General features: G+C 33.3%; 9 protein-coding genes and 2 pseudogenes across 13 annotated transcripts; 3 read left to right on the forward strand and 8 right to left on the reverse strand.

Annotated features, from left to right (window-relative positions):
* The first annotated feature begins 10,460 nt into the window (after window positions 1–10,460).
* Window positions 10,461–11,769, forward strand: LOC129896663 (probable xyloglucan endotransglucosylase/hydrolase protein 23). Its single transcript, XM_055972600.1, has 3 exons — window positions 10,461–10,788; window positions 10,904–11,097; window positions 11,191–11,769. The coding sequence occupies exons 1-3, from the start codon at window positions 10,513–10,515 to the stop codon at window positions 11,594–11,596; spliced, it is 876 nt and encodes a 291-aa protein (XP_055828575.1). The 5' UTR covers window positions 10,461–10,512; the 3' UTR covers window positions 11,597–11,769.
* A 9,980-nt stretch (window positions 11,770–21,749) lies between these two features.
* LOC129894627 (uncharacterized) lies at window positions 21,750–22,958 on the reverse strand. The gene is made up of 2 exons (XM_055970306.1): window positions 22,844–22,958; window positions 21,750–22,075 (listed from the first exon to the last, which is right to left on the reverse strand). The coding sequence occupies exons 1-2, from the start codon at window positions 22,956–22,958 to the stop codon at window positions 21,750–21,752; spliced, it is 441 nt and encodes a 146-aa protein (XP_055826281.1).
* A 13,283-nt stretch (window positions 22,959–36,241) lies between these two features.
* On the reverse strand, window positions 36,242–39,131 carry LOC129894481 (putative glycerol-3-phosphate transporter 1). The gene is made up of 3 exons (XM_055970194.1): window positions 38,975–39,131; window positions 37,216–38,292; window positions 36,242–37,125 (listed from the first exon to the last, which is right to left on the reverse strand). Exons 2-3 carry the CDS (start codon window positions 38,216–38,218, stop codon window positions 36,563–36,565), a joined length of 1,566 nt encoding a protein of 521 aa, XP_055826169.1. The 5' UTR covers window positions 38,219–38,292; window positions 38,975–39,131; the 3' UTR covers window positions 36,242–36,562.
* A 33,965-nt stretch (window positions 39,132–73,096) lies between these two features.
* LOC129893906 (pentatricopeptide repeat-containing protein At5g62370-like) lies at window positions 73,097–74,485 on the reverse strand. The gene has a single exon (XM_055969337.1). The coding sequence runs from the start codon at window positions 74,483–74,485 to the stop codon at window positions 73,142–73,144; it is 1,344 nt and encodes a 447-aa protein (XP_055825312.1). The 3' UTR covers window positions 73,097–73,141.
* A 208-nt stretch (window positions 74,486–74,693) lies between these two features.
* On the forward strand, window positions 74,694–75,254 carry LOC129894628 (pentatricopeptide repeat-containing protein At5g62370-like). Its single transcript, XM_055970307.1, has one exon. It carries the CDS (start codon window positions 74,694–74,696, stop codon window positions 75,252–75,254), a length of 561 nt encoding a protein of 186 aa, XP_055826282.1.
* Window positions 75,255–79,008: 3,754 nt separating this feature from the next.
* On the reverse strand, window positions 79,009–83,462 carry LOC129893905 (pentatricopeptide repeat-containing protein At5g62370-like). The gene is made up of 2 exons (XM_055969336.1): window positions 80,244–83,462; window positions 79,009–80,084 (listed from the first exon to the last, which is right to left on the reverse strand). The coding sequence occupies exon 1, from the start codon at window positions 83,302–83,304 to the stop codon at window positions 80,362–80,364; it is 2,943 nt and encodes a 980-aa protein (XP_055825311.1). The 5' UTR covers window positions 83,305–83,462; the 3' UTR covers window positions 79,009–80,084; window positions 80,244–80,361.
* A 7,204-nt stretch (window positions 83,463–90,666) lies between these two features.
* LOC129894629 (uncharacterized) lies at window positions 90,667–91,173 on the reverse strand (annotated as a pseudogene).
* Window positions 91,174–99,856: 8,683 nt separating this feature from the next.
* LOC129894630 (pentatricopeptide repeat-containing protein At5g62370-like) lies at window positions 99,857–109,579 on the reverse strand (annotated as a pseudogene).
* Window positions 109,580–109,611: 32 nt separating this feature from the next.
* Window positions 109,612–110,328, reverse strand: LOC129894631 (uncharacterized). Its single transcript, XM_055970308.1, has 2 exons — window positions 110,242–110,328; window positions 109,612–110,136 (listed from the first exon to the last, which is right to left on the reverse strand). The coding sequence occupies exons 1-2, from the start codon at window positions 110,326–110,328 to the stop codon at window positions 109,612–109,614; spliced, it is 612 nt and encodes a 203-aa protein (XP_055826283.1).
* Window positions 110,329–114,754: 4,426 nt separating this feature from the next.
* Window positions 114,755–120,985, reverse strand: LOC129893974 (uncharacterized). 5 transcript variants are annotated; one of them, XR_008767603.1, is made up of 10 exons: window positions 120,708–120,985; window positions 120,416–120,544; window positions 120,231–120,270; window positions 117,120–117,195; window positions 116,832–117,032; window positions 116,516–116,728; window positions 115,976–116,396; window positions 115,834–115,878; window positions 115,653–115,730; window positions 114,755–115,531 (listed from the first exon to the last, which is right to left on the reverse strand). XR_008767603.1 is itself a non-coding variant. In XM_055969436.1 (8 exons), exons 1-7 carry the CDS (start codon window positions 120,748–120,750, stop codon window positions 116,019–116,021), a joined length of 1,080 nt encoding a protein of 359 aa, XP_055825411.1. In that variant the 5' UTR covers window positions 120,751–120,985; the 3' UTR covers window positions 115,819–115,878; window positions 115,976–116,018. The 5 variants fall into 5 exon arrangements, 2 of the variants coding, with proteins under 2 accessions (XP_055825411.1, XP_055825410.1); XR_008767601.1 differs by lacking the exon at window positions 115,834–115,878 and having other exon boundaries at window positions 115,653–115,774; XR_008767602.1 differs by having other exon boundaries at window positions 114,755–115,730.
* An 18,002-nt stretch (window positions 120,986–138,987) lies between these two features.
* Window positions 138,988–139,913, forward strand: LOC129895156 (peroxisomal membrane protein 11B). The gene has a single exon (XM_055970818.1). The coding sequence runs from the start codon at window positions 139,141–139,143 to the stop codon at window positions 139,816–139,818; it is 678 nt and encodes a 225-aa protein (XP_055826793.1). The 5' UTR covers window positions 138,988–139,140; the 3' UTR covers window positions 139,819–139,913.
* The last annotated feature ends 4,266 nt before the right edge of the window (window positions 139,914–144,179 follow it).

Raw genomic sequence — 144,179 nt, forward strand, 5'->3', positions numbered from 1 at the left:
AGTACACAAAATATTCCGGCGAGGAGAAAAGCTAGGACTCAAGAGTATTCATTATGTCTTTCGGTTCTGACTAAAGCTTCAGATTCCAGGTATGTAAGGCTTCAATGAGAGTATTCCTTCCACTCTCATGTCTAAATTATTTTGATTATATGATAAATTATATTATTTTTTTAAGCTCTACTCTAAGTTATGTAGGTGTTTATCCATGAGTTCTTTCACCCATGTAGTCCAAAAACTCTTTCAATTAAGTCTTTTGATTTCAAGTAATATTTTTTTATGGTAATTCTTATTTTTACTTAATAGTATGAATTATGGTTAAACTAATGATTATTGATCTATTTTGATGCAACATAATTTCATATGTATGAATTGATGGTTTGCAAGTAATTCCTCTATTTATCTGTTTAAAGGTTCTTGAAATTCATGGTGGTTGTTTAAAGCATGATTTTTAATTAATGGATTTCAAAGTATTTATGTATATTTATTTACATACATATTTGCAAGTTGAAGTGTTTTTAATAAAGTTTGACTTGAAAGCTTTGACTCCAAAGAAATATTTATGAAAGCAATATCTATGATCAAAAAGGGAGTCTTATGAAATGAAAGAATGATGAAATGATATGAATGATGAATTCTTTATGCAATAAGGACAATTCTTGCATATTTGAATTATCAAATGTTTTAATGAGCTATTCTACCGAATATGATGTTTGAATTCTCAAGTTATATGCTATGAATATTTTGAAGTATTAAACTATTCCGTGGGATTGACTTAGCACCGAATGAGGCATTGAGGTAGGATTCGGTAAGGGAATCCTAGTAGCAACCCCTTGTCTCATTAACTATGTGCCAACATAGGAGCCCTTGTAGGCTTAGGCTAATGGATCCATGAAATCCCTTAAAGTTAAAGTTAAAGAAATGAATGAAGTTGACGGAGTTCTACCCGGTAAGTAGTCTCCCCAGCTAACGTAGGGGGTTATGTTGGATTCCATGTAATAGCTCGCATGGTCTTAAATGTCGGTTATGGTTAATTTTCCATAAAATAAATATTTTAAAAGATATCCACATGATTTATTATGCATGTATTACATTATGTTCCATATTACATAAATGTTATAATGTTTCCTCAATGTTCATGCATCCTTACATACTTAGTACATTCAAAGTACTAACACATACTCTTTTGCCTACATGATATCACCATGTAGGGATCGGTGCTCCTCCTCGTTCTCCTCCACGTGGCTAGTTGAGACTTCGTTTGAAGACTACTTTTGGTGAGTTCCCATGTTCCGGGAACAATACTCCTTTATATTTCTAGCTTATGATATGTTGAGATATTTTACTATGGTATTTCTTCTATCATGATTAAGGGTGAGCTAGGGACTTGTCTTAGCCCAGTTAAATCTAATAGTTAGAGGTATTGTTGGACATATGTAAGTTGAAGATTTATTATTATGATTTCCGCTTGTTTTATTTATCATCATTACCTATGAAAGGCTAAAAGAATGCTAAAAGGCTTGTTTGAGGTACTTTCGGGTTCCTCATTCGCCATGTCACGTCTAGGCCCTAGGCTTGGGTCGTGACATATTACCTAAGGCATTTAAATAGAAAACCATTATTTAAGTATTTTGTATTTAGTTTCAAATTTAAAAAAACACCTCTACAGCCATCTGTGTCCAACTAAGTAGGTTCTCTTGCTTGGCCAGAAAATCATCATTTTGATTGATCGCATTATAAAGATGAAGTGTAATTACACTAAAATGATCTTTAAAAGTAATTAATGATAATAGTTTAATTGTTGTTAAATATATTTTTTAAAGCAATTAACACTTTTTGTAAATGTCCCTAAAAATTATAATAGCGACATTAATCCAACGACAGTTAATTAATTTCTCTAAAGACTTTAACACTATTTATTAATGTGCATATTTATTAGCGCTAAAAGTTTTTTTTGTTATAGTGCGCGTATGGTTAATACTATTCTATAACTCTTAGGGGTCATTTGGTGTGGCATAAAAATAAATAATCCTAGGATAAAAAAATAATTTAGGAATAAAATTTTATTGTTTTGTTTGGTTGTCAAGTTTGGAATAACTTATCTCACCATTTATACTATATTGATAGAACAAATTATCCCATATACATGATAGAATAACTTATTCAAAAATAACAAATCTCAAAATAACTTAACTTATTCCAGAATAACTAATCTTAAAATAATTAATCCTGAATAATTCGTTCCCAATCAAATGACCCCAAATATGGTGGAGGCTTGGACTAGTTCTAAGTCAATTCCATTTAAGCATACTTCAATAAAATATTCTGGATAATATATAGCACACGGAGACTTTTATTTTCTTCTTGTTGTTTGAACATGGAGTATCATGGTTAATAAAATATTGAATGAACTAAATGCAAATTCCCTTTGGAAAGTGTAAATGATAAATAAATGAAAAGGCCAATCGAAAATGGTGAAAAACTGACACAATGTTAATTAGGGTTGGGCATAAAATACCAAAAACCGAATTATCGAACCGAACCGGCTATTTTAGTATTTCGGTATTCGGTATTCGGTAATTCGATTCGGTATTCGGTATTTATAATTTTACTGTTTCATATTCGGTTTCAGTATTCAGTATTTTTAATTTTACTATTCGGTATTCGGTAATTGCCTAATTGCCTAAAGAAGTAAAGGGCTAAAGGCCCATAAATATTTTAAGACCAGCCTTGTGCCCCTCCAACCCAAATCTGTTCTCCCTGCAGCCCAAATCCATAAAAATCACCTACATCTACATTCCCTTTCTTTTCATCCAAATGCCCAACCCTAGACAGCAGCTTCTTCCAAATTTCTCATCCAAAGCGGCAAAGAATCCACTTCGTCAAGAACCTCATCAAAGAAGTCACTGGATTTGCTCCATATGAGAAGAGGATTACTAAGTTTCTTAAAGTTGGCAAGGACAAGCGTGCATTGAAGGTAGCCAAGAGAAAGTTGGGTACTCACATGAGGGCAAAGAAAAAGATTGAGGAGATGCCTAGCGTTCTCCGTAAGATGAGGGCCACCGGAGGTGGTGAAAAGAAGAAGTGAAACCTTTATCCTTATTTTGACAATTGAGGAACTGAGCTTATTAGTTATTAGACATTATCTTTTTAAATTAGCTATGAAATTCTCTAGACTCTCTATGACAGCTACTTGTGGCTTTGAATTTTCATTAAGATTGTGACATTTTGCTAAAAAACAAATACTTCAGTTAATAGTTTTGCCTTCACCTGTGGGCTGTGGCGCTGTTAAGACCTCAATACTTTAGTATTCCCATACCTTTCTATGCTTGTGAGATATGTATGTTTGTGTATATCTGGATGCATATATCGACCCTGATTTTTCTGTGGAGTTATTGGTCCTATATTAGATTCACTCTCTGGGTATGCTATTATTAATTACAGCCTTTAGCTGATGCAGAAGGAGCTAAGAAACATGGCATGATTGATTTGTTGAAGTTATATAGTGACCTATCTTATGTGAGTTCTTTTGCTTATCTTGTTCAGGTTAAACTGAATAGATTTGATGTCTCGTTATTTTTTTTTACGCAACTTGGCAGTCTTGTGATTTTTCAACACCTTAATTTTCAAGTTGTATTAGGGTCAAAAATACCTTTTGATATGATATTTACTGGCTGCTGACTCTATTTCCATCAAGGTCTAGGTACTCATCTATCAAAAAGCATATGAACTAATTAATCTTATATTGATTCTTTTTCATAGTTGTTTTGTTCTCTTAACTTTGTGATTGATTATTTTCTGTGACACATGGTATATTCTGCATTTTTTACCCATCATATTATTGATGTTGAAGCAGTGGTGTGTTTGCTGTCAAGAGACTGAAGAAACTACAACTCTACAAGTGGGATTCAAGGAATTTTCGCAAACGATGAAAAAGATAAGGAACTTGAAGCATCAAAATGTACTTTCACTTGTTGCTTATTACTCTAGCAATGATGAAAAAATGCTTATCTACAAATATCAGAACAGTGGAAGTCTACTAACACTTTTCAAAAGTAAGCCAATTATAAGTAGTCAAGAACTTCAAATTTCTCATCTTGTAATTCTTTATCATATTGTTGTTCTTTATTGTTGCAGATTATGTTGAGGGGAAATGGAATTTCCCATGGAAACAAAGGCTGTCAATTGCAGTTGGCATAGCAAGGGGTTGTGAAAAAATATTTGAAAAAATGTACTTCAATATGGTATTACCGAATACCGTATCGAACCGAAGTTTAATTTACCGATTATCGAATTACCAAACCGAAGTTTGAAAGTTCGGTATTTGGTATATATTTTGAATTACCGATTACCGAATTATCGAACCCTGACTTTGAAAATACCACATCGAATACCGAACGCCAAACCCTAATGTTAATATATTTTGCTCAAATTCTTTTAAAATGTCATCAAAATCATGTTGAATCTTTTAAAAATATAATAATATTATTAAAAAGTCTAAACCATATAAATAGTAACAACTTAACCACATAGATAGTAACTGTTGGGAGAGGAAGCACCACAACTAAAGTTTGATATGATGATAAATAATAAAAATAAATTAGACACGAGAATTTTACGTGGAAACCCTCAAACAAATAGAGGGGAAAACCATGGGGTAGAAGGATTTTACTATTTTGATATGGAGTACACCGCTCTCAAATACAAAGAGAAAACAACAATTAATATTCTCTCTTGTAAAAGGAACAACTACTAAAGAGGACACTCAAGAATACAATATTTATCTTGGTGTATAACTCTCTTTGTACTCTTACTCTCTCTCTTTGTGAATTGTAGATCATCTACACAAAACTCTTCAAGCCCTTAGGACTACATTGTGAATGCTCCTAGGACTACATTGTGAGTTCTACCAAGTTATGTTAGAAGGAATGAGCTTATATTTATAGAGTCATAAATCTTTTCCTATAAGAAAAGGACTAGCCAAATATATGGAAACTTTGTATTTTCCTTTTAGGAAAAGAAAACCCAATTATACTAGGAGATTCTTTTCCTTTTCTGCTTACTTTTTCTGTCTACTTTTTCCTTCTTTGAATTGAACTTTACTTAGCAGCCGTTGTTGACTTTTCTTTCATTCTCCCACTTGAAGATTTAATTGAGAATAAAGTAAGTCTTTACAATATCCTTTCTACCCAATTACTGCAATGTTACGTTTCTGCTAGGCCAATAGAAGATTGACACTATTTAAACTTGTTACTGTTGATCGGCTTTGTAAACATATTTGCTAGGTTGTCATTAGTGTGAATTTTCTGGATATCCACACTGCCTTCTTCCACCTTCTCACGGACAAAGTGATACTGAACTCGTATGTGTTTTGTCCTTGAATGAAATGCCGGATTCTTTGCAAGATGCAAAGCGCTCTGACTATCACAAAACAGAGCAACCTTCTCTTGTTTGTGCCCAAGCTCCTCCAGTAACATCTGCATCCATATTGCCTCTTTGCTAGCTTGTGTAGCTGCTACATATTCTGCTTCCGTCGTAGATGTAGCCACGATAGATTGCAGTTTTGAAACCCAGCTTACAGCTCCTCCAGTAAGAGTAAACACATAACATGTAGTGGACTTACTTTTATCAAGATCACCTACATAATCTGAATCAACATAACCTTTAACAGTAAAGTCTGATCCTCCATAACACATTGCAACATCTAAGGTACTCTTGATATATCTCAGGATCCTCTTAATAGTATTTCAATGCTCTCTACCAGGATTAACCATGTATCGACTAACCACTCCCACTGCTTGTACAATGTCAGGTCTTGTACATACCATGGCGAATATTAAACTTCCCACTGCTGATGCATACGGTACTCGAAACATCTCCATCCTTTCTGCTTCATTGCTAGGACTCATATTTGAGGATAACTTGAAATTAATAGGAAGTGGGGTAGAAATTGACTTTCAATCTTGCATCTTGAAGTGTCTCAAGATTTTCTTCAAGTAGTTCTTTTGAGAAAGCCAAATCTTCCTATTATTTCTGTCTCGGTGAATTTGCATCCCTAGAATCTTGTTTGTTGGTCCCAAGTCCTTCATTTCAATCTCCCTAGCCAATTGTACCTTTAAATTTATGAGACTATCTTTGTTGGGGCCTACTACCAACATGTCATCAACATACAACAGCAAAATAACAAAATTATCATCACCAAATCTCTTGTAAACACAAGGATCTGAACTATATCTGTATAGAGATTTGTTCAACCTGCAAACTAAGTTCTTTTTTTCCTGTTCCTCAAAACCTTCTGGTTGAAGCATGTAAATTTCTTCTTCAAGCTCTCCAAGAAGAAATGCAGTTTTAACATCTAACTGCTCCAAGTACAAGTCAAATGTAGCACACATCGCTAGGACCACTCGAATTATTGTGAGGCGAACCACCGGAGAAAATATCTCATTGAAGTCTATACCTTCTTTTTGAGCGAATCCTTTCACCACCAATCTTGCACGATACTTCTCCACTTGATCATTACCATTGCATTTGATCTTGTAGACCCATTTGTTTCCAATGGCCTTCCTTCCTTGTGGTAATTGAACAAGATTCCATGTTTTATTTTTATGAAGAGCTTTAATTTCTTCTTGCATTGTGCCATCCACGGAGATGATTCTTGGCCTTTCATAGCCTCGTGAATAGTTGAAGGCTCTCCATCTTCTGTTAATAGACAGTATGCAATATTGCTCTCCATAGAATAATCTGAGTGTCAAGTTGGTTCTCTTCTCTCCCTAGTTGACTGTCAAACTTGTGGAGTTTCGATTTTAGCTTGCTCTTGTTCTTCATGCTCTGGTACTGCTTCAGAAGAAACTCGACTTCTTTTATTTCTTCAACTTCAACTGTAGTAGTCTCTGATTTTTCTTTTAAAGTGCTACCTTCTTTTGCTTGTATCTTATTTTCAACAAACACAACATCCTTGCTGATTACCACCTTGCGGGCAGTAGGATCCCACAAGCAATACCCCTTGACTCCATCAACATACCCTAAGAAAATGCATTCCCTGGATTTTGGATCCAACTTCGATTTTTTTTGGGTGTTGTACATAACATAAGCAGGACTTCCAAATATATGTAAGCGAGAATAATTAGTTGGTTTTCCTGTCCATATCTCCATTGGCGTTTTCAGATCAATTGCGGTTGATGGTGACCGATTGATCATATAACAGGCGGTTTTGACTACTTCTGCCCAGAATTGTTTTTCCACCTCTATAGTTGCCAAAATAGCTCTTGTTTGTTCTAACAAGGTTCTGTTCATCCGCTCTGCCATTCTATTTTGTTGTGGAGTATATGCCATTGTGAACTGCCTTTTAATACCTTTTTGTTTACAGAAGTTATCAAGTTCATCACCAATGTATTCCCGTCCATTATCTGTCCTCAAACACTTGATCTTCTTCTTACTTTTTGATTGAGATCTGCCATGATTGTGACTCCCACTTGGGCCATGTTTCGTTGGTCTTCCTCTCACCATCATCAAAGCTTCAGCTTGCTGCGAACTTGCTTGTCTGTCTTCCTTATTTTTTAGCCAATTTTCTTCTTCTAAGACAGCGACTGCAATTTCATCGAAAACTAAACTGTTTGTATTGTTAGTTAGGTTGATGATGAGTTGATCATACGAGTCAGACAGATTTTGAAGTAGAAGCTTTGCACGTTCAGTCCCCTCTATTTTCATTTTCTTCAATGAGAAATTAGTCCCATTGAATTTCTCAACGTCAAACTTTGTTGTATTCAACATTGTTATTTACTTCACACCCTTCTAGATCATTTTTGATTATTTTTGTGAACAATCGTGAAAAACTGCACCGTCACCAAAATTAACTATTCACATGAATAGTACTTTTCACCGAATTTACTATTCACGAAAATTTACTATTCACGAATAGTACAACAACAACAACAACAACCCAGTGAAATCCCACATCGTGGGGTCTGGGGAGGGTAGAGTGTACGCAGACCTGACTCCTACCAATGTAGGACGGCTGTTTCCGAAAGACCCTCGGCTCAATAAAAACATAGAACAAGGTCAGACAAGAATATTAGAGTAAATAAGTAGATAACGAAAACGGTCCAAACAATAGTATAATCAAAGCACAAAAAACATATTCACGAATAGTACCTTTGCATAAAACAGACAAAATAATCGAGGGCTCTGATACCACTGTTGGGGGAGAAAGCACCACAACTAAAGTTTGATATGATGATAAATAATAAAAATAAATTAGACACGAGAATTTTACGTGGAAACCCTCAAACAAATAGAGGGGAAAAACCATGGGGTAGAAGGATTTTACTATTTTGATATGGAGTACACCGCTCTCAAATACAAGGAGAAAACAACAATTAATATCCTCTCTTGTAAAAGGAACAACTACTAAAGAGGACACTCAAGAATACAATATTTATCTTGGTGTATAACTCTTTTTGTACTCTTACTCTCTCTCTTTGTGAATTGTAGATCATCTACACAAAACTCTTCAAGCCCTTAGGACTACATTGTGAATGCTCCTAGGACTACATTGTGAGTTCTACCAAGTTATGTTAGAAGGAATGAGCTTATATTTATAGAGTCATAAATCTTTTCCTATAAAAAAGGACTAACCAAATATATGAAAACTTTGTGTTTTCCTTTTAGGAAAAGAAAACTCAATTATACTAGGAGATTCTTTTCCTTTTCTGCTTACTTTTTCTGTCTACTTTTTCCTTCTTTGAATTGGACTTTACTTAGCAGTCCTTGTTGACTTTTCTTTCAGTAACAACTTACACGAATGGACCGGAGTAAGAATATAAAATATACAATTAGGGATTATTTGGTTTAAATACAAGTTATGATAAGATTAATTATGATGGGATAAATTATGTTCGATTAGTTATGATGAAATAAGTTATGCTGAGATTATTTCTTATTGAGTGTTTGGTTTGTTGTATTCAAAATAATATGCATTGCATAAATTTTAAGAATAGTTTGTTTGTTTACAAAAATATCCTTCACTTTTTTTAGTTTTATATATTTTATTTGCAAGCTTTAGTTATTCAATATTCATTCTTAAAATAAAACTTTTATTTTCTTTACCTTAAATATTTTTATGTGATGATTTTCATGTTGTCCGTATCTATTTAAAAATAAACTTTCTTCTTATTAATTTAATAATATAATTTTCATTTTAAATTTGTTAAAGTAAAAAAGGATTTATGAGAAATCAAAATATAAATAAACATAAGAATTAGTCAAATAAATTTATAAATAAAAATTATATTATATAGTGTAATTTTTTAATTAAAAAAATATGAAGAATTATCATAAAAATAAGGAGTGAATGTTTTTATATATGGTATTAAAAATAATGTAAATATATGAATGTGAAAAGTAATGAATAAAAATATTTAAAAAGATATATTTGTCATTTACCTATTTTAATCCGAGATAAGTTATTTCAAAATTAGTATATCACCCAAGAAGAGAAATAATTCATCCCGATACTATTTATTAATTTCATGATAAATTATCCCGAACATCCCAATTAAACACCAACTTAAATATCATTATAATTTAATTTTGAAATTATTTAGTGTTATCATTTACGTCAAACCACCCCAAATATTATCAAAAAGTTCGATCAATATAGATAGTAACAACTTGCACGAATGGAGTAGGAGTAGTATATGTAAAATTAAATGCACAACTTTAATTGTAATGGTAAAAAGGCCAGCTGGCCGTTGGTCCACAGATTTATAGTCCATGCAGGTAAGATATAACCACTTGTTGCTCAAATACTTTAAGGCTGTTCTAGATCCAAACTAATACGCTTTTACTTACACTTGCATATTTAATCGATATATAATTATTATCGGAAAACTATATGATCACTTAATTATAATCAACTGCTATAATTTAATGTAAATAATTTTTATCCAAGGCTCTATCAAAAATAGTTTCTCCACTTTACTTTTAAAATAGAAATAAGGTCTGCAAATTCTTTACCCCTCAAGACTCTATTAGGTATTGTGTTATTGTATTTTAGTGTAATCATAGAGCTAGTAAGTGTAATAAATTGTTTTTTTGTGTGTTTGACTTATTCTTTTCCATATTTATTTGTAGGAACGTAGAAATAAGCAATGACAGACAAATAAAGAAAATACTACTCCTATTTACATTTGATACACTTGAATACCACAATTCATACACTAAAGTTGAACTAATTCCAATGAAAATGATAGTGTGAGAGTTGGAAATAGTAGTAAATGGGCTGTCACTTAACTTTGTTGGCATCACTTTTTTCCTGTGTCCAGCTCAATATTCATTTTCTTTCCTGCTTTCTATTTTAATTTGAACCTTCCTCTTTATTTCCTGAAGCCTATCCCCACACGCTCTAGCTACTTCTTTGTTACTGAGGTGGGCTGGTATAAACCCTTATAAAACCCAACCTAGCATCCAACTCAAATTCATCCAACAAATTAAACTTTGAAATCTTAAGAATTAAAGATGGCTTCTTCTTCTTCTCCTAAGTTGGTACTTTTGATGTGTTTTATGATTAGTGCTTTTGGCATTGCAATTGGGGCCAAGTTCGATCAAGAATTTGACATCACATGGGGTGATGGCAGAGCAAAGATACTCAACAATGGAGACCTCCTAACTCTCTCACTTGACAAAATCTCTGGCTCTGGTTTTCAATCGAAGAATGAATATCTCTTTGGTAAAATTGACATGCAGCTTAAACTTGTCCCTGGAAATTCTGCTGGCACTGTAACTGCTTACTATGTAATTAACTCCTCTTCTTCTTCTTCACTTTTTTTTTTAACCAAATCATTTTTGAGCTATACATGTTTATTGAGTTAAAATGAAATTGAACTTTTTTCTGGGAAATTTATTGCAGCTGTCATCACAAGGACCAACACATGATGAGATAGATTTTGAATTCTTGGGAAATCTTAGTGGTGATCCGTATACTCTCCATACTAATGTATTTAGCCAAGGCAAAGGAAACAGAGAGCAACAATTCCATCTCTGGTTTGATCCTACTGCTGATTTCCACACTTATTCCATCCTTTGGAATGCACAACGCATCATGTAAGTAGTTAAAGATTCAAACTTTCTTCAAAATATGTCACTTTTTGAATCAAATTTTGATTTGGGATTCTCTTATTGTTGTTGATTGAACAGATTCTATGTGGATGGAACGCCCATTAGAGAATACAAGAATAGTGAATCAATGGGAGTTTCATATCCCAAGAACCAACCAATGAGGATATACTCAAGTCTTTGGAATGCAGATGATTGGGCTACAAGAGGAGGACTTGTCAAGACTGATTGGAGCCAAGCACCCTTTAGTGCTTCTTACAGAAACTTCAATGCCAATGCTTGTATACCCAATTCTCCATCATCATCATCTTCTTGCAATTCCAATCCTTCAACTTCATCCAGCAGTTCATGGTTGAATGAAGAGTTAGATAACACAAGCCAAGAGAGGCTCAAATGGGTGCAGAAGAATTACATGGTTTATAATTACTGCAGTGATTCCAAACGATTTCCACAAGGATTTCCAGCGGATTGTGTTCAGAATAGTTGAGCATTTATTGTGAAAAATATTGTATTCTTTTATTTTGATCTCTAAAACTATTGTATTGATTCTTTTATTGTTATGTACCAACCAGTAGAAGATGCATTTATTATTGAGGATTAGAAGTAATTTAGTTTTGTATTAAATTTATACAAACCATGAAATAAATCTATTCTTTTGTACTTTGTGTTTTGGATATGAAATATTATGCTATTACAGTTCATTTGCTACAATAGAATGAACATGAATTTGCATCATTTTAAATTCCTGTCTTGAGAAGGCAGGAGAAAAGTGAAATATTTATACTTCATTGATCAAATGTTGATACAATTAAGTTGGCTGAATAGATATAGTATATCCAATTAAATTGAGTAAATGGATACATCGAAATAGAACGATATATTTACTCAAAAAAATGAAAATACACTAATATACTGATATTTTAGAAAGTTGTATTATAGAGAACATTAGAACTGCAGTTATGTATCGTAATTAACAAAACTATAGCCACGCATGATAAATCAACAGTACAGTGTCGGTATTTATGAAAATTCATTAATTTTCTTTACAAAGTGTATGACGGTCATAATATTTATATTATGAGAATTCATAATAAAATAGCTAATGATGTTTTATACATCTCATTACAAAATAGCTAATGATGTCTTATACCGTGAATTTCAACTAGTTTAAGAATTGAGTCGCCATAATAATTGTTGTTGCGAGGTGTGTGGTGATAAAGTGTTTAATCCTGAAAAAAGTTTTTAGTTTTTTCATCCTCTAATTATCCATAATTATCAAATACTAATAATTATAAAAACGTGAAGTTTGGCGTTAGAACTACTATTTACTATCTAAAGGTAATACATTCTTAATAAATTGAAGGGTTAACAAAGTCACTCAAATTATAATTATATAAAATCATTAATTTGGTTTTCATAATCATATAATTACTCAACTTTCACTTAATTTTTAAAAATGCTGTTCCAACTGTAATCATGAGAATATTAGGAAAATCTTACTGACCTCCTTCCACATTTTCTTTACATCTGTGACTTTTCTTGTAATTCAAAATATTACTCTCACCGTATTTACTTTGATCTTTGAGGACATGTTTAAAATGACACATGAGAATTAGATTTGGGTGTAATCTAATATTGATTTTTATCTTTATATAATCTAATTAGGTAATTATATTTATGCAATCAAATAATATGTTTATAATTATATTATAACTAGAAAAACTACGCGCGATCATATAAAATTCTAAATATAACTAAATACCTAATATTTTAATTTTGATTAAAAAATCAGCCATTTGCTATATTATATTCGAATGTTTACACCTAAAAGTAATAGTTGAAGTGTGCAAAAGTTCATCACATATACAACACTTTACTAATGATATATTTGAGGAATTAAAGGAATACACTACATACTTTGAGAAATTGTATAAATTTACAAAGGGTAGGAAAGAAAGAAGAATAGAACAATTTAAACCAATAGCAATTTCAGATTTTCTTCAAGTTTATTTTTTAAAAGAATTGATTTGAATATTGAAATTGTAACAAGGAATTGAGTATATTAAGAAATCATATTCAATATACTTGATTAATGAAATCGAATTAGGAACAGGGAGATTCCTACCTGGGCCTATTAGTTGGGTCTTATTATTTCTCTCTCTTAAATTTGGAAGTACTTGCATAGATTAAGAGCCTGGATGAATTTATTTTAAGTAACTTATAAATTAAAAACTGTTTATAAGTCAAAAAAAAATAGGTGCAGCCCAATTTATATTTTTTGACTAATAAGTTGTTTTCAACTTATAAACTGCTTAAAATTAGTGCATCCAAACAAACCCAATTATTTATTGTGGCTTATTTTAAGCACAAAATAACTTTAAATTAACCAGTTAAAAAACTCAAAAAGCTGAAAACAGCTTATAAGTCAATCCAATCGAGCTCTAACTTGCTAGAATTTTCATAGAATCATAATCAACAATTTCTCTCCTTTAAGAATACAGTTACGTAAGAAGCCCATTTTTAAATAGTACTTCTCATCAGAGAGGCCCTAAGGAAGACTAGTCTCAAAATCAATAACCTTCCTTCGTACGAATGAATTCATGTTGGTGATCTGATCTTAGTTCAATCAGGCCTGACTCGTACATTGGGCTGATCGATCAAATAAATGGCCATGATATGGTATATATCGAATTACCACATCATATCGAAAATTTTAATATCGTGGTTTTGGTATTATGTTGTTTGATATGTTATATAGTTTATATTTTAAATTTTTTTGGTATTCAGTATGATATTTGGTATTTAGAAATAACATATCGAAATACCAAATACCATACCGAATTATATAGTTACATAAATAAAATATATATAGATTATTAAAATACTAACAAATATGCAACCTAGTATTAGTATAAACTAAATGTTTAGAAGTTAAAACTTCGACTACTATATTTTAATTGAAATGTATTTTAAATGTAATTGATTAACAAAAGGAGTTGTTTGTACTTTTTTTGAATATATATATTTCTACATGTGTAATTTTTTAGTATGATACAATTGACATCATTTTTGAAATCGTTGAAGTCATAGTAATTTATTTTATAAGTATATATTAGTTGAAGTTAATAAATTATGGTTACCGATTTATCATACCGCAAAATATCAAAATCAGACTTCAAAATACCAAATCATACTAAATTAAATTGATATGATAATAATATAATAGTTTTAAAAATTGAATATCAAAATTTTTATATCAAAATTTTAAATATCGTACCATATTATACCATGAGCACCATACTCATGGGATTGGGAGGATTGGGCTGATAACCCAATGTGGAAACTTATGTTTGTTCACTCAAAACTTCGAACTTCCATCATTTCTAACATCGGTTTGACATCATCAACAAAACAATTACCTCCACCGTCCCAATTTAAGCTAAAAATATCGTCCACTCCATTTTTCGATTCGTGTTAAAAAAATAATCATTATCCTAAAATTTTAGCTTTAATAAGTAAAATTCAAGAATGATATCTTGGAGTTTTACTAGTACAAGTTAAAACTTTGATGCAATACTTATTTTTGTATGACATGTTTTATTTTTAATCCCAAAAAGAATATAATATTTTTTATTTAAAAATAATTTAATTTTAAATTTTATATTTTACTTTTAATAAGATGAGTTATCTAAGTAAAGGGACGTGGAGGGAGTACAACTTAAGACGTATGCAATTACGTCGCTTAGGATTTTAAAACTTTCGTCTTGAATTACGATTGTCAAGATGTTTCATTTGGACCCATTTCAAGCGTTTGTCAGTGTGACTTTCTCTAGTTTTTATTACCGATAGTTTTCCTCCTCCATTATATCCAAGGGACCTTCTTTGTGGCATGTGGGCCGCGACATAAAAATAAAATAAAATAGTATAAAGTACAGAAATTCCATATATTTGGGGTTAATTATATTTTATCTCGAAAGTTTTCTCAATAACAAAAATCCCGAATTCTTTATAGCTCTCGGATATATTTCTTGGTTGTCTAATACATTGCTTAATGGGATAGATGTATTCGAAAGGGGATAGAGATGTATTTGAGAGAGAATTTTTTGTAATTATTCTTAATGGTAGAAAATTTTAGAGATTATGATATTTTAAATTGTGTATTTATGTAACTTTTCCAATAAAATAAAAAGACATACAACAATTGTAATTTTAGGATCATTTGGGGCAGGAATGGCCGGATTTTTTTGAGCTAATTTTATCACCCCACTAGATACAAATTATATTGTTTGATAATATGATCGACATGTAACTATCAGACTAGTAGGAGTTCCACTGGCTATTTCTGCTTTGAAGAGACAATTTTGCACGAGAAATATGGTTGGTTTACATTAATAACAACTTGAAACTTGGTTGTAACTGTACACACGTACCTCAAGTCTTTAAGTTACTGTCAAAGTCCTATTCTTTGCTTGTCACTATAGCCTAGTGAATTACTACAATTTACATAAGACTTATGACATATTAGCTTAACTTTGAGAGGGCCCCTTGATTCAACCTACCAAAAGAAAAGAATAGAAGAAATAAAGAATGGTCCCCTCTATTGAAATTATGAACAAAATTTTGTCCAAATTCTAATCAAACGAGCAAAGATCAAAGTGGTCCTTCTTATGAAAGTGGAAGGTGAAAGGTGGATTGTCCACCTTATAAGTGGATTGCCCACTAAACAAGTTATCCTTATCATTTCACTTGGTAATTGTTCTACTTTCCATGCCTATATAAAGGCAAGATACAAGGAAGGAAATTGATACACAAATACAAAAACAATAATACACGGCAATTTCTCTCTGCCTTTCTTCTGTCTCTCTTTTATCCTTTCAATATATGTCCTTTTAATTATTTTGCTATTTGCTAAGTTAAGTTATTTCATAACACGTTATCAGCACGAGGCTTCGGCTATTTGTTTTTTTTAATTTTTTTTTTTTGGGGGGGGGGAACAGACCCTACACGAGGCTCCCACCTCTCGTGCACAGTCAGGGGTTGAGCAGCACCCCCAAGCCTTAACATAAATAAACAAAGTAAAAATACAAGGAGGGGGACATAAAACCTTACCTCCGATCCTATGGTGGTTCATAAGTCGGCTAACCTATTAAGGTCGGCTAACTCATCCCCGATACAAAAAAGAGACTAACTATAACTAGAAAGCAATAAACCTATGAGAGGACTCCTCCCGGTATAAATCGACTAAGAAAGCATAAATGAGGGAGACTCTCCCCTTCCATGATAAAAAATGAAAGTAACCTACACTAGTCCTATTCAACTATGTTAAGTACCAGACATAGCTACATTGAAGAAGAACAAGTATATGAAACTTCTATCTCGCATGGGATGGGAAAATTCTTTTCATCTTTGCCCTTTGTAGTCTTGTCATACCAAGTAAGTCCCAATGAAGTGTGCAACAACAACAATAGCAGCTAAGGGGGATGAAAGGAAATGAAGTAAATGAAGCCATAGCATCCAGCAACCTTGGGGCTGTTGTTAAGGAGTCTGAGGTACAGAGTAGTTGTAACATGCATTAAATGTTTAACTGAAGGTGCCTTGCACTTTGGAAGGGTCCATTGTTGTTGTTTGATATGCCTGCACATCAACAAGTCAGCAACCAAAGATTTCCAGGTGGGTGTTGTATAATTAGCATTGTGTTTGTTGGAGCTCCATCTTCTTCTCCTCAATGGAAACAGTCAAGGAGTTCCAAAAGACTTGGATGAAAGGGGACTGCTGCAGGTGTTGAAGGACTACAGCAGGTATGCATGGAGAGTTGATGGGAGTATGTGAGGCCCTTGCAATTGTGACTGTTATGTCCCTTTGTCTGTGACTTTGTTTACCTGCAAAAACAAGCAAACAAAGAACCAAACAAGTGTGATAGTTGTGGGGGATGTTGCAAACCTGTAGGCAGCTTCTTGTTGCCTCCAAAGGAGAATTGAGTAGCTCCTTTGAAGGTATCTGGTGATACCAAGAACTATTGGCTTGTAATTGCTCAGAGTGTGCTGCATCTTTATGAAGCAGAGGTTGGCTGATGTTAGTTGGTGGTGGGATGGGGATCAATGGATTCTTGAAGTTGGAGTTATTGCTGTGGTGCAGCATTGCTGCTGCAGGAACTGCTGCTAATGTTGAGCTGCACATCTGTAAGCAGCCTTGCCAAGGTGCCCCATCAGATGAAGAGGTACTTTGCTTGTTGTTGCTTGTTAGGTACAGCAGTAGAGGATTCCTCATTAGGATGGTGGTCAAATCCTTGGAATACCTGCGCAGACAAACAAAACCAACAAACCACACAACCAAATAAATTTGCAAGTTGCTGTAACTAGTACTAGTAACTTGTAGTTGTTCCTTGTGTGCTAGATGTTGATGTATGCAGCTCCTTGTTGCTTCAAAAGAAAAATTGGTCAGCTTCTTAGAGTAAATATGTGCCTGCACATAACAAATAAAAAAGTAAGGAGCTGCAGGGGGCTTGTTGTGCATGTTTGTTGCTGCAGGTATTTCAAAAGGGAAGTTGTCCTAGATGGAGGGCTGATGTATTGGTGGAGTCCTAACATGGCAGGGTGATGTCTCCATATTATTGCCTTCTATTTTCCAAGGTGTCCTAGATGTTATTGTTCCTACACATAGACCATTAACAAAATACAAGCATCCAACCAAACAGGATAACCAGAAATGGCCATGTGAGGTCCTCTTAGTTGAGGTGTTTGATTTGGTGGTTGTATCTGTGATGTATTCTATGCAGTTGTTGTTAAGGCATGTTGATGTATCACTCCAAAAACCTGCAACAATACAACAAACAAACCCAAGCAAGAAAGGACTTGCACAATCTAGTAAAAAAGAAAGGACCTCAGACAGTGCTTTGGAGCCAGTTAGTTTTTTCCAAGTCGCTCGACTAACGTCTCCAATTACCCATTTGAGTTGAAACTTCATGAGGTTTGCATATATATCCTTTTCTTTAGCCTTGCAAGATTTGAAGGCTTTTTTCCCAAGTTTGAGGTTCCAAATAGCAAATTTCTCTCTCTTTAGGCTTAAGACAACTGATTGTTTTAAGGTCGCTCGCCTAACGTCTCCAATTATCCGTTTGAGCTGAAACTTCTTGGGCCTTGTCAAAATAATATATACTGCAATCCTGCAAAGTTTGGATGCCTTGGTGTAGGTCATCAGGTTACAAAACACCCTGCATCTCTGACCTTGTTGTAGTTTGGTCATAGTCTGCTGTAAGTTCTTGGTTATCACCATGTTACTTCCATAGTAGAGGGGGTTAAGATGCTTGTTGTTGAAAAATAATCCTAAGAGGAGACCCTTCCTTATGATCAGGATCATCTTTTCAGAGTACCTGCATCCAGAAAATCCAAAAAGGAAAACACACAAACCACCAATTCTGTAACCTTTTGCACCATGTCTTTGCTGTTGTATATTGATGTAAGGGATGTAGCTCTGGCTTAGATGTTTAAGTGATGGTGACTTGCAATTTTTAAGGTTCCATTGCTGATGTATTATGTGCCTGCACACCAAGAAATAACCACACAAGGAATTCCAAGTATCTTGGATATCATTGGGCTGATGAAAGTAATAAAGGGTGGAATCTGGCATGTTTGAATTGTTTTTGGGGGCTGGTGAGTCTCTTGCATGTCTAGCATTTGTCTCCCTTTGTTTGGATATCTGTGGACCTATACAAACAAGTAGCCAAAGATCCACACAAATGTGAGGGAAGTATAGGCTGCTGCAAACCTGTAGCCAGCTTCTTGGTGTCTTCATAGTGGAATTGTTCAGTTGTATGTTGTTGCAAGCTACCTTAAGGAGTAGATCATTTGTCATGATTATCTCCTTAGAGTACGTGCACCTACATACAAAAGCAAAGACAAAGCAAAGAAAAGAAAAGACCTCAAACAGTTCTTTGGAGCTTGTTAGCTTTAAATCGGTTAAATTTTTCAAAGTCGCTCGACTAACGTCTCCAATTATCCGATTGAGGTGAAAATTATTAGGCTTTGCAATTACTATATTTTCTATGTTCCTTCAACATTTGGAGGTATTTTGGACAAGATATAATCTCCAAGTTGTGAAGTGCACCATTGGGAGGCTTAAGTCGACTAGCTTTTTCAAGGTCGCTCGACTAACATCTCTAATTATCCGTTGGACATGAAACTTCTTGGGTTGTGCAAATATAGTATTTTCTGTATTCTTGCAAAGTTTGGAGGTCATATGGATAAGTTGGAAGCTCCAAGTAGTGAAGTGTTCCATTTGGAGACTTAATTCGGCTAACTTTTTCAAGGTCGCTCGACTAACGTCTCCAAATATCCGTTTGAGCTGAAACTTCTTGGGCTTTGCAACTACTGTATTTTCTGTATTCCTGCCCAGTTTGGGGTCAATTTGATGTTGCATGATGCTTTTGTTGGGGGCTGCAGCTGTGGCCTGTGCTGGAATTTTAATGGTTGTTGCTTGCTGCTGGCCTCTGCTGCTGCTGTTGGACTGCTTGTTTGTCCCAACTATAAGTTCAACATTGGAACAGCTGTGGCAAACTTCCAGTGTACTTGCAAACTTAAAACCAACAAGGAGGGTATTCCTAGTGCTGAGTAATCCTTCACCTGCCGTTGCTGTAATGTTGCTGCACCATGTGTTATTATTTGTTGTAGTGTGGCTGTACCAAGACTTACACCTGACTGTCCCTCCAGTTGTTGGGTGGTATGTTGCATGTCTATAGGAACCTACACTTCCAAGAAAAGGAAGTAAAAGCAAGAAAAGATCTACTCTAGTCTTAAGCTGAAGGATTATAGTTGTTATTCTAAGGAAGTAATAAACAGGGGAGAGTTCCCTTTTTACCTTGGTCCTAACTATAGAACCTTCAAAGTAGTCATAACTATGCATAGCAATATCTAATTTGGAGAGTAAGTTGGACCAAGAGGGCTGAAAGGTCATGGTGGTTTCTTGATTCTCTTAAGCCTTCTTCTTCTGAAGTTGGCCATTTCCAGTTTGTCAAGCTCAAAGTAAGCTCTTGCCTCTTTGGGAAGCTCTTGCTTAGTGAGATAAATTTGTGGGGTAGTGCATTTGTGGCTATTTTTGGACAAGGCATCAGCTGTAAAGTTGGCTTCTCTGTAGGTGTGGCTGTATTTGAAGACCTGGAATTGATGGTTGATATCCTGCAACTGCTGGAGTTGTGCTTTGACAGTCCATGGTTGTTGAGCTAAGTGTTTTATCCATCTGATTACTAGCTCAGAGTCTACTTCAAGGATCACTTTAGTATATCCTAATTGGAGATACCAAGTCAAACCAAAGATGGCTGCCAATATTTCAGATTGGTTGTTTGTGCCTTCTCCAAAAGGAGTTGAGAAAGCAAAGAGAAGATCTCCTTGACTGTTCCTTAGCAATCCTCCCCCTCTTATTTTTCCAGGGTTGTGAAGTGCACTACCATCAGTGTTCAGCTTCACTATGTGAGTTGAAGGTTTCCTCCAGTAGACAGTACTAACATTAACTTCATTAGTATATTTTTCCACAAGAAGGACCAGTTCCTTCCAGCTATTTGGCCAGCTGATATAGGAGTAGGTAGTGCTTAGAAGGTTGAAGTTATCCTTGAAGACTGAGTAGATCACTCTTGTAATATTGGACTGCTTCCCTCCATATTTGATGGCACATCTATTTTTCCATAGGTTCCAACATATGAAGATTGAAGTTGCTTGTAGGATAAGTTTATGGACCTCATTACTGTAATTACTGGACCACCACCTCATCATCAGGTTTCTAAGGGATGTGTATTCTTTACTAATACCCAGAGAATCATAAAATACACTCCAAACCTTCCTGGCAAAGTTTCCAGAAACAAATATATGGTCAATGGTATCCAAACCAGATCTATGGCAACAGTAATATTGGGTTGGGGCTTCTCCAAAGCTGATAAGCTTTTCATTAGTAGGCAGTTTCCCTCTAAGTGCTCTCCAGAGTAGGAAGGAACACTTAAAAGGAATGTGTTTGTGCCATGTTTGAGATTTAATTCTTGTCTTACTCCTTTTGTCCTTGATAAGTTCCTAGGCAGAAGAACAACTAAATACCCCACTGCTATTAGGCTTCCAAGAGGCCTGATCAATTTTGTGGGGATGATAGTTGATGTTACTTGCCAGGATGCTAGGTACAAACTAAGGAGGTGCTTTCTGAGAGACCAGTTCTGCATTTCATTGACCATTAATCATGAAAGAAGACACCTTAGTATTTTTCTGTCTACTACTGGCAGACCTGTAATTAGCTAAGGGGCCAACTCCCAACCAATTATCCCACCAAAAGAGGCAAGAACCAGACTGTATCTGCCATTGGATATGAGGCTCAACATTGTGCTTGTTCTTCATGAGGTGCTTCCATATCAGAGACTGTCTTGTATGCCATTTTTTGGTTATAGGATTTGACCTCTGACAGTACTTAGCTTTGAGGAACTCAATCCATAAGGAATTCTTAGTTCTGAATATCCACCATTGTTTGTATTGGAAAGACTTGACAACATCTGATATTAGTCTCACTCCAATACCACCCTCTTCATAGGGATAACTCAGATTCTTCCAAGAAGACCAATGATATTTCCTCCTTTCATTCTTCCACCCCCAGAAGAAATTGGCCGTGATGCTTTAAATTTGCTTGATAGTAGTTGCAGAAGGGGAACTAGCAGATAACAAGTGAATAGGAAGTGCTTGGATGACATGCTTAATCAAAGTAACTCTTCCTTCATAACTAATTAACTTTGCCTGCCATCCAGCTATCCTAGCCACAACTTTAGCTATAAGCTCAGAATAATAGATGATCCTCTGTCTACCAATGTAGAGAGGACACCCCAGATATGTGATAGGGCTGTTCTTTTGCTTGAAGCCTGTAACTTTCTTGATTCTTCTAACAGTAGAGTTGAAGGCATTTGAGGGTACCATGAAGTTACTCTTGTCTCTGTTGATCAATTGGCCTGAAGCATGCTCATAGGTATGTAGTGTCTCCATGATAAGCTTCAAGGTATGATATCTTCCAAATGAGAATATGATGATGTCATCTGCAAAACTGATATGATTAATTTGAGGGCCCTTTTTAGCCATCAGGAAACCATGATATTGGGGGTGTTGATGAAGATTGTTCATTTGCCTTGAGAGGACTTCAACACCTATGATAAACAAAGCTGGTGATAATGGATCCCCTTGCTTAAGGCCTCTTGTGGAATGAAAGAATCCATGCCTTGAACCATTAATAATGATGGAATACCAATTATCAGCCATAATTCTCCATACCATGTCAATGAAACCTTCTTCAAATCCTATTTTCCTCAAAACTAGACAAGTATAGGACCAAGATACCCTATCATAGGCTTTAACCATGTCAAGTTTGATAACTACATTGCCTCTTACATTTGGCTTCTTGATCTGGTGTATAATCTCTTGGGCTAGCATAATATTTTCAGAAATGTTCCTGCCTTTGACAAATCCAGATTAGTTAAGGGAAATGAGGTTGGGTAGGATAGGTGCAAGTCTAAGGGAAATGAGTTTGGAGATGATTTTGTTTGTGAAGTTGCTAAGGCTAATTGGTCTATACTCAGAGAGCTTGTTAGGATGGTGTACTTTTAGGAGCAGCACCAAACAAGAGTGAGTAAAGTATTTAGGCATAGCTTGTCCACAGAAGAAAGATAGAATCACTTTAAGGATGTCCTCTTTTATAATGTTCCAACATGCTTGGAAGAACTTGCCATTCATTCCATCAGGTCCCGCAGCTGAATTGGGATTCATTAAAAACACTACAGTTCTCAACTCCTCCATTGTAGGGATAGCTTTCAGGTTTTTGTTATGCTCATCAGTGACCATCCTGGGAATACATTAGAGGGTATGCTCCTGAATTTGTGTTTCCTCACCAGTGAAAATGGCTTGGAAGTGATCACATGCAGCTTTGGCTATGTTTTCTTCACTTTGTACCCAATTATCATCCTCATTCTGGATCTTATGGATGTATAATTTCCTCCTCCTTCCTCTTATCAAGGCATGAAAATACTTGGAATTCACATCACCCTCTTTGAACCAATGCAACTAAGTTTTTTGCTTTAGCATGGATTCCTCCTGTTTCAGGTATTTTATATACTCTGCATTGATGGCATGGAGCTTTGTTCTGTTCTCTTCAGAATTACTAGAGATTAGCTCTTCCTCTGCATGTCTAGTCTTGTCTTCATATTCTTTAACTTTGGCATATATATCACCAAATTGCAATCTGGACCAAGTACTAAGAGTGGCTGCCAACCTTTTCATTTTCTGATGGAAACACCACATTGGATTACCCTCCATGGTCCTGTTCCAACAATTACTAACAGTATCCAAGAAAGATGGTTGTTCTGTCCAGCAGTTAAGGAATTTGAAATATTTAGTGTGTTGGTGGTTTTGATCAGTCATCTCCAGCAGTAAGGGGCAGTGATCTGAACCCATAGAGGGTAGATGAGTAATGGTAGTCTGAGGCATCATCTCTAGCCACTTATCATTGACCATTCCTCTGTCAAGTCTCTTCCAGATTCTGAAAATAATACCCCTTAGATTAGACCAAGTGTATCTCTGACCACAAAACCCAAGATCTTGTAGTCCACAGGCTTCTATGATGCTGATGAACTCAAGGCTCTTTTTCATATTGTAAGTGACACCTCCCAACCTTTCTTGAGGGTCTGTGATAACATTGAAATCACCTAATGTGCACCATGGAAGGGAGGTGGCTGACTGTTGTAGCATGCTATCCCACAAAGGTCTTCTGAGATGATCTTTGCATTTTGCATATACAAAGGTAACTATGAACTGATTTGGATTCATTACATGATTAAATTCACAAGTAATCAACTGCTCCTCATTTTCCAATATCCTGCAGTCTACATCCTTGGTCCCAAAAAGCCAAATCTTACCATTTGGATTACTAATAGCATGGTCCATGTTGAGTTGATTTCTGAAGTACTGAATCTGAATGTTATCAGAAAAAGGCTCTAGGATGGCAATAATGGGAATTTGATGGATACTCTTAAGAGATTTAAGTCTTTCCATGGCTCCTTGGGTATTAATACCCCTCACATTCCAGCATAGTGTACTAATCATTGAGAGTTTTTGGAAGTGAACAGCCTAGTGTGAGGTCTGCTTGTGTGAGAAGAAATAGTTAGACTGATGGGTTTATTACTGTGACTAGTTCTATGAATTCCTCTAGGGGACAAACCTTGGGAGTTAGCTATTTGTTGAATCTCATCATCATACTCATTTGTGTAGGATGTACCTAAGGGTCTGTTTAAGTGTTCACTGGCAGCATCCTCCTCATCTAGATCCTTCAAGGGTTGGTCCTCATAGTCACCCCCATCTTCAGACTCAATAACTGCATATTCATTCAGGTCAGGAGGGACTTCTATATTAGTATTAGTATTGAGGGTGCATTTGGGGAGAGATTGTGTGTGTTGTTCTGCAGTTCTGCTTGCAGGATGTTGAGGAGGTGTGTGGTTGTACTGAGTTTGCAAGGGTGTGATATCCATCCCCACTTGGTCATCCTCCAGCACAAATTATTGGCATCCAAGGTTAGGATGTTGTTCTTTCACATTGTCTACTACCAGAGGAATTTGTTCCTCGTGAGATAAATTCCTTTCTTCTATTCTTTTTTTTAATGCATCCCTTCTCCTTTTGCTCAGTTTATTCTTTTTTCATTAGACCCTGTGACACTAGTGCTTGCTATAGACCCTAGTTCTTTGTCCATATAACCCAGTGGAGTGGTATGACTAGTAGTGTCATGTTTTCCATCTGTGTTGTCATTAGGCTGAGTAATTGTAGGAACATCCATTTTATGAAGTGTAGGGGTTGAGTCTTCTCCCTGAAAATGCAGGTTGTGTATTTGAATTGGGACTTGATAGTACCCTTGTTGCTGCTGCATATCAACATCCCTTCTGTCAATATGCATTGCATTGTCCTTTAAGATAATACCCGCTCTTTCCTCCAAGGATTCCTTTGAGTTAACAGGTGCAACTTTTTCCAAGATTTGCAGATTTGTAGACTGAGTAGGAGTTGTAATGTTGCCCATTTCTAGATTGAAAGTGGGAGAAGCTGCAGGTTCCAGTTTATTCAACTCTATGGCCCTATTTTGCACATTCTTTTCATTTAATTTAGCAGCTGAAAAAATATATGAAGTGGTAGTAGGAGCTCTAGAGTCACTCCTAGGGTCAACCATACGGTTCTCATGCAAAACATGAGACATAACCCCCCCTCTGGGTACCCCATCCTGCAAGTTAATTGGCTTCTCCTGAAACCCACCATCCTCACCTCCATTAACTACTTCAGCAGCAGCAGTTAAAACATTCAATACATTACCACTACAGGGGAAGCCATGGGGGATTGTGAGCATTGAGTCAATACCTGATCGATGCTCGCTCTGTATAGTTTGAATTGCGTTGGTCGTAGTGACAGTATTACCGTCAATACCTGTAGTTCTGACTTGAGTGGGTTTATATACCTGTTGAGTGTTGCCTTGTATCTTTTGGGTGTTTTGTACGGTTTGGGTCTTTCCTTTGAATTTTCTTCTCTTTTGGATTTGCCATTGGTTGTTTGGGACTTGATTCCTGTTCTGGTTGTTTGAGTGTTCCTGTATTTTGTTTCTTCCTCCTTGAGTTGTGGTGGTTGTTTCTTGTATCGGTACCTGTTGTCTGACACTTACAACATTAGTTAAAACAATCGGAGAAGAGATCATAACTGTGTTTTTTGTCAACTCATCTTTCTTTGGCTCTTCTTCCTTGTTTTTGGCCTTATTGCGTTCTGCATCTCGTCTGCTGACTGGGCAGGCTAGAGGAGTATGACCCTAGTGTTTACAATAAGTACAATAAAGTGGTATATCGTCATATTCGATATCCTGCCATCTACCTTCCCCATTTGGGTCATCATTTTGTCAAAGCCAATCCACACACTTTGGATTCTAGGCTTGGTGATGTCCATTTGGACTTTTACTTTTGCTACGCTACCTCTCGTCTTTTGCATGAATGCCATGTCTAAGTGCAATACTTGTCCCACATCCTCCAACAAAATCGTAACAAATTCTTTATGGAAACAATGCCATGGGAGCTCCGGGAGTATGACCCATATAGGGAGAATGAGGGTTTCATAGTTTGGATCAAAGGTAGGAGTCCAAACTTGAAATCTCATAAAGACACCTTCAATGTACATGCGCTTGCTATCTAAGACAGTAGCTCTATCGTGTTCGTTATCCAGGTCAATATATATATGTCTAGAGTTAAAATGCGTAATCTTGACCTTGCCTCGGAGTTATGTTTGGGCAATGAATTTCTTTCGAATGACCTCCATCTTGGGCATTGGGCTATAGAACTTGCCTATGAGGGTTTACTTACATGATTTTGCCATTTTAATCATGTAGTCCTCTCTCTTAAACATAATAGCAGGACAACCTTGTTTCATTACTCTTTTGGGGTTGTAAGGTCAATTTTGGTAGTATTCTCAGTTTGTGTAGCTCTCAGCCGTGTGGCCATGGATTGTTTTGCTATAGGGGGCGGAGGGTGATTTGTGGTGACCGGTTGGTTGATAGGGGGCTTGGTCTTTGGAGGTAGCGCACTGGTGGTTAGGGTCACTATCGGATTTCTAGAGTTTTTTGGATCGTATTTTTGGAAATTAGAAGATAATGGAGGGAAGTCTGAACTGGGAGGGTATTTGGTACTTTTAGGATTAGTTAAGGTGCTAGGATTATCTGGGAAACATTTTTGGGCACTAAAAGACTGTTTTCGACTCTATTATCACAAGATGGAAATTTGGAATTTGAGTTAGAGGTGTCTAAAAATTGTGGCGTTTGGTTTAAAACGTTCGTACTGATATGGGGGTTAGTAATACCTTGAGAATTTCTTTGGGCGTTCACCGGATGAGTGTTTTCGGTGATTTTTACGTTAGGTTCAATTCTAGTATTGGCATTTGGTGTGTTAGGATAGTCATTTTTTGAATTTAAATTTTTTTGATGGATACTGTATTGGTGCGTATTATTATTCAAACTAAAAACATTTTTTCCGATCGCCGGAGTTTCGGTGTCACCGCTGCCAGTGTTAGTACTCAAATTGACAACCCTAATTGATAAATTCGAATTGATAGGGACCATACCTGAAGGGGCTTTTTGTGTTTCTAGACTCCTCTCTTCAATGTGAACAGGTTGGCATTGCCAATTTTGGAATTGGAGCTTTGCCGATGAGCCGCCTCCGGCACGTTGTATTAGAACCCTAATTTCCAAATTGGAGGAGATAGGTGTTGTTGCTGATGGAGATTTTTGGTTCATTGTGTTCCTTGTAATATCGTCTACCAAACCCCCAGAACAATTTGTATTTTCGCCACCAGACGCGGCGACGCCGCCACAATTGGAAATCACTTCACCGCCGGAATTCTTCAAATTGATATTCGACGAGTTTGGATTTGTGTATGGCGGCGATTTTTGGATGGTTGTATTCGTATTGATCTCCTCTACAAGATGACATTGGTCTTGAATCTCGAATGTCGTCGGAACGCCGACGTCGGAGTTCAACAGTGTGTCGTCGGCGACGCCGTCACCCATTGGAGCTAGGATTTTAGTATGAGGTGCGCCTGGGGGTGCACTACCAACCCCAGGTGGTGCGCCACCTCGAATAACATCGGAGGCCGTCGAATTTGCAGTTCGAGTGGCCGGCGTTTCACCGGAGTTTCGTCCCACTGTTGCGCCTGGATTTCTCTCAATTTCCATGGTGAAATCGCTTGGAGTTTTGATATGATGTGGCTGTGATGCTGTTCTAACATCCCCAATTGATGGTTTATCAATAAAAATTACAGAAGTTGACTTAGAATTGGTTCCTTGATCAGTGGCAGAATGTTGAACAGTGATCGCTGCTGTTTTTTCAACATTTCCGAAGCTTCGAATGTCCGATTGAGACGATTCCTATTGTGTTGGATTCGTCTCGTCAATACCTACGATTCTGTCTTTTGAATGAAATTTTTGGAGGTCCGTAGGTGGATCCGGCTCTCTGGTAGCCATAAGCTCAAAACTAGTCTTCTTTAAGAGCTTTTTTTCTAGTGAGATGTTAGAGAGAAAAAATAGTTGGCTATTTGTTTTTGAAGGTAACCAAAAGCGGTAAGAATTTTATTTAATTTTCTTTTCATAAAATGGCAAATATTTCAAAAATTGAATTTGTTGCTTTGGATATTTCTGGAAAAGATTACTCCTCATGGGCACTAGATGCCGAAATTCATCTTGAATCGATGGGTCTGGCAGACACCATCAAAGATGATAACATAGCATCTAGTCAAGACCGTGCAAAAGCTATGATTTTCCTCCGCCACCATCTTGATGAGGGTCTTAAATTATAATATCTTACATTAAAAGATCCCTTGAAATTGTGGAAAAATTTAAAAGAAAGGTATGACCACCTGAAGTTGGTCATGCTTCCACAAGCACGTTATGACTGGTTAAATCTGAGACTGATGGACTTTAAAAATATAACTGAATATAATTCTGTTTTATTTAGAATTATAGCTCAGTTAACTTTATGCGGAGATGAAATCACGGAACAAGATAAACTTGAAAAAACATACTCCACATTTCCACCCGCGAATATGCTCCTGCAGCAATATCGCGAAAAAGTCTTTAAAAAATATTCTGAATTACTTTCTCACCTTCTTATTGCTGAAAGACATAATAAACTATTAATGAAAAATCATGATAGTTGGCCAGTTGGTTCTTTGCCACTCCCTGAAGTGAATCAGGCAAATTCTAACCAACGAGAAAGAGGTCATGGCCCCAATCGTGGTCGTGGTCGTGGTCGTAGTCAAAGAAGAAATTTTAATCATGATGCTCGGCTGGCACCGAGAAATAACCAGCAATATAAAAGGCAGGGTAAAAGGCCAGAAGCTTTACCAAAGAATAATTTAGAAACAATATGTCATAGATGTGGAGGTGTGTGGCACTGGTCGCGGATTTGTCGGTCATCAAAACGCTTGGTTCAGCTATATCAGGCATCGTTAAAGAGGGCAGAAAATAATACAACAACAACAACAACAACCCAGTGCAATCCCACATCGTAGGATCTGGGGAGGGTAAAGTGTACACAGACCTGACTCCTACCAATGTAGGACGGCTGTTTCCGAAAGACCCTCGGCTCATTAGAAGCATAAAAATGGCACCGAGAAATAACCAGCAATATAAAAGGCAGGGTAAAAAGCCAGAAGCTTTACCGAAGAATAATTCAGAAATAATATGTCATAGATGTGGAGGTGTGTGGCACTGGTCGCGGATTTGTCGGTCATCAAAACGCTTGGTTCAGCTATATCAGACATCGTTAAAGAGGGCAGAAAATAATTCAGAGACAAATTTTATCTTTGAGGACAATATTGAGCCCATGCATCTGGATGTAGCTAATTTCTTTAATTTTCCAGAAGTAAATATGAATGTTGATAAGCCCGATAATATTTAAATAATTCTCTTTGTTGTTGTATGTATTAAATATTATGTTTGTATTTTTCTAGCTCAATATAATGAAATAAAACTTTGTATAATAAATCAGGTATTAATTATAATATTTACTTTCTTTCTTTTTGAAGAAAAATATAGAAATGCCTCAAATTTTATTTGGATCAATGATCAATCAAGAAGATATTTATGTAATTGATAGTGGAACAACTCATGCTATTTTTAAAGACGAGAAATATTTTTCCAACTTGCTTAGAAGAAAAGCTAATGTTACTACGATATCTGACAATTCCAAAATGATTGAAGGCTCCGAAAGAGCTACTATAATTCTGCCTAAAGGGACAAAAATTGTTATAGAAGATGCATTATTCTCTTCTAAATCCCCAAGAAACTTGTTAAGTTTTAAAGATATCCGTAGAAATGGATATCATGTTGAGACACTAACTGAAATAAATACTGAATATCTTGGTATAACCAAGAGTGTCTCAGGCCAGAAATATATTTTGGAAAAATTACCAACTTTGTCATCTGGCCTATATTATGCAAAAATTAGTGCAATTGAAACACATATGATCGTAAACCAGAAGTTTACCGATCCAAATACATTTGTGCTATGGCATGATCGAATAGGTCATCCTGGATCAATAATGATGAGACGAATTCTTGAAAATTCAACTGGACATCCGTTAAAGAACCAGAAGATTCTTACGAATGATAAACTTTCATGTGCTGCTTGTTATCAAGGCAAATTAATTGCTAGGCCATCGATCCTGAAGGTTGGCATCGATCTCCTGGATTTTTAGAGCGTATACATGGAGATATATGTGGACCTATTCATCCACCAAGTGGATTTTTTAGATATTTTATGGTCCTAATAGATGCATCATCTAGATGGTCTCATGTGTGCCTGTTATCATCTCGCAACCTGGCATTTGCGAAGTTGTTAGCACAAATAATAAGATTGAGAGCGCAATTCCCAGATTATCCAATTAAGGTCATTCGCCTTGATAATGCTGGAGAATTTACATCCCTAGCATTTAATGATTATTGCTTATCAATTGGGATAAAAATTGAACATCCTGTTGCTCATGTTCATACTCAAAATGGCCTTGCAGAGTCATTTATAAAGCGCCTACAATTGATAGCAAGACCTCTACTAATGAAAACAAAATTGCCAATTACTGTTTGGGGTCATGCTATTTTACATGCAGCAGCACTTGTACGTCTAATACCGACACATTATAATAAATACTCTCCGTCACAATTAGTATTTGGTCATGAACCAAATATAGCCCATTTAAGAATTTTTGGTTGTGCGGTATACGTGCCTGTAGCACCACCACAACGTACAAAAATGGGCCCTCAACGAAGGTTGGGTATATATGTCGGGTTTGACTCACCCTCCATAATTAGATACCTTGAACCATTGACTGGAGACTTATTCACTGCACAATTTGCAGATTGTCGGTTTGATGAAACAATTTTTCCGCAATTAGGGGGAGAGAAAAAGGAACCTGAAAAAGAAAAAGAAATTGCGTGGAAAGTTTCATCACTATCACATTTTGATCCACGTACCCGCACATGTGAACAGGAGGTCCAGAAGATCATCCACTTGCAGAAAATAGCAAATCAAATGTCAGATGCATTTACTGATTTGAAGCGGATAACTAAGTCACATATCCCTGCAGTGAATGTACCTATCCGGATTGATGTCCCAAAAGGACCATCTACAAGTATCATAGCTTCTGAATCCCAAACACGCCAGAAGCGTGGTAGGCCATTGGGTTCAAAGGATAAAAATCCTAGAAAGAGAAGCGTAAGAAACAATAAAGATGATACTACAATAGAACCTCCTGAACAAGGTCAAGATTTGAGTAATCCTGATATTCTTGAAGAAATCAGTGAATCTGAGACTCAAGTAAATGAAGAACTTTCAATAAATTCTTTCGGTGATGAGATAAATTTAGATCGGTCTAAAATCATGGTTGATAATATTTTTGCATATAATGTTGCACTTAACCTCATGCAAGATAGTGAAAGTCTTGAGCCTAAATCCGTCGTAGAATGTCGACGTAGATGTGATTGGCCAGAATCACAAAAGGCAATTCAATCAAAATTAGACTCACTTGCTAAACGCGAGGTTTTTGGACCAGTAGTCCAAACCCCTGAAGGTGTAAAACCAATTGGCTATAAATAGATTTTTGTGCGAAAACGAAATGAGAAAAATGAAATTGTAAGATACAAGGCACGCCTTATTGCACAAGGATTCTCTCAAAGACCGAGAGTCAACTATGAAGAAATATATTCACCAGTTATGGATGGAATAACTCTTCGATATCTCATCAGTTTAGTTGTACATAAAAATCTTGAAATACATCTAATGGATGTAGTTACAGCTTACCTTTATGGTTCACTTGATAATGAAATTTACATGAAAATTCCAGATGGATTAAAATTGCCTGAAGCATGTAATAAGTCTCGGAAGATGTACTCAATAAAACTGCAAAGATCATTATATGGTCTGAAACAATCAGGGCGTATGTGGTATAATCGCCTTAGTAAGTACTTAATAAATGAAGGATATATAAATGATGTCATTTGTCTATGTGTTTTTGTTGAGAAAACGGAATCAGAATTTGTTATACTCGCCGTTTATGTTGATGATATAAATCTCATTGGAATCACTGTAGAGGTCCAAAAGGCAATTGAATATCTAAAGAAAGAATTTGAAATGAAAGACCTTGGAAAGACAAAACTTTGCCTAGGTCTGCAAATTGAACATTTAGCAGACGGGGTTTTTGTCCATCAATCTGCCTACACTGAAAAAATCTTTAAAAGATTTTACATGGACAAAGCACATCCATTAAGTACTCCAATGGTTGTTCGATCACTTGAAGTGGAAAAAAATTAATTTCGACCTCCAAGAGAGGATGAAGAAATTCTTGGTCCTGAAGTACCATATCTCAGTGCTATTGGTGCACTTATGTATCTTGCTAACGCAACTAGGCCTGATATAACATTTTCTGTTAATTTGCTAGCAAGGTATAGTTCTTCCCCAACGCGAAGGCATTGGAATGGTATCAAACATATTTTGCGATACCTGAAGGGTACTATTGATATGGGTTTGTTTTATACTAACAAAGGTTGCGCAGACCTTATTAGTTATGCAAATGCAGGTTATTTATCAGACCCACATAAAGCTTGATCTCAGACAGATTATCTATTTACACACGGAGGGACTGCTATATCATGGCGATCTACAAAACAATCCATTGTTGCTACTTCTTCAAATCATGCTGAAATAATAGCAATTCATGAAGCAAGTAGAGAACGTGTGTGGTTGAGATCGATGATACAGTTCATCAAAGAAAGATGTGGTCTGGAAAATAATGTTAAAATACCCACAATTATATTTGAAGACGATGCCGCGTGCATAGCTCAATTGAAAGGTGGTTTCATAAAAGGAGACAGAACGAAACATATTTCACCAAAATTATTTTTCACACACGATCTTCAGAAGAATGGTGAAATTGATGTACAACAAGTTCGTTCAAGTGATAATCTTGCATATTTATTTACAAAGGCATTACCAACATCAACTTTTGAGAAATTAAGATATAAAGTTGGAATGCGCCGTCTCCAAAATATCAAATGAAGCTTTCATCAGGGGGAGTAAAATACGCGTTGCACTCTTTTTTCCTTAATCAAGGTTTTATCCCACTGGGTTTTTCTGATAAGATTTTTAATGAGGCAGCAATCAAGGCTTATTATCAGATATGTAGACACAAGCTTTATGGATATTCATGATAAATATGTATATTATATTTTGTAAAGTTTTTTTTTACACGTGGACATCCAAGGGGGAGTGTTATGAAAGTGGAAGGTGAAAGGTGGATTGTCCACCTTATAAGTGGATTGCCCACTAAACAAGTTACCAATAACTTACCATTTCACTTGGTAATTGTTCTACTTTCCATGCCTATATAAAGGCAAGATACAAGGAAGGAAATTGATATACAGATACAAAATCAATAATACACGGCAATTTCTCTCTGCCTTTCTTCTGTCTCTCTTTTCTCCTTTCAATATATGTCCTTTTAATTATTTTGTTATTTGCTAAGTTAAATTATTTCATAACAGTCCTTACTTCATTATAAAAATACAATTATCGTACTATGTTGCTTCAGTGAGCTAAAGGGTATAGACATAATTAATTATTACTCATTAACAATATAATTGGCTACAAGTTTAAATATTTTTATGAACTCTATAATGAATCTAATTCGAGTAGATCTCCACTATATTCATCAATCAATAGCGCTTAGTGAATTAGGTGATGAAGCATATTTTATTGCCCAATTTGATTAAAAGATTTTTTCCTCCCCAACCCACCACTATTCTTTCAGTATTAGCTCTGTAATTATAAATTTGTGGTTGATACGAAGCAAGTTATTTTTTTTAAAGAAAGGATTGCTTTTATGTGCTTCCTTGTAGGGTCGGAAATGGTACTAGCAAAATATATTCTGTTATTTAAATGTTTAATCAAAATGCACAATTATGTGCATCGTTATACACATGAAAAATTTGGAGCATAATTGGGCTAACGTTTACAATGGCCTGATATCGAGTATTACACACATTTCTTACTCTAACTTTTGCTTGTGGATAAAGCAATTATCATCCATAAGTTGACAAATTAGACATTAAAACTCACATAGCACCAAATAATACTTTTACTTCACGTCAAAGAGAAGAGAAAAATTAAGTACAACAATAAATGCTATTCTTTAGGTGCACATTTGTTTTTGTTTTTTTATCAAAAAGGATATATATATATATATATATTAAAGAATTAAAGTTGTAGAACTAATGCATCCATTACATTAGAATGCTCGTTAGTGTATCCCAACCCTGAGAATTTTCAAAATAATTATTTGTTTTCCTAGCATAACTAAATTCTAGAGTATCTGCTTCCACTTCATCTCAAACAAATACTGGAGGAACTATAAAAATGGTGGTACATCAAAAACAGCTTCCTGCGTCCCTTCTTTAATTAAAGTGCTTGTCATTTTGTTCTGCTCTCTAAATACATGGGACAACTGGGTGATTTCCAACTTCATCATTAAGCACCTGCACTCAACAAGCAAATTATCATAGAGCAAATTATTTTGATTTTGATTTATCATGTGAATAACATCAGTTGAGTCAATATTGATCTCAATGGGACTTAGATTATGTTGGATTGCAATTAAGAATCCCCTTTTCCGGGCTAGGAGTTCTGCTCTGACAGGATTAGTGAGAGGTGCATATTTGTGTCTAACGACAAAAAAGGTAATGCCTATATTGTAATGCCTGTTGAGGTTTTTTTAAGATGTGAATGAAAAATACGAAATACATATTTTGGATTATACCAAAAAGGCACCATTTAGATTGCGCCTTTCTATCTGACTCTTTCATTGTTTATAATATCAAAGGTCTTGCCTCAGATTTGAAAGATGGAATACATCAAAATCTGAATTCTTTCTCCCTTCTTAACTATTCTATGCATTTGTTATCAAACAAAACTATCATAGATTCGTGTGATTTGCTTCGCCATATGAGTTTGCCAAAGTTCTGTAAATTGAAGTGTAGCTTTACAGAAGAGTTTTTCGTTATATAGCAAGAGAAATTATTCTGTATAACTTGGACAACAGTGACGAGATTAAATTTCTTGCGATTGGGCTTAGAATAATGTTGTTGTTTGTTTATAGTTTTATTAAACTAACGTTTCTGTTTTCTTGATTTTTCTGTTTATGAACACAGGTACTAACAATGCTTTGCTAATTCGACATGGTCTACTTCTTTGGAAATAATAACCCTGCTTTGTACTTTAATACGACAGAAAATATCAATGGGGTATTTTCCCATAGGTCAGCAAGTATGCCAACTAAAGAATGCTTTACATATCAATGTGCAGAAGATAACGTTATTATGTATGGAAACAAAGGCAGGTATGATTTTTACTTAACTAAACAAAACTAAAGCGTCACAACTTGAATGACAAAGACAAGAGGGGTTGCTCAGATAGTAAGTATCCTCCACCTCCAACCCTAAGATGGTAAGCATCGAGTTACCATGGCGTAAAAAAAGCGGGAGATTAAGAGAGAATTGTGAATTTGTTACGAGAAAGTTGAAAATTTCCAAACATAAATATTAGTGCAGAAACACTATGCTTAGTCGAGACAAAGACTTTTATGCTTTGTCTTGTTTAGAAGGCTACCCGCTACCATATCAAGGTTACACTATTCAAATATATGGCCATACAAATCAGATGGTCTGAGAGAGTTTGGTCTTTCTTTGGTGACTCAAGACCTCTTTCTGTGAGAACTAATTTAATGTCCTATATTATTGCGAAGAGAATATTTTAAGAATATACGATTTTTTAAAAATCTTTTTTTCCTTCTTTTGCAACAAGATGAAAGCTTCAATAATTTCCATTACTTGACACGCTTTCTCACTCATTAAGAGAATAGCAGCGCAACTTTGTCAGCTGTTCAATCAGGAATAGATGCGAAAGATGAGAAATTCAATGAGTTAAATGCCCCACCATAGCCATTATTTTAGATGGATACAACTTTCAATAATTGTTTTTCAATTTTTCAAATATAAGAAAATTCACTGTCTGAAATTTTGGGAGGAAGCACTGGCTTTATTCAATCGAAAAAAGAAGATGATGTACAAAACACCCAACAACCCAGGTTCCCACTACACTAAAATGATGTATTTGATCCTTTTCTGGCACACAAGAATGTACATGTCGAATTTGCAATTTCATGATATTGGGAGTGATCAGCAACTTTGCCCCCTTCTAAACTCACTCTCATTTCTTGACTTTATACAAGAAATGCATCTCCAATTCTCTATCTCTGTGATCCTAGGCCAACATTCGAATCGAGGCTTCGAAATGTATTCACAAAAAAGCAATAAAAGAATACAACAATTATTTTTTTCACACTAGAAGGTCAGGGGACCTTGATCGAGGTGATGATCCTTGGGATCCTAATTGTTGAATCTTGTCACCCACTTCAGCTACAACAAGCCTGGTTAGAAACAAACCAGCTATAAAAGCTGATCCCATGAGCATTGTAAATACAGCACTCCAGCTATTAGCTGAAATGTAACCAGTAAGAAGTGGCCCAATGGCAGCTCCAATTGAGCCAGTGCCATCAATAATGGCGGTGACAGTTGCAAGCGCTCGTGAATTGCCTTTCAAAGAGCTGTGTGTTCCCAGGTCAGCCGAAACAGCAGTTGTTATCAATGCATAAGGCCCATTCACGAATACTCCAGTGATCAACATGAGGATGATGTTTATGGTCATGGAGACATGTCCATAGCTGCGATAGAAGTAGAGAACCGGGATAGCACAGTACATGAAGCTGGCAGCAGTTATAGCTCTGGCATCTAAGCGGTCAGATATGTAACCTGCTAGGATTCCACCTACTACTCCTCCAACATCAAACAATGTCGACAAGTTTCCAGCCTCCTCATTGGATAAATACTTTCCTTCTATAGCTGCAAAAATATCAACAGGTACAAAGAGTTCAGAGCAACACATATATGGTGTGAGAAAATACTGATATAAAAGACTGCAATTCAGTATACCTGTGTGGCTAATGTAGAAAGGCAGCCAATACAAAAATGTGTATGCTACCAACTTTGCAAAGAAAAGGCAAAAAGCAAATGGCGCCACCCCTGGAATCTTCCATGCTTCAATAAAACCCACGGCTGATTCCTCTTCTCTATCTGATCTCAAGAAAGGCTCAGTTACTTCCTCGCCTTCTTTTCTGGGAGAGAACACTTCATCTTCATCCTTATTAGCTCCCACAGATTCAGGATGAACCGGCAAGAAAAGGAATACCACCACGCCAACCACAGCAATAAGACCACCAGGAACAACCATTGACCAACCCCATCCATACTTCAAAAAAAGTGAAGCAACCAAAGAACCTAAAATGTTACCGACTGAGGTGTGAGCATTCCAGATACCCATTATAAGTCCTCTCTTCTTTTTCCCAAACCAATTCCCCACTACTGCAACCACTGAAGGCCATCCTGTGGACTGGAACAATCCAGCCATCATTTGGACTACTAGATAGTAATAAAAGATGTGTACATTTGCCCAATATCCAACTCCAAAAAGGGCAGTGAATAAACCAGTTCCCACCATTCCTATTGTCAAAAATATTCTAAGATCCATCCTATCACCAACATGCCCAGAGAAATACATTCCCATGGCATATACAAAAAGGAAAGACACATCAAGTTCACCAAGCATCGCTGTACCATCAGGGCCGTTAAATGGTACCCAACCATCTTTAAGCATCCAAGAAAGTCTTGAACTTTGATTTTGCTCATAAGTGGCATTACGCCTTTGCCACCGAAACTTTAAACCAACATCAGGGGACTGGGGATCCAAAGCACTTTTAACAATGCTTGTAGTTTTTCTAGTAGCATGGTAACTTGTATATGCTAAAAATGTTACAATTAGGACAATAGCTTGATATGTCTTGAAAGAGAGGGTTGACTTCTTTGCCCTCTCCATGACCCTAATTCCCGGGGGCTTGCTGTAAGTTTCTTCCATAATTGGCTCCGGTAGAGATCCCATCAGATGCTAGGCAACGAAACTGATTAAGAGGAAGATTAAAAAACAATTCCTCTTTTACAGATCAAGAAAACTTCCTGTAACAAGATAAACAAGACAGAAAATTCAAGATCAAAACCAGAGAACTGCTTAACTATAAATTCAGTTATCTACAAAATCATACACTTGATAAAAAGGAATTCGATTATCTAAAGTTTAATTAGTGTGGGGTTTATTCGAATTTCTATATTGTTAACCTAGCTACTAAACCCAAATGAACAGAAAAAGAAAACAGAACCCATTAAATATCTCAAAGAAAATCTTTAAAATTCGTTCAAATAAAGTATTTCACTTTTCTTAAAATTATGCTAATTAGAATTTAATTGGATTACATAAGAAGCTAATTCAAACATAAAATTCTATTATCACCGAAACAATCGTTCTTCATCTCCCCGGGAATTTGATATGCAATTACTCGAAACTGACCCACAGAACAACAAAGACGAAAAACTAACTACTGTTTAATTTGTCAAAATTGCGTAATTCTGCGAGAACAACAACAGCTCACCAACCAAATCAATAAAAGAAGACAAACTTTTCTCTCTTCTTCTTAAAATTAACTAAAAAGAAGATTCATGAAAACAAGCAATTTTTAGAAATATTCCCATAAATAAAATTGCCGACCCGAGAACTCACGAAAAAAGATCAAAAGATAGATAATTTGCTAACAATATGAAGAAAAAAAACAGTAATCAAAATAAGAAAAAATCGAAAGCTAACCTTGTATTTTGTGAATTATCAGAAGAATATTGCTTCTCTTTGTAAACAGTAAAATCTTTCTGGTTTGAAATGTATGATGAAAGGAAGAAATATATGTATCTACAAATATAGTAAATTGTTTTTGAGGAATTGATAAAAATAGGCTCAGCAAAAGCTGAGAGTAGATGAACTGAGGTTGCTGCATTTAAAGCGGACGACTATAACACAAGTTGAATTCTAAAATGACAATATTATCCCCATAACCTTTTTTTAGCTGCGATGTTTGATTAGGTGTTAATTGACATTTTTGTCCCTTTCTTAGTAGATTGATGATATGCTAATTACATTTTTGCCCCTTTGATAATTGACAGCTCCTTAATTTATTTTTAACAGACCCACAAAAATTATTTGACTGTGACCACCATTTACTATGTCAAATATTTCAAGAAATTGGAGCTATATAATTTTGTTGATTGATTTTTCTAGATGATCGAACATTCAAAATTAACAAGGAAGCAAAAGAGTATCTATTTATTTATTAACGATTAACTTTATGTTAAGGTTGAAATAGGACATTTTAATTCTATTTTTACATGACAGATATAATATACTTAACACTATTTCCTTTAATTCATATTAAATGAATGAATTGTTAGAATTTTTTTATAGTTTAAGAAAATTATGATTTCTTTTCCATATTTGTTCTTCATTTAATAAGATTCTTTAACTACTTTACATTTTTAGTAGAATAATTTAAAAATAGTGAAATGGGTAATAGTGGAAAGTAGTCTTCAATTATGTTGTTAAATATTTTTTTAAGAAAGATGTTATATTTTAATAATTTACTAACTTGGAAAAAAAAAGCTATACGAAGCAATATATTGAAATTAAAAATATGAATAGTCAAAAAGAATAATAGAAAAACGTGACGCTCTAAATGAAAGTAAAAACTATATGTTTAAATTGATAAATTTATTTTTGTCATTCTTATCTACGGGGAAATCGAGTTGTGCAAGCAATGAGTTGTGTGTCCTAATTAATTCTAACAATTGTGTCCTTATTTATTATTTTTATTTATTCAATTCAGAAAATTAAAAATTATTTATTTTTTATTATAATTATTTTTAAAAAATATTAAATTTTATTATATTTTAAAAAGTAATATAATAATTTTATTATTTTATTAATTAATATTTATTAAATAATGTCAAATTAAATATAAATAAATAAAAATGAACGGATTGGAGAGAGTAAAGCAGCTTGTCTTCATCCCCATCCATCTTTGACAAATGTGGCGCATGAGTAAAATTTACAAACTACTCTCACTGTTTTTTTCTTCTTTCATATTTTAATCTAGAAAAACAAAATATTCAAATAAAAATATAACGTTTAACATTTGGTAAAATTACCCTTTTACACATATTCCCCTAATATATTTACTTTTATTCTCATATACACCAAAAAATTTCCAAATTTCCTCTTTTTCCTTTCTCTCTCTATACCTCTCTGATACATCCGCCTATTCTTTTATTCTTGCCCTAATTTGCTCTAGTTAATTTGTTACTCTTCAACTGTTAATCAATTTCAAGGTTCCAAATAAGGTATATTTCAATCTTTCCTTATATGGAATTTTACTTCATCCTCATTCAATCTGATTTCTCCTAAAATTTGTATATTTTGATTTCTTCTGAAAATCTTTAAAAAATCTTCTAAATTTTTATCATTTGTTTTCTTCTGTAAATCTTTCTGTTTTTGTTTCTCATACCTTCAATGGAATCCGTTCATAGTCTCAAACAGTCCACTAAAAATCAACGAATTCTTGTTTCTCCTGGTTCTGATTCGTCTTGGGAAGGTTACGACGAAGTTAGATCCAAACATCGTAACGATCCAACAGCGATGAATAAGCTACGTGAGAAATTGAAGTCGAAAGCTATAGTTAAACATGCACCCAAAGAAATAGACAACAAAATTGAAGGGGTTACAACACGCCCTAATCTCCCAAAGGTATGTGTTCAATTAAGTTTTTTGTTTTAGAATAAAAATTTTGTGAAGGTTTTAATGATTCTGATACATATTCATAATGTATTTTTAAAAGGAATTTTTTTTGGAGATTTTCTATTTCTGATACATCATGTTTAAGTGTCAGTTTCTGTTGTTTTAATTTTTAATGATTCTGATACATATACATTTATGTATCAGATACATAATGTCTTTTTCAAATGTATTTTTTTGGAGATTTTCTATTTCTGATACATCATGTTTAAGTGTCAGTTTCTGTTGTTTTAATTTTTAATGATTCTGATACATATACATTTGTGTATCAGATACATAATGTCTTTTTCAAATGTATTTTTTTGGAGATTTTCTATTTCTGATACATCATGTTTAAGTGTCATTTTATGTTGTTTCAAGTTTTAACGAAGCTGATACATATCATTTATGTATCAGATACATAATGTCTTTTTCAAATGCAATTATTTGAGATTTACTATTTCTGATACATTATGTTTAAGTCCCAGTTTCTGTTATTTCAAGTTTAATAATTCTAATACATCTACATTTATGTATCAGATACATAATGTCTGTTTCATATGCAATTTTTTGAGAATTATTATTTCTGATACATCATCTTTAAGTCTCAGTATTTGTTATTTTCAAGTTTTAATGATTCTGATACATATACATTTATGTATCAGATACATAATATTTTTTTCAAATGCAATTTTTTGGAGATTTACTATTTCTGATACATCATGTGTAAGTGTCATTTTTTGATGTTTCAAGTTTTAATGATTCTTATACTTCTACATTTATGTATCAGAATATAATATATAATTGTTTCTGATACATCTTCTGTATGTATCAGATTTTCATCTCATGCATCAGATATTTTAATGCATATGATACATCGTATTTATGTATAAAGTTCAAGTTGTATTTAACCATTTTCATGTCAATGCAGAGAATGAAATACGTCATCAAGAAGATCCCGTCCCACCCATTGAGATTCGGAACGGCATATAGGGCTAATTTTCTTGATGATTTTGAATCATCAATAGGTGGAGATATTGTTGTCAGAAGGTCATGGATGGTTATGTTAGCGATAACGACGATCCAAAAAAAACTAGGAGAGACATCTCTCCAAACCAAGGAGAACTGATTGATGTCTAGTAGTTTTTTTTTTATAGTAAACATTTTAGGTGATTCTGATTCTTTTAATGTATCTGATACATAAACTGTAATGTATCAGATTTAATATATTTTAATATTTCCATACATCATATTTACTATGTTTTTCTCTGGTGTCAAAATCGAATATAAAATCAAAGTTTATGTTTTATATTTCTGCTGTATCAAACTTATATCGAGTATAATATTCATAAGTGTCACATTTTGTGAATTCTGATACATGAATCAAGTTTTATTTATTATGATACATCATGCACATGTATCAGATTCTCATTTCTCAATATTTAATGATTCCGATACATTAATTTTTAAAATTCACGTACATAACTGTCGCCTTCTTTAATAGATTAGTAATTGATATAAAGAGCCAATCTTTTATCCATAAATAGCTGATGTGCATTAACTATTCTATAGCTAAAGTTATGTATCAGCAAAAGTGAAAAAATAACTGAAATCAAATTCGGTATGAATTGATGCTCTGTTTTTTTCATTCGAGACGACGCTCTGTTTTTTAGCTTGAATCTTCATTGACATAACAATTGATTTTTTTAACAATTGATGTATCAGATACATAACTTATGTATCACCAAAACTGAAAAAAAATTGAAATCGAAGTTGGTTTCAATTTATGCTCTGTTTTTTTGGCTTGAATCTTCAACTTCACAACCGTTATTTTTTTAACCAAATTAATCCCATTAATTAGATTAGTAATTGATTTAAAGAACCAATCATCCCTTATATTAAGATATTATCCATAAATAGATGATCTTCATTAATTACTCATTAGATAATTGATGTATCAGATACAAAACTAATGTATCAGAAAAGTTGGAAAAAAAGGGGATATCGGGTAATTTTGATACAATGAGGGATGTATAGTAATTAGACTTTTCCATTATGGGATTTAGGTAAAGTTTACTTAACATTTTACACAAACAAACAAAAGTATTCTTTAAGAACTAGACATAGGAGTAGTGTCAATACGGGCCCAATACATACTATTTTATGTGTCTCAATTTGTATGACACAAATGAAATTTGAAAAGTAAATCTAAATTTTTAATTATTTTTTCAAATATTTTAACTTGTCAATTTCTTTTATGATTTTAAAATATTTTTAGTTGTTAAATATTATGATTTAGAGTATATTTTAAGTAGTTTGCAAATAATATATGTTCTTTCATCCATTTTAATTTATGTGACACCAATAGAGAGTCGATCATAGTTTTTATATGATTTTAAAAATATTTTAAGTTGTTAATTATTGTGATTATAGAAATTGTAGTGTAATCTTCAAATATATAATGTATTTTGAAATTTGAAGAATTGTCTGCTTGGAGTATCTTATTAGATAGTGAAATTTTTTATATTCTTAATTATTGTAATTTATAATACTTTTTAAGTAATTTTCAAATATATAACAAAAAAATTAAATTGATAATCATTGTGATTTATAATACTATTAACGTAATTAATAAATATATAGATAATTAAAAAAAAACAAGATAAATAAATAAAAACAGAATTTTTTATTTTTTTTTAGAGTTGGCCCCTTTGGAAGCACACAACTCAAGCAAGCACGACGACCCTGAGTTGTGTGCTTCAAGCCTCTTCTATATAGTAGTAATATGACCTCTACCCATTTTACATGTTTTCTCACTTTACACTTCTCATCGGTGATCAGCTTAATAAATTTAGAGAAAAGACAGAAAGACACAACTGAAGTTGTCCCATTTTTTTAAAAAGACAAGTTACTCCACAAAACTATTTAATACTTTTGTAAATAAATCATTTTAATCCAATATGGCTCAGCGTTTGTTAACATGCAGCTGACGCCGCGTAAACAACGTTTTTTCTTCCCAAAATCAATCATTTCATTATTTTTTTTATTTTTATTTTTCTTTCCTTTTTAAATTTTTATTTTCTATTGAATTCTTTGTTTTTTCGGACTTCTTCAACGCGTTGATAGCGATTTCAGTCCTCGTGTTTGATTTTTTTAAATAGGAATGATGAAAAGGTAATAAAAATGACAAGAAAAAATAAATATGGAGATGGTTACTATTGATTATCATTTTATCCGGTGAAAAAATATTTTTCCGAGACAAAAAGATGTTTTTGCACTACATTGGTAATAAATTTCATCGTTGGTGTTTAATTTTTTCGATAAAGATGATGAAAAGATAATAAAATGTCAAAGAAAAATGAAGAGGGAGATGATCAATACTAGTCACCATTTTATCCGGCGAAAAAATATTTTTCCACGACAAATGCTTTAAATTTTTTCTCCACTTTTATGATTTATTTCACTATTTTTTTTATCTATAATATTAATTAATGTGACTTTCTTAATTAATGTGTTATTAAGAAAAAAGAAAGTTGATTGAAGAAGAAAATATAGAAAAAAATGGAGGAGGGCTTGAACGTGGAGGAGTGGTAGTGGGGGTGAGAGTGGGGAGGTGAAGAAGAAGAAAGAAAGAAAATTTGTGGGGGGACGGGGGGCTGGAACGTGGGTGGGAGGGGAAAAAAGTCAAAAAGTAAGAGAGAGAAAAAGAATAACGAAAGACTTAAAATTTTTAAAAAATTAAATTAACACGTGTCACATAATAAGTGGTGCGTGACATCACTTTTTTTTTAAAAGTGGAGCTGATCGAAAAATAATGCAATAGTATTATTTTAAAATTTTCCAGAGGTTATAGGACGCTCGTAAAATTAAGATGTCTTTCTAAAAAAATGGAACAACTTCAATTGTATTTTTATGTCTTTTCTCTAAATTGTTTTATAAATTTATGCTATTTACTATAATAAATAAAAATGATCTAATAATATAAAAGTTATTTTGAAAAAAGGTTGCCCACATGCATGGCATATCAGCCTACTTTTCGACTGAGGTAAAGTAAAAAAGTAAAATATGGATTGTTTTTTATGTCCAATAAATGAGAAAGTGCAATGGTAAAGCAGTCAAGTATAATACTGTTTCAGCATGAAACATTAAGTAAATTTCCATATTACCCCTGTCTACAAGCAGGCATGTTGACAAACAACAGCCTGCTCGTAGCCTCTTATATATAAGTAGTAATGCGATTAATGATAAGTTTTGTTTGATATGACTTTTAGATATTCTTGCTTTTTTGTAAGAGAAATGTAGCTTATGAGCCCGTGTGATTGACTTATAAGCTGTTTTTAATTTTTTTAAGTGTTTGACTTGTCAATTTAAAATTGTTTTCTGATTAAAATAAGCCTCAATAAATAATTGAATTTGTTTGAATGGACTTATTTTAAGCAGCTTATATGTTAAAAACAGCTTATAAGTAAAAAAAAAAAAAGTTGGGTTGCACCAACTTGTTTTTTGGAAAAATTACGCGGATAAGTAAATATATACTAGTTAATTAGCTAACATAGTTATAGTTTGAATTAATTATGACTCACGGTAAACATCTAGCTGTAATTACAGTTCGAGTTTTGTATAATTCGCGTGATTATACAGTTGAATTTTGTATAATTCGTGCGATTTATATAAATAATATGCGCGTATTGAATTGTATAGATAAATATACATATACTACAAATTGTATAGCGAATTATATAAACGTTGTGCATGAATTGTATAGTGAAATATGAAAACGTTATACAAAAAATGCGAATTATATAGCGAATTAAACAAATGTATACAAATGATGCGCGAATTATACAAAAGTTGTTATAACTATAACTACAAATTGTAATTAATAAACTATAGGTATGGAACATAATTAAGATATTTTTGAGTGGCTATATGCGAAAATTTCCTTTATTTTTTTCAACTTATAACCGGCTTAAAATAAGTCCATCCAAAGAGGCTCCATGTCAGTTTTATATACATTTCAAAGATTTAATATTCGAATTAAACTAAACCTTAGTTGACTAAAAATATTTTCATACTTTTAGTCTTTTAGATAATTTTGTAAGAAATATCAGTCTTATGTATTTTCAAAACATATAAATTTATTATAATTGAAGGAATTATCATTCGAATTAAACTAAAAATTAAATGACTTGATCTTCATGCTCCTAATCCCATCATTCTTTCATTAAAAGATTAAGCAATATTATTATATATTGTAGATTTGTTTTTCCGTCATAAGATATTTATTGTAAGATCATATATTCCAAAGTTCATGAACAAATATGAATACAGTGACTTTGAATAACTTTTGCCACAGAAATATTATTATCTATTTTTAGTATAGTGCACAAATAAAGATGTCTAATAATATTTGTCCAATTTATGGAATCAAGAGATAATTTTATACTTAGTTCCTAATTTACTTTTCTCATTAATTATAGTCCTTTCCCTATTACATTTTTAAAATATTGTATTTATTATATTTAAAGGGCGATATGATAAAATTACTCTTCTATTTATAATTTCTTAAAAAATATGCAAAATAAATTTTGGACAAGTATGATTGGACGGAGAAAGTATTTTTTTAATTATAAAGTCACCCCTTACTGTAAAAGTATTTAATTAGGAACGCCGATCCTAATTAGTCATTGGCCAATAAAATTATCATGCTTACTTGCTTTAATTTGCATCTGGTAATTAGTGTTTGCATTTGGGAACTGAGTAGACCTAATTAATATTTTAGCTAATGCTTCCAGCTATATATTCCACCTTAAATATTTAGTTGGAGTTGTATCATGTAAGTTACCGCGTGAAATTCATAGGCGAAATTGAGACTTTTAATTTTATGAATTTTAAATTTTATAATGATAATTTTATTGATAATAATTAAATTTTAAATTTAATATTTAATATTTATACATAATTAATTAATTTTTTAACACACATATAAGCAAAATCTATAAACTTGCATGTGGGGCCACTAGCTCTGCCCTAAATAAGTGGTTGTACAATTTGACAAGCATACGCAACTCTTGACTTGAATAATATATAGGACAAATTATGGAATAATTTTGTTAATTAATTTATTGAGTTTAAGTTCCGTCTACAAAAGGTATCAAAACAATACGCAAATCTTATTTATTTTTGTCAAATTCATTCACTACCAAATAGTAGTATATGTAATTGATATAAGTGATATATACTTCTATTTGTCATAGTGGAATCTATTTTATTAGTTAAGGTTCTTCAAAGCAGTGGTTGCACTTCTTCTAAGTTCAACCTAAATAATGTTCTTGCAAGCTAAATTCACGTTAAATTTTCCTTTATAAACACATAAGTAACTAGTTCTAAATAGTAATAATGTATGTGAAATGCATTAGATTTGTACTACTTGTAGGCTGCCTCAATAATATTTCAATGTTAGGTTTTCAAATTTCTTACTATATAATTTACTCCTTTTTTTGAAATTATTCTCACTTGTAAGTTGCCTCACGATCATTCTCTTTTCTATTAAATTAATTATACTCTTATTTATATTAATTTCTTCATAAATGCAAACTAATTAGGACTCGTTTGGGGATGAACTTTTTTTCTTTCATTTTTAAATAATGTTGTTTGGTGATCCATTAGAATTATTTTTTGAAGATGGGTTTTTTAATTTGAAAAACTGGTTAAAAAAGTTTTCCACTCACAACTTCTTTTTCATCAACTGAAATGCATGTCCAAATTATGGAAAGGGTACTTGTGTAACTTCATCATCATGCCAATAGAAAACTCCAAGGGTATCTTTGTCATTGACTCAACCGGCTATAATTGAGATCAAGAAAACTATGGGTGGCTGCGAGAACGGATATTCGCATAACACAAATAGCATAATTCCTTACGTGCAGTGTGCATATTTTCTGATTCTTCTCCGACTTAGCTGGCCCCACACCATCCAACGTGGCAGATTTTGGTGACGTGTGAAGTGGATGACATGGAACTTCTCTTGGGCCAGTGTTCTTTTACCATCCTCCACGATAAATAAAATATTAGACACGTGGACTTCCATATTTTACTCTTTCGTGAATGGTGGATTGTTTTAATCAACCGATTAGTTAATTTTATAATTGCACCAATTAGCTTAGCATGGTAGGTATTGGTGACATAAGAGTCGGTGGAAAAAAATATTCATGCGCACTATTACAAATATCAATGAAATTACTTGTCCAAGATGCATGGTATATAATCATTGTCAATATTTTATTCACAAAACTAACTACAGTTTACCATGTTTAATTTCTTTTACTTTTATCCCCTCAATTTATGTCACACGTTTTAAATTTCAAAAGTCATTTCATTAACTGTGATCTTTTTATATCATGAATTATTCTGATTTATTATATATATTTTATATGGCTTTGAAATATATAAATTTTATTTCAAAGAATCTAAAATTTTCATATTCAAATTTATAGCAAAAATTAAAATTTCAATTTTTAAAATTAAAAAAATGTCATATAAATTAAAATTGAGTAACTACGTACGTGTAAAAACTAAAAGGATAGATCAATATTCGGGACGAAAAAATCGTTTGATTTAGTCTAGCTATTCGAAAGTAAGTTAAGGAATTGAACACAGCAGAAAAGGAGTGTTACTTGTGTTTGGTATGAAGAAAAATGTTTTAATTCCACGAAAAGTGATTTTCTAAAAAATATTTTTTTGAAAAATGTAAAAGTTTTCTTATTTATTTTTAGTGTTTGATAAGTAAGCAAAAAATACTATTTTAAGTGCATTTATATCGTGTTCTCTAACAAAATATTATGGGAATGTGATGGAAAGTGGGGGTTTGGGGGTGGCAGGGTGGAATGATCAAAGGGAGGGATTGAGTATGTAGGGATGAGATAATAAACTTGGAATGCTACTTATTCAACTTATTTTTGTTACTTCCTATAGGAAAGTTATTTTCCTATTTTTAAAGGATTTGTTTTCCTAGAGAAAAAAAATATCTTTCAAATATATTGTCCAATCAAACATAAAAAAAAATTAAGAATATTTTCCTTTATACCAAACACATCCAAATCAATCTATTCGAGCCATTGAATGCGTTCCTATAAATGTATTTGAGACAATGTGTAACGAGTCTTTAATTTGGTGTCGGTGTGAATGAATGGATTCATCAATTTGGTGAGTAATTATGTGTCAAATCGATTTACGGTCATGAGTCAACCCGTTCAAAGATTGGTTGAGCCAAATAAATTAGATAAAGATAAAGTAGTGAAGCATAACCCTCTTTAATTTCTATTTTGCATTTTAAATAAAAGTGTGAAAGCTGGTTTTCTTGAATCGTAAATTATTAGTTTTCCACTTGAACATTAACTTTTCGATTGCATATTGATCGTTTGAATCTCGACCTCTTTCATGATATTTCGAGTTGAAAGTGTATTTTATTTCTATCGTTAATTAGGATCTCAGTGTTCGAATTCTGCCTTCTTAGAACTAGACGAGCTGCATTAGTGAGGCTCTACTATACAAGCTACAACCTACATCAGTGAGGCACCAAATTTCGAAGAAAAGGATACTGAACCCCTTCTGAATTCGCCTTTATTCTTAGGTTCGGTCCTCATAGGGATCCGTCCAACATATCCTAACTGCACCTTCGTAAACGGATGCTTGTGCCACATGTTGTCATATCATTCATTCATTTAGACAAAATCGATTTTACCCCATATATATAGTTACATTTTAAACCAACGGAGGATGAACTCTTTATCCATCGCTCCATCTAAGCCAGTTCGAATAAAAGATGAAATTTTTATTCTTCTTCGGAATAACTGAATGCTAAACGACTAAAAGGGTTGGAAATTTACCACTACCTTTGTTTCAGTATATTGTATGGTTTTGACTAAGCACGAAGTTTAAAAAAAATAATATTTTTTTTGAATTTTATGGTTAGACGTATACTAAAAATACGTAAAATGTATCAAAATAATTTTAAACATATCATGTGAAAAGTTGAAATTAAAAAGTTATAAAAAAATATATATTATTTTTGAAATAAATTAAAAACAAAAGCAAGTCAAATAAATTGAAATGCATAGAATATCATACTTCATATTAATTAAAGTTGTCAAAATGGATTGGCCCAACCCAACCCAACCTAAAAGGCTAGCGAATTAAATAAGTTATGACAGGCCAACCCTTTTAAATAAAGGGCCTATAAAATAACAGTTCAACCTAGCCCTAAGCGGGTTACGGGTTGGGATAGGTTGACCCTTCAATCAAAAAATGAACAACATTGACATCTTAAAAAGACTATGGAACATTGATGAACACAATATCAATACGTCAAAAATTTACATGTCCATTAGTTGCACACACTTTAGTGAAATACTTACAAAACAACATAACAGGCAAGATACAACAATCAACATTCTTAGGATTATCAGAACAACAAACATTACATGATTATTTTTTTCATAAACTAGACAAGAAAAGAGAAATGAAAAATTAGGCATATACACAAAAGTAAAAGAGGTCAAAGATTCATAGTTATAATAATTTCAATTGCCTAATTACTAAAAATTTGATAAAATAAAATACTACTTAAAATATATATAATAAATATTTTTAAAATTAACGATCCATGGACTGACCTCTGAAGTCCGCGGGCCAAATTAGACTGAGCTAAAAAATCTCAATCCTAAATAAACTAAAAAATTTAGTCAATTTCCATTTAATTTAAAAAATAAATTGATCCGACCTCACGTGTCAAACTCATTTTAATAGCTCTAATATTAATCCGTGCTTTTGTCAGAGAACTTTTCTGTAACAAAATCTCCCATGTCAATACGTTATGGGCCTCAATAACACTTTCTTGTCCTTATAGGATACGACAAGTCGTTGTATGTGGGCATTTCCAATGGATTCCAATTTCTATCTTGCTTAGATCGATTGGGCACATCGTATAAATTGAATGTAATTAACTTTTGGAGAAGCAAAAAGTTACTTCCTCCGTGTCATCTTGTATGAGTTAATTTGATTTGATAAAAAAAAAATTAATTTGATTTTTGTTGAAGCTTTATTTTCTCTAATTCTAAAACACAACAATAGATTTGTCATTATAGTAATAGAAAAAGCTTCTCTTTGATAAGCGGTTATAGGAGAGTTCAGAAAGGATCTAATCAATAAGTGATAGATATTTGTGTGGCCGCAAATTATTTCATTAAGGGTAAAATAGATATTTTAAAATTAAATTGTTACGTAATCTAAAAATATGTTATTTTTTGAAACTGACTAAAAAGAAAAATGAGTTATATAAAATGGGGAAAAGGGAGTATTATTTTTAAATAAAAGACCAAGTTTGTTAAATAGAGAAAAAAAAAGAGTAAATAAAGTTATAGGTTGTATTTGCACATTTAGGTAGAACCGCGAAAAAGAGAAAATTGGAGAAACTAAAATACTTTTTTTTGATCCAATAAAAGATGTGAAGATTACGAGTACAATCATCGTAAAATTAAACTCTAGCCACCTTGAATATCCATCGATAATATAATTAACATGACAAATCTATATCGATTGATTATAGCCATGACTTATCTGCTTTTTGTTCGTATATCAAATTGACCCCATAAAATTGCAATCAATTATGGGTACAATATCCATTAATTATATATTGTGTGGTTTGAAGTCATTTACCAAAAATATCCATGGTATTGACGGAAAGGACATTTATGTAATTCACTACCATCTTAATATAATTTACCACGGTGGCTCCATTGCAATTCAATTAAAAATTCGAGGTTATTTATGTCATTCAATCAGCCGGCATTTGCACAAATTAAAAAATCGAGAAAACGGGTCATGGGTGACTGCCAGAACAGATATTTTTAATTATATTTTACTCTGTGACGGGAACGGATATTCGCATCCACTTAAAGCATAATTCCTTTGGAAGATTCTCTGATTCTTCCTCCAGCCTGGCAGACCTTACAGATCCGACGTGGCAAATCTGGTGGATGACGTGGAGTTTCTCTTGGACTAGCTTTTTTTGTTTTTACCATCCTACTGGAAAAACATAAATATAATAAAATAATAGTGAATGGTTGTCTAGTCAACAGATTCGTCTACTTGTGCTTTACCATTAGTGGACCAATTGCATGACAACGTTAGGTTATTCGTGGCTACAAAATCAGTGAACTTTATTTAATAAGAGGTATCCAGTTTAAAATAGCATAATGACGAAGCCAGATATTTATATGAGAAAATTATTTTACCCTATTTACTTAGTACCATTTTGGTGTAGTCAACTCAATTGAACCCTCTTGCAGTCTTGTGTCTCTTTAGGTTAGCCACATAATTTCTGAGGGCCAAATAAATATATTACTTATAATTAAATTTATTTTTTTTGTCTTGTTTGAAATAATTGAATGGTATGGAGGAAAAGAATGGGAAATTTCGTCAATCGCTTTCAGTTTGGGCTTTTGCCAGAATTTTCCTTATTTATCCCAAAATCCCTAGACCATTAAAATCAGTAGGACATGGGCCTAAGCAGCAGTTGTAGCCCTTTCAGTACGTGTCTAATTGTAACAACTTGTTTGTGGTCTGAATAAGAATTATCCAAAGTACTTTCTTTGAAAACTTGGAATTAAGGCAAATGGATGGAAAGAGATACTTCATGATTATTCATTACACTTATTTATCTTTTCCATATCAAGCAATCCTAAAGTAATGAATGAAATATCATAGGACGCCAGACAATCCGTTTCACACTTTTACCTTTATGAAAATCAAGCTGTAATAGGGATGCTGGGCGGGAGAAGTACGAGTTTAGCATAATTCATTAACTTTGATCCAAATATTGCACATATTTATTAAGAAATTTACTAAATATTGTTATAAAATAAACTAATTTAGCAATTTAATAACAAAAAGAGATAGTAAAAGAAAGGAAGAAATTGAGAGAATTTCGTATTCTTTTATGTATGTGTGTTTTCATCGTCAGAAAATGGCAATTTATAGCCAGAGGAAGAAGAAAATTGTGGGCAATTTGCCCACTTTAAGTGGGGCCCACACAAAAATAAAATAGCAACTAAAGTGGACAACCACTAGCTCTCTAATACTTCCTCTGGATGTCCGCGTGAAATGTGCCTCATTAAAAATTTACAAAAAATAATATACATAATTATTGTAAACATCCGTAAATATTGTGTCTCGTTAAAACCTTACTAGGTAAAACTCAGTGGAAAAATGTAACACCCCCTAAAACGTTGTATGTAGGTATTTCAATTCTCAACGAAAATGATAATATCTCTGTATTTTGGCCATAACTTTTTATAAAATAGTCCAAATTAGGTGATATAAATTTCTGAGTAACTACGACATCATTACCTACAACTTTCATGAAGACCATATCTTAAGATTCAGAGTGCAAGTAGATCAAATAAATTAATCTTTGCAAGACATAGTGTTGTGACAGAATGAAGTGTTTGTAGAAGAAAATTCATATCTCAATGTAGGATGCTCGAAATTGGTTGATTCTTAAACTACATGAAACTAGATTTCTATATCTACAATTCTTATGAAGACATTAAATCCTAATAAGGAATTTATCTTGTTCAAACGCAGCTCCGAAAAAGAGTATTCTATCAAAGATAATTCATTTCACCTACCATGGAAAGATCTAGATACATTTGACATCACTCATGACATCAATAGTCCTCCATTTGACATCACCCATGACATCAATATATTCCATTAAATTTTCAGATTTTTCTTTATAATTATTTTATTCATTGTTAGGTTCCTCTTTTCCACCTATAAACACCCACCTTATTTTCTCATTTTATTCATCAAGCTTTCTTAAGCAATTCTTCTCTCTATATACTTCTTTACTCATTCTCAAATATAGTTTTAGTTTTAGTAGTATAGAAATCTTACTCCGGTGATTCTTATACTCCGGGTAGTACACAAAACGTTCCGGTGAAGAGAAAAGGCTAGGGGTTCAAGAGTGTTTCAATTCGGAGTAAAGCTTCGAATTTAAGTTATGTAAGGCTTTCATAGCATTGGATTGAGTTTGTCCATGCGCCCAATATTTAAATTCATTATAATTGAGTTATAGTTGAGTTTTATCCAAATTTTGAATTCTAAATGAATTAATGTTTCTTCTATTGAGTTAGATATATTTATGCATTGATATTATTATTATTGTTATCTCTTATATTATTGGAATTATTGTTCATGGCTACTTTCCCATGAATCCTAATTGAGTTGATGTTCATGAATATTTTTTACACATGTTTTGAGTAAAGATGTTGACTTTTAATTTTTTCATTGATAAATAGAGTGATATGAATTAATACTATATATGTATTTTATTGAGTTTTGAAAGAGCAAAAGAGTTGAGTTTAAATGAATTTGAGTAAATGATGTTTTGAGCAAGATGTTTTGATGAGATGTAAGTGAGTTTTTGAAGTAAAATGATTGATGAAGATGTAATGAGATGATTTTGATGATTTAAATTAAAGTCCAATGAGACTTGATGATGAGTTTAATATGAGCATATATTTTGAGAGTAGTATTGAACACCGAGTTGGGTAAGAGTTTAAATTGACTTAAACCTCAGAACTACGTAGCCAGCGTAAGATGGAGGCTATGCCTCTTAAGTCCCAAAAAGAGGACTTTGATGAGTGGATCCAAGATGGTGATGTCATTTACCCTGGCAAGGTATTGGATGGATGTGGCAACGACATCGCTTCGTTGTATCATCGCTAGCTCATAAGTGATGGTTGTCGGTTAGAGAAACTCCCAACTGAGTAAGCATTTCTTATTAATATTTTTAAATTTGCATTACATATTAATGTTGAGATGATGTTGAGTTCTAAGCTGAGTTTTCTTGAAAGGAGTTTCTTGATATCTGTCCTTACTTTCCTGCCATTTTACATACTCGTACATTCCACGTACTGACGTCATTCGACCTGCATCCTTTTATAATACAAATACAGGTGTTAGAGATCCTCAACAGGCGCATCGTTGAAGATTATTATTTTTCAGCTATTTGGTGAGTCCTTCTTGTATTCGAAGGAACTCTCTATCCTTTTATTATTGTTGAGTATTATGTTTCTTTTAAGTTAGCCATGGACATGTAATTGACACCATCTAAGAGTATTAGAGGCTTCATAGACAAAGTTTGATGATGTAATCGAAGTAGTTCTCCTTAGAAACTACTTCTTCTAAGAATTATTTATTTTTCCTTTGATGTTGATGATGACAAGCCCACATTAGTATTCTTAAGTCTTCCGTTGATGAACAAATGAGTAATGAGACCAAGTGGTTCTCTCGAAAGTCAGAGATGGTTTCTAAGTGCCGGCCACGCCTAGGGTACCCTCTCGGGGCGTGATAGAAAAAGCCTACTGAAGGAAAAAGAGTACACATATCTGGTAATACGCCTTGAGTGTTGTCTCATTAAAAACCTTATAAGGAAAACCCAGTAGGACAAAACCTTGGTTAAGAAAAAAAGAGTGCAGTGCGTATTTTACTCCCCCTGATGAAAACTTCATTTGATATTTTGGAGATGATGCATTTCAATCTTATATCTTAGCTTCTTAAAAGTTGATGTTGATAATGCCTTTGTGAATAAATCTGCAAGATTATCACTCGAACGAACTTATTGTACATCAATATCACTATTCTTCTGAAGATCATGTGTGAAGAATAATTTTGGTGAAATATATTTCGTTTTGTCTCCTTTTATGAAGCCACCTTTCAATTGAACTATACATGCGACATTATCTTTGAATATAACTGTGGGTACTTTGACATCATTTTACAGGCTGTATCTTTCTTTGATGAACTGTATCATCGATCTCAACCACACATTCTCTACTTGATTCATGAATTGCTATTATTTCAATAAGATTTGAAGAAGTAGCAATAATAGACTGCTTTGTAGATCACCATGATACAACAGTTCTTTCGTGTGTAAATAGATAGCCTGTTTGAGATCGAGCTTTATGTGGGTCTGATAAATAACCTGCATCTGCATAACCAATAAGGTCTGCACAACCTTTGTTAGTATAAAACAAACTCATATTAATGGTACCCTTTCGGTATCGCAAAATATGCTTGATACCGTTTCAATGTCTTTGCATTGGGGATGAACTGTACCTTGCCAACAAATTAATAGAAAATGTTATATCAGGTCTGGTTGCGTTAGAAAGATACATAAGTATACCAATAGCACTGAGATATGATACTTCAGGACCAAAAAGTTCTTCATTCTCTTCTGGAGGTCGAAATGGATCTTTATCCACTTGTAGTGATCGAACAACCATTGGAGTACTTAATGAATGTGTTTTGTCTATGTAAAATCATTTTAAGATTTTCTCAGTATAGGCAGATTAGTGGACAAAGACCCCATCTGCTAAATGTTCAATTTGCAGACCCAGACAAAGTTTTGTCTTTCCAAGCTCTTTCATCTCAAATTCTTTCTTTAGATATTCAGTCGCCTTTTGGACCTCCTCAAGGGTTCCAATACGATTTATGTCATCAACATAAATGGCTAGTATAATAAATTCTGATTTTGTTTTATTAATAAAAACACATGAAAAATGACATTATTTATATAACCTTTATTTATCAAGTACTCAGTAAAGTGATTATACCACATACACCCTGATTGGTTTAGACCATATAATGATCTTTGCAATTTTATTGAGTATATCTCTCGAGATTTAGTATATACTTCAGGCAATTTTAATTCTTCTGGAATTTTCATGTAAATTTCATTATCAAGTGAACAATAAAAGTAAGCTGTAACTACATTCATTAGGTGTATTTCAAGATTTTTATGTACAGCTAAACTGATAAGATATCAAAAAGTTATTCTATCCATAACAGGTGAATATATTTCTTCATAGTTGACCCCGGGTCTTTGAGAGAATCCTTGTGCAACAAGGCGTGCCTTATATGTTATAATTTTATTTCTCTAATTTCATTTTCGCACAAAAACCCATTTATAACCAACTGGTTTTACACCTTCAGGAGTTTGGACTACTAGTCCAAAAACCTCACGTTTAGCAAGTAAGTCTAATTTTGATTGAATTGCCTTTTGTCATTCTGGCCAATCATATCTATGTCGATATTTTTTAACGTATTTAGTCTTAACACTTTCACTATCTTGCATGAGGTTAAGTGCAATATTATATGCAAAAATATTATCAATCGTGATTTTTGATCGATCTAAATTTATCTCGTCACCGGTAGAATTTATTAAAAGTTCTTCATTCACTTGAGTCTCGGGTTCACTAATTTCTTTAGGAATATTAGGATTACTAAAATCTTGATCTTCTGCAGGAGGGTCTTTTGTAGTATCATCTTTATTATTTCTCACGCTTCTCTTTATATGATTTTTATCCTTTGAACCCAACAGTCTACCATGTTTTAAGCGTGTTTGAGATTCAGAAGTTATGATACTAGTAGATGGTCCTTTTGGGACATTAATCCAAATAGGCACATTCACTGCAGAAATATGTGACTTAGTTATCTATTGCAAATCAGTAAATGCATCTGGCATTTGATTTGCTATTTTTTATAAGTGGATGATCTTCTGGACCTCTTACTCACATGTGCGGGTACGTGGATCAAAATGAGATAGTAATAAAATTTTCCGTGCAATTTCTCTTTTCGGTTCCTTTTTCTCTCCCCCTAATTGCGGAAAAATTGTTTCATCAAACCGATAATCTACAAATCGACAAGTAAATAAGTCTCCTATCAATGGTTCAAGGTAGCGAATTATAGAGGGTGAGTCAAAACCAATATATATGCCATCTTTCGTTGAGGGCCCATCTTTGTATGTTGTGGTGGTTTTACAGGCACCATCACGCTCCAGGAGGGTACCCTAGACGTGGCCGACACTCGAAGACCATTGTTGGTCCTCAAGCGAACCACCTAGTCTAATCACACATCTGTTCATTCAATCAATCAGCGGAAGGCTTAAAATAATGAAATAATTTAGCGGGCAACTCAAATCATCAATCTAACTCAAGGATGAAAGGCCATGGGCCAACAAATCAAATTCCACTCTATGTAATTAAAATAGTCTGAGAAGAAAAATTCAAGAAAATAAAATACTCAATCGACCCATCACTGTCTAGTCTATGAAGCCTATATCACTATTATGTAATTGGTGCCAACAACAAGTTCATGGCTACCTCAAATCAAAATGGAAAGAGTAAACTTGACACAAGAATAACAATAGTGGTATCCTCCAAATGTAGGAGAGCACTCACCAATAAGCTGAGTGTGAACAGATTCTTAATAGTGCGCCTATTGATGATCTCTTAAACCTGCCTCTACATCATGAAACAATGCAGGTTCAAATGGACATCAGTACGTGGAATGTACGAGTATGTAATATAGAAGAATGAAACATACATCAAAGTAGAATAATATCAGTTCAGATATCTCAACTCAAAAAGATAAGAGATTCAATCAAGGTGTCATAAGTCTAAAGTAAGAATACAGTTTAGATAGAGACCGATCATATACCATCCAATCCAATTCAATCAAATCATTTACAATTCGATCCAATCCAATCATATACAATCCGATCCAATCCAATCATATACAATTTGATTCAATCCAATCATATACAATCCGATCCAATCCAATCATATACAATCCAATCATATACAATACGATCCAATCCAATCATATACAATCCAGTTCAATCCAATCACATACCATCTAATCCAATCCAATCAAACCATATACAATCCAATCCAATCATGTACAATCCAATTCAATCCAATCATTTACAATTCAATTCAATCCAATCATTTACAATTCAATCCAATCTAATCATGTACAATCCAATTCAATCCAATCATTTACAATTCAATCCAATCCAATCATGTACAATCCAATTCAATCCAATCATTTACAATTCAATCCAATCCAATCATTTATAATTTAATCCAATCCAATCATATACAATCCGATCTAATCCAATCATATACAATTCGGTTCAATCTAATCACATACCATCCAATCAAATCAAATCATATACAATCAACTCAAAAATAAAGTCAAAGGACTCAACTCAATAGATATGCAAATTAGAATTTAGCAATGTTTTACAATTCGACTCAATCATCTATAATCACAATCAAACCAATCACATCATGCATAATCCAATCAATTTGGGAATTTCTCTAACCGACAATAATTCCACCACCTATAATTAGGTGATGTACAATGAGCCACGTTATTTCCACATCCATCCATACTTTGTCAGTGTATGAACGAATCAACCAATCATGGTTCCATCAATCAATCAAGTCCTATCATTTCAGGAAGATGAAATGGGAAACATTCGACTTTAACAGTCGAATTCCATGGGAAACATCCGACTTTAATGGTCCAATCCCTTTCTACGTTGGCTACATAGTTCATAGGGTTTGAGTATGGACTATACTCTTATCCAATTCGGTGCTCAATACTTTTCCCAAAACTCAATATGCACATATCTATCAAGCGAGTAAAATATTCAAAATACTCATAGTCTCTTAGGACTTAGTTTCAAATCAACTTATTTAGTCTCATTGGACCTTCATTCACAATCAACTCATCTCAATCATCAAACTCTTCTTTTTGAATTTGATACCATCTCAACTCAATGAATGCAGAAAATATTAGATGCATTTAAACATAATTTTAACTCTTCAACTTAAACTCAAATAGTCATTTTAATGTAAAAATGCTCAACTCATTTATACTCAAAATACTCTTGTTCAAAATGATAATTAAGAAACTTCTCAAACTCAACTCATGCTTAAACTCTTTTTAAATCAAAGATGATTCTTTAAAGTCAAAATAGTGTATAAATAATTTATGATAAAATGTTCACAAATCATTTATTTAAAACTCTTTCTCAAACAATCATTCATACTCTTATAACTCAAAAAAAGGGCAGTCCGGTGCACTAAGTTCCAACAATCGCAGGATCTGGGGAAGGGCCTGACCACAAGGGTCTAATGTACGCAGCCTTATCTTGCATTTCTGCCATAGGCTATTTCCAAGGCTTGAACCCGTGACCTCCTGATTCATACTCATATAACTCAAATCAAATCAAATTATGCAAATCACATATCATGTAGTCACATTAGACTCCAATCCATTTCATCTCAAATATCATCATCAACATACCTCTTCATCAATTATTCTACCTATGTTAAAGATAACCATCATTCATATCATCATCAAACATCTTGCTCCAAAATTCCCATTTATTTCTATATTCAATTTCATTCACACTCATTAACAAAATGCTTCATCTCCCTTTGAAAGCAATATTTACATAAAAACTATCAATCTCAATCTCAAAACAAATTATAATAAAAAGAAATCTCATCTTGGGTTCATGTGAATGAATACATGAATTTATACTCCCAACAAAACTCAACTCGAGAACACCATTAATACATATGAATTTATATACAAAAATTCATTGTAGTCAATATGTAACTATGATTTGTGAAATAAATATGAAAAATAATTATTCAAGAATTCAAGTCATGAAAATCATCAATAGGTTAATAGTATATAAAAATATTCTAGAGTTTAGGAAATTTCAAGAAAATCTTCATAGAAGGTTCAAGCCTTTCACAATCTTCATCCAACACATTTATGGGGCATATGGAAGAACTCAATCTATATTTTAGGTTAGTCTTAAATACCTGGAATGAAGATTATCTCACCAAAACCAAAGACATGGCTTGAAGATCTTGAATTCTTGAACTTGAAAGCAAATTTGTTGGAGATAACTTGAGAGAGAAGAGGATGAAGTTTAGGGTTTTGGAGAGGCAAAAGACAGAAACATGACCCCAAAACGCGTACACTTCTTATATATATAATTAGGGAATGGTCCATAATGCCCTTTCCCAAGAAAAATCTGAAAAATAAGTCCAAAAACCTGCAGGCGCTATAGAGGCACCAGGCGCCACAGAAGCTCCAGGCCTGAATTTTCTATAGTGATAGTTTATAGTAAAATGGTCATAACTTTTGATTCCAAACTCCAAAAAATACAATTTTGGTGGCGTTGGAAAGAGGATTCAAAGACCTTTAATGTGATAGATCATGGGACACACAATTCGGTATATTCTAGGAAATATGGGCTTTTAAAGTTGACCTTTATACGAACTCATTCGAAAACTTAGTCGATAAAAATTATTTGGATTTGGCTTGGATTTAGGGATCTCTTATAACCCTAAATCACATATAATATCCTTTAATTATTTAGGAATTTATCCTAACTCATTCATGAAATTTGAAGTCGTCGCGTACGATCTTATATGTATATGAAGAATGGTTCGAATCTTAACGAAACTATTTTTGGGGTATTACAGGCACGTATACCGCACAACCAAAAATTCGTATATGGGCTATATTTGGATCATGACCAAATACTAATTGTGACGAAGAGTAATTATTATAATTTGTCGATCTGAGACGTGCAAGTGCTTCTGCATGTAAGATAGCATGACCCCAAACAGTAATCGATAATTTTGTTTTCATAAGTAGAGGTCTTGCTATCAAATGTAGGTTCTTAATAAATGACTCTGTAAGACCATTTTGAGTATGAACATGAGCAACAAGATATTCAATTTTTATCCAATTGATAAGCAATAATCATCAAAAGCTTGTGATGTAAATTCTCCAGCATTATCAAGGCGAATAGCCTTAATTGGATAATCTGGAAATTGCATCGCATACGCCGGGTTGCGAGATGATAAGAGGCACACATGAGACCATCTTGATGATGAACTATTAGGACCATAAAATATCTAAACAATCCACTAGGTGGATGAATATGTCCACATATATCTCTATGTATACGTTCTAAAAAGCCAGGAGATTCGATGCCAACCTTCAGGTTCTTTAAGAATATCCAGTTGAAATTTAATGTGCTTCAATTGCACTAAATTTTGCATAGTATAGGCCAGAAGACAAAGTTGGTAATTTTTCCAAAATATATTTCTGGCCTGAGACACTCTTGGTTAAACCAAGATATTCAGTATTTATTTCATTTAGTGTCTCAACATTTTATCCATTTCTGTAGATATCTTTAAAACTTAACAAGTTTCTTGGGGATTTAGAAAAGAATGGTGCATCTTCTATAAAAATCTTTGTCCCCTTAGGTAGAAATATAGTGGCTCTTCCAGAGCCTTCAATAATTTTTAAATTACCAGAAATTGTAGTAATATTTATTTTTTTTCTAAGCAAGTTAGAAAAATATTTTTCGTTTTTAAAAATGGCATGAGTCATTCCACTATCAATTACACAGATATCCTCGTGATTGATTATTGATCCCAACAAAATTTGAGGCATATCCATATTTTTCTTTAAAAAGAAATAAGATAAACGTTATAATTAAAACATGGCTCATTATACAAATTTTATTTATTTACATGAATTAGAAAAATACAAACATATTATTTAGTACAAACAAATAAAAAAATTATTTAAATATTATCTGAGTTATCGATATTCATATTTTCTTTTGAAAAATTGAAGAAATCAGCTACATCCAGATGCATAGGCTTAATATTATCTTTAGAGATAAAGTGTGTCTCTGAATTATTTTCTTCGCTCTTTAAGGATGCCTGATATAGTTGAACCAGACGTTTTGATGATCGGCAGGTCCGTGACCAATGCCCTATACCTCCACATCTATGACATATACTTTCTGAATTTTTCTTTTGTATAGCTTCTGGCTTTTCACTCTTCTTTTTTTATTGCTGATCATTTTTCGGTGCCAGTCGAGCATCGTGATTATAAGTTTTTCTTCGACCACGACCATGACTAGGGCCATGACCTCTTTCTCGTTGGTTAGAGTTTGCCTGATTCACTTTAGGGAGTGGCAAAGAACCAATGAGCCGACTATCATGATTTTTCATTAATAGTTTGTTGTGGCGTTTAGCAATAAGAAGGTGAGAAAATAATTTAGAATATTTTTTAAAATCCTTTTCGCGATATTGCTGCTGCAGGAGCATATTCGCGAGTGAAAATGTGAAGTATGTTTTTCAAGTTTGTCTTGCTCAGTGATTTTTTTCTCCGCATAAATTTAACTGAGCTATAATTCTAAACAAGACAAAATTATATTTAGTTATATTTTTTAAAATTCATTAATCTCAGATTAAGTCAATCATGATGTGCATGTGGAAGGATGACCAACTTCAGATGGTCATATCTTTCTTTTAGATTCCTCCACAGTTTAAGGGGGTCTTTTAATGTGAGGTACTGTAATTTTAACCCCTCGTCAAGATGGTGGAGGAGAAATATCATGGCTTTGGCACGGTCTTGACTAGATGCCATATTGTCATCTTTGATGGTGTCTGTCAGACTCATCGATTCTAAGTGTATTTCGACATCTAGTGACCATGATGAGTAGCCTTTTTTAGATATATCAAGAGCAACAAATTCAAGTTTAGAGATATTTGACATTTTAAGAAAATAAAATTCTTACCCTTTTGTTACCTTCTTAAAATAGTTCAAAGCAATGGAACCTCGTGCTGATAACGTGTTATAAAATAAACTAACTTAGCAATTTAATAACAAATAGACATAGTAAAAGAAAGGAAAAAATTGAGAGAATTTCGTGTTCTTCTATGTATGTGTGTTTTCATTGTCAGAAAATGGTAATTTATAGTCAGAGAGGGACAAGAGAATTGTGGGCAACTTGCCCACTTTAAGTGGGCCCCACACAAAAATAAAATAACAATTAAAGTGGACAGCCACTTGCTCTTCCACTTGCTCTCTAATAAATATATATATATATATATATATATATATATATAATACATAATTATACATCATATATACATAAGTTATACAATATTGATACATTACATATACATACAAATATTTTTGTTGAAACTTTATTGATTGTCTGTACACTTTACATAAGAAGCCCAAAAATAAATTCTCACATATGCACATAGAACTGATTGAGCGGTCTCCCACCCAACCAACAAGTAGAAAGAAAGTGTAAGCAAAGGAAGGGGTACATTTCATATACATGCTAAGGTTTCAGACGCCATTCAATCGCAGTACGGTGCTCTCAAAAAGCTCAATCCTCTTAGTGTCTTTCTTACAATGAAAAAGAAATGAGAAAAGTGCCTAGTGTCTTTCGCTCACTTTCTTATAGAAGAAGTTTGCGGGAAGGTCCTTCTAGAATTACGTTTAACGTCTTTTAGAAAAAATTAAGGAAAACATAATAACTCAAAGACTTGACTTCGCCAAAAAGCCTAATCTCTAAAAGCCCTTTAGTTAAAATAGATTGGCTGTACTTATCAGATCAATAATTGAAGCGAATACAATAAAAGAATACAAAGCCTCCCGCCATAGAAAAGAGATTGAAAGTCCGGTACATATGCCTATAGAACTTATTGGGCCTTAATAGTCTAACAATGAGTCACTCTCGAATCGGGCAAATGTTTCTAGTTCCCCAAATTGGGAAATTAGATTACGTGTACTCTTTAATATTCTTGAAATCTTTATCAAGATTAAGAAAACATCTACAGTGGAGAGATTGAGTGTAAACTAATAACACTAACGTGTACGTAATCCTAACTAACAAATACTTCAGCAATACAAGATAAATAAAATTCATCTTCTCTTACATTGCTAGTCTCAATACCCCTATTTCTCCTCATATTTGGAGTGAGAGAGTCACAACCAACTGGTGCAAATATCAGTAAGTTGCTCCACAGTGCCAATATGATGAAGTGAGATGAGACCTTGTAGCTTGGACTATATAAAGTGAAGTCCATTTTTATGTGTTTGATCCTTTCATGGAAGACAAGATTCCTAGCAATGTATAATGTAGACTGGCTATTGCAGATATAGGACTACAGAATAGAGTAATAATTTCAGTGAGCAATTTGCTCAACCACACTACCCCAACTACTTTCCTCAAGGCTTTGTACTCTGCTTTTGCAGAATAAATGAAAATGATTTTCTACATATTGGACTTCCAACTTACAAGACCATGCATAAGCAACAGTATGTAACTAGAAATAGATTTTCTTATGTCAGGGCAGACAACTCAGTAAGACTCACAATATGCTTTAACTATGAAGTCATCGGTATTGGATATGAAGATCCCATGATAGGATCCTTCATTAAGTACCTCAACATATGAAAAAACAACCTGCAAGTGAGGTTTTTTTGGGATCCTGCATGAGCTAGATCAGAAGTTTGACTCCCTAGACTATATCTAACTTGGTATTGGTGAGAAAATTGAACTTTCCCACCAGTTTTCTGTAATAGAATAGATCTGACTTAACATTGGGATCCAAAGTGGAGTAAGACTATTGTATTGTTGATAGTCAAATTCTTTGGAAAAATCCAACACAAATTTCCTTTGTGATATGAGAACACCATCACCTTTGTATAATATTTCTATCTAACCTATACTAACACATTCTCCACAATGCCTTCCGGTTTAGCCAATGACATGCCAATTGCAACACAATAGTAATGGTCGGGGACTATCTAACCTCATCTTTTTATACAGTGACAAGGTCGTCAGATTGATGTTGACTCCCAAGTTACACAATCCTTTGGTCATTACCTATTTCCCATTGAAAATTTCAATGGCAAACTTCTAGGGTCTTTCAGCTTTGTCAACAATCTGTTTTGGATATGAGACGAGCATTGCCCATTCGTAGCTACTTTGCATGTTTTGTAAGTCTTGTATTATAGGCGACCACATCCTTCAAATACTTTGCATATGGAGGAATGCCTTGTAACATGTCAACAAGAGGTACATTAATGATTACCTGCTTCAGTAGAATCTATGTGCCTTTATCTGCATTGCCTACAAAGCAAACGAAATCTGAATTAGCTCTCCACACATCAACTATATTGTCACTTCCACAAACCTAGCAAAACAACTGTGTTTGCTGCACTTGACCCTGCATCTAAGAATTTGTTCAGCTAACTGAAATTGTTGTTCACACTGTCTCTGACTAACTTGTGACTAATCTTTAGATATTTAAAATTTTGAAATCATAATTTAAGCTAATTGGCCAAATAATGAGAGGAATGAATAAAATTGCAAAGAGCCAACACCAAAAATTGACAATTAAATCCAAGAATCATGCATTTCTTTAACATAATATGATTAGGATATAGATCACCCAGAGGTCTTTCCTTAAAACCTGAGTGGAGTTTTTATAGCATTATGAGCAAGTGTGAGAATTATATGTCTACAATAACAAATTATCCTTGAATGGAGAAAGTATCAAGTTGTATTCTATTGATTATTACCGAGATTTATGTTATTAAGATCAAATAAAACAAGGAAAAATCCCATGTTACTAGTTGAAATATAAGGTAACAAGTCCATAATGACGGACTTTGTCTAATCAATTAGAAAAAAATAAATCGCATAAAGAAGACACGGAAACATGAGAAAAACGAAGCTAAAATTTACATCTGATTTGAGAAAGAAAATAAAGGAAAATAAAGCTCATAACAAGAGAATATATTTCTATCAATATATTTAAACCTTTTCAGATTATATAAATTTCCAAGTTATTATATTCTAAGTTTAATACATTAAGAAAAGCAGAAAGTAATCTAGGAACTCATTAAACATCATTTTCAAGTCCTTTTAATTAATACAAAATTTGATAATTTTATTTTATAATGGCATAAAAATGCATTACAATTTTTCCCCGAAATTGTATGTGTTTTACTAGTTTCCCATTTAATTTTTTCAGATTCATAAAAACGATTAAAATTCTATGAAAACATGTATGTCATGAGAAAATTAATGCAATAATTACAAATAAATCTTGAAAAGTTTGTCAAGAAACACCTAATGAAGGCGTATTATAATGTTTAAAAGTAATTCTTTTACGCCACCAACCGTAAACTTAAACTTTGGTAAATAGTGGTAAACTTCCAATAAAGTCACAAATGACTAATTTTAGCCTAAATAAAAATACAAACTTACGATAATAAAAAATTCAAAGAATATTAAATTTAAAACGTCTAATAGAGAGAAATATATAATAATAAACAGAGAAAAATATGCAACATACACATCCTTCTTAAGACTTTAATCATAACAATATAAATGGAAAAAGAATACATTCTTGTCTACAACTTCTCCCATAACCGGTCAAAACTTAGGAGTCTTTTTCATTGAGTCAAACTAAAACATAAATCAAATAGCACAATAATGATATGAGCATTTCACTACTTTAACTATAGAATGAAATGGATAACCTTGTATTGGGGGTTCATGAAACCTAAAAGATAATTGTATAGATAAAAATGGAGGAATATCAAAAGCTATCTTAATGTTTTAAATCAAATTTATAGAGGTCATGAATATTAAGAGTAACAATTGAATAGTAATTATATATGAATTATGAAGATGAGTATTTAAAGCAAATAAAGGAGAAAAACAATAAGTAAATGAAAAAGAGAAAAATATTAGTGCATATAATATTTAAGTGAATAGTATTAATAATGAATAAAAAATAATTGTGTTGTCACTATAATAAACTTTGCGTAAATAAATATGCTAAATAGTGGAGAAGTTACACCCAAAATAAAAAGGTTATGGAGTTGAAACCAAATGATTGCTCTTTTCCGTTCAAGTCCAAGGCAGGTGTGAAGAACTTCAACAAACTTAGGAAGTTTAAATATTGTATTATATGTTCTTGCATATAGACGACTGAATAGCCAAATTATAGATGAGAGAGCTCTTTGTATTATACAAAGCATAGGACTCCTATTTCTATATACAAGAGTCAAGAGGGTTTTCTCATTTTTAGCGTTAATTACTATTTAAACAATATTACAATATATGCAATAATATAGTTATTTAAATGAAAAAATATGTATTTTTCTTATTTTAGTATACGTGTGTTATCACACGTGTATGGCGTGTCGATTCATTAGCACTAAAACATAAAAAAAGAATAGATTATTGAAAAATAGTAATTAACGCTAAAAATGAGAAAACTTATGTATAAGGCTAATACTACAATAAATACAGTGCTCCTAAACCCCGCTAAGCCTAAATCCAAACCTGAAGTTGTGTCATGTCTATCTAATTACCTCTCTCAAATACTTCTTTGATCTATATCTACTTTTTCTCACATCCACTATATCCAACCTCCCACATTTCCCTACAGTCATACAAATATTTATCCTGTTTTATTTGCAGATCTCCTATATTTTTTTTATTGATATCATGTGAAAAATGTCATAATAACTAATAGGAAAAAGGCCTAAATATGTCGTCGAATTATTAGCAAACTAAATGAAAAACAAAAGAAAACTCACCTTTTGATTACCCTCTACTATAAATTTCCCAAATCAAAACATGCGTGCTTCAAGAATCACTTCAAATTATATTGCAAATAGAGGGGAAAAAGGACAGAAAAGGTATATATATTATTAATATAAAAACAGGGAAAGATGAAAAGAATAAACATGTTGGTTTTTTAATTTTTCTTTACAAACAAAACAATGAAAAAAAATCCAACTCACATTATGTCTTGCCTTTGATCGTAGGTTCTTCTATATATGTGCTTTTTTGTATTTTAAGTATGATATTATTTGTTTCCTAGATTATGAATAGGAGTGTTTTAAAACCAACTATTCTATAGACTTTTTTGAAAGTAGTTGTTTTTCCTGCGAAAGATGTTGCTTCCAAGCCTCTTGATTGATTTTTTATTTTTTTAAAATATTTTTTTAGTTTAGTTTTTTTCTCCTACGTTGAGGCTGCCGAGGCCTCTAGGGTAAATTTTTTTTTTTTTTTTTAATTGAGAAAACTTAGAACTACGTATTACAATAAATTTAGGATTCATTAATTTTTAAAATGTATTTTTTTTTACCATATATTTTAGGACTCTTTAATTTAAAAATATAAATTTTAGAAAAAATAAAAAAAAACGATATTGTCTAAAGAATAGTTTTTTAATGAAGGACAAAAGATTCAATCAATATTTTTAATGACATTCATACTTCTAATATAGTAGTGTGCGGTGTACATAAAAAAGTTATCTAATAAAACTTGAATCTCATTCAAACAAATAAAAAAGGAATTAAAGAGATATACCTTTGATTATTTAACTACTTCATTTGGCGGCAACTAACTTGTTTCATCCAATTATTCGAATAAAAGTCTTAATTAAATGAAAAACATGAGAAATTACACTGGAGAATCCATTATCAATTGTTAATCATGTATAATTCATATATAATCTTTAAAACTATTACCTAAAAGAAATAAAGATAGACAGAAAGATGAAAATAATGAATGCAAGAGAAAAAGTAGAAGTAGAGGAACCTATGTCTTTTGTAAAGTTTGATCCAAAATATTACTTACATAGAATTGTATAATTTTTTTTTAATATAAGATAAAATTCATTTTATATAAAATAAAATTTTAATTGATTTAGAAGTGTTTAATATTATGATTTATTAACTAAATTAAATAAGAAATTTTAATTATTTTTAAAATTATAAAATAAATATTATTAATTATGAGACCAAATAATTTAACTAACGTTTTACAATATTATTACAAATCAACAACTATTGAATGCACTGTTAGATCGTAAGAAAAAAAATAACAATTTTAAAATAAATAAATCAACATATAACAACTATGGAAGCAGTGTTAGATTGTAAGAAAGGAATAACTATTTTAAATATTATCAAACTTTGAAAGTTTCTTTCAAACACGAAACTATGCGAATAAATGTATTAGGACTTTACAGTTATTAATCTTCTAATATCTATTATATATTAGGACTTCTTAATATTTTTGTTGTGATAATTAATTCAAGGAAAGAATTTGTACAAAATATAATTCTACATTGATTAAAATTCTAAAGTTTAGGATTTGTTCAAAAAAAGGATCACTTTAGTAATTAAAATTTATTAGGACGGTAGTTTAAATTATAATTATATAAATATAGATAATAATTTAAGAAAAATAGTAAATGACGATTTTGTCTAAAGCAGAGTTCTTTCAATGAAGGACAAAAAGTTCAATCAATATTTTAAGAGTCTTCATGCTTTTAATATAGTACTAGCATCTATGGACGTGTTTTGCACGTTACTCCCTATCAATTAATATACAAAAAAATCTCGATAACTAATTCAAAGTCCCATCTCGATATCTGACTCGAAACTCGGCCTCTACATTCGACACCTAAATCGGGACTCAACTATAGAATCAAGACTCGATCTCGACTCTCGACTCAAGGACCCAATCCCATACACATCCCAAGACTCAATCCAAGATTCGACTTCTGACTCGAGATCTAATCCCGACATTCAACCCTAGACCCAACTCGACCTCGACACCTGACACCCAATATTTATTCAGGACCCGACTTTCGACCTAGGATCCGATATGAATTATGGATCGAGATCCGACTCCGATCCTAGATTCGGCCTTGCACCAGACTTCCAAACCAAAATTTGAACCTACCCAATCCTGACATTCGACATGAGAGCTGACCTTGACTTTTGACTCGAGACCCAATTCCAACATCAGATCTTGGACCTGACTGTGAATAGGGATCTGAACCCGACTCTTGACTTAGGATTCAATCATAAATTTTGACCTAGGACCCGACTCCAACTCTTGATTTGGGACTTGACGTCTGAATCAGAACCCGACCACGAAATTCAGCTTTTGAACCAAAATTTGATCTTGACACTCGACTCCGATGATCAATTAAAGACCCACTCTAATACCTAACCTAGAACCCGACCTAGACTCTCGATCTGAAACTCTACTCCAACACCCAACACGAAACCCACTCTAACACCTAACTCGAGACCCAACCCTGACACACACCCGAGATCTTACTTCGATTTCTGAGTAACAATCCGACACAAATTGAGATTCAACTCCGATCTGACTTGGGATCAAGGAGCTGAGTCTCGAATCATCGTGAATTTAGGAAAAAAGATTAATGACGGGAGGTTGTATCTTATTGAATTGTTGATTGACATTTTGCCCTATACTGAAAAAACTCTATAATAGAAAAAATTATCATTTGCTATTTTTCTACAATAGAAAAAAATTGTCATTTACTATTTTTTTCACTAGGTATGTTGTTGTTTACTATTTTTTAAAATAATTATTATGCAAATATTTAGGACTTTAAAATTAATTAAAGTTATAACTATTAAATATTTACTCATTAAGGATACAAAAGTCATTCAATATTATAAAACATGTAGAAATTCCTTACTCATGATTTACTTGAAATAGATTTAATGTTAAGCTCATAATAGTATTAATAGGATAATATGTATCCTACAATAAACTCTTTTTTTTTGGTTTCCCACCTGGTATCCGCTACCCACATTGGAGTCTGACTATTACAGATTTGTGCCGCGTAGGGCCCCATTTGAGGAACTGTTTCCCTTGCGCTTCCTGCAGGCTTTTTTATAGAGAGAGAGTAAGGGGAATTATCTGAAGAGGATCGTTTACTCGTAGCAAGAGCGCGAACTTTTTTCTTGTCTCCAAATATCTCTTTTGGATTTTGAAACTTCGATTCGTTATGTAGGCGACAACTGTTCATAGGTTGCTCGCTACCAAAGATTTTTTCTATATTCAGGGCTCGAATCCGAGACCTTTGGTTAAGGAAGGAACAGCCTCATCCACTGCACCACATCCTTTGGTGGTATCCTGCAATAAACTTAGTCTTTACAGAAATATGTTTTGTTTAGTCCTAATACAAAATTACATTTATACCCATTAGTAATTTTTTAGATAGAGAAAATTTTAACTTAAAAGGGCAAATAAGTAAATCAATTTTAGTGGATATTTTAGTCAATCAACATTTATATTCATATTTTTATAATAATATAAATAGATAATATTATTTGAAAAGTTAAAGATGAAGCATGTAAAATAATAGGAGTATTTACCTCTTGCGTCAAATTAAATTGGGAGAACTTATAAGAACCCAAACCTTTTGGATATTCCAAAAAGTTGTGCTAAAAATAGTAAGAAAGCAGAAGTGGAAATTTTAGTATTTTCCTATTAGTAGGAAAAGAAAAGTTGGAAAATTTAGTATGCTCCTACAAGTTTTAGTAAAGAAAAAGTTGGAAAAAGGAAAAAGTTGATACAAGTATGGAGAGAAAAAAGAGGTTATAAAATTGGAATTCTCGTAAAACTCAACTATGTAATATAGGACTCTAAATAAAAAAAATAACTTTTTTTGCCCAAACCTACCCCCACCCCAAACCCCTCACCCATACCCCCTTCCAAACTATCCTTTTTATTCTTTTAACCCTAAAATTCAAACACTTATTTTTAACAAAAGCATTTTTATCCAAACACTCAACTGCTTATTTATAAAAATAAATTTCAGCACTTCAAAGTTCTAAAAGCACTTCATATATAAAAATTACTTTTTTTAAGCTCATCCAAACGGGCTCATATATATAGACAACCATTTCAATCCGGAACGATTTTTATTTTGTCCATGACAAAAATTACTGACGTTCCACCATAACATTAAAAAAAAGAGTTTGTGACTTTACAAATACAGCGGTCTAAGTTTAGTGACTATTCTTGAATTTAACATGTTAATATAACTCATAAATAGGATTATGTACACTTGAGAACCTCCAGGTCAATAGGTCATCAAACATTAGAGTCAAGAGAATACCATACTATATTAGAAATTGTAAGCAAAAAAAACAGAGTTAATAAATATAGAGTTGGTGGTTTACAACAATTTACCAAAGGGAATTCTGAGGGTACACAAGCTACAATGTGCAGCTCCACACAAAATTCCATATTCTGTTGATACACACGGACTAGGGAAGGAAGCCCAACAATATCAGATCATATCCAACCTCTACCTTGTGTTCATCATAAATCTTCTTTTCTTAAGAAGCAAATAATACATAAAATGAGCTTCGTGCCACTTATTTTCTTCATCTAGTATACAAATCAACAATTTAAGATTATGGCCACAAGGGACATATTTATTGGCAAGCATATCGTGACATATCTTCAGTGCATGAACATTCCAATTATTAGCACAAAAAGAACTGAGAAGACTTTCATATGATGCCTTAGAAGGGGCCAATCCTTTTTTGAGCATTGTATATGAGAGCGATAGAGCATCCATGTCTGCATAGACCTCTTATTAAAGTATTGTAGACGATGTTATCTGGAGGACAACCCTGTGCATTCATTCTGTTGAAAAGACTAACAACACAATCAATTTCACCACTTCGAAAATGCCCATCAATTAGAATAGTAAAAGTAACTTGATTTGGTTGGATGCCTTCATTTTGCATTGTATCAAGGTGCTTGTATGCATCTTCCATACTCTCTGACCAACAAAACCCAGAAATTATGCCATTATACAAGTACAAATTTGGCATAAGAGGAGTGTTCTTCACTTTGTTTATCAGCCAAAGTGCAAGATATTTTATTTGTTCCTGAGAGCTAACTGAGATTTTCAAACCGGTTTCCTTAGGCAACATAGCACTCTGATGAAGTAGACGGAACAACATTTCCTTAGATTCTTCATACCTTCCCTGTGGAACAAGCCCTTTCCCATCAAGTGACCTAATATTTCTAGAAACGCCACTGACCAAAGTAATATAAGTTACCAAGTCTCGCTCAATCTCACTTCTTTCCATCAAATCAACCAACTTAAATGCAAATTCAAACTCTCTCTTCCTTAAGAATTGTTTTATAAGAGAAGTATAAAGAACAGTATTTGGCATGAAACCCTCTTCTATCATTCGATCGAGGTATACACAACCCTTCTCTATCATGTTTTTTTTAACTAACCCGTTTATAAGAGCAGTATAAGCATAGTGGCTTGGTTGGACTCCATCTTCCAACATTTTATCGAAGAGCTCATGGGCCTGAATAGCTCGCCCATTTCTTGATAGAGCATTAATCATTGTCACAAACAAAGTTTTATCAGGATAAATTCCAGCCTCGAGCATTCTCCGGAAAACTCCAAGGGCCTCGTCTATTCTCTTTTTTCTACCCAAACACCCAATGACGGAATCATATATAGCAACACTAGGTTTCAATCCACTCTCTTCCATTTGGTCCAGAACTTCTAGTGCTGATTGTATGTCACCCTGTTTACAATATTCATTTACCATAATCAAGAATGTTGCTTGATTTGGAACATAACCTTGATCTTGCATAACTTCAACAAGAAACTTGGCATCCTCATGTAGTCCTTTTTGGTAAAGGCACTTGATCATGGAACTATAAGCTGACAGCGAAGGTTGAAGAGAAAGGCTTGCCATCTTATCCATGCAAAGTTGAGCAGAATCAAGTTCTCCTCCTAGACACAAAGCAATCATGTATATATTGAAACCTAGTGTTGCTATATATGACTCCATCATTGGGTGTTTGGGTAGAAAAACGAGAATAGGCGAGGCCATTGGAGTTTTTCGGAGAATGCTCTAGGCTGGAATTTATCCTGATAAAACTTTGTTTGGGACAATGATTAATGTTCTATCAAGAAATGGGCGAGCTATTCAGGCCCATGGATAAGATAGAGTCCAACCAAGCCACTATTTTTATACTGCTCTTATAAATGGGTTAGTTCAAAAAAACATGATAGAAAAGGGTTATGTATACCTCGATCGAATGATAGAAGAGGGTTTCATGCCAAATACTGTTCTTTATACTTCTCTTATAAAACAATTCTCAAGGAAGAGAGAGATTGAATTTGCATTTAAGTTGGTTTATTTGATGGAAAGAAGTGGGATTGAGCTAGACCTGGTAACTTATATTACTTTGGTCAGTGGCGTTTCTAGAAATATTAGGTCACTTGATGGGAAAGGGCTTGTTCCACAGGGAAGGTATGAAGAATCTAAGGAAATGTTGTTTCGTCTACTTCATCAGAGTGTTATGTTGCCTAAGGAAACCAGTTTGAAAATCTCAGTTAGCTCTCAGGAACAAATAAAATATCTTGCACTTTGGCTGATAAACAAAGTGAAGAACACTCCCCTTATGCCAAATTTGTACTTGTATAATGGCATAATTTCAGGATTTTGCTGGTCAGAGAGTATGGAAGATGCATACAAGCACCTTGATACAATGCAAAATGAAGGCATCCAACCAAATCAAGTTACTTTTACTATTCTAATTGATGGGCATTTACGAAGTGGTGAAATTGATAGTGCTGTTAGTCTTTCAACAAAATGAAAACACAGGGTTGTCCTCCAGATAACATCGTCTACAACACTTTAATAAGAGGTCTATGCAGACATGGAAAGCTCATGGATGCTCTATCGCTCTCATATACAATGCTCAAAAAAGGATTGGCCCCTTCTAAGGCATCATATGAAAGTCTTCTCAGTTCTCTTTGTGCTAATAATTGGAATGTTCATGCACTGAAGATATGTCACGATATGCTTGCCATAATCTTAAATTGTTGATTTGTATACTAGTTGAAGAAAATAAGTGACACAAAGCACATTTTATGTATGATTTGCTTCTTAAGAAAGAAGATTTATGATGAACACAAGGTAGAGGTTGGATATGATATGATATTGTTGGGCTTCCTTCCCTGGTCCGTGTGTATCAACAGAGTATGGACTTTTGTGTGGAGCTGCACATTGTAGCTTGTGTACCCTCAGAATTCCCTTTGGTAAATTGTTGTAAACCACCAACTCTTGACTTTAATGTTTGATGACCACAACAAATCTCTATGATTACACTTATATACAACACTATATAGTTACATTAATATATATAATTATTCACTATGTATTCATGATCTATGAGTTGTCCATCATGATAACATCCCCTCTCAAATTGATGTTGGTGGATCAAGAAGCATCAATTTTTCTACTAGAAACTGATGGTGTTCCCGAGCATCTTTAATCATCCATTCACCTAACTTTGTAGGATCAGTAGGAGTAGGATCCTACCATTTGTATGGCCCAATAGTTCTTTTCCGGTGACAAATAATTGAAATTGAAATCCCCAAGAAGAATAATTTTTTCGGTAAAACAAACACTAAATGTCACGTTCAAACCCACTGGGCCAAGCAGGCACCTACTCTATTGCCTAGATAGGAGAACCCTTACACCAATTTTGAAATCAAATCAACGCGGAAGTTAGGAAAACATAAGAAATCTCTTTACTAATTAAATTAATTATGAAATACACTGAAAACCCTCCCTAAGAGACAGTCTAAGTAGGTACAAAAGCTTCTAAAGATACAGAGTATAAATAGAGTAATAATGTGCTCGTTATTGTACTTCATAATATTGCTTGCATGTATGAGACTAGAAAAGATGTAATAATGAAATAAATTTTAAGATCAATTACATGCAATGAACCTGTTGCTTGTGTAAGTATGTGAAATATTCGTTATGGATTGTGATTGTTATTGTAGTTAGGGGTGGCAAATGGATAGGTTGGATTGAATTTGGATGGATTGGATCACAATCCATCCACATAAAATATGGATAAATATGGATTTGATCAAATATGATTTGGATAAAATGGTTGTAACCCACTTTAATCCCGTACACCAAAAAATATTAAATCAAAGCTAAATTGTTAATATCTCAACCCCTACCACCCCACCCCACCCCACCTCTATAATTTATTATTATTATTTGAATAACTTTTCATACAAAAAAGAAATTTAATTTTTTTACTCTGTATCCCACCCTACCCCACCCCCACCCCCACCTCCCTCCTATACCCCCACCCCCCCAAAAAAAAGAATAACTTTTTTTGCCCACCCCAACCCCCTCACCCATACCCCCCGCGCCAAAAAAAACTCAACATGATTTTTCATGTTTTATCCATTTTGTTCACATTTGTATGAGCTTAAAATGGTTGAAGCTCATATTTATCCATTTAAGAAAATATGAGTGATCCGCTTAATTTAATATGGACTGAATGGACTCATTTCACTTATACGAGTTGAAATTGCCACCCCTAATATATATATATATATATAGATCGGGTGTCACGTGTCGACACATACACATATAGAATTTGGTGTCACGTTCCAACACACACACACATATATAAGGATCGAGTGTCATGTGCCAACACATATAAATATTGGATCGAATATCACGTTCCGACACATATATTAACAGTTTGGGTATGAGTTTCATGAGAGGACCAGGTATGTCTTATGGTTCCATGATAGAACCAATTGATTGTTGTAACTGTGATTAAGCATGCCCATCCTGTGTAATAATTGTTACGAAAGGACCAAAGGTCCAAGTGTTTACCATGTTGACTGTTATATTTGAGATTAACACCGTAAAACTGTATATTGCTCCTGAAATGGTAAATTGATAATGTGTTCTTCTATATGCCTATTTGAATTATGTTATTGTATCTAGATGTGTCTGAATCGTACATATGAGGTCGTGGGTAAACAAGTGGAGAGTCGTTGATGTGTTATTTAGTGGGATTAGTGATTTAGAGTCAGATATTAATGGTATCTTGTTGCTACATGTGTAAAACGGGGATTGGAAGAGAATTAGGAGATTCTGTCTCCGATCAGGCTGCCCTGGCTGGAGGAATTCCGCTATGGCGAGACCTCCATAGCGGGTAAGGTCCTGCCATGGCGGGCCAGTACGGTTAAGAGAGGAGTCTTAGTCCACCTAAATGTTTCCCTCCTTCAAGTGAGATGCTAATTATTTTAGGAATAAGTGTTGGTGTGAAAACTTAAGGAAAGTAGACTGGTTAGAAAGAATTAGTGGTTGTCCTAGTTCGGAAACTCCTCTATGTTTTAGAAGGGCTAGGTCTTGATCTGTATTAGAGTTAGCAGCAGACCTACTAGAAGGGATAAGTGTTAGGCTTGAATGACAGTAAGAAGGTAAATAGGAATGATAAGAGTTTGTGCATAAAAGTTTGGCGGTGTATTCCTCAAGAGCATATTTTCTTCTTGTTGATTTCTTTATATTATGCGGTGGATATCGGGTTGACCAATGATGCCTACCAGTACGTGTTGTCTGTACTGATACTACTATTGCTATGCCACTTGGCATAGTATAGTTACAGGGTCAGTGATGTTTCTTAGGTAAAGACGAAGATGATTCTCCAACAGCTTCTAGTCTTTCTTGTGGTGGGAGTGTGTCATTACTCTATGTATACTCTGATCTTTAGAAGCTCTTGTACCTACTTAGACTAGCTCCTTATGAGGGTTTTCAGTGTATTTCATAATTAATTTAATTAGTAAAGAGATTTCTTATGTCTTCCTAACTTCCGCATTGACTTGATTTCAAAATTGGTGTGAGGATTCTCCTATCCAAACATTAGAGTAGGTGCCCACATGGCCTAGTGGGTTGGGTCATGGCATTTAGTGTTTGTTTCACCGAAAAAATTATTCTTCTTGGGGATTTCAATTTCAATTATTTGTCACTGAAAAAGAACTATGGGGGGGCCATACAAATGATAGGATCCTAATCCTACTGATCCTACAAAGTTAGGTGAATGGATGATTAAAGATGCTCGGGAACACCATCAATTTCTAGTAGAAAAATTGATGTTTCTTGATCCACCAGCATCAATTTGACAATGCGCTCCGTTAATAGTTGGAGTCAATCACACCCTCGCTGTTATAAACACACATATCTGGCCTTATTTTCCAATTCAACAAATGGAATTATTAAGAAAATAATGAAATCCATAAAGCTAAAATGAAAATAAAAAATGAAATAAGAAAAGGAAAAAAAAAAAAGAGTACCTAGTCTTCTTCCCACACATACTAACCTGAATCCTAACCTTCCCTACAACATCATCTCCTCCAAAATAACCATAAAACAACCATGCTGTCAACCTTCCAGTCTTCCTTTACTCCATGACAGTATCCCTTTCTCATTCTCATCAAACATCCATCACCAAAGAAAAATCAATCCTCTCTGGTGCCTTACAGTGAAATCACTGAAATAACTACTTAAAAATTCCTCAGCAACATATATACAGACAACCATTTCAATCCGGAACGATTTTTATTTTGTCCATGACAAAAATTACTGCCGTTCCACCATAACATTAAAAAAGAGTTTGTGACTTTACAAATACAGCGGTCTAAGTTTAGTGACTATTCTTGAATTTAACATGTTAATATAACTCATAACTCATCTGCCAGTGGAGCAATTAAATTAAACAAAAAAGGAAGAGAAAATTACAGAATGTACCTTAATTCAATATGCCCCACAGTTACTTCGTCAGATATTTGCTTATACTTGATCGAAGTTGGATATTCACTGTCAGGTGATGGTGCAAACAGTAATATGTCCAGCAACAAATCTGACAAGACCTGTTGAATTTTCACTTAGTCGCCATATATTAATGGCTTAATTCCTCTGAAATATCCCGGATAATTCATTCCGTCAGCAATAACATCATCTTGGCCAACAACAGCATTCTATTACACTCCCAACAAAAAATCTTCTTTATCAATGGTCAGCGAACCATCCTCAAAGCTTTCCACAGCAACATCCTAGTGATCTTAGGCATCAGTACTTGCCTCGAGATACTGCTTCTGGCTTTCTGTCAAATATGTGACCTCCAACAATGAGTTTGTAAAGCACATACCATCCAGAGGATTCTTTGTTCAGTGACAATGTACGCCAACTCTTTCATCCAAGAATAACACTTCTTTTTCTGTTGCCTCTGAACTCGTAGTGCTTTGATGCAATTCAGGATTAGCAAAAAAATAAACGTGATAAAACTGAAAATGACAAAAAAGATAAGGAGACTCCTCTTTTCAAAAAGAAAAAACTAAAAAACCAAATCAAATTATTTAAGCATTCAATAGACATTCTATAAAATTTACATTTTGTTCAGCATCTAGTCTTCTTACCAGTGACAGAATTGATCCACTAACTTGTGTTAACCTATTTGGGTGCCTATGTAGTTTATCCAAAATCTAAACACGAATAATCAGGAGAACACACCTCCAGGATTACCTAAAGGTTGTCTGCTGCACATAGCATACAACCACTTCACAAATTCGACACGACCAGTACATAGACGCGGCATATCAGATTCCTGAAAAAGGAACAAAAAATAGGATTATGTACACTTGAGAACCTCCAGGTCAATAGGTCATCAAACATTAGAGTCAAGAGAATACCATACTATATTAGAAATTGTAAGCAAAAAAAACAGAGTTAATAAATATAGAGTTGGTGGTTTACAACAATTTACCAAAGGGAATTCTGAGGGTACACAAGCTACAATGTGCAGCTCCACACAAAAGTCCATATTCTGTTGATACACACGGACCAGGGAAGGAAGCCCAACAATATCAGATCATATCCAACCTCTACCTTGTGTTCATCATAAATCTTCTTTTCTTAAGAAGCAAATCATACATAAAATGAGCTTCGTGCCACTTATTTTCTTCATCTAGTATACAAATCAACAATTTAAGATTATGGCCACAAGGGACATATTTATTGGCAAGCATATCTTGACATATCTTCAGTGCATGAACATTCCAATTATTAGCACAAAAAGAACTGAGAAGACTTTCATATGATGCCTTAGAAGGGGCCAATCCTTTTTTGAGCATTGTATATGAGAGCGATAGAGCATCCATGAGCCTTCCATGTCTGCATAGACCTCTTATTAAAGTGTTGTAGACGATGTTATCTGGAGGACAACCCTGTGCATTCATTCTGTTGAAAAGACTAACAGCACAATCAATTTCACCACTTCGGAAATGCCCATCAATTAGAATAGTAAAAGTAACTTGATTTGGTTGGATGCCTTCATTTTGCATTGTATCAAGGTGCTTGTATGCATCTTCCATACTCTCTGACCAGCAAAACCCAGAAATTATGCCATTATACAAGTACAAATTTGGCATAAGGGGAGTGTTCTTCACTTTGTTTATCAGCCAAAGTGCAAGATATTTTATTTGTTCCTGAGAGCTAACTGAGATTTTCAAACCGGTTTCCTTAGGCAACATAGCACTCTGATGAAGTAGACGGAACAACATTTCCTTAGATTCTTCATACCTTCCCTGTGGAACAAGCCCTTTCCCATCAAGTGACCTAATATTTCTAGAAACGCCACTGACCAAAGTAATATAAGTTACCAAGTCTCGCTCAATCTCACTTCTTTCCATCAAATCAACCAACTTAAATGCAAATTCAAACTCTCTCTTCCTTAAGAATTGTTTTATAAGAGAAGTATAAAGAACAGTATTTGGCATGAAACCCTCTTCTATCATTCGATCGAGGTATACACAACCCTTCTCTATCATGTTTTTTTTAACTAACCCGTTTATAAGAGCAGTATAAGCATAGTGGCTTGGTTGGACTCCATCTTCCAACATTTTATCGAAGAGCTCATGGGCCTGAATAGCTCGCCCATTTCTTGATAGAGCATTAATCATTGTCACAAACAAAGTTTTATCAGGATAAATTCCAGCCTCGAGCATTCTCCGGAAAACTCCAAGGGCCTCGTCTATTCTCTTTTTTCTACCCAAACACCCAATGACGGAGTCATATATAGCAACACTAGGTTTCAATCCACTCTCTTCCATTTGGTCCAGAACTTCTAGTGCTGATTGTATGTCACCCTGTTTACAGTATTCATTTACCATAATCAAGAATGTTGCTTGATTTGGAACATGACCTTGATCTTGCATAACTTCAACAAGAAACTTGGCATCCTCATGTAGTCCCTTTTGGTAAAGGCACTTGATCATGGAATTATAAGCTGACAGCGAAGGCTGAAGAGAAAGGCTTGCCATCTTATCCATGCAAAGCTGAGCAGAATCAAGTTCTCCTCCTAGACACAAAGCAATCATGTATATATTGAAAGCAACACTAGCCAGAGGTAAGTTTCTTGCCACAATTTCTCCCAAGAGACAATCAATATCAAGCATGATATCTGAAGTAACTTTACGACTGGTAGGGCTAGGGATGTAAGAGAGGTCAATACCACAACCGTTCTTGGCAATAGCCCGCAAAAATGTGCATGCGAGACTAATCTCTGACCCTTTTGGATGATTGTTGATCAAGGTAAAAAACAGAACATGGTCAGGAACCAATCCAGTGTACAACATCTTCCTGTATAAGTCATCTACTTTTGCTGACTGATTCTCTTTATAAAGTGCAGAGATTAAAGCAGTATAAGAGTGAACACTGGGAGCACCATTGCATTGATTGATGTCATCTAATGACATCAATGCAAAATCAACTTTATGGTCCTTGAAATACTTAACAATAGTGATTTGGTAACTTACTGCATCGGGTTCTAATCCAAAATCAACCATCTGCTGATGCAGCACCCAACCCTTGTCGAACATGCCCAAGTTTGTAAACCCATTTATCAGTGTGTTGTAAGTATACTTATCAGGTTCACAACCCAACTTGAGCATTCTGAGAAATACCATCATAGCCGTTTTCATTTTCTGGGTCTTGGAATAGCCGTTGATGAGAGTGGTGTACATGACTTTATCCAAAACAAAACCATAAGACTCCATATCCATGCTCAACAATTGCGCTTCCTCAACTCTACCTCTCTTACAAAACGAAAGAACCAATGTTTTAAACAAATGAACTGTGGGCGGTACCCCTCTATCACACATTTCATCAAACACATAGAGAGCTTCATCCAAGTACCCACGGAAGCACAAACCATCAACTAACTTATTGTAACAACTGAAAGCGAGTAATACATCAGCATTAATAGCTTCCACAAAAACATCAAATCCATCCAAGATTCTATCTTGGCCACAAAATCCCTTAATAAGCTCATTACACGTGCTACTCCAAGGCATCAACTTCATATCCACAAGTTTATCGAAAAGCAACTTAGCTTCCTCCAGTTTACCCAACTTACAATAACAAATCACCATGGAATTTAATAGAGAATGGTTCGGTTCAATACCTCTGTTCAAAATGCAATCTACATAAACAACCTCGGCCTTGTGGGTTTCTCCAGATGTCACGAGTTGCCGAATTAGAAAACCATAGCTAGTTGCGTGAGGCTCAACTCCACGAGAAATGGAAAATTCAACAGCAGAGATAGCTTCAGAGACTGATGGGCATTGCTTGATGATTCTCCGAATCACTTTCCGAGCTGAATCGAACAACCCACGAACTATTAAATTCTCTGCAAGTGAAAAACACAGTGTCTTGTGATTAAGTAGGGATGTTGCTTCCGAAGGTAAAGGGGAAGTAGTTAAAGGTCTCTTTGTTCTTGAGAGATGGAAGCACAGCCGAGTGTGCAGTCCAAGTCTATGCTTGGTCATTCTAGAATGGAGAATGGCGTTGTCAGGAGGAAAGAGGCGACGGTAATTATGGTTTTGACGGTAGAGGTAGTGACAGCGTCTTCAATTAGGTCTTGTCTTCAATTAGGTCTTGTCTGCGCGTAGCAAACTGCACAGATGCTTTTTTTTTTTAGGTCAAATCAAAAGGAAATTTCAAAAACATCATATATTTTTCACGAGGAGCATTAATAATTAACGTTCTTTAATAAAGTAGTCAACTTATAATTCAAACTCAACTTTCGTTAATTTATTCAACGAAGAAATAGTTCCACCTAAAATGCATTTTGCAATTGGCTTAAGGAATGTAAAAAATTGAATAAAAATATTTTGAAGACTGCCAAAACATTTTCCAATTCATTAATTTCTTCTGAAATGAAGTATACAAAAATCATCAAATACACACACAAGGACAGCTATAAACTTTTGTATTAAGAACTTACTAAAAGCTCTTTTTTTTTTCTTTTCCTTCCTTTGTTTTGTTTAAGATTTCTATATGAGATTATTTAAATTAGTACTTCATGCAAATGCTTTTCCTTCATTCCCCCTTCTGATTTCCCACTTTTTAATAATGCATTTGCTTCTCTCTTGATCTTATTTGGATGAGTGATCTCTTCTTTCTTGCTTTTCTTGAAAAAAAATAAATATAAAAGAATACTATAGAGAATGATCCGCAGTCCAAAGAAACAAAATATATTAGGGAAGTTAAAAATCCAACCGAAAAAATATTATAGATTTATCGGTAATGAGTTGCTATTTGGACGATTCGGTTACGATAATTTTCTTTTACTGGATTATTAGTTTAATAACGATTTAAGATATTTTCTTAACGGATTAACCGATAACCCGATAATAATTATCAAATAACAATTTTACCCTTAGGTATATAAATTCACTTGACCTTACAGTCTAAAAGATTGTATTGTGTATATTTTCACTTGTTCGGTTATTATTATTATTAGCTTATATTTAGCTTTGCCTTTTCTCTTTTTGTAGTTAAGCATTTGAGTGCACTACAATTTGATATAAGTTGACTATATGGGTTGTTATTAGCTGTATAAAATATGTGCATTTGTTTGAGGTAAATATGTGGAAAAGAAAAGATAGAAGAACCAAATATTCTTCATAAGTATTACGACTCAAGCCTAGGGCCTAGACGTGACACGGCGAATAAGACACCCGGAGGTACCTCACTCAAGCCTCTTAGCATTCATTTAGCTTTTCATAAATAATGACATACAATATCAAGCGGAAATAAAAATATTTTCTATTTGTGTCCAAACATACCTCTACTGATAGATTTGGTGGGGGCTAAGACATGTCCCTAGCTCACCCTCAAAATAAGTGTCAAGAAATGCCTTAATAAAAGTTTTAATACTACATGACATAAGCTTAGAATAAAAAGGATGTTGTTCCCAAAACATGAAAACTCACCACAAGCAATCTTCAAACTAACTCGAGCTAGCCACGTGGAGGAGGTCGAGGAGAGACGTCGGTTCCTATATGGTGATATCATGAAGGCAAAAGTATGCGTTAGTACTTTGAATGTATTAAGTATGTGAGCATGTTATGCAATATATCATTATACAATAAGGTGATACAATGGACCATGCTAGAACCTTGTAGGAAAAATGAGGTAAAATGGATATTTGAGAGTGGAATAAAGGATAGGGAATTTCTATTTCTTTTTCCTTTTCTTTTGTTATAAAGATTTAATTAGTGGTTAATTATGAAGAGATGGAGTTGAATTAGAATATTTAAAAGTTTAGGGTAAAAATTAAAAGATCAAAAACTTTTAATAAAATCCTAAATTCTATTCAATCCCCCCATTTTTTTAAACGTTGTTCTCCTCTCCTCTCTTCTCTTCTCTTTTCTTTTCTCCAATTCTTTCTCCTTTATTCATTTTCTCTGTTCTCCTCTCCTCTCTTCTCTTTTCTTTTTCCAATTCTTTCTCCTTTATTCAATTTTATCTGTTCTCCTCTCCTCTCTTCTCTTTTCTTTTCTTTTCTCCAATTTTTTCACTCCGATTTGATTGTGAAAATTATAAAAAAAAATGATGAAAAGAGAAGAGAAGAGAGGAGAGGATATGTTGTTTATATAAACAGGAGTTGTTCAAACAACCAAGAGATGTTATTTAAACAATCCTAAGTTGTTTAGTTCAAACAACAAAAGTTGTTTAAACAACCAAAAATTGTTTAAACAATCAAAAGTTGTTTAGTTCAAACAACCAGAAGATATTTAAACAACCCTAAGTTGTTTAGGTATTTTTTATAATTCTTTAGTTAAAACAATGAGAATATTTTAAATATCAGCTAGTTGTTTGGAGAAATATGAAAATATTTGCTAATTGTTTTGGAGATCGAGATATGAAAACATTTGTTAGTTGTTTAGGCAAATGTTTAAACATCTACTAGTTATTTGGAGGCGATGATGATGTGGGGGAGGGGAGGTTGGGGGAGGATGGGGCTGAGGGGTGGATGAGGGGCAGGAAAAAAAAAGAGGGGGTCTTTTGTACATTAAAAAAACTTGTGGGTTCTTAAAATATGTGTCATTATCACTAATTAATGAAGAGTCTCTTTTACCTAATTTTAAAAACTTGTGTCCTAAATCCTCAAATAGATAACTCAAAAGTCTCTTTTAATTCCAAGCCCCAACCTTGTATTCATTTGAAATACCATTTGAAGTTATGAAGCTTAGTCAATGAAATATAGAAACCATCATAAATTCTAAAAGAAACTTAAACATTGTAAAGGTAATCATGAGTCATTATAAGAAACCATATACTTGCAAAGTATCATGAATAGTAAATAAGTATACGATAAACCTTTTAAAAGAAATCTTTAGCTTTGTGAGAGCATATACTTTACTTTGTGATATACATGGTAGACATCATATGATATATCTTAAACATTGGAAGAGGGACCTTGTACCTTTGTGAGAGGGACCGTTAACTGACATAAACCATGTGAGCAATAACATGGAGTCCCAATGTTTACCCATACATCGGAAGAAAGGGGGAGACTACTTGCCAAGATAGACTCCTATAAGCCTAAGTGAATCCACTAAGCTACTTAAGGAATCAAGCTTCTACTAATGGGTGACCCTTTCTAAGGAAGCAATCCTCTACTAACGGGTGATCCTTCTTCCTATGGTGGCACGTAGTTATGGGACAATGGGATCTTTCTACGGGTCTCTTGCCTTTGCTACGGGAGAGAATGCCTATCCCAAGGTCCACTTGGTGCTAGGTAAACTCTCAACGGAATAGACAAACCATAAAACATAAACTCAATCATCGTGTGACAGGGGCCATATCTACTATCCGTCCACTCTTCATAAGAACAAAATCATAGAATAGCTACTTAACTTTGTCTCATGTGATGTGAGTGTAGACCTTTCATCATCACATATCTTTATTCATGAAATATCTTTAGGGCCTTAACTCACCCTATCATTAACTTGCTTGAACATTATAGAATCATCATTCACAAAACTTATTTGCAAAGAGCACCTTTAAACTCATTTGTAGACATTATCAAACATTCATTAGAGTCAAACTTCATTTCAACTTTGCTTTAACATAAGAAACTAGGTGGGTTCATTTCATAAAAATATTCAAATACATTTAAAGAATACCTGTATGCATAAGAGTAATATGAATGCATCAAATCAAACATATTAAAAACAACCCAACATATGCATTTTAAAACTACCTTTCAAACCTTCATATAAGGACCTTGATAAAGGATCCATTTCATGTAAATAAGAATCAAAATAAGTCAATGTAGGTAAATAAACTTCAAATATTCAAGAATCTATGCATTTGTAATCGTAGTATGAAAATCCATAAAATTTCTCATCACTTGAAATTTAGAGTCAATATACATATATATCAATAGGAGTAAATAAACTTAAAATATACCATAATCTATGCATTTGGAACCATCATGTAAAATACCATAAGATTTCATCACTTAAAATTGATATACAAGGTTGAGAAAACATTTGGGCTTTATGGGTGGAAGAACCCATGGATGAAAACCTACATACCTTAGATTGAAGCTTTTAAGAAAGTTTGATTCTTGGTCTTCAATGAGGAGCCTTGAATCCTTGAGTTTAATAGAAAAATTGGAGGGGATGATTTTGGCAGAGGGGAGGATGAAGATTAAGGTTCTTTGGAGGTGAAAGGCTGCAAAAATGACCCACAAACGCTCTAAGTTCGTATATATTTGGTTAGGGAATTGTCCAACTTTCCCTTCATCAAAAAAAATCTGGAAAATGGGCTCAAAACCCTGCTGGCACTATATGGCATGCCGCACCATCACCCAAACTAATGAGGCTTGTTTCTGGCGCTATAGTGGCACTCGGCGCCACTGCAGCACTAGGCCTGAAATTTCTGCAGAGATAGTTTGTAGTAAAATGGTCATAACTTTTTACTCCGAATTCGGAATGAGGCAAACTTGGTGGTGTTGGAATGAAGACTCAAATACCTTTAATTTGATAGGTCATAGAACACCTAATTCGTTATATTCTATGATATATGTCCATTTTAAATTGACCCTTCTATGGTCTCATACGAAAACTCAGTCGATAGAATTTTTTTGGGCTTGACTTGGTTTTAGAGATCCCTTATGACCCTAAACCACATCTAATACTCTTCAAATACTTAGGAATTGATCCTAACTCATATATACAATTATATGTCATTGATTTTGAGATGAAAAGGGTCCTCCGAAGCCATTTTTCCCTACTTTACCCTAGTATGACATATTCCAACCTTTAAACCATGCAGGATCTTACAATAAGCCTGATACACTAAGCTTCCTCTATGCAATGAGTCTAGATAAGAACTATACCATAAGGATTTATTATATGTACACTTACCTTGCATTTTAAAAAGAAACTGTTTCACCAACAACAACTTTACCAATTATGCCGAGACCCCCCTCTTATCTAAAGCACAAATCTCCAAAATTTTTGGCATGTATGCACTATTTATATTATCTTTAATTTTTTGTATATTGTCTACTATCCCATTCTGAGCTATCTTTATAATTATGTGTTGTTTAAAGCTAAATGAATTTAGATTTTGTCATTCAATATTTTATTCATAAGAGATAAATCGATAATCGAGCCATTAACAACTAATAATGGAAAACTTAACAATTATGTATTGGTTTAGCATATCTACACTTGATCATAACTCACAAGTCAGATGAAACATGCAACAGATGTATTGAAGGAAGCTTACAACTATGATTTGTGATGCTAAATTAAATCACACTATTCTTGTCTTAGCAGCTTAACGCGCTGCGATACAGAATGATGAATTTTGAGGAATTGTGTGTTGTTGCATTAAGTTTGTATTATTTTGGCTACTTTCGAATGCCCATGTATAGGTGTAACTTTTCTCGGTTGAATAAACTGAGAAAGTTGAGTTTGGATTATAAGTGGACTGCTTTTTTAAAGAACATGGACTATTAATGCTCCACATGAAAGATATAGGATCATTTTAAGCTTTAATCCAAAGATAGTGGATTATTTTGATCCTTTTCTCTTCAAAAATAACTATAATTTTGAACTTAATTAAAAATTTAGAATTATAATTTAATAAATTATCACTTATAGCTACATGTTAAAAGGAGCAAAAAGGCGAGGGAGAATGGAAAAGGGAGGAGAGAGCAATTAGGGAGATAGGGAGGATGAATACATGTAATAGAGATAGTTACAAATATATATAATAAAGTAGTAATTAGTTTACAATAAATATAGACATATTTTTACTTACCTAAAAAAGTAGCCAATAATCATAGAAAGTATATATTCATTATATATTATGATAATACACTCAAAAAATTGAATATAACTTACTTATATACTAATTATATAATATAATACACTCAAAAAGCAAATTATAGTTGAACTATACATAAGAGAAAAGACATAAGCACACCATTGAAGTTGTCCCATTTTTTTCAAAAAGACACCTTAACTTTGAATGTGTTCTATTATCCCACAAAACTATTTAATACCTTTGTAAATAGACCATTTTGATCCATTTTGGCCTGGCATCTATAAACAAGCACTTGGTGCGAGTGAAGTTATTTTTTTCTTCCCAAAACCAATAAAAAAATGTCACACTTCATTCCTTTTCTCTATTAATACACCTTCTTCCCCAAATTGCAATAGAGCCGTTGGGGGCCATTTAAGAGCTCTCTAATGAAATCAGCTCAAAAGGTAAGAATTTGGTTTAATTTATTATCTAAAAAGGTATAATTTTTTCTTAATTTCTTTTCAATTTGAGAAATCAAGATATATTTTGTGTTTAGGTTTTGAAGAAAAATCTTTTTATAATGTCAATTTCAATCTTGAATCGTATTTGTAATGATGAGAATGATCCAATGTTGTGTGTGAAAATTCGATGCAAACATAAAGACTTACTTTCAATGCAAACTTCGTGGTCGGACGACAATCTAGCTCGAAGATTTTGGTCTTGTCCATGCTATCGTGTATGTTCTGTAAATAAATACTCTATTTCTGAAGATATCTTGTTTCTTGTTGTTTTTACTTTTGTTTAATTTGTTTGTTTATTTTAGGAGAATTCGTGCAACTTCTTTAGATGGAGGGATTGTGAAGATGTTGATATATGATCCAAGTTCATTATTTCGAAATTGGCGAAGAGAATTAAAGAGTTGGAAGAAGCATTACGCTTTTATGAAAGTCATGTTGACAATAACAAATGGTTGGTGAAGGAGAAGAAGAAGAAGAGCAAATGTTGTAACCGGAAGCTAATAGTCTTTATTGTCGTTATGTTTTTTCTATTTTTAAGCCTTACCAAGAATGTGAAGGATGGAAGATGTAGTTGTGCGCAATCGAACTTGCCATAGTTCTACCCTACTTTTTTAGTTTGGTTATGTTTTTTTTGCTTTATGTTGTCAGAATAGTTACGACTTGAACAAGTTGCAAGTGTATTTGGTTGTGCAAAACTTTATAAAATCAGCATCTGTATCACTTTCAAATAGGTCAATCCTTCTATCTCTTCTGTCTATTTTATCGGGGTATCCATTTGAGCAAATTTATAAAGATATTCATATAACTAAAAGTAACAAAACTATTGTACCAATTGTACAAAATGAAGACTTCATTCCAACATAACCAATGTTTCAATTTGAACTACAACCAATAACTTGATCTTGTTTGTTTGGTACCTAACAAAAACAGAATTTGACACCTAAAGGTACCTAACAAAAATAGTGTTTGATTGGTACCTAACAAAAGCAAATTTCAACAAAAAAACAGCACCAAATTAATATTTGTTTGTCAATACTAACAACACAACATCAAAATGCTCTATTTCCATGGCACATGGGTCTTCCTAGTTAAACTAGTTTGGCTTTGATTAGTAGCAGCAACTGCAGATCTGGTTTGGATAACTTTTTCAGCCCTCATTCTTTCTAGATTGCTAGTGGTAATAGTTGTCTTCCCTTTCCACTTGAAGCCACATCTTGGTGTGTAGCCAATATCACCAGTAACAACATCAACCCTCTTTGTCACTCTTATACCAATATTGATTACTATTCGACTTGGCAAATCAGGCTGCATAGTCAAATAAGAAACAAGATATTTAAATCAGATGATTTTCAGGCGGCATGTAAAATCTGAATTATACATATATAAAGTCACTACTTACATTAAGAGTTGTAAAGTCATCTTCAGCTTGGTATATTCCAACCCCTGCCATCCCTGATCTTTTAAAAGTTCTTGTTTGTCCTCTACTGGTGTCCTCGAACTATTTTGACTATGTTGAGGCATTTCTCTTCCTCTACTTATGCCTTCATTCACATTTCTTTCTTGCATATTCCTCTTCCTCTACCTATTCTTCTGCCTCTACCACTTACATGCTATTTATTGAAATTCAACTATTAGAAGTCCATAAATTCAAGAAATACATTCTTGTCTACAACTTCTCCCATAACCGGTCAAAACGTAGGAGTCTTTTTCATCGAGTCAAACTAAAACATAAATCAAATAGTACAATAATGATATGAGCATTTCACTACTTTAACTATAGTATGAAATGGATAACCTTGTATAGGGGGTTCATGAAACCTAAAAGATAATTATATAGATAAAAATGGAGGAATATCAAAAGCTATCTTAATGTTTTAAATCAAATTTATAGAGGTCGTGAATATTAAGAGTAACAATTAAATAGGTAATTATATATGGATTATGAAGATGAGTATTTAAAGCAAATAAAGGAGAAAAATAATAAGTAAATAAAAAAGAGAAAAATATTAGTGCATATAATATTTAAGTGAATAGTTATAATAATGAACAAAAACAAATTGTGTTGTCACTATAATAAACTTTGCGTAAATAAATATGCTAAATAGTGGAGAAGTTACACAAAAAAAAGGTTATGGAGTTGAAACCAAATGATTGTTCTTTTCCGTTCAAATCCAAGACAGGTGTGAAAAACTTTAACAAACTTAGGAAGTTTAAATATTGCATTATATGTTCTTGCATATAGACGACAAATAGACAAATTATAGATGAGAGAGCTCTTTGTATTATACAAGCGTAGGACTCCTATTTCTATATACAAGAGTCAAGAGAGTACTCCTTGTGTGGAACTCACTTTCAAGGTGCACTTGATATTTAAATGTTTGACTCACATTCTTGCATATATGAACCTTTTGCCATTAGAGGCATCTATAAATAATATTGAGGAATTGAAAGAGACCACCAACCTTTTTTTTCATTTAGTATAGGAATGAAAAGGTAGAGGTTAAGAAAAATGAAAGGGTTTGAAAACTGAAAGACTTCGTGTTTTTAAATGCATTTTAATTGAGCAATGAATGTAGAAACTTGCAGATTTTGTTTATCAAAATAAGAGAAAATTAAAAAGAAAAAAAAAGATAAAAATCAATGCAAGGGTGTTTTAGTAATCCAACTTTGAACTTGGGAGGCTTTCCACTTTTAATAATATATATATAATATATACTAGTTTAGAATACGTGCGATGCACGTGTGTCACGACAATATAAAAGTACGCATACAAAAATAATAAAGAATAGATTATAATAGATGTAATAATATAATTATTTAAACAAAATTACAATATATGCAATAACATAGTTATTTAAATGAAAAAATATGTATTTTTCTTATTTTAGTATACGTGTGTTATTACACGTGTATGCCATGACGATTCATTAGCACTAAAACATACATAAAGAATAGATTATTGAAATATAGTAATTAATTCTAAAAATGAGAAAACTTATGTATAAGGCAAATACTATGATAAATACAGTGCTCCTAGACCCCGCTAAGCCTAAATCCAAATTTGAAGTTATGTCATGTCCTATCTAATTACCTCTCTTAAATACTTCTTTGATCTATATCTAGTTTTCCTCACATCCACTATATCCATCTTCCACATTTTCTTACTGTCATACAAATATTTATCCTGTTTTATTTGCAGATCTCTTATATTTCTTTTATTGATATCATGTGAAAAATGTCATAATAACTAATAGGAAAAAGGCCTAAATATGCCATCGAATTATTAGCAAACTAAATGAAAAACAAAAGAAAACTCACCTTTTGATTAACCTCTACTATCAATTTCCCAAATCAAAACATGTGTGCTTCAAGAATCCCTTCAAATTATATTGCAAATAGAGGGAAAAAATGGACAGAAAAGGTATATATATTATTAATATAAAAACAGAGAAAGATGAAAAGAATAAACATGTTGGGTTTTTAATTTTTCTTTACAAACAAAACAATGAAAAAAATCCAACTCACATTATTTTAAGTATGATATTATTTGTTTCCTAGATTATGAATAGGAGTGTTTTTAAACCAACTATTTTATAGAATTTTTTAAAAGTAGTTGTTTTTCCTACGAAAGATGTTGCCTCGAAGCCTCTTGGTTGATTTTTTTATTTTTTTAAAATATTTTTTTTGTTTAGTTTTTTTCTCCTACGTTGAGGCTTCCTCTAGGGTAAATTTTTTTATTTTTTTTAATTGAGCAAACTTAGAACTACTTATTACAATAAATTTAGGATTCATTAATTTTTAAAATATTTTTTTTCTTACCATATATTTTAGGACTCTTTAATTTAAAAATATAAATTTTAGAAAAAATAGAAAAAATGATATTGTCTAAAGAATAATTTTTTTAATGAAGGACAAAAAGTTCAATCAATATTTTTAATGACCTTCATACTTCTAATATAGTAGTGTGCGGTGCACATAAAAAAGTTATCTAATAAAATTTGAATCTTTTTCAAACAAATAAAAAAGAAATTAAAGAGATATACCTTTGATTATTAAACTACTTCATTTGGCGGCAACTAACTTGTTTCATCCAATTTTACACTGGAGAATCCATTATCAATTGTTAATCATGTCTAATTCATATATAATCTTTAAAACTATTACCTAAAAGAAATAAAGAAAGACAGAAAGATGAAAATAATGAATGCAAGAGAAAAAGTAGAAGTAGAGGAACTTATGTCTTTTGTAAAGTTTGATCCAAAATATTACTTACATAGAATTGTAGAATTTTTTTAATATAAGATAAAATTCATTTTATATAAAATAAAATTTTAATTGATTTAGAAGTGTTTAATATTATGATTTATTAACTAAATTAAATAAGAAATTTTAATTGTTTTTAAAATTATAAAATAAATATTATTAATTATGAGACCAAATAATTTAACTAACGTTTTACAATATTATTACAAATCAACAACTATTGAATGCACTGTTAGATCGTAAGAAAAAAAATAACAATTTTAAAATAAATAAATCAACATATAACAACTATGGAAGCAGTGTTAGATTGTAAGAAAGGAATAACTATTTTAAATATTATCAAACTTTGAAAGTTTCTTTCAAACACGAAACTATGCGAATAAATGTATTAGGACTTTACAGTTATTAATCTTCTAATATCTATTATATATTAGGACTTCTTAATATTTTTCTTGTGATAATTAATTCAAGGAAAGAATTTGTACAAAATATAATTCTACATTGATTAAAATTCTAAATTTTAGGATTTTTTCAAAAAAAGGATCACTTTAGTAATTAAAATTTATCAGGACGGTAGTTTAAATTATAATTATATAAATATAGATAATAATTTAAGAAAAATAGTAAATGACGATTTTGTCTAAAGCAGAGTTCTTTCAATGAAAGACAAAAAGTTCAATCAACATTTTAAGAGTCTTCATGCTTTTAATATAGTACTAGCATCTATGGACGTGCTTTGCACGTTACTCCCTATCAATTAATATACAAAAAAATCTCGATAACTAATTCAAAGTCCCATCTCGATATCTGACTCGAAACTCGGCCTCTACATTCGACACCTGAATCGGGACTCAACTATAGAATCAAGACTCAATCTCGACTCTCAACTCAAGGACCCAATCCCATACACGTCCCAAGACTCGATCCAAGATTCGACTTCTGACTCGAGATCTAATCCCGACATTCAACCCTAGACCCAACTCGACCTCGATACCTGATACCCGATATTTATTCAGGACCCGACTTTCGATACCAACTTTCGACCTAGGATTAGATATGAATATTCGATCGGGATCCGACTCCGATCCTAGATTCGAGCCTGCACAGAATTCCAAACCAAAATCTAAACCTACCCAATCTTGACATCCGACATGAGAGCTGACCCCGACTTTTGACTCCTGATCCGGTATGACTTTTGACTCGAGACCCAACTCCGACATCAGATCTTGGACTTGACTGTGAATAGGGATTTGAACCTGAATCTTGACCTAGGATCTGATCATTAATTTTGACCTAGGACCCGACTCCAACTCTCAATTTGGGACTCGACGTCTAAATCAGGACCCGACCACGAGATTTGGCTTTTGAACCAAAATTTGATATTGACACTCGACTCCGACGATTGATTAAAGACCCACTCAACTACTTGACCTAGGACCCGACCTAGACTCTCGATCTGAAACTCTACTCCAACACCCAACACGAAACCCACTCTAATACCTAACTCGGGACCCAAACCTGACACACACTCGGGACTTACCTCAATTTCAGAGTCGCAATCCGACACAAATTGAAATTCGACTCCGATCTGACCTGGGATCAAGGAGCTGAGTCTCGAATCTTCTTGAATTTAGGAAAAATGATTAATGACGGAAGGTTGTATCTTATTGAATTGTTGATTGACATTTTGCCCTATACTGAAAAAACTCTATACAACATCAACAACCTAGTGAAATCCCACAACTGAAAAACTCTATAATAGAAAAAATTATCATTTACTATTTTTCTACAATAGAAAAAATTGTCATTTACTATTTTTTTTCCACTAGGTATGTTGATGTTGTTGTTTATTAGTTTTAAAAATAATTATTATGCAAATATGTAGGACTTTGAAATTAATTAAAGTTATAACTATTAAATATTTACTCATTAAGGATACAAAAATCATTCAATATTTAATGAATATTTGGTAAATCAATATTATAAAATGTGTAGAAATTTCTTACTCATGATTTACTTGAAATAGATTTAATGTTAAGCTCATAGTAGTATTAATAGGATAATATGTATCCTACAATAAACTTTTTTTTGGTTTCCCACCTTGTATCCGCTACCCACATTGGAGTTCGACTATTCCAGATTTGTGTCGCGTAGGGACCCATTTGGGGGAAAGCACTCCCTACAATAGATTTTTCTATATCCAGGGATCGAATCCGAGACCTTTGGTTAAGGAAGGAACAGCCCATCCACTGCACCACATCCTTTGATGGTATCTTGCAATAAACTTAGTCTTTACAGAAATATGTTTTGTTTAGTCCTAATAAAAAATTACATTTATACCCATTAGTAATTTTTTAGATAGAGAAAATTTTAACTTAAAAGGGCAAATAAGTAAATCAATTTTTAGTGGATATTTTAGTCAATCAACATTTATATTCATATTTTTATAATAATATAAATAGATAATATTATTTGAAAAGTTAAAGATGAAGCATGTAAAATAATAGGAGTATTTAACTCCTGCGTCAAATTAAATTGGGAGAACTTAAAAGAACCCAAACCTTTTGGATATTCCAAAAAGGTGTGCTAAAAATGGTAAGAAAGCAGAAGTGGAAATTTTAGTATTTTCCTATTAGTAGGAAAAGAAAAGTTTGGAAAATTTAGTATGCTCCTACAAGTTTTAGTAAAGAAAAAGTTGGAAAAAGGGAAAAGTTGATACAAGTATGGAGAGAAAAAAGAGGTTATAAAATTGGAATTCTCCTAAAACTCAACTATGTATTATAGGACTCTAGATAATTGACAATTTTATCCTAACTTAACATAAATTATGAAGAGCATAAATGTCGTTCAATATTTGAAGGAATTTTGGTCAACCAACATTGTTATTCATGCTTTTATAATAATGTGCTCGTTATTGTACTTGATAATATTGCTTGTATGTGTAAGACTAGGAAAGATGTAATAATGAAATAACTTCTAAGATCAATTACATAAAATGAACTTGTTGCTTGTGTAAGTATATGAAATATTCGTTATGGATTGTGATTGTTATTATGGTTAGGGTGGCAAATGAGTAGGTTGGATTGAATTTGGATGGATTGAGTTAAAATGGATTGGATCACAATCCATCCACATAAAATATGGGTAAATATGGTTTGAATAAAATGGTTGTAACCCACTTTAATCTCGTACACCAAAAAATATTAAATCAAAGCTAAATTGTTAATATCTCAACTCCTACCACCCCACCTCTATAATTTATTATTATTATTTGAATAACTTTTCATACAAAAGAAGAAATTTAATTTTTTACTCTGTATCCCACCCTACCCCACCCCCACCCCACCTCCCGCCCATACCCCCCCCAAAAAAAAAACAACTTTTTTTGCCCACTCTAACCCCCACTCCAACCCCCTCACCCATACCCCCGTGCCAAAAAAATTCAACATAAAAATAATATTTTTTTGAAAAACAAAAAAACAATTTGCCCACCTCACCCCCACCCCACGCACCCCCTCCCCAAAAAAATTCATAAAAATTCCCTACCCCCAGGACAACACCCCCACCCCCATCCCACACCAATTTTTTTTTTAAAATTTTTAATTTTTTTTCATCCCCACATCCACCCCACCTCAATTTTTATTTTTATTTTCAAAAACAAATAGTGCAATTAGAGATTTTTCTTATAAGTGGGTGATATATGGATATATATGAAATTTCATGTTTTATCCATTTTGTCATTATTTGTATGAGCTTAAAATGGTTGAAGCTCATATTTATCCATTTAAGAAAATATGAGTAATCCACTTAATTTAATATGGACCAAATGGACTAATTTCACTTATACTGGCTGAAATTGCCATCCCTAATTGTGGTTGTGATTGATATATATATATATATATATATATATATATATATATATATATATATATATATATATATATATATATATATATATATATATAGGGATCGGGTGTCACGTGCCGACACATACACATATAGAATCGGGTGTCACGTTCCAACACACACACACACATATAAGGATCGGGTGTCATGTTCCAACACACACACATATATAAGGATCGAGTGTCACGTGCCAACACATATAAATATTGGATCGAATATCACGTTCCGACACATATATTAACAGTTTGGGTATGGGTTTCATGAGAGGACCAGGTATGTCTTATGGTTCCATGATAGAACCAATTGATTATTGTAACTGTGATTAAGCATGTCCATCCTGTGTAATAATTGTTACGAAAGGACGAAAGGTCCAAGTGTTTACCGTGTTGACTGTTATATTTGAGATTAACACTGTGAAATTGTATATTGCTCCTGAAATGGTAAATTGATAATGTGTTCTTCTATATGCCTATTTGAATTATGTTATTGTATCTAGATGCGTCTGAATCGTAGATATGAGGTCGTGGGTAAACAAGTGGAGAGTCGTTGATGTGTTGTTTAGTGGGATTAGTGATTTAGAGTCAGATATTAATGGTATCCTGTTGCTACATGTGTAAAAAGGGGATTGGAAGAGAATTAGGAGATTCTGTCTCCGAGCAGGCTGCCCTGGCTGGAGGAATTCCGCTATGGCGAGACCTCCATAGTGGGTAAGGTCCCGCCATGGCGGGCCAGTACGGTTAAGAGAGGAGTCTTAGTCCACCTAAATGTTTCCCTCCTTCAAGTGAGATGCTAATTATTCTAGGAATAAGTGTTGGTGTGAAAACTTAAGGAAAGTAGACTGGTTAGAAAGAATTAGTGGTTGTCCTAGTTCGGAAACACTTCTATGTGTTAGAAGGGCTAGATCTTGATTTGTATTAGAGTTAGCGGCAGACCTACTAGAAGGGATAAGTATTAGGCTTGAATGACAGTAAGAAGGTAAATAGGAATGATAAAAGTTTGTGCATAAAAGTTTGGCGGTGTATTCCTCAAGATCATGTTTTCTTATTGTTGATTTCTTTATATTATGCGGTAGATATCGGGTTGACCAATGATGCCTACCAGTACGTGTTGTCTGTACTGATACTACTATTGCTATGCCACTTGGCATAGTATAGTTACAGGGTCAGTGATGTTTCTTAGGTAAAGACGAAGATGATTCTCCAACAGCTTCTAGTCTTTCTTGTGGTGGGAGTGTGTCATTACTCTATGTATACTCTGATCTTTAGAAGCTCTTGTACCTACTTAGACTAGCTCCTTATGAGGGTTTTCAGTGTATTTCATAATTAATTTAATTAGTAAAGAGATTTCTTATGTCTTCCTAACTTCCGCATTGACTTGATTTCAAAATTGGTGTGAGGATTCTCCTATCCAAACATTAGAGTAGGTGCCCACATGGCCTAGTGGGTTGGGTCATGGCATTTAGTGTTTGTTTCACCGAAAAAATTATTCTTCTTGGGGATTTCAATTTCAATTATTTGTCACTGAAAAAGAACTATGGGGGGGCCATACAAATGATAGGATCCTAATCCTACTGATCCTACAAAGTTAGGTGAATGGATGATTAAAGATGCTCGGGAACACCATCAATTTCTAGTAGAAAAATTGATGTTTCTTGATCCACCAGCATCAATTTGACAATGCGCTCCGTTAATAGTTGGAGTCAATCACACCCTCGCTGTTATAAACACACATATCTGGCCTTATTTTCCAATTCAACAAATGGAATTATTAAGAAAATAATGAAATCCATAAAGCTAAAATGAAAATAAAAAATGAAATAAGAAAAGGAAAAAAAAAAAAAGAGTACCTAGTCTTCTTCCCACACATACTAACCTGAATCCTAACCTTCCCTACAACATCATCTCCTCCAAAATAACCATAAAACAACCATGCTGTCAACCTTCCAGTCTTCCTTTACTCCATGACAGTATCCCTTTCTCATTCTCATCAAACATCCATCACCAAAGAAAAATCAATCCTCTCTGGTGCCTTACAGTGAAATCACTGAAATAACTACTTAAAAATTCCTCAGCAACATATATACAGACAACCATTTCAATCCGGAACGATTTTTATTTTGTCCATGACAAAAATTACTGCCGTTCCACCATAACATTAAAAAAGAGTTTGTGACTTTACAAATACAGCGGTCTAAGTTTAGTGACTATTCTTGAATTTAACATGTTAATATAACTCATAACTCATCTGCCAGTGGAGCAATTAAATTAAACAAAAAAGGAAGAGAAAATTACAGAATGTACCTTAATTCAATATGCCCCACAGTTACTTCGTCAGATATTTGCTTATACTTGATCGAAGTTGGATATTCACTGTCAGGTGATGGTGCAAACAGTAATATGTCCAGCAACAAATCTGACAAGACCTGTTGAATTTTCACTTAGTCGCCATATATTAATGGCTTAATTCCTCTGAAATATCCCGGATAATTCATTCCGTCAGCAATAACATCATCTTGGCCAACAACAGCATTCTATTACACTCCCAACAAAAAATCTTCTTTATCAATGGTCAGCGAACCATCCTCAAAGCTTTCCACAGCAACATCCTAGTGATCTTAGGCATCAGTACTTGCCTCGAGATACTGCTTCTGGCTTTCTGTCAAATATGTGACCTCCAACAATGAGTTTGTAAAGCACATACCATCCAGAGGATTCTTTGTTCAGTGACAATGTACGCCAACTCTTTCATCCAAGAATAACACTTCTTTTTCTGTTGCCTCTGAACTCGTAGTGCTTTGATGCAATTCAGGATTAGCAAAAAAATAAACGTGATAAAACTGAAAATGACAAAAAAGATAAGGAGACTCCTCTTTTCAAAAAGAAAAAACTAAAAAACCAAATCAAATTATTTAAGCATTCAATAGACATTCTATAAAATTTACATTTTGTTCAGCATCTAGTCTTCTTACCAGTGACAGAATTGATCCACTAACTTGTGTTAACCTATTTGGGTGCCTATGTAGTTTATCCAAAATCTAAACACGAATAATCAGGAGAACACACCTCCAGGATTACCTAAAGGTTGTCTGCTGCACATAGCATACAACCACTTCACAAATTCGACACGACCAGTACATAGACGCGGCATATCAGATTCCTGAAAAAGGAACAAAAAATAGGATTATGTACACTTGAGAACCTCCAGGTCAATAGGTCATCAAACATTAGAGTCAAGAGAATACCATACTATATTAGAAATTGTAAGCAAAAAAAACAGAGTTAATAAATATAGAGTTGGTGGTTTACAACAATTTACCAAAGGGAATTCTGAGGGTACACAAGCTACAATGTGCAGCTCCACACAAAAGTCCATATTCTGTTGATACACACGGACCAGGGAAGGAAGCCCAACAATATCAGATCATATCCAACCTCTACCTTGTGTTCATCATAAATCTTCTTTTCTTAAGAAGCAAATCATACATAAAATGAGCTTCGTGCCACTTATTTTCTTCATCTAGTATACAAATCAACAATTTAAGATTACGGCCACAAGGGACATATTTATTGGCAAGCATATCGTGACATATCTTCAGTGCATGAACATTCCAATTATTAGCACAAAAAGAACTGAGAAGACTTTCATATGATGCCTTAGAAGGGGCCAATCCTTTTTTGAGCATTGTATATGAGAGCGATAGAGCATCCATGAGCCTTCCATGTCTGCATAGACCTCTTATTAAAGTGTTGTAGACGATGTTATCTTGAGGACAACCTTGTGCATTCATTCTGTTGAAAAGACTAACAGGACAATCAATTTCACCACTTCGGAAATGCCCATCAATTAGAATAGTAAAAGTAACTTGATTTGGTTGGATGCCTTCATTTTGCATTGTATCAAGGTTCTTGTATGCATCTTCAATACTCTCTGACCAGCAAAACCCAGAAATTATGCCATTATACAAGTACAAATTTGGCATAAGGGGAGTGTTCTTCACTTTGTTTATCAGCCAAAGTGCAAAATATTTTTTTTGTTCCTGAGAGCTAACTGAGATTTTTCAAACCGGTTTCCTTAGGCAACATAGCACTCTGATGAAGTAAACGGAACAACATTTCCTTAGATTTTTCATACCTTCTCTGTGGAACAAGCCTTTTTCCATCAAGTGACCTAATATTTCTAGAAATGCCACTGACCAAAGTAATATAAGTTACCAGGTCTAGCTCAATCTCACTTCTTTCCATCAAATCAACCAACTTAAATGCAAATTCAATCTCTCTCTTCCTTAAGATTTGTTTTTTAAGTGAAGTATAAATAACAATATTTGGCATGAAACCCTCTTCCATCATTCGATCGAGGTATACACAACTCTTTTCTATCATGTTTTTTTTGAACTAACCCATTTATAAGAGCAATATAAGCATAGTGGCTTGGTTGGACTCCATCTTCCAACATTTTATCGAAAAGCTCATGGACCTGAATAGCTCGATAGAGAATTAATCATTGTCCCACACAAAGTTTTATCAGGATAAATTCCAGCCTCGAGCATTCTCCGGAAAACTCCAAGGGCCTCGCCTATTCTCTTTTTTCTACCCAAACACCCAATGACGGAGTCATATATAGCAACACTAGGTTTCAATCCACTCTCTTCCATTTGGTCCAGAATTTCTAGTGCTGATTGTATGTCACCCTGTTTACAGTATTCATTTACCATAATCAAGAATGTTGCTTGATTTGGAACATGACCTTGATCTTGCATAACTTCAACAAGACACTATGCATCCTCATGTAGTCCCTTTTGGTAAAGGCACTTGATCATGGAATTATAAGCTGACAGCGAAGGCTGAAGAGAAAGGCTTGCCATTTTATCCATGCAAAGCTGAGCAGAATCAAGTTCTCCTCCTAGACACAAAGCAATCATGTATATATTGAAAGCAACACTAGCCAGAGGTAAGTTTCTTGCCATAATTTCTCCCAAGAGACAATCAATATCAAGCATGATATCAGAAGTAACTTTACGACTGGTAGGGCTAGGGATGTAAGAGAGGTCAATACCACAACCGTTCTTGGCAATAGCCCGCAAAAATGTGCATGCTAGACTAATCTCTGACCCTTTTGGATGATTGTTGATCAAGGTAAAAAAACAGAACATGGTCAGGAACCAATCCAGTGTACAACATCTTCCTGTATAAGTCATCTACTTTTGCTGACTGATTCTCTTTATAAAGTTCACAGATTAAAGCAGTATAAGAGTGAACACTGGGAGCACCATTGCATTGATTGATGTCATCTAATGGCATCAATGTAAAATCAACTTTATGGTCCTTGAAATACTTAACAATCGTGATTTGGTAACTTACTGCATCAGGTTCTAATCCAAATTCAACCATCTGCTGATGCAGCACCCAACCCTTGTCGAACATGCCCAAGTTTGTAAACCCATTTATCAGTGTGTTGTAAGTATACTTATAGGTTCACAACCCAACTTGAGCATTCTGAGAAATACCATCATAGCCGTCTTCATTTTCTGGGTCTTGGAATAGCCGTTGACGAGAGTCGTGTACATGACTTTATCCAAAACAAAACCATAAGACTCCATATCCATGCTCAACAATTGCGCTTCCTCAACTCTACCTCTCTTACAAAACTTTTGTATTAAGAACTTACTAAAAGCTCATTTTTTTTCTTTTCCTTCCTTTGTTTTGGTTAAGATTTCTATATGAGATTATTTAAATTAGTACTTCATGCAAATGTTTTTCCTTCATTCCCCCTCTGGTTTTCCACTTTTTAATAATGCATTTGCTTCTCTTTTGATCTTATTTGGATGAGTGATCTCTTTTTTCTTGCTTTTCTTGAAAAAAATTAAATATAAAAGAATACTGTAGAGAATGATCCGCAGTCCAAAGAAACAAAATATATTAGGGATGTTAAAAATCTAATCGAAAAAATATTATTGATTTATCGGTAATGAGTTACTATTTGGATGATTCGGTTATGATAATTTTCTTTTACTGGGTTATTAGTTTAATAACGACTTAAGATTTTTTCTTAGCGGATTAACCGATAACCCGATAATAATTATCAAATAACAATTTTACCCTTAGGTATATAAATTCACTTGACCTTAGAGTCTAAAAGATTGTGTTGTGTATATTTTCACTTGTTCAGTTATTATTATTAGCTTATATTTAGCTTTGTCGTTTCTCTTTTTGTAGTTAAGCATTTGAGTGCACTACAATTTGATATAAGTTTACTATATGGGTCGTTATTAGCAGTATAAAATGTGTGCATTTGTTTGAGGTAAACATGTGGAAAACAAAAGATAGAAGAACCAAAAATTCTTCATAAGCCTGATACACTAAGCTTTCGCTATGCAAGGAGTCTGGAGAAGGACTAGACCGTAAGGGTTTATTATATGTACACTTACCTTGCATCTCAAAGAGAAACTGTTTCACCACCAACATCTTTACCAATTACGCCGAGACCCCCTCTTATCTAAAGCACAAATCTCCAGAATTTTTGGCTTGTATGCACTATCTATATTAGCTTTAATTCTTTATATATTGTCTACTATCCTATTCTGAGCCATATTTATAATTATGTGTTGTTGAAAGCTAAATGAACTTAGATTTTGTCATTCAATATCTTATTCATAAGAGATAAATCGATAACGGAGCCATTAACAACTAATAATGGAAAACTTAACAATTATGTGTTGGTTTAGCATATCTACACTTGATCATAACTCATAAGTCAGATGAAACATGCAACAGATGTATTGAAGGAAGCTCACAAATATGATTTGTGATGCTAAATTAAATCACATTGTTCTTGTCTTAGCAGCTTAATTAATGCGTTGCGATACAGAATGGTGAATTTTGAGGAATTGTGTGTTGTTGCATTAAGTTTGTATTATTTTGGCTACTTTCTCATGCCCATGTATAGATGTAACTTTTCTCCGTTGAATAAATTGACAGAAGTTGAGTTTGGTTTATAAGTGGACTACCTTTTTAAAGAACATGGACTATTAATGCTCCACACGAAAGATATAGGATCATTTTAAGCTTTAATCCAAAGATAGTGGACTATTTTGATCCTTTTCTCTTCAAAAATAACTATAATTTTGAACTTAATTAAAAATTTAGAATTATAATTTAATAAATTATGACTTATAGCTACATGTTAAAAGGAGCAAAAAGGCAAGGGAGAATGGAAAAGAGAGGAGAGAGCAATTAGGGGGAGAGAGAGTATGAATACATGTAATAGAGATAGTTTCAAATATATACAATAAAGTAGTAATTCGATTACAACAAATATAGACATGTTTTTACTTACCTAAAAAAGTAGTCAATAATCATACAAAGTATACATCGATTATATACTATAATAATACACTCAAAAAATTAAATATAACTTACTTATATACTAATTATATAATATAATACACTCAAAAAGCTAAATATAGTTGAACTATACATAAAAGAAAAGACATAAACACACTACTGAAGTTGTCCCATTTTTTCAAAAAGACACCTTAACTTTGAATGTGTTTTATTACCCCACGAAACTAATTAATACCTTTGTAAATAGACCATTTTGATCCATTTTGGCCTGACATCTATAAACACGCACTTCATTCCTTTTCTCTATTAATGCACGTTCTTCGCCAAATTGCAATAGAGCCGTTGGGGGCCATTTTAGAGCTCTCTAATAAAATCAGCTCAAAAGGTAAGAATTTCATTTAATTTATTATCTGAAAATTTAATTTATTATTTGAAAAGGTATAATTTCTTCTTAATTTCTTTTAAATTTGAGAAATCAAGATATGTTTTGTGTTTAGGTTTTGAAGGAAAATCTTTTTATAATGTCAAATTCAATCTTGATTAGTGTTTGTAATGATGAGAATGATCCAACGTTGTATGTGAAAATTTGATGCAAACATAGAGACTTACTTTCAATGCAAACTTCGTGGTTGGACGACAATCCAGCTCGAAGATTTTGGTCTTGTCCACGCTATCATGTATTTTCTGTAAATAAATACTTTATTTCTGGAGATCTCTTGTTTCTTGTTGTTTTTACTTTTGTTTAATTTTTTTTGCTTATTTTAGGAGAATTCGTGCAATTTCTTTAGATGGAGGGATCATGAAGATGGTGATATACGATCCAAGTTCATTATTTCGAAATTGGCGAAGAGAATTAAGGAGTTAGAAGAAGCATTACTCTTTTATGAAAGTCATGTTGATAGTAACAAATGGTTGATGAAGGAGATGAAGAAGAAGAGCAAATGTTGTAACCGGAAGCTAATAGTCTTTATTGTCGTCATGTTTTTTCTATTTTTAAGCCTTACCAAGAATGTGAAGGATGGAAGATGTAGTTGTGCGCAATCGAACTTGCCATAGTTCTACCCTACATCTTTAGTTTGGTTATGTTTTTAGCTTATATTGTCGGAATAGTTACGACTTGAACAAGTTGGAAGTGTATTTGGTTGTGCAAGGCTTTATAAAATCAACATTTGTATCACTTTCAAATTGGTCAATCCTTCGATATTTTCTGTCTATTTTATTGGGGTATCCATTTGATCAAATTTACAAAGATATTCATATAACTAAAAGTATCAAAACTATTGTACCAATTGTACAAAATGAAGACTTCATTCCAACATAACTAATATTTCAATTTGAACTAAAACCAATAACTTGATCTTGTTTGTTTGGTACCTAACAAAAACAGAATTTGACACCTAAAGGTACCTAACAAAAATAGTGTTTGATTGGTACCTAACAAAAACAAATTTCAACAAAAAAATAGCACCAAATTAATATTTGTTTGTCAATACTAACAACACAATATCAGAATTGTCTATTTCTATGGCACATGGGTCTTCCTAGTTGAACTGATTTTGACTTTGATTAGTAGCAGCAGCTGCAGGCCTGGTTTGGATAACTTTTTCAGCCCTCATTCTTTCTAGATTGCTAGTGGTAATAGTTGTCTTCCCTTTTCATTTGAAGTCACGTCTTGGTGTGTAGCCAATATCACCAGTAACAACATCAACCTTCTTTCTCACTCTTATATCCGTATTGATTACTCTTCTACTTGGCAAATCAGGCTGCATAGTCAAATAAGAAAGAAGTTATTTAAAACAAATGATATTCAGGCGGCATATAAAATTTGAAATATGCATATACAAAGGCACTACTTACATTAAGAGTTGTAAAGTCATCTTCAGCTTGGTATATTCCAACCCCTACCATCCCTGATCTTTTAAAAGTTCTTGTTTGTCCTTCACTGGTGTCTTCAAAACTATTTTGACTATGTTGAGACATTTCTCTTCCTCTACCTATGCTTTCATTCACATTTCTTTCTTGACATATTCCTCTACCTCTACCACTTACATGCTATTTATTGAAATTCAAATATATATATATATATATATATATATATATATATATATATATTGTCCATAAATATTAGTATTACCTCTGTGTGTGTAGTAGTTCCTTGTGACTGGGTTGTAACACCTGCAGGACTAGAACAACCTCTTCCTCTACCTATTCCTCTGCCTCTACCAGTTATATGTTGTTTATTGAAATTCTAATATTAGTGTGTGTGTATATATATATATATATATATATATATTGTCTATAAATGATAGAATAATTATATGTATTACCTCTGTGTGTGCAATAGTAGCAGCTGCAGATTGAGTTGTAACATCTGCAGGACTTGAAACACTACCTCTTCCTCTACATCTTTCTCTACCACTTTCATTGATTGTGGTGGCTTAATTTTACACATATTAGTACCGATATTATAACTATTTTTTTTACAAATCAATACATTACCCGTGAAGAGGCTCTAGGTGGATGGGTTGAACCATTACCTCTTTCTCTACCTCTTACTCACCAGTAGCCTGATATTTATATTTATATTTATATATATATATATATAAAAGGGCAGCCCGGTGCACTTAAGCTCCCGCTATGCGCAGGGTCCGGGGAAGGGCCCAACCACAAGGGTCTGTTGTACGCAGCCTTACCTTGCATTTCTGCCAGAGGCTGTTTCCAAGGCTTGAACCCGTGACCTCCTGGTCACATGGCAGCAACTTTACATTTATATATATATATCAGTACATGTGCATTAGCTTACATTTGAAAGTAACAAATAAAGACAAATAAAAAATACTTTTGTCTGAGAAGATGTTTCAGTTGGTTGACTTGGACCACTGCCTCTTGGTCTGCCTCTTACTCTTCCTCTTTCATGTATGTTCATATATTAATGATATACATGTACATATAGCTTACATTTAAGCCACTCAAATAAAAGTACCTGTGTTTGAAAAGAAGTTTCAGCTGATTGACTTGGACCAACTTGGTCTCTTGTAGGACATCCTTTTTTATTATGTCTTTGTGTACCACATTTAGTACAACTCATAACAACACCACATTTTCTAAGTTTTTCAGTTTTTCTACTTTCAATTACCTCCTTTGTTCTAACCTTACTTGGTCTTCCAGGTAGTTGTTTGATCTTTGATGGCTTTACACTTTGATTATTTGATGTTGGCCACATTTTCAAGTTATTCATTGGCTGAATAAAATGGGCATATGTGTTGAGGTAGGTCTCCTTGCTATAAAAACTATCCACATAATTGATTGGTTCCAACTCCTTGTAATGCAGAGCAACAACACCATGAGGACAAGGAATGCCCCTAAGTTGCCAAGATTTGCAACTACAACTCCTCCTACTAACAATGTTCACTGTATGTGTAAAATTAAAATGTTTAATCTCAAAACTTCTTTCTCCATTCCAAGATAAGCTGCACTGCATAGACTTGTCAATATTTTCTTGTAAAATCTTCAAAGAAATAGGAGATATATCAGTGATTCAAGTGTTGGAGAACTATCTCAAATCACCAATTCTTTTCATCATCTTCACTTTAATCTCCTCAATCATTGAAATGATATTTTTATATCTTGCAGGTAGTATCCATGCATTAAAACTTTCTGCCATATTGTTAGTCCACAACATCACATTTGCTATGGTCTTAAAAATATCGCTTACACTATGTATCTAAGTTGTACCATAAAAGATCATCCAAATATGCCTTTTCTAAAATATGATCACCCATGATCTCTTGTAACACTCTGGCCCTAGCTCTTCCCACTGTTGTCCTACCTACATGGATATCCAACTCTTTTCTAATAATTTCCTTCAACATCACAATGCTAATGTTTGGTTGTTGAGTTATTCTCTCTTTGTATTTAGTGGCCAGAAACTTTGAGTTGCAAAGATAGTTAAAAATTGATGTCAAACATCTATGGACAGGGTTGTATCTTTTAACTATGAAATCTCCACTAATTTTATCCTTACTTTCACACAACAATCAAGGACAAGTCTCTTTGCAACATCTCACTCGAACTCTATCAGACTCATTCATATATTTTTCGATTTGGATTTTTTCTTGGACTGCATATTTTGTCACTGCCAGCCTAAATTTCTCAAAACTTTCAAAAACTAGGCCTAATTCCCAAACAATATTTTCAGAAGTTTCATCAAACATAACTCTATTTGAGATTTTCTTCCTTCTAACAGGTTTATGCACTACTTGATCAACTTCTTCACCATCTCCCCAACCTATTCCATTATCTATTTCAAAGCTAGGAGCTTCATTACTTAGATAATAAGGTTCATCACCTCCTAGCTTACAATCTAATCTTTCCTTAATATCAATATTTATCTCATCATATCTTATATCTAGACCCTTTTCATTAACACGAATTTGTTCTGAAGTAGTACCTCTACTTCTCATTTGTGGCCTTTTGAAATGCCTCTTACTTTCCCTTATATCGACATACTCTTGATGGACATCACTTTCAACCTCAATATTTCACTAGTATCCTCTTCTGATCCTGAAACATCTTCTAGTTCATCATAAGTTGGATCAGTAAAAAGAGGAGGTACTATAGAAGGAGGAGGCACAGTAAAAGGAGAAGGTACAATAGAAGGAGGAGGCACAACAGTAGGAGAAGGTACACTACAAGGAGGAGGCACAACAGAAGGAGAAGACACACTACAAGAAGGAGGTACAACAGAAGGAGAAGCTACAGGAACAGCCGAAGGAGAAGCTACAGGAGATGAACGCACAGTAGAAGGAGAAGCTACAAGAAATGAACACACGGTATAAGAAGGAACTTCAAAAGTAGTGTTGGAAGTTTCAGGATCAAATGAAGTCTCCATAGTAGGATTTGAAGGAGAAGTAAAAGAAGGAGGTTGATTATTAAGGTTACAATCTTCAGCCTCATTCAAAGATTCCTCACCTAACAAATTGTCGCTCACATTAGGGACATACTCCAATTCAAGTGAGGCCTAATCAGGTTTATCTAAGCCATGAAGAACATACACCTCAACTTTATCCCCATTTTTTATCATGTTGAAAATGTCAAATATAACCTTGTTACAATTAATAAGAACCAGTAGCCCATCCCATTTAATGAAAAAGTCACATTCTGTAGTATATCCTAGATCCTTTATGTAGCTCTTCAACTCAAAGTAAGACATTCTATCAACATCTATATCTAGGAATTCTTACTCACTCCCCTAAATATATTCTGATGGGGGACCAAAATCAATTTTGCCCCCATTATACCATCTTAAAGTTATCAGAACAAATGACATGAAGATTCCAAAAAGAAGCATGTAGACAAATCAATTTAACCACACATTCAGAAATAATTTAATCACACATTCAAAAATAATTCACACTGCAGTATTCAACATTACACTAGCACTAACAGTTGCACTAACAATAACACTAAGTCCATAATACAAATCAACTCATATGATTTCTACAATACTACACTAGAAAGGGTGAAATCTACAAAATCTTAATAATAGCACTAAATCGATAACACAATATAATACTAACAGTTACCCAGCTAGAACTAAGTCTATAACACAACAAAACACAACAATGTCAATTCTAACATTTTTTAACACTAAAATAAATCCAAATCATGTGTTTTTTCCCGAAAAATCACAAATGCATGAAGAAAAATATGATCTTTACTACATAAATATGAACAGACTAACTTGTTAACCTTAAATTTCTTCTTTACCCAGCTAGTACCCCCAACAAATTGACGAAAAAATGTAAAAATTGGAGTGTGAATTCGAAGAGTCGATCATTTCTTCAGAGGAAAAGAAAGAGAGGAAGTGAGAAATGGGAAGAGGAAAAGTGAAGCGTCCTTTTGAATTATTTCGGGTCGGGTTTATTGTTAAACCCATGTTTTAAAGTAAAATAAATAATTTAAAAAAGGTGAGCATCACGCGCTTCTACATATACACGGATTGATGATAAATTAGGTTAAAATGGTCCATTTACAAAGGTATTAAATAGTTTCATGGGGTAATAGGACACATTCAAAGTTAAGGTATCTTTTTGCAAAAAATGGAACAACTTCCATAGTGTGTTCATGTCTTTTCTCTATACATAAAGTACACATTGATTATACATAAAATATATATTGACTATTCAATTCGACCAACTCAAAATCTCCTCTAAATAGTCCCAAATTTTAGATCTGAGATTTTATTGATGTTTTGAGTCTTTTGATATATAACTCTCAAAAAATGATTCACGTTTGCGGTACGTCAAATTTTAAAGAATAAGAGAAAGCAACAAAGAAGAAGAAGAAGAAGAAGATTGTGTCTAGTCATATTTTGGTTAAATAATATTGTCGGACGATCATTTTTCCTAATTTGTATAAATTAGGTTAAATAGATGGAAAATAAAATTTATGAGCTGACATTCTACGTAATTATCCTCATATTTTATTTGTTGTATCAGGTTGTATCACGAACATAATTGATACAATTGATTTGTATCAACAACTATAATTGTATCAGATTATATCAATGAATATATTTGTATTAAGTATATATGTTCCTTGTGTATTCACTTTGTATTAATGAATATAGTTATATCAAGTGTATATTTTTCTTGTGTATTCACTCTTGAGTGTCTCCGCAATTATATATGTTCTTTATTTATCTATTATGTATCAAGTGTATCTACAAATGAATACAATTGTATAAAGTGTTTTTGTTTCTTGTGTATTCACTTTGTATCAATATATTTGAGTATATTTGTAGCTGGCTGTAGATTTGTATCAATATTTTTAATTGTATTTTTTTCTTGTTATATTTGTATCATATGTTGTATATTGTTTTAAAATACGATTGATACAATATTATATCTCTCTTTCATTCATGCATATTGAAAGTCTAAGTATGAAACCAAAAGAGGAGGAGAGGAAGAATAAATTGAGGTCTCCACATCTCTCGCATGATTAAAATTTCTTGCATGATTTGTATCAGTAATATCCCATCTGAACTCTAGGTCCTTTGTTGCTTATTAGATTTCAATTCAAGCTGGAGACAGAGATCGGGAGGGACAAGAAAAAAAGAGATGGGAGTGAGAGAGGAGAGAGTTGAACGACAGAGGGAGAGCGGGGAAGAAAGAGGTGAGCGGGAGTTCGAGAGAGAGGAGAGTATTGCTATAAAACTGTAAGTATAACTATGTAATGTAATTCTTTAAAACTAGGCGGAATCCATCGGTATCCACCTACAGTTGGCATCAACTTTCACTTAGACACCTCAACTAGACTTTGTTCATTTTAAAAAACCTCATGTTCGTCCCCGTTGTGTCATTTTGACATTTTTTTCATCATTTCTTATTAATTCGAAGCACATGTTAACCAAACGTGTCAATATGAATTAAATAGTCAATTATATCATGCCAACTCATTTAAAGCCATATCATTATACACACATAATTTTCTTTAAAAAAAATAATGATCAAAACACATGACAAAGTAACTAATGAATAGATGATATACGGGTTTTTTATTCAAATAATTACAAAAAAAAAAAAAAGAATTTTGACCAATAAAAAGAAAAATTATTTTGCAGACTCCCTCTCACCTCCACCACCACACAGTTATCTTCTCCGCCACGTCCGTTTCCACACAACCATCTTCTCTATCATATTCCTTCTTTTTTTTCATGGTCTTTTCCGTCAACCCCATTTTGATTGATCGTCTTCTTGCCGCACACTTTCCATTTCTTCATATGATTTGATTTTTAGAAGAGCAAATATGAAATTTGACAAGTTATGATGACTGCCTGAAAATTTCAAATAATAGTTATTATACACATCAGAAACACTAATAGTGAGAAATGTTTCACCCCATATATGAACATCAATTCTTCTTGAATTGCACATTAGGCTACAATCATGATTGCAAATTATTTTTTTCTCTATTTTTTTTTTAAAAAAAGAAGTTTAGATTTAACTTGCACCATTAATTTGTTATTTTTGATTTTGGAATGAACCCGTCTTCTTTTAATTTGGCCATTGCAAACTAAACAAATTTGAGTAAAAAAATTCAATGTCTATTGAAAGATTATAAGATTGGAAAAATAATGAAAGAGGTAGCAACTGAAAAATGGGGAAGAAGAAGAGAAATATAAATAAAAGGGAAACTGACGTAACCATTTCTAACAATAATTTTTTTTAATGGATACTTATAATACATTTATAATACAATTTTAATATATATTATCTAGAATAATTTATAAAACTCATATAATACAAGTTTTATTCATAGATAATATATTTATCACACTTTAATACACTTATAATACATTGTGTCAATTTTTTACCAAACAAGTATAATATATTTTAAAACACTTATAATCCATTTATATTGCATGCATAATTTACTTTTAATACATGACAAATATATCTATATATTGTTATATATTGCTATAAATGATCAGTAATTATTTATTAAAAAGTGTTCTTTCTAATAATTTTTTCTAAATAAAATAGGCTAAATAAGCCTATCATGATGCACCATTAGTCCATTAGTGAGTGTGATACATTCACTTTAGCACATCATCAAAAAAAGTCACAATGACAGACATGAGACGTTTAAAATATACAAAGTCTGATAACTTTGACTTCTTCTTATTATCTATAACTTTTTTCCTTCAAATTTTTGAAGTTAGAATAATACTCCATCAAAATTAAGAGTCATTGAAAAATGTTGAACAAAGTGAATTATAATTTTTTTAAAAAAATTCTTCTTAGATTTTCAAGCATTGCCACAATCGTATTAAAGTGGATTATACCAAATTATCAACTTCATGAATCAAATTCTATTATTTTAACTATATTATTTTGTATCTAATAATTTTCAACCAATTGCTTATAGAATTTCGTTAACAATTCTTATATGATTGCTTCAACGAAAGAGTATTTTTTAACACTGAAATTGATGAACTTTTACCTAAAATTAATAATTAAAAAACAAATTAGTCAAAACATCGATTATAAAATTTTATTACATATTTTGTATCTATAATAAAATAATTTAAAAAATATTCCAACACCACCCTTTCCAGACTTCACTTGTGAAAATTATGTTGAGCCACTCCCAACATCACTCTCTCTAGACTTCACTTATGAAATTACTTGCAACATATAATAGTATTTAATTGAGGCACTAAAGTCCGATAATGATGTAATCTTTCAACTCAAACATTTAGGGCTAGTTTGGTAACGGGGAGAGGAATAACTAATTTAAAAATTAATTGTAGAATGCATTTATTCCATTTTGGTTCGAATAAACTCGTGACATAACTTATCCCCAAATTAGTTATTCCAAAATTATTATATTATTTTTATCCTACATTGAGGGTGAAATTACAATTCTAGTACAACAAGCCCTTGGTGTGCATAACTTGGATCCCAGTGTGTAAAAAATGAATTATTAGGATAACGCTATCTTTAGATCATGCAAAAGGATTATGTTTGACAAACTGTGTCGTGGGGGCTTTATTAATTTTAGTGCTAGCCGTAGTGACAATATGTTGGTGATTAAAAAGCTTCTGGTCATCAATTTTTCTGACAGTGAAGGAAAAAATAAACAAAAATAAACATTGAGAATTTCTCTGAAAGATTTAAGTTAACTTTGAGTTGTAGAAAAATCCTCCCAAAAAATGCTTTCTAGCCCAAAACTCCTCAGAAGAGCAACAAATTTTGCAAATACATGTGCTCTGAAAAAGAAAAAAGAAAAAAGAAAAAAATATGATGCTCAACTTCATGCTTGATCTCAGTTACTCTTGTTGAAGGACCGACTCCCAAGGAGTTGCTGAAACGTCATTATCGATATTATCTGTTCTTCCTTACATAGGTAGTAGAATTTTTTTAAAACTTTTGCTCCCCAAAAGAGAGTTGGCAAAATATTCTTCAATGTCTGGTCACAGTTATAAACGGGCCTTAGACAATCTAGTCTAGATACAGTTTTCATCGTAGACATTTCTAGAGCTTAGTCATTACTTATAATGTATCCGTTAAAGAGGAAATGTCTGAGAAAGTGTAGATACCTATACATGAAGCCTGCAGGTACTAACCCAAGAGGACAAATATGCGTATTTAGTGTTTACAATTATTACCTATTCAATGATCAGTTGTCCATTGAACATTAGAATCATTAGCTGCCTTATGTCCACAATGCTGCCTGCATGAATACAGCTCTATACACAAGAGGGTATAGGGATGGTAAGTAAGTCAGAATAGAGGTTACCTATGTGAGCTCGGATGATAGACAAACTACATGGAGCCTTTCATATATTCATGAGCTCACTGACACGCCAAATATGCAATAACAATTAACACTAAATTGCCCTGAGCCATCTGAATAACCAAATGAAAAAGATTCTGTTTTATCATCTGAATGACCAAAAGATAAAGGAACTAAACCAACGGTGGCCAGCAAGTCATTCCGCAATCCGCAATTAATAAAATTTGTTGTTACCTCACTTAAGGAATAACCAATCCAACGATCTCCCTCTAGCAGCATTATCCATGCATAACTAATGAATCTGTTTTTTAACTTCATGAGAATAGGTGACCCCAGATGAGCGGGGATCAGAACCTCTGAGAACGTTAAACCAAAATAGATCATTAAAGAGTCACGACAATGAAGTTATACCTACCTCTAATTATATTGATGATAGAGAGATGATATAGTCTCAAAAGAGCTGTGAGAACAAAAAAAAAGTTTCACACATGATGACAATGGCACTTAGGACTCAAAAGCATACATTCATGAAATTGGTGAGTTATAAAAAAGTCTACCTCTTCAAATTTCAAAGTTCAGACATCTACGTTTTATAATCCTCTAGTACTTGTGAACTGGACTCCTGGACCTCTTGGAACCATGTCTAATAGGAGAGCGTGACCTGCTCCTATCGCGTTCCCGGTATCTCTCCCTGCTTCTGTTTCTCCCATTTCTGGAAGTCCCATGTTTCCAATCTGTTCCCCTATCAAAATCACGGTTTCCTCTGCCATTTCTGTCAAGGGATCTGTCAGGGTCACGATCTCTTCCTCGGTAGCGATCCCGTTCCCTGTCATGATCTCGATCTTTGTGCTTGTCCCTGTCAGATGAGTCACTTCTTCGTCGTCTGCTATCATATTCTTTCTCCCTTAGCTTTTTCCTTTCTTCTGCTTCTTTCTCCCTGGCTAACCTTTCCTCTTCCCTTGCCTTCTCTTTAGCAGCCTGGAAGCAACATTTACAGTCCATTGCATAGAATATCATTTGTAACTAAAGGCAGAAAAATAAGGTTGCAATCTGTGGTTTTATAAGGAAAGAGAAAAGGAAAGTTTGGCGAGAAATACCTTGTACTCAGATAAGAAATCTCGAACCATTCCATAACCAACATGCTGCTTACCAGTGACGTGAGACTGAGTTCTCTCTGCAGCATCATTTGCGACAAGAAAGGAACCACATGTCTCGCACAAAGCCATCTTTTTCTCTTGTGCAATCATTAGTGCACTGTTCAGCTGGGATTGCTGAGTCAAGGCAGTCTTTTCAACATTTAGCATTTCCACCTGCATGAATATCAAGAAGTCCGGATACTGTCAGATGACTATACCATCACTATATTGCAAAATTCAAGACAAAATGAATAGTAGGCAGGGATATCAGCCAAACCTTTCTCATGAGAGCTTCAGCTTCATCAACTTTCCCAGCTTCACCAAGAGACTCCACTTGTTCTAGCAAGTTTTTAATCTTCTCCTCCAAGACAGATAACTGCTCAGATTTTTCTGCTGATATTGGAGGAGGTGGGGGAACTTCAACCTCCTGAGCAAGGCGTTCTCGACCGCGCCTCACTTTCTTATCCAAGTCCATCACCTACGATAACAACAATTAAGTATATGGGTTATTTATTCAGAGACCACACTGAAACAGGACTCTGAAACTCATCATTCAATAACCTACCAACTTCTCACAGAAATGGGCTAGTTCTGCTTCAAACTTGGGAACATAAGAATCGTGTCTTGGAGATTTCTCAAAACTGAAGAAGAAAACAAAAAACTTTCAGAACAATGAAATAGTAGTGCACAAATAAGCATGCTTGATGCACAATAATCTTGCATGCACAAAAAAAATGAGATAAGCGACTTTTGGAAAGGCATGTAATTTACTCAAGCTACAGCACTAGAAGATCTTCGTACGAACAGGAAAGACTAATACACCAGTAAATGATTTAAGAGATGAAATTGTGATGAAATAACTACTGATAATAGATGGTATAAGCTGGTACTTCCAACATAAAGGAGAGCAGTGATCAAAATCTGCCAAAATGCCTTGTGGCAAGGTAAAATGTCAAGGTCATACTTCACAATGAGTCAGCAGTCAAAACATGCAGCTGCATATCCAAAGCTGTAGCATAAAATAAAAAATATCGGATTTGCTGATTGTCCTTGATACAGAGCAACAAACATGGAACCCATTGAGCTTGCCAATACATTGAAACCTAAAGGAAATTCCTACTATTTGAAACAAAAAATAACATTGGAATCTAAAGGATGCTGCTCATTTATAGTCATACAGGACTCATATAATCCTATATCAGTTTGCACTGGTTTTTGACCTTTCCATGGTACTATCACGCGTAATTTTACAGATTTGAAACACCTTTTCAGGTATCTAACTGATGAGCGTGAACGGGTTTAAGCTCTATGAGGAAGCTTTTCAACACGTGTAGAATTCCAACTGCTGCTCTCTGTTGCCTACCAACAAAACTAGCTTTGAGGCTTCCTTTTCACTCTTTCCATCTCAAGTATGGCTACTGTAATGAGACTATCATAATTCCAGCACAACTCACAGATTATGGTTGTTGAAATGATAATTTAAAACTTATGTTATGATGATCTTACCAGTTACCACACAAAAGAACTAAGCTGAAACTAGGTGTACAAAAAGTTCGAACCTGCTTATGCTAATTACCACAAGATTGAAATCTTGTTTGTCTGTACATAATTTGCAGCTTCATTAAGTTAAGCTCTGAGAACTTGCAATCCTTTTAAAGAAAGTAACAGCATAACTTCTCATTATTTATTTTGAATCAAGCTATTATATAACAGTCATATCGATTAAATGTTGGATCACAATTTGGCAACCAATCGTCTAAGAAATGAACGTAGAGTCAATGAATTTCAGGCAGACAGCCATTTGACAGTGGATTTCACCAGCTATATGAACCATACTGAGAAAAGAGAAAAGTATCAAGCTCCAATCATCTTGGAACCATCTGGCTGAACTGTAGTTCAAAGGTTCCAACTTGCAGAGGCATATACAAGCTGGAACCTATGGAGAGTTGACAAGATCATCAAGAAAATCTCGGTGATGATACCAGCAGTTAATTTTTTGGTGTTTGTGGACTAAAAGGAATCGGATATGTTCTGATGGAATCTCAGCTCCAGACCATTCTAGATGTTTGCTTAACCTTTTTTTGTTGGACTAAGATTACCCCTCTAATTAGATTGACCCTTTTTTGGACTTCGTTATTTCCTTGGTATTAGATTGACACATAGTGAAGGGCCTAACAATTCTGTACTTTTGGTCTTTTGTAATTTGCATCTCCTTGGCGCCTTTCCAATGAATAATTTGACGGATCAAGCTTCCAAAATCTGCTTATTTTGAAAAGTACTTCACAAGTACATTCCGAAAGAGAGTTGCAGTTTCTGTTTGGCTAATCAATTTGAAAAATTCTTTCGCCAATATTAGAGCAACAATTTATGCTTGACCAAGCTTTCAGTAAGTGCGTCTGGAGAGCAGCTTTCCGAAAGTACTTCTGGAGAGAAGCTACTTTTTTACAGCTTTCTGAAAAACTACGACTGTTATTACTCAAACGCACTTATTTTTCCCTAAAAGCTTAGCCGAGCACCTCATATATCAAAAATAACAACAACAACAACATACCCAGTGAAATCCAACTAAGTGGGGTCTAGGGAGGATAGAGTGTACGCAGACCTTACCATTACCTCGAGGAGGTAGAGAGGTTGTTTCCGATAGACCCTCGGCTCAGGTGCATCAAACTCAAGTACAAGAAAAAGAAAAGAGCGAAGAAGTATAGCAGTTAATAAGCAAAGCAATGTAGCATTTACAATATCTCTAAAATTAGAATTTTTTTCTTTTAAAAAAACAACACTTTTGGCTTTCCAGAAGCTTTAGCCAAACAGGCAAGAAATACCTTACTTCATAAATAAATAAGTTCTAACTTGGAGAAAATTTCAAGATTAGGCAGTCAACAACCTTGGTATATTAAGACAGGTGGCATCTCTATGGTTAAAGACCCCAGTCTCTCTTCTCTCTTACGAAAAAGTGTCTACAAGACTAGGGATAAGTAGCACTCAGCCACCCACTATCCTTCCATTTACTCAACCCTTCTTAAAAGGTTTGAAGGAGCTAGGAGTACCCACCAAGTGAAGTTCAAGCTTTCAACGTTTCTTTCTTCATCCATCATATTTAGACACTTCATTATAAAAACTACTCTTTCCATCCTAAAAACAACAAGAACATTTAATAGGGTCAAACAATCTTCTTCTTCATCGAGGTGAATTCATATATTGCTCTAATTCTATTTGAAATAAAACATCCATATGTAGAAACTACATAAAAAGAAATATAAAGCACAAAGTTTTAGGATAAAAAATAGTTTGAAAATGTTCGAAAAATAGTAGTCAAACAAAAGACCACTTGACTCTTAAAATAATTACATATAAAATGGGATACACCGAGTAACATTATGTCATTCCTAGTGTCTTGATGAACTTGTTTGACCCAATTAAGTGAAGATATATAACACATAACCATTTCATCGTGTGCTTGGCATAGAAAAAATAGAGGTAGAAACCTCACAAGTCGCATTGGCAGATAACAGTATATCAATGTTCTTTTTAAAATTTGGTTGGGGAAGGGAGTGTTGCAAGGAAAACTAACTAAATTTTCTGCATGAAGTCTTGAAATTGAATATATCTCAGTTTGAACCAAAAAAGTGAACAAGCATTGCAGGTCCCAGAAAACGAAAGGAAAATTCAATCTTACCTTTCCTTCAACTTTGCTTCATGAATTTTAGTGCAGGGTCCTATATAAAACAACAAGTCAAAAACAATCCGGAATTGTATTAAGATTACTAAAGAAACAACTTTTTTAGAAACAACTTTTTTCAAAGACAAGAAAAGATTATTTTTTTCAGCAACCAAATACAGGATTAGGATTTCAGAACTGACCCAAATCACTTCGAGTATTGACGAACAGATCGTGGGGGCAAAATCGAACCATATAATATGCACATACTTCCTTATCGTCCCATTTGACTTCCTTGAACCCTCTCCTCTCGTCTTCAGTTAAATTCCGAGCTACATACTCAAAAATAATAATTTATCAAAATTGGTACTTTTCTGTATAAACTGTACTCTGTACATAACTAAACTTAAAACTAAACAAATGATTCAAAGATAACTCATTTTATTGAAGCACAAATCCGGTGCTATTGGACAATTAAGGTTGAAGAATGCATACCTGAGCCCATTAGTTCATCCAACAAAGCTCTCTGAGCGTCCATGGCTGATAAATTTTGCAAAAACTTGGGGCTAACTGCAATCAATTGAAAGACTTTTAAATCAATTGGATGTGATTCTTCGTCGTTTATATGTTGGCTGCTATAAATTAGGGTTTCACGGTATAATTTGATGACAAATTCGAGCCGACAAAGGACAAGGTCCGAGGAGGGCCTAATTTGGGAGGTGCTTGTTTTTTATTTTTATTTTCTAGTTTACTCCTCCAACTTCACGTGAAAAATCGTACTCCCCCTCTATTTTAAATTTAGGGAAATGGGCATCATCTATCCTCAAATTTGCTATTTAAAATTGATATGTCTCGAAAGATTCACATATATTCATATTATATTAGTGTCTATACTTTATACGTTACTCCCTATCAGTTATCATACAAAAAAAAATTATGATGACTAATTCGAAGTCTCATCCCGATCCTCGACTTGGGACTCGACTCCGACATCCGACCTCGACACCCGATATATGAATCGAAAATCTACTTCTGAACCAAGAATTGACCCTGACTCCAGGCCCATTTTCAATCCAACACTTGTTCCAACACTCGACCCGATATCTGACTTCTGACTCGAGATTTGATCTCGATATTCGACTCTAGACCAAACTCAAAACTCGACCCCGACATCAACAACTGACACCCGATATTGATTCAGAACCGCACTTCCAACACCAACTTTCGACCTAGGGCCCGATCCGAATTTCGGATAGACACTCGATTTCCGACCTAAGATTCGACCTTGCACCCGACTTTCAAATAGGGATCTGATCCAATCCGACCCCAATATCCGACATGAGACCGACCCCGACTTTTGATTTCCGACCCGGCTCGACTTTCGACTTAAGATCCGACCCCAACATCAAATCCTAGATCTAACTTATGAACCAGGATCTGACCCTGAATCTGACCTAGATTTTGAATCAGGACCTGACCACGAGATTCAAATTTCAAACCATTGATCCCAACACTCGACCACGACAATCGATTAAGGACCCACTCCGTTACTTGACTTGGGACCCGACCTCGAGTCTTGATCTAAAACTCAAATTCGATACCAAACACGAAACTCTACCTTGACACCTAACTCGATACCAACCCTAAGACCCTAAAATCTTATCTAGATTTTTAACTCGGGATTCGACACTCAAATTAAGGTCCGGCCTCGATCCGATTCGGGATCCAGAAGTTGGGTCTCGCATTATCTTGAATTTAGGAAAAAAGGTTAATAATGAAATGTTGTATTTTATTGAATTGTTGATTGAACACTGTCCTTATTAAAAGACTCTATAATAGATAAAATTATCATTTACTATTTTTCTACAATAGACAAAATTGTCATTTACTATTTTTCTTTAAATAATTATTATTTAATTATTATGCAAATATGTAGGACTTTGAAATTAATTAAAGTTATGACTATTAAATATTTACTCCTTAAGGATATAAAAGTCATTCAATATTTAATGGATATTTTGATCGACCAATATTATTAAACGTGTAGAAATTCTCTACTCATAGTTTACTTGAAATAAATTTAATGTTAAGCTCCTAGTATTAATAGGATAATATGTATCCTACAATAAATTTAGTCCTAATAGAAATAGGTTTTGTTTAGTCCTACTATAAAATTACATTTATACCCATTAGTAATTTTTTAGATGGAGAAAATTTTAACTTAAAAAGACAAATAAGTAAATTAACTTTTCGTGAATATTTTGGTTAATTAATATTTTATATTCGTGCTTTTATAATAATATAAATTATATAAATAACTCAAATATTGTTAAGAAATATAATAGTTTAACAATTAAAAGGAGAAACAGTAACAAAAAGATTAATAGATAGAGAGAGAGAGAGAGAGAAAAAAAAAATTAGAGGAGAACGGAAGAGGAAGCAGTGTATGTATTTTTTTCTGTGTTCTTTCATTGCCCATATATATAGGCACAAGAATATGATTACATACCAAGTGGGCAAGTTGCCCACTTACAAGTGGGGCCCACTTGAAAAACATCCAATACCTAACACTCTCCCTTGGATATCAAGAATATTCTAGTTAAAAAAAATATACATATAGTTATTCTGAACCTCCATAGATGTTGTACCTCGTTAAAACCTTACTTAGGAAAAATCCAGTGGAAAAAAGCCTAGTGAAGAAAAAAAAGTACACGCATTTGGTAATACGTCTTGAGTGCTGCCTCATTAAAAACTTTACCAAAAAAACCCAGTGGAAAAAAAAAACCGAGTAAGGGAAAAAGAGTACAGCGCGTATTTTACTCCCCCTAATGAAAACTTCATTTGATATTTTGGAGGCGGTGCATTCCAATTTTATATCTTAGTTTCTCAAAAGTTGATGTTGGTAATGCTTTTGTGAATAAATCTGTAAAATTATCACTTGAACGAACTTGTTGTACATCAATATCACCATTCTTCTAAAAATCATGTGTGAAGAATAATTTTGGAGAAATATGTTTCGTTTTGTCTCCTTTTATGAAGCCACCTTTTAATTGAGTTATACACACGACATTGTCTTCGAATATAATTGTGGTACTTTAACATCATTTTCCAGACCGCATCTTTCTTTGATGAATTGTATCATCGATCTTAACCACACACATTCTCTACTTGGTTCATGAATTGCTATTATTTCAGGATGATTTGAAAAAGTAACAACAATAGACTGCTTTGTAGAACGCCATGATATAACAGTTCCTCCGTGTGTAAATAGATAGCCTGTTTGAGATTGAGCTTTATGTGGGTCTGATAAATAACATGCATCTGCATAACCAATAAAGTCTGCACAACCTTTGTTAGTACAAAACAAATTCATATCAATAGTACCTTTTAGGTATCGCAAAATATGTTTGATACCGTTCCAATGTCTTCGCGTTGGGGATGAACTATACCTTGACAGCCAATTAACAGAAAATGTTATATCAGGTCTGGTTGCGTTAGCAAGATATATAAGTGCACCAATTGCATTGAGATATCGTACTTCAGGACCAAGAAGTTCTTCATCCTCTTCTAGAGGTCAAAATAGATCTTTTTCCACTTCAAGTGATCGAACAACCATTGGAGTACTTAATAGATGTGCTTTGTCCATGTAAAATCTTTTAAAGATTTTCTCAGTGTAGGCAGATTGGTGGACAAAGACCCCATCTGCTAAATATTCAATTTGCAGACCTAGACAAAGTTTTGTCTTTCCAAGGTCTTTCATCTCAAATTCTTTCTTTAGATACTCAATCGCCTTTTGGACCTCTTCAGGGGTTCCAATGAGATTTATGTCATCAACATAAATGGCGAGTATAACAAACTTTGATTCTTTTTTCTTAATGAAAATACATGGACAAATGACATCATTTATATAGCCTTTATTTATTAAGTACTCACTAAGACGATTATACCACATACGCCCTGATTGTTTTAGACTATATAATGATCTTTGCAGTTTTATTGAGTACATCTCTCGAGACTTATTACATGCTTTAGGCAATTTTAATGCTTCTGGGATTTTTATGTAAATTTCATTATCAAGTAAACAATAAAGGTAAGCTGTAACTACATCCATTAGATGTATTTCAAGATTTTTATGTATACCTAGACTGATGAGATATCGAAATGTTATTTCATCCATAACAGGTGAATATGTTTCTTCATAGTTGATCGCGGGTCTTTGAGAGAATCCTTGTGCAACAAGGCGTGCCTTGTATCTTACAATTTTATTTCTCGCATTTTGTTTTCGCATAAAAATTCATTTATAGCCAACTGATTTAACACCTTCGGGGGTTTGGACTACAGATCCAAAAACCTCATATTTAGCAAATGAGTCTAATTCTGATTGAATTGCCTTTTGTCATTCTTGCCAATCACATCTACGTTGACATTCTTCGACGGATTTAGGCTCAAGACTTTCACTATCTTGCATGAGGTTAATTGCAACATTATATACAAAAATATTATCAACCGTGATTTTTGATCGGTCTAAATTTATCTCATCACCAGTAGAACTTATTGAAAGTTCTTCATTCACTTGAGTCTCAAGTTCACTGATTTCTTCACGAATATCAGAATTACTCAAATCTTGACCTTCTACAGGAGGTTCTTGTGTAGTATCATCTTTATTATTTCTCACACTTTTCTTTCTAGAATATTTATCCTTTGAACCCAATGGTTTACCACGCTTCTAATGTATTTGGGATTCAGAAGCTATGATACTAGTAGATGGTCCTTTTGAGATATCAATCCGGATAGGCACATTCACTGCAGGGATATGTGACTTAGTTATCCGTTTCAAATTAGTAAATGCATCTGACATTTGATTTGCTATTTTCTGTAAGTGTATGATCTTATGGACCTCCTGCTCACATGTGCGGGTTTCGGAAAAGTTATTTCATTAAACCGACAATCTGCAAATCGAGCAGTGAATAAGTCTCCAGTCAACGATTCAAGGTATCAAATTATGGAGGGTGAGTCAAACCCAACATATATGCTCAACCTTCGTTGAGGGCCTATCTTTGTACGTTGTGGTGGTGCTACAGACACATATACCGCACAACCAAAAATTCTTAGATGGACTATATTTGACTAATGACCAAATACTAATTGTTGTTGACACCCAATTTTGACCCTCCACAACGCAAATTAACTATCGAGTTTCTTTAAATTTCGAACATTTTTGAAATAATTAGCTTTTATAAAAACAAAGATATTTTCATGTTATTCTTAACTATTTTTATTTATTTTTATAAATTTTAATATAATATACATATTTCTATATAACTATATTTTTTATTACTATTTATGTAGTTATTCGAAAATTATCTCAAAAGATTTTATTTTTTATTAAATACAATTTTAGTTAGGTTAGTTTAATTATGGTTTGTATTTGTGAAATTTTTAGTTTTTTCTAAAAAAAAAAAAACTAAAAATGCATTTCTCCCACATCGGAAATACATGAAAATTTGGGGGTTTTGGAGCCTATATAAAGGCTCATATTCTCATTAAGAAGGGGAAAGAAGTGAGAAATTTTTTTAGCCACCCCAAAGTTAGAAATTTTCTTAACTTTGCTAGGTTTTTGGACTTTTGTCCCCAGCCTAAAAGTTGTGAAAATTTCTAGCTTTCAATCTATATTTTTCTTCAAGGAAAATAAGAGATTGAAGTCAAAATTTAGGCTAAGAACAATGTTCTTATAACATCAAACCCACGAAGGTTCGAGTCTAAATTTTTAAATTTTTTTTTCTATTTTATAGATTGGAGTTCCATCAAGCTCTTAGATGGCGGTGAAATTGTCTTCCGCTCATCGTCTTCAATCTTGCTGTCCAGAAAGAGATAAAATCTTTTCTCAGCTTTATTTTATTTTATTAGTTCATGTTTTATATTTAATTGATTCGTAGTCTTTTTTTTAGTTAGCATGTATTAAGAATAATTAGATTAATGATAGAAACTTTTTATAGTTAGCATGTGTTAAGATTAATTAGCTAGCATATATTAGGATTATTTCAATAAATCACTTGGTTTTGTTCATTATTTTTTCAAGTAATTTTTCTTGACAATATAGATTTTCATGTTTTCAATTTCTTCTTTTAACATGATTTAAATAATAAAATATGCTTAAGTTATTATTTAGTTAGAACTTTCATGGCCTAATTGATTTAATTTTTTCTTTAAAATTTGAGTTAGTATAACGTATATATTAATTTCGTGTCTTTAGTTACTTGAATATATTTCTTCTTTCCTTTTTTGTCTACATATAATATATGTTGTTAGTCACCTCCAAGTTGTCCATCAATTTGATACATTAACATATCATGATATATTCCTTGGTTTAGTTTAAAATAAGTAAATGCTTATGTAATTTTATTTTGGTGCATGTGATATCAATTCGAGTCCATCTTTGGACTTCATCCTTGCATATTGTTGAGTTTTGAGTCTCTCATCCTCTTGTTGAATTGCGGAAAAAATGATACATGGAAAGTAAGGTAATATTCATGACTTATATATTGATATTGAGTTGTATACACATTACAGGTGGAAAACAGTATCATATACACTGGTATACAGTATATATATAGTATGATATATGTGATATATAGCAGATACATGAAATAAACAGGTGGTATACAGTGTGTATATAGTTTGATTTACTCTTTAAATGATTTTCTACTTTTACTTGTTCATTTGATAAAGTTTTTACTTTTTTTTTTATATATGTATATTATTTTCATTGTTTAAGTTTGATCATTTTTTCTAAAAAATAATTTGAAAGTCTCCGTTTTCTTTTAAATTAATATTTTTAAAAGTTAGTCAAATAATTTCTCAAATCGTCGGATAACCGTGCGTTAGCGGCCACTTTGCTTAACACCTTCTCAAAGTGGAATTAAGAACCTCGTACCTTTTTCTCTGAATTTTTAAGGCTTAAATCTGTTAGGGTTTTTTAAATTAAGTTTTCTTAATTTCTTTAAAAAATTAAGTGGCGACTCCTTTTTTCTAAAATTGATTTTTTCTCTAAAAAATTGAAATTAATTTTAAACCATCTTTTTCCAACATAACCATTGTAACAAAGAGTATTTATTATAATGTATCGATCTGAGACGTATAAGTGTTGCTGCATGTAAGATAGCATGACTCCAAACAGTAATTGACAAATTTGTTTTCATTAGTAGAGATCTTGCTATCAATTGTAGACGCTTTATAAATGACTCTGCAAGACCATTTTGAGTATGAACATGAGCAACAAGATGTTCAATTTTTATCCCAATTGATAAGCAATAATCATTAAAAGCTTGGGATGTAAATTCTCCAGCATTATCTAGGCAAATGGCCTTAATTGGATAATCTGGAAATTGCGCTCTCAATTTTATTATTTGTGCTAACAAATTCGCAAACGCCAGGTTGCGGGATGATAAGAGGCACACATAAGACTATCTAGATGATGCTTTTATTAGGACCATAAACAATCCACTAGATGGATAAATAGGTCCACATATATCTCCATGTATACGCTCTAAAAAGCTAGGAGATTCGATGCCAACCTTCAGGGTCGATGGTTTGGCAATTAATTTGCCTTGACAACAAACATCACATGAAAATTCATCATTCGTAAGAATCTTCTCGTTCTTTAACGGATGTCCAGTTGAATTTTCAAGAATTCGTCTCATCATTATTGATCTAGGATGACCTATTCGATCATGCCATATCACAAATGTATTTCGATCAGTAAACTTCTGACTTACGATCATATGTGCTTCAATTGCACTAATTTTTGCATAATATAGGCTAGACGACAAAGTTGGTAATTTTTCCAAAACATATTTCTAGCCTGAGACACTCTTGATTATACCAAGATATTCAGTATTCATTTCATTTAGTTTCTCAATATGATATCCATTTCTGCGGATATCTTTAAAACTTAACAAGTTTCTTGGGAATTTAGAAGAGAATAGTGCATCTTTTATAACAAATTGTGTTCCCTTAAGCAGAATTATAATAGTTCTTCCGGAGCCTTCAATCATTTTTGAATAACCAGAAATTGTAGTAACATTTGCTTTCCTTCCAAGTAAGCTGGAAAAATATTTCTCATCTTTAAGAATAGCATGAGTTGTTCCGCTATCAATTACACAAATATCCTCGTGATTGATCATTGATCCAAATAAAATTTGAGGTATATTCATATTTCTCTTCAAAAAAAATTAAAGTAAATATTATAATTAATACATGATTTATTACACAAATTTTATTTATTTACATGGACTAGGAAAAATACAAACATAATATTTAGTACAGATAAAATAAAAATAAAAAGAAAAAGAAAGTGATTTAAATATTATTAGTCTTATCGATATTCATATTTTCTTCTGAAAAATTAAAGAAATCAGCTACATCCAGATGCATAGGCTCAATATTATCCTTAGAGATAAAATTTATCTCTGGATTATTTTCTGCTCTTTTCAAGACGCCTGATATAACCGAACCAAGCGTTTTGATGATCGACAAGTCCGCGACCAGTGCTCCATACCTCCTAATCTATGACATACACTTTCTGAATTTTTCTTCGGTAAAGCTTCTGGCCTTTTACTCTGGTTTTTATATTGCTGATCATTTCTCGATACCAGCCGAGCATCATGATTATAATTTCTTTTTCGACTATGACCACGACCACGACTAGGACCATGACCTCTTTCGCGTTGGTTATAATTTGTCTGATTCACTTCAGGGAGTGACAAAGAACCAACGGGCAGACTATCATGACTTTTCATTAACAGTTCATTGTGGCGTTCATCAATAAGAAGGTGAGATAGTAATTCAGAATATTTTTTAAAATATTTTTTGCGATATTGCTGCTGCAGGAACATATTCGCGGGTGGAAATATGGAGTATATTTTTTCAAGTTTATCTTGCTCAGTTATTTTGTCTCCGCATAAATATAACTGAGCTATAATTTTAAACAAAGCAGAATTATATTCAGTTATATTTTTGAAATCAATTAATCGCAAGTTTAACCAATCATGACGTGCTTGTGGAAGCATGACCAACTTCAGGTGGTCATATCTTTCTTTTAAATTTTTCCACAATTTAAGGAGGTCTTTTAATGTGAGATATTGTAATTTTAGTCCCTCGTCAAGATGGTGGCGGAGAAATATCATGGATTTTGCACGGTCTTGACTAGATGCCGTATTTTCATCTTTGATGGTATTTTCCAGACCCATTGATTCTAAATAAATTTCGGCATCAAGCGCCCATGATGAGTAACTTTTTCCAGAAATATCAAGAGCAACAAATTCAAGTTTTGAAATATTATACATTTTAAGAAAATAAAATTTTTACCCCTTTTGTTACCTGCTAAAAATATAGCTCAAAGCAACAGAAGCTCGTGCTGATAACGTGTTAACAAATATACTAGTTTAACAATTAAAAGGAGAAATAGTAACAAAAAGATTAATAAATAAAGAGAGAGAGAGAATTTAGAGGAGAACAGAAGAGGAAGCAGTGTATTTTTTTTTTTTCTGTGTTCTTTCATTGCCCATATATATAGACACAAGAATATGATTACATACCAAGTAGGCAAGTTGCCCACTTACAAGTGGGGCCACTTGAAAAACATTCAATACCTAACAAATACAACCTTTTCTACTGATTTGTTAAAAAGCATTTTAGACATGAACTTATCTCTATACTGCAATATTTAATATTTTTAAAATTCCACTGTCTCTAAATCCGCCTCGATTCCTTAATACGCCTAGTTGTAGGTGAAAAATAGCCATATAAACAATATAAATTTAATCATACGGAATTTTTTGAGTCTGTATTAGCAACAAAAATTTGAATGCTGAAAATTAATTATAGTCAAAATAAATAAAATAAAATAAATTATTAATCAATCTTGTTGAGTATAATTTTGTTATAATTTTTTTTGTAATTTCAAGGCTTTCAATCAAATTGTAGGACGATTCAAACTTCATAGAGATGTATTTTGACGACTAAGATATAAGGTAGCGCTTCATCATTCCAGGTTGATCTTCTGAAGAACTCTGTTGATCACTCCTTTAAAAAATCATGTAGTCGATGACGATGTTTGCTCCAACGCTTGCTGAATCCTCATAAAGTTATGTAGCATTCGATTGTCAATTGTAACGAATATGTAGTTTAAGTGTAAATAAACTCTCTTGCCTCAATCTGATTAGTTTCATTAAATTTATCATAAAATGTTGTATAATCAAGTTGTTTGTAATGGGCCAATATATGTCAATTTAAATACTTGACGACTTGTGATTGGTCATTATTTTGGCTTAAAATTACCATATCATTTAAATGTGTGGCATCACTTTGTTATTCTTGAAGTTTACTGAAATGCCATGTTATTTTGATATGTGACATGAATTTAGCCTTAGGATAAAATAAATTTTATACTTGAATTTAATAAAAAAAAATTACACTGTGTGATATCTAGAAAAAATATTTACTAATTTTAGCCAACATGTGGTTTTTTATCCAATTAGCTCATTAACAATTTGAGAAGCTGGCATCCTAGTTGTCACTTGCTATTACTAGCCTTCCACCTGTTGATCTTAGCTATTGACATAATGTTTAAAATTATTTAGAACTAATATGACATTCAATAGAAGAAAACAAAAAGGGATTTAATGAAATTTAATTAAGAAATATTAAATGCTTTAGAGTTAAGTGTTAAAAATATATTTAAACTATTCTTTTTTTGAAAAGGTCCCTGTCAATAAAACCTGTCGTAAACTCAGTTAATTCCAATAATTCATAAAAAATAAGAAATAAATCCTGCATGGATCGTCAAAACCACCATGATATCTATAAATAAGTAACACTACGCGAATCGTCCGGCCTACCTAGAAACATATAAACTGAACACATATAATCATATACGATCAATGCCAATAGGTCGTTGTGCTAAAAGGAAAAAATAAAAAGGTCAACACAACGGACGACGCAGATCTATACGACCTAATATTTACAAGTCTCTAAGAGTAATAGACTTAGCCGGAATAGCTCCTCGACCTACCCATCAACTGAACATGACAATTTCAAAGACATACAACAAAATTTATGGAGAAAATTATATCAAAATAATAAGCTCGTGACGTAGAGTAATTTTCATTAAAGATCCAATCTAGATCATTAACATATAGGAATTATTAGGGATCTGTTTTTTTGTATTTTTGGATTTTCTACGAAGGATAGTGAAAAAATAAGTGAGGAGAGTTCAATACATTCCACCGACTAAGGGGCCCCACTTCTCACCTTCGTTGTGCAGTCTCACAAAAATGTGAATAACAATTTGATACATTGAAAACAAGACTCGTAGACCTTCAATTTTATAGGTTGTGGTCCTCTAACTCTTTATATTTTGGGAGAAAAGTTCTAAGATATTTGACCTAAATTTTGGAGAGTTCACGAAAGTAACTTGCGATAAATTTTACCTTCTTTATTTTACAACTTGCTTGACTTCAAAACTTAAAATACAACTATTGAACAATTCAAATATGTCTCACATATTTCTTAAGTTATTAATCACCCTTAGTCCTGCCTCGAAGGTACGAGTTAATTTAAACATTCTAAAAGGGTGGGGTGTTACATCCTTCCCCCTTTATGAACATTTGTCCTCAAACGAAAATCTAAGCCACTCCTTCCTAAGCTTTATAATATCTTGAGTACAATTGGCTTTTATATCTGTATCTTGAGCCTTTTCGGATCCTATAGTTGTATTTAAGCCTTAAGGGCTTCTATAACTATATACGAGCCTTCTAGGATATGTAACTGTACCCCGAGCATATAAGGCTCTACTGAGGGTCATAATGTCAGTTTAGACATAAAAATCCATAAGTTAATAGACTTCAATATGCCTTTGTAGACTTCAAATTGGTCTTTGTAGACATTTTATAGCTCTTATAAGCAAAGTATAGACCCATAAGCAAGCTACGCTTGTCAATGGCCTTTCTAGCCAATAAGTTAAAAGACATCTATACGTATATGAATCAAAGTTACGTATATGGCTCAAAGTTTTAGTCCCAAATAGTAATAGGTGACGTGATAGCAACTATAGGCATCAAACAATCTTCTAATTTACTAACAAGTAAGGTGGCTTTCTAAGTGACCTACACAATAATTTGTATGTCGTATCAGAGTATAAGGTCGCTAGCAAATAGATAAGACAACTAGCAAGTCACTATCATGACTCAATAGGCATCCACGATGCTCTTTACCCAAAGGTAAAACTACAACTTGAATTCTTTAGCTCTATAGGCATCAAGATATATCAAAGGCCTGTAGGTGAGCTATGTAGTTTATAATTGTTAGAAATACATAATTTCTACGCATAACTAATTGTTATCATGCCAATATCAACATGAAATTCTGCACGACTAATTACAAAGCCCTTAAGGCATCGACAAGGCAAAAGGCTATCAATAGTCAACTAAGCAATAACAATTTATACGAAAAGATTCTTACGACGCTTTTAACATGAGGCAACAACTAAACAAGACTTATTCAGACAAAGAAAAATCACCTGTATACATATATATAACTCCAACAGCTAACTTAATCAACAACTATTATGGCTATAAGTTCTATCGTGATAACGAACAAATCATATCAACTATACTACGAAGAAAACTTGCTGATTTTTTTAGCCTTAACATACGTTTTTCGATGATTTCAAGCGGTCTATAAACTTCTGATCATACTTCCATAATAGTACAATATGACTAGATCTCAATCAACACCAAATAATATAAGGTACTATGCCAGCCCGACAAAAGATATGGATTTTCACTGTAAAATATTATCCAAGGTGTAAAATAGCTATAAACCGATAAAAAAGGTTCTTACCTCAATATACATCCTCAAAACAACACCACAAACACCGTATATGGAGCCATTAATCCATTGCCACAATACCCTTAAAGATATATCATGAAATTCACAAAGATAATTATACCAAAATGATGAGTTAGTTACGTAGAGCAATCTCTGTTAAATACCTACGCTAGATTATGAACATATAGGGATGATTAAGGATGTTGTTTTCTGTAATTTTTGGGTTTTTTATGAAAGATAATGAATTTTTTTTGAAGAAAACAAGTTAAATACATTCCACCGACTTAGGGGGCCCACTTCCTGCCCCCACCATGCAGTCCCACAAAAATGTGAATATCTCTCTATTAGAAGCCGTATGGATAGATAGTTAGATGCGTCAAAAACTAGACTTGTAGACCTTTGATTTGATAGGCTGTGAGACCTCTAACTCTTTATATATTGGGAGAAAAGTTTCGAGATATTTGATCCAAATTTTAGAGAGTTTACGAAAGTTACTTGCGATAACTTTTGCCGACTTTTATTTTACAACTTGCTTGACTTCAAAACTAAAAATACAACCATTGAACAATTTAAATACATTCCACATACTTATTTACTTATTAATCTTCCTTAGTCTTGCTTCAAAGTACGTATTAATTTAAACATTCTAAAAGGGTCGGGTGTTACATAAACTATCGCTCATCAATTTAAGAAATACATTTCAATGCTGAGGGGACAAAATGTGTGTATACACACATATTTAGTCGCATGTGACCTTGAATTTCCATTCATGTGGCTTTTTTTTGCTGACATATTTTTTATTATTCTTGTATTTTTCAATTGATTTTTAAAGCCCTAAACACTTCCCTTCTTCTTCGTTATTTCTTAACTTTTTTTCTTCATTTCTTCACCTGTATTGCATATTTTTTTCAACCCACTGCTCCTCTTTCTTCCTCTATATTTATCAACATCCTTTTTCATTTTATTATTTATTTTCCTTTTTTTATAAGCTAATTTGATTTGTTCTTCATTTTAATTTTTTTTTTGCCACGGTGAAATTATTTTCCACGTGACAATTTGTTTTTTGAAAAAGGAGAGTGTAATATACAGACCATTACATATTATTTGAGGTGTGTTTTTCAAATTTATAAGTGATAGTTGGAGTGTGTTTCTCATACTTCCAATAGTTTAAGTGTGAAATTCAAAAAAAAAAAAAAATTACTTGTGTTTTTGCCACTTCACTCAATGCTTTATTGTAGAGTCTCAAGTCAAATTGTACAATTCATATATTCCAAATTTGTCAATCATATAATCGGGCAAGAAGTAAAGTCTTTTCAAGTGAACTCAAACTGCACATCTTATGTTGCAGATATACAAAGGGAATAAAAAGAAATGGGATCAAACAGATGAAAGCAAATTATAGTACATTGTAATGGAATAAATATAAAGAATATGGCAAGCTGTGAGCAACTTCTTCTTTCTTTCATATTTTAATTGAATGAGTATATTTTAATAGAAGAACAACTTTGTGTAATGTTGTTAAATTTTTGTATAGCAGTAGTATATATGTATAAATACTTTTTATATACGATTATATACTTTAACATGATTGTTACATGATGTATGATATTGTATAATTAATATTGTATCATGTTATATAATATTATTTATTGGGTGCATAACTTCAGTGTAGGCAGAACATGACTTTAGATAGGAGATTGTGGAAGACACGAAAGTTAGTAGGCAACAATGTATTGTATTGTTATGCATCCATATTAGTAGCTAAATATTGCTCCTTTAGTTGTTTGTCATTTGACTTTTGTTACTATATATTGGTTTTTGTTATTCTACTATCATTTTATTTGGTTGTAGTTACAACCTTGTTACTATTTACCGTTTTTGTTACTATCTGATATTTCTTGTACTTTTGTTTTTTCTTTTTCTGAACTGATTTAGATTATTTTTTCTTGAGCCAAGAATCTATCGAAAATTACCTCTCTACTTCTAAGGTAAAAGTAAAATCTGTGTAAACTCTATCCTCTTCAGTCTCCACTCTGTGGAATTATACTGGATTCATGACTTAATAATTAATATTATGGATCGAGGTTATAAGCACTATTACGGAAAAAAATTGATTATGCGGATGTGAACTGAAAATATGGCTACACGATGTTATATTTTATTCCAGGCTCTTATATTTTTGAAATTTTTATTGTGCAACCCAAATTAATTATTTAATTTAAATGAATATGAATTTAATCTAATAATTTAACTCAATAAAATATATGTGTTAACAATCTCTTGAACACATTACACAAATTAGTCATCTCTTTCGCTAAACATTACTTAAATCTCAATCTCCACAAGTTTGATTAAAAAGAAGTTAAAAAAAACACATTTAAGAGGCTTTGCATCAAGTTAATTACACCTCATTCACGTTCTTCCTTAATTATAATAAATAAGATAGAGGATGTTTTGGCTTATATACGCGTTTAGCTTATCGACATTTTTAATTTGATCAATAATTTTATCACTAATATTTTTGTATAATTCCTAAAATATCTTTTATGAGATAATAACTCTTAGCCCTCTTTATGCACTTCTTCGCGACTCTTTTCAAAAAATTTCTAGTCATTTGGGGCAGCAGTTTTTTTGTTTTTTGATAATTAATACTTTTTATTAATCATCAAGTGGTAACATTACAAGCATTATACAATGACTTTATAATACAATCAACTATTGTATCTAAAATGTTTTCCAGCAGACAGGAGGTCAGACATGTATCAACAAAGAAATAAAGATGAATAAACCGCCACAATTAAAAGATAAAGCCCTAACTATGAGAACTAATTCAGACTTAGCTCTATTGGCAATTCAAGGATCCCTTTGTATCCAACTGAGGATTCTGTCCCATATTAACTTGGCCACAGGGCAAAATAGGAAGAGGCGATCTCTTGTTTCATCTGTCATATAGCAAAGAGAAAGCATGTTGGAGAGACCTGCATACTCATTTTATCAACCTATACATTGTCAATAAACTTCCATAGAAGTGCAACCACATAGTAAATTTGTCCTTTGGCCTAGAACATCACAACTTTCCAATTAACACTAGTTTTTTCAGGGATAAACAAAAGATATATTTGTCTGATTGTACTTAGTAGTAGATAGAGGACCATGGACATGTGTTCTACTTATTCAATTTTATACAAGTTTAAGTGTGTATTTGTATACATTTGGATGAAAAACATAGATGTCAACTAATACCAAGTGTTGTATCACCTCGAACTTTTGGACTATGGTTTGAACCGTCCCACATATGAAATTTGACCCAAAATCGGTGAATTTTACTGTGCCTAGGTGAAAAGGTCAATTCAAGTATGGGAAGTGTATTGGATAAGAATTAAGGTCATAAGAGACTTGTAGCACAAAGTTGAATTGAAAGCTTCTCTATCGATTAAGTTTTCATATAAGATCATACAAAGATTAACTTCAAACAAGTATATCTCCCAGAATATGAAGATTTATGTGGCCTATAAGTTATCAAATTAAAGAAATTAGAGTCTAGTTTCCAATGTGTCCAATCATTTTTCAATTTGACTTCTAAATAAAAATTTATCATGATCGTTTAACTAAAAAGTACCAGAGCAACTACAGAGCCAAAAATACCTGTGTGGGTCACGTAGCCAACCACATAACCTTGTGTGGCCAATTCCAGAACGTGGCCTGGATCATTCCCAAGCCTATTTGGATCATGTAGGAGGCTACGTGGTCTACGTAGGTGACCAAGGTAGCTATAGCTAAAGTTTAAAACTTTATTTTGAGGTTTTTTTCTCACTTTTCACTTTTTGTCGACCCCAACAGCTCTCAAGAGCTCTTTTCTGTCCTACTAGCGTTAGGTAAATATTCTCCGTGATTTTACAACATAAAATTCAAGGATTTCTTCAATATTCTAACATCAAATTATCCTCATATCTCTAGTGAAATCAAAAACTCATTCCTACGATTCAAGACTTGATTATGAGCAAGATTCACCACCTATCAAAGAGATTACACCTTCTTTCATATCAAGGTAATCATAATCTCATGATTTCTAAGTGATTAACATATGATTATACATCCTAAGAAAGAATCTATGATCAAAACCTAGGATTTTCAAGAAAACTTATAATCAAGGTTAAAGAAAGGTTTTTATGATTCCTCTACTGCCAAGATCATACTTTCTTGGATATTTGGAGCAATTAAGGTATGTAAGACTATCCTCTATGTGTGAGAACACTTTGCTCTTTCTCACGAATTATATTTTTGTATTTCAAGTGCCTTTCATGAAAAAGTTAGGATTCAAAAGAAAACCTCATGCCTTGAGTTTTCTTGTTTTTTTATGAAACTCCAAGAACCTTTCATGAAAGTATTCAATTCCTATAATAATTCATATTCCATGAGTCTTACAAAACGTTCTCCATGAATTTATGAATGATTAAGGAAAAAGAATGATTTCTATCTTAAAAACTAAGCTCAGTGTCTTTTTGATGATCTCTTATGATATGAACCTTATGATTATGAACTATGCAATCATTTCAAATGTAATCCTTATGATACCACATCATGTTTTCCTGACTATGAACTATGATATGATATATGCTTCTCATGAATGTGAGTTATGATACTTGAACCGTAAACCTTATGATGCGATGACTCAACTCAAGTTATAAATTATGATTCTTGAAACTTATAAGCATGAGCCTTCAAGATAATCTATGATCATGAGCTTAAAGGGGCTAAATGGTTAACCGTGAAGGCATGAGTCTAATGACGAATGTTTGAAACTATGTTTTTCGACGGAGGTCAAAAATCGTACTGTTGGTTTGGCTGACTCCATATTATGTCCCTATTAAGGGCTAGTTATGAATCCACATGACATGTATATATGTTTCATACTCGATAAAGTGAGATTGCTTAACTAATTGGGCCGAGATCAGACTCTATGCGCTCACATGGTGGTTTATGTCGGTTATACTATTAGACTCCCATAATGAACTAAAATATGATGAAAGACTTAATACTAAGACAACCTAAATGATTTGAATCTCTTGGCCCTTCTATGTTATGAATATGACTATGTTGGTTGTTCTTGTTTATATTTGATATGTGCGTTCATGTTTCAGTCTACTATTTTATATATGGTATTATTTCATATGTACTTACATTTCTTTTGCCTGAGGTGGTGCATCTTTTTATTAATGCAGACTCAGGTACAGAGACACATGATGACGCTACTCGCTAGGATCTATATCTTCTGCTATTGATGAGCCCCTCTGTGTTTTTAAAGGTTTAGTCTACAGACTTTCTAGTATTTTATGAGTATTTACTTAAAGTATACCGGGGGGATTATTACGGTAGACATTTCTCCATTATGTTCGGAGGTTTCATAGACAGATAATTAGTTATGTCCGGTTTTGGGCCTTCATGTCCTTTTTCATGGATTTCAATATTATGACACATTTTATGATAAGTATTCCTTTTACAAGACTTGTCTCTTCAAATACTTTTAAAAATTATGTTTCCGCTCATATTTATGCCTTGTTATGGGTACGCTCCGACTAGAAATGGCATCGAGTGCCGGTCCCCCAGATTTAGGCGTCTGCGTGTGTCTATCTGATTCGAGGTTAGAAGAAATTTGTTGTTTTTTTCGATTGGTAATTAGACATTTATGTACCCCTCAGGACAAAAAAAAAACTCATTTGGTGGTAGTGAGAGTTCCCCTTGCGGACTTTTAAGCCATTGATCGAACATCGCCATTTTCTATTTTATTACGACTCCAAAAGGATATACAAAATAAAAATAATTATGGTTTGCACCAAGTATAACTAGAAGGCAAAAAAATAATGTCCAAACAAAAATTCCTGGATTTATCCAAGAACTTCAATTTGTGGCCATCCTTTAATTCCCAAATTGTAACAATAACAACTACTCTTCTATCAAAGAAGATAGCCCACTTAGCTCTCTGTCCAAGCAGAGTAACCAACAAAAAGACTTCATCTAATTTCCCTAATTCTAGCTTGCAATGAATGACACAGTGGACAAGCTGGTAATTTTCTTGGCAAAGAGAGATGGAATCGACAAGCTTGTCAAGACTTTCCAGTACGTCTCCAAGCTCGTAAATTGGCACGTCGAGACGACGTACCCTGACATTGCCACTCGAGCCAAGCAATGGGAAGTGGCCTCTGGCCTCAGCCGGAAAGCCTTCCGGAGCGGTCGATTCCTCACGGGATTCAACGCCCTTCGGAGGAGCCCCGGGACCTCCCCGGGTTTCAGGCTGCTAGCAGTTCTCGCTAATTCAGGGGAAATGGTCTATTTCTTCTTCGACCATTTCCTTTGGCTGGCGAGAATCGGAGTAATCCAAGCCAAATATGCAAAAAGGATGAGCTTTATTTCTGCATTTGGTGAGTCTGTTGGATACGTGTTTTTCATTATATCGGATTTTATTCTCATTACAAGGGGACTAAAAGCAGAGAGGAAGCTATTAACTGAAGAAGAGGAGTCTAAAGAAACAGAAGGGGAAATCAAGAAAATTAGAATGGATAGAATTATGAGATTGATGGGCGTGGCTGCTAATATTGCTGACCTTATAATTGCCTTAGCTGAAATTGAACCAAATCCATTCTGCAACCATACAGTTATTTTAGGCATTAGTGGTTTAGTTTCTGCATGGGCTGGTTGGTATAGAAACTGGCCCTCCTGAACATAAATAAGATTGATGAAAATTTTCCAAAAATTATCATATGAATGTAACAAACTTCAGTTATTATATGATGAAACATTGCAATTTACCATGTACTAAGAGTTGATGAGCCTGTTTTTTTTGTTCGTTCGAAAATTTTGTTGCATGACTTTACATTACATTATCAGGTCGTTTAAACAATCAATTATGAAGAGGAGTGGTCTATATTACTCATCATCATGAGAAGGAAACATGAGAAATAAAGTAAATAACTTGTTACTACGATTATAATGTAAAAGATCTTTTACATAGTTCGTTGTATAAGTTAAATTCATTTGCAGTTACTCAATTATTAAAGACGATATATTCAGATTTTGAGAAGAATTACCTATAAGAACTCCTGCACTGCTAGACTGCTTCGTGGTTGCTTTCTTCCTCCTTCGTTTGTTCTTTTTATAATTCTTGCACTTATCATTAGTGCGAAGTCAGAAATTTTATCAAGAGGTGTCAAAGTATAAAAAATTAAACTCTCAAAGAAGTCAAGTGAAGTCAATATATAGTATATATACACAAAAAAAATACATTTTAACCTAACTACACAAATGTAATTTTCCAACCAAGTATGTCAATTGACACTTGACACCCCTTAATACATGTGTTCAGCATGTTAGAAAACTTTAATGAGCAGAACTGTTTCTAATGTGTAATATTCACAACATTAAAATATTTTAACTTTGTGAGGAGCGGTAGATGAAATTTAATCGGTGTATAGCAAGGTGCAATTGATACAAATTGTTAAAATTCATTGAATATGGAAGATCCTAATATTTCACTTCAGAACATTGAACTTGATCTATATCTGATTTCCAGAAAAAGGAAAAAGATATTCATCTAATAACGACTTTGGCTAAAAAGATCACATGGTGAAGCGTCTGCACTCTGTTCAAAAAGACACTGTAATTAGATATGATATAGTTGTTATGGTGGTAATTACGTAACCTAATAATTACATAGTATGTTATTATCCAGACTTATTTGTTTGTCATAACATGATTGCAATATAATTACCAATGTCATGTTTGATAGTATAAGTGTAATTATATAATTAGATCTTTTTTTAAAGTAAATGTTAATTATAAGAAAAAATATACTAAACTACATAAAAAAGGGATTTTAACAAAAATATATTTTAACGATCCGAATCGTCGTTAATTAGGAAAGGACAATTCGTAGAAAAATGAAGCTGTCTGAACCAACATCATCCCACCAGAGCGGGCATAGTCCCGTTACGGTGGTGACGCTCCAGCGGGATGTGAGCCGCTAGAGCGGGATAGCCGGAACATAACTTAAAAATGCAAATTCTATTTTTTTCCCTCTTTCCCTAAGTGTCAAAAAGAGGCGAGGATTATTCCAAAACCCCTCAGAAGGCTGCTCTATGCTTGGGAAGGAGGGAGATGGAGATTTCAATGCAGAAAAGATTTCAACCGGTGGAATCCGGGCTTAATTTCACCATTATGTTGCCTGGAAGCTAATATTGGAGCCACAATACCTCTCCACAGCTGCTTAGCACCTAGGTAGGCTAGGTTTTCTTATCAAAGTAGCTTAAATCTTGTATTGCTTAGTATAAGGGAATTGACGTGAGGTTTCGTATTTGGGCCCTCGGGCTCAGAATATGGGAAGAAAAATGTGTATCCTTAGCGGTTAGACTTGATGTGGCCTAGATAAGGAAGAATTATCTAATGAATTAGGGGTAGGTTGTGGTTAGTCTTTCCGTTTATGGCATTTATGACTTTATCTATTCAAATTGTATGTATGTATGGAGATAGGAAAGGATGAAATGAACCAAGCTAAACAACTAAATGTGTGAATTGGCATACACTGAACCTGTTCTTGGTAATTATAACTGTTGTGACTACTCATTGTAATTGTGATTGTGTTTGTTGAGAACGGGTGTCACATTTCGATACATTATTGAATTGGGTATCACATTTTGACACATTCACTGGATTAAGTGTCACGTTCCGACACATAAGTGAATCGAGTGTCATATTTCGACACGCTCTTAGTCTAAGTATGGGTTCCATGAGAGGACCAAGTATACGTTGCTAGTCCCATAAGAGGACCAGTTGGTATCTGTCATTCTGTAAATTAGTGTGATACGGGTATTAGAGACTGAGAGTTGGCATTATTATGGATGATTCTACTGGTTCTTTAATAGATTCGAGTTGAGGACCGGAGTAAGTATAGTACTATCTGGGGGTATGACTGTGTAACATTGTATGACCGTATTGTAGTTGTGTATGGTATTCTATAGAGTCAGGTATAAGAGTAGAGGTTGGGTTGTAAGTTAGGAATCGGTTACTTAGAGTTCGACCAAGTGGTAGCTATTGTTGTGATTAACAGTGAGGGTTAGAACCACCTAGAGGTGTGATTGTGGAGAGACTCGTTCTGTCTAGTGAAAATTTATTGATCTAGGATGGTTGGCAAAGCCTTGCTAATTAGCGGAAGTGGGTTAAGGATAATATTTTTGACATATAGGCTTGTGGGTGTGTAAGGCTAGCATATTATACTAGTGATAGCGTGGAGTCTGAGAACTCCTCTATGTAATAGACAGATGTTACATCTCTAATTTTGCAAATAAGGCGCAATGTCGTAGAAATATTTGGTGTCAACAACAGGTTAGGCCTGAATTCATATTTAGAGTTGGCAACGGACCAATAAGAATGGGCAAGTGTTAGGCTACAAGAACATTGGGAGAGGGGATGGTTGTGCGTAAAATGTTGGTGGTGTAATTTCTTGTTGATCATGTTTCTTTTTTGTTGATTTTTATAGATTATGCGATAGGCATCAGGTTGACCAATAATGCCTATCAATACATGTTATTTGTACTAATATAAATTTTGCTATGCCGGTTGACATAGTTTGGTTGCAAAGTTAGTAATGTTTTATAGGTGAAGATGAAGACGATCTAAAACAACTTATACTTTTCCTTCCTTATGATTGGAGTTGTGTCATTATTTTATTTATATTTTGTATTGTTAGAAGCTTTTGTATTCGTTTAGACTAGATCCCTAGGATGTAAATTATTTATTAAATTCAGATCTCAGTGTTGTTTAATTCAGTATTTCATAATTCATTGATTTTCCATTTTTTATTGGTTGGGTATTGAAGGTTCTCCTACTTAGGTGTTAGAGTAGGTGTCCACACGGTCTAGTGAGTTGGGTCGTGAAACATACAGCTAATACAAATACACATGCACAACTCTCTCTGTTTTTGGGGCAAAAACTAAGCTCATGCCCATAAAAGCAAAACTAATTATAGACATATACTCTTTTACAATTATGCCCCCTAATTAATTACAGAAAATGTCTCATTTCCTTATAGTTTTAGTTATTTAGCTACTTTTTAGTTATTTTGTTTTTTATTTCTCTATTTCTTTTTTCTTTTTATATTTCTTTGTTCATTTTTAATTTTTTCAAATTATTTTATTCTTTATTGTTTTTACAACATAATCTCATTTATACTCAGTATTTATTTTATACTTCCTTTTTTTTCTTTTTTTCTTTTTCTCATTTATTTCTTTATTTGTTTATTTTTGCTCTACTTCTTTTTTTTATGCATCTTTGTTCATTTTATTTTTTAATAAATTATTTTATTCTTTATTTTCTTTTTACATCGTAACCTAATTCATACTTAATCTTTATTTTATTTACTCCTTTAATTTTTTTTAAAATTTTTTTCTCATTTATTTCTTTATTCATTTACTTTCTCTATTTCCTTTTTTCCTACTTTTTTTCCTCCTTTACTGGTTCTTTTCATTTTTTTATATTTTATTTTCTCTTTATTTTTTAATTTCTTTATTTTATATTCTTTTCCTTTCCTTTTTCTTTTTTCTAATTATTTCTTTATTCTATATTATTTTTATTCCTTTTTCATTTATTTTTTTGTCAAATCATAGTATTCTTTAGTTTTTCACAATAATTTAATTTTATATTTGTGGTCATTCTATATATGTTTTTTCTTCTCATTTCATGATACCATATCTGTATATTTATATACTAACATGGTATCATTGAGATTTGTTTCATTTCGTAATGATACCATCACAATATATTTATATAATATTATGGTATCATTGATGTGTACTTCAATTCTTCAGCGATACCATCATATATTGTCATGATATCATTAAGAATTATTTCATATAATCAGTAACACTCCTAATATTGTTGTGATAGCACTAAGGTTTCTTTCCTTCCTTCATTCACATTACTACCAGTCATTAATGATACAATAGCATTTAAATGACACAAACACATTATATAGATAATAGCATGGTGTCATTGACTAATGAGCAGTTCTTTAAGGAAAGAACTCATAAT

The sequence above is a fragment of the Solanum dulcamara genome, chromosome 7 (genome assembly GCF_947179165.1).
Source record: "Solanum dulcamara chromosome 7, daSolDulc1.2, whole genome shotgun sequence".
Classification (NCBI taxonomy): domain Eukaryota; kingdom Viridiplantae; phylum Streptophyta; class Magnoliopsida; order Solanales; family Solanaceae; genus Solanum; species Solanum dulcamara.

Excerpts from the sequence above, each read along its gene's own strand:
- LOC129896663 (XM_055972600.1), top strand. The coding sequence starts at position 10,513 with ATGGCTTCTTCTTCTTCTCCTAAGTTGGTACTTTTGATGTGTTTTATG. Across the intron at positions 10,789-10,903 it reads GCACTGTAACTGCTTACTAT|CTGTCATCACAAGGACCAAC; the intron begins GTAATTAACTCC and ends AATTTATTGCAG. Across the intron at positions 11,098-11,190 it reads TGGAATGCACAACGCATCAT|ATTCTATGTGGATGGAACGC; the intron begins GTAAGTAGTTAA and ends TTGATTGAACAG.
- LOC129894627 (XM_055970306.1), bottom strand. The coding sequence starts at position 22,958 with ATGGTCACTGATGAGCATAACAAAAACCTGAAAGCTATCCCTACAATG. Across the intron at positions 22,076-22,843 it reads GGGACCTGATGGAATGAATG|GCCAATTGATCAACAGAGAC; the intron begins GCAAGTTCTTCC and ends AGCATGCTTCAG.
- LOC129894481 (XM_055970194.1), bottom strand. The coding sequence starts at position 38,218 with ATGGGATCTCTACCGGAGCCAATTATGGAAGAAACTTACAGCAAGCCC. Across the intron at positions 37,126-37,215 it reads TTTCTACATTAGCCACACAG|CTATAGAAGGAAAGTATTTA; the intron begins GTATACTGAATT and ends ATATTTTTGCAG.
- LOC129893906 (XM_055969337.1), bottom strand. The coding sequence starts at position 74,485 with ATGGCCTCGCCTATTCTCGTTTTTCTACCCAAACACCCAATGATGGAG.
- LOC129894628 (XM_055970307.1), top strand. The coding sequence starts at position 74,694 with ATGATAGAAGAGGGTTTCATGCCAAATACTGTTCTTTATACTTCTCTT.
- LOC129893905 (XM_055969336.1), bottom strand. The coding sequence starts at position 83,304 with ATGACCAAGCATAGACTTGGACTGCACACTCGGCTGTGCTTCCATCTC.
- LOC129894631 (XM_055970308.1), bottom strand. The coding sequence starts at position 110,328 with ATGTCTTACTTTGAGTTGAAGAGCTACATAAAGGATCTAGGATATACT. Across the intron at positions 110,137-110,241 it reads TTAAATGGGATGGGCTACTG|GCCTCACTTGAATTGGAGTA; the intron begins GTTCTTATTAAT and ends AAACCTGATTAG.
- LOC129893974 (XM_055969436.1), bottom strand. The coding sequence starts at position 120,750 with ATGGACGCTCAGAGAGCTTTGTTGGATGAACTAATGGGCTCAG. Across the intron at positions 120,271-120,415 it reads CAATACTCGAAGTGATTTGG|GACCCTGCACTAAAATTCAT; the intron begins GTCAGTTCTGAA and ends TGTTTTATATAG. Across the intron at positions 117,196-120,230 it reads GAAGCAAAGTTGAAGGAAAG|TTTTGAGAAATCTCCAAGAC; the intron begins GTAAGATTGAAT and ends TTTCTTCTTCAG.
- LOC129895156 (XM_055970818.1), top strand. The coding sequence starts at position 139,141 with ATGAATGACACAGTGGACAAGCTGGTAATTTTCTTGGCAAAGAGAGAT.